Source organism: Electrona antarctica, assembly GCF_951216825.1.
Source record: "Electrona antarctica genome assembly, chromosome: 3".
NCBI classification, from domain to species: Eukaryota; Metazoa; Chordata; class Actinopteri; order Myctophiformes; family Myctophidae; genus Electrona; species Electrona antarctica.
The window spans coordinates 9541209-9666529 of NC_136808.1; the positions used below are offsets into that span (position 1 = coordinate 9541209).

A 125321-nucleotide genomic window follows, 5' to 3' on the forward strand; every position below is an offset into this window, starting at 1 on the left:
TTAATTACATACTGAAGGTTTGACTGTGTAATGCATAGGAAGAGTGTAAAACAGTAGCCAGTTATGCATGTTCTTATGGACCTCCTCTTGAAACTTGACCCCGCACTCTTCAACATTACATTGCAGCAGACCCAGAAATCACCCAATATTATTTGCTAATTAATATGCCTTACACACACAAGATACTAGCCCTCTGCAGCAGCCATAAAATATAGTGCCAAACGATATGTCATGTAAGAACATTTTTAATGATTTGTTTTAAATCTAGCCACAACCTCTGAACCATAATGGCCAACTGTATGATTTTGACCCGGTTTCCTTTGGTGTCAAATTTGTGGAAACCTGCATTATTTTTCCTCTACACTAACGGACCCTCCTATCCAAAGGCATCGAGAGGGTTCTAGTTTGCCAATACTAAATGATATGAGCTAAATGAGATGCTCACAATAGTTCCAAGGTGTGCGTCTACGATATGTAAAAGCCCAATCAATCTGCTGACTACCAAGCCACTGTATTGGCCCCTCACAGTCTTTCAGTTGTCCTTTTTTTGTCTATCCCCCTCGGCCACCAAAGGCTAATTTCTAATTTGCTGTACGACTGTGTCAAAAACCTGATCCGCAAAGCTCACAATGTGTTGCGTGTGGATCTATTCACGGCGAGCAACACCACCGAGTATTTAAATTATAGCGTTCATTTGGAGCTCTGCGCTGCCTAGTGGCAGCCAATTGGCCCAGCTGAGAGCTTGACACTGTGATTGGAATATACCCTCTTTTCACTAATTTGACTCTACAGTGTTTTCTCCAGTATTTGGTCTTATGAATGTTGGACTGGGGTATGAAAAAAGGATGACATCATGTGAGGGAAATGCATTTAAGAATGTATTTGGGTTTCATTTTTTTTAACTTGAAGCTTTTATTTTATTGTGTATGTGTGTGCCCCTAATTTCTTAAACAAATGACACAATGCTGCAACTGCACCTTCCATCCACTGTATACACAAGTGTCTGCGAATTTGAATGGAATACATCAACAAGAAGTAGCTTCTCCATCTGAACATCTTCACGAACCACCACTTTTCCTGTTACACGGCATTGTGCTGTGTGTATTCCTTTATCACAATTGATGTTCGTGGCTCTTTCATACAACGTGCACATATCAAGTCAGAAGCAGGCGTGTAAAACTAAGGAGCTATTACATGCAGAGTGGATGAAAACCGAGACATGCTTTTAATTGCACAGGTTTCAGAACTTCAGCCTGATCATATAACAACTAAAATGATATTCTATAAATGAGGACCGACCCTAAAGTGTACTACGAGGCCATGCATTAGAGCCATTTCAGACTATCAGGCGGATACCAAGTATCCATTCAAAAACATTGAGCACTGGCTATCAGTTAGCTAAGGCAGTGGCTCTCCAAGTGGGGTCCGTGCGTTCCAGGGAGTCCCCCAGGTAAGAATTACTGGCAACTCTTGAGAGTGTGCAAATGGAGCCACCTGTAAACTCAGAGTTATGGGAGTCTGTGGCCTATAATGCATAGTAAACTGGGGGTCCTTGAAATGAAAAAAAGCTTGAGATTCACTGAGCCTTTAAGGAGCATTTACGTTAGGAGGTTTGCTGCCAATGGGCGAGGGAGGGAAGTTCAGTACAGTAAGACACCCAGGGCTCTGTTTTCGTCCATGCTAAACCCTTTAAACTAAACGCCTAAACTACTTTGCCTTTTTTTTGTTGCTATAGTTAGGCTATTTTTAAATAGTTCAATGTAACTATTCAATAGTTTGGATAGTTAAAATAGCCAATCTACAAGCTCACAACAGGTAGATTGGCTATTTTAACTATTCAAAAATGTTTTTCAAAATATCAAAAAAAGTCAAAGTAGTTTAGGGATAAGGGGTTTAGCATGGACGGAAATAGATCCCCAGTCGCCCAGACACCCTACCCTTTGTCTCCAACCCACGCACGCCTACGCAATAGCCTCCCCCCACCCCCCCTACTCAGTGGAGGATGTCTAGATGCTGTGAAATACTGTTTTTAAAATGTACTTGTTTGAATTCATTGTAATGTAATATATTCTTTGTTGAATGTAGTAATTAGGTATTTATGAATATATGGCTGTGATTTCAGACAAAAAAGAATAAAATATTTGAAAAATGTAAAATGTCTACTTTTTATATCATTGTGTCAAAAAGGAAATGAGCATTTGAATCCTTTGACTGATACATATGTGGCGTGTCTATAGAGCGTCGCAGTCCCGCCCCCTACCATGGACCAGGAAATGAATCCCAATGCATTTTTCCCATAGACATTTCAAAAAGTATTTATTTAAAGACGGTTACGCCGCGGACAAAGCCAACTCGAGTCGTGACAACTCATGACAACACAAACAATACTTTGGACCAAACAAATAATTACAAAGAAGAAAAACAACAAAAAAAGTGTTGTAGTGTTGTTTTTTCTTCTTTCTAATTATTTGCTCGGCCCAAAAAATTGTGTTGTCATGATTTGTCACGACTCGAGTTTATGGAGTCAGAACAGTCTCAAAAGTCTCACAGTAGATATTACAGATTTGTAACTCACAAGTTCAGATTTGCAACTCACGTGAGTGAACTCACAGGTTCGCATTTGTGTTTTGTATCCACAAGTTCAGATTTGTGTTTTGTATCTGTATTTTGCATCTGTGTTTTGTATCCGTGTTTCGCATCTGTGTTTTGTATTTGTGTTTTGTATTTGTGTTTTGTATCTGTAATTCGAATCTGTGTTTTGTATCCGTGTTTCGCGTCTGTGTTTTGTATTTGTGTTTTGTATTTGCGTTTTGTATCTGTAATTTGCATCTGTGTTTTGTATCCGTGTTTTGCATCTGTGTTTGAAACACAAATGCAAAAAACAGATGTGAAACACGGATACAAAACACAGATGCAAATTACAGATACAAAACACAAATACAAAACACAAATACAAAACACAGACGCGAAACACGGATACAAAACACAAATCTGAACTTGTGGATACAAAAGACAAATGTGAACCTGTGAGTTCACTCACGTGAGTTGCAAATCTGAGCTTGTCAGTTACAAATCTGTGAGACCTTTGAGACTACTTTTGAGACTCTTCTGACGTTGGGCGTTAACGAACGTCCTCATTGGCTGAGGGAATCTGTCAATCATTCTGATTGACAGATTCCTCGGCCAATCAGATCGGTCCGCCTTCAGCCAATCCTATGGCTCTAATGCCCTGCAGACACGCTGGTCCATAGCTCTAATGCCCTATGGTGGGGGGCACGCTGGTCCATAGCTCTAATGCCCGGGGGGCACGCCGCCATAGGGCGTTAGAGCTATGGACCAGCGTGCCCCCCGCCATAGGGCATTAGAGCTATGGACCAGCGTGCCCCCCGCCATAGGGCATTAGAGCTATGGACCAGCGTGCCCCCCGCCATAGGGCATTAGAGCTATGGACCAGCGTGCCCCCCGGGCATTAGAGCTATGGACCAGCGTGCCCCCCACCATAGGGCATTAGAGCTATGGACCAGCGTGCCCCCAGGGCATTAGAGCCATAGGATTGGCTGAAGGCGGACCGATCTGATTGGCCGAGGAATCTGTCAATCAGAATGATTGACAGATTCCCTCAGCCAATGAGGACGTTCGTTAACGCCCAACGTCAGAAGAGTCTCAAAAGTAGTCTCAAAGGTCTCACAGATTTGTAACTCACAAGCTCAGATTTGCAACTCACGTGAGTGAACTCACAGGTTCACATTTGTCTTTTGTATCCACAAGTTCAGATTTGTGTTTTGTATCCGTGTTTCGCGTCTGTGTTTTGTATTTGTGTTTTGTATTTGTGTTTTGTATCTGTAATTTGCATCTGTGTTTTGTATCCGTGTTTCACATCTGTTTTTTGCATTTGTGTTTCAAACACAGATGCAAAACACGGATACAAAACACAGATGCAAATTACAGATACAAAACGCAAATACAAAACACAGATGTGAAACACGGATACAAAACACAGATTCGAATTACAGATACAAAACACAAATACAAAACACAAATACAAAACACAGATGCGAAACACGGATACAAAACACAGATGCAAAATACAGATACAAAACACAAATCTGAACTTGTGGATACAAAACACAAATGCGAACCTGTGAGTTCACTCACGTGAGTTGCAAATCTGAACTTGTGAGTTACAAATCTGTAATATCTACTGTGAGACTTTTGAGACTGTTCTGACTCGAGTTGGCTTTGTCCGCAGCGTAAACGTATACTTTCTGAAATGTCTATGAGGAAAATGAACGAAGAATCATTTCCTGGTCCATGGTAGGGGGCGGGACTGCGACGCTCTATTTCACAGACATTCTGAAGATTTCAACATGGAGCAAACGCATCATATTACAGGCTATTGTACAAAAGGTCACACAAATGAGCAATTAGCTTTAGCACCCAACACAACACACTCCCCAAATGCTAATAGGCATTATGTACAAATGGATGTTTGTGCGGGGGGAAAGTGCAAGTGTCACCGGGTAGTAATCTATTACCAAGGTTAGTGTTTCTGCTATAAAATCAAATGAAGCCAAATAGTGTCCATATAATTTTTAGACCGCACTTGATTATAACAATCAAGTGCGACAAAATGCGGAAGTGATTGACAGTTATTAGCCTACTATTAGCCTATTTATTTGAAATGTTTTGTAGTTTCTGAGTTATTTAACTTAAACACCCAATGCATTCTCAATGGCAATAGCACAAACGTTGGCATGCTATTAGTCCTACATACTTACACCTAGAAACCCCATTCAAACCTATTTAGGTTCATCTTATGGTGGGCATGTTTGCCTGAAAAGGAATCTGACATAGTGTCCCAAAATCATGAAAATATGACAAAATATATAATGCCGTTACGCCGATTTTCATCTTTTTTTCAAATCCTCCAAAATCATGAAAGACGACATGCTATAGTATGCCGTCCGAAAAAAAATATAACTTTGGCATGCTACTAGTCCTACATACTTACACCTAGAATCCCCATTCAAACCTATTTAGGTTCATCTTACGGTGGACATGTTTGCCTGAAAAGGAATCTTTGAAATGTTTCATAGTTTTAGAAATATAGTGCTTTAAATTTGAGAAATTTATAATGGCAGATAGTGGCACGTCAAAAATTCATTCACCTAGAAACTCCATTCACACTTTTTATAATTCAGCTTTCTGTGGAGACACATGCTGGAACTTTTTACTTTGAAATGTTGTGAATCTTTGAAATGTTTCATCGTTTTAGAAATATAGTGCTTTTAAATTTGAGAAATTCAGAATGGGGGGGTCAATGGCAGATTTTGGCAAGTAAAGATTTGAGTGGGGACCCACAATCTCCAGATCATGCAGCCAGTGTGCTAAGTCACTGATCTACTTGCTACCTGCCACAACACAGTCTGCTGTTCCCTTTGAGTACAACATTGATACAAAAATAAAATACAAAAAATAAAATAACAGGAGATTTGTCTATTGTTTCTTTTGCTGTTGTTTATCTCTAGACGTTCGAATGTTTATGAACCACAATGGAAACAAGTCTCTGGCTCTTCTGTCATTATCTATTCGGCCTTTTAAGAACAGGATGCACAGTGGCTCACTGGGTACAGAGCCTGCCTGGGAATCAGGAGGCTGCAGGTTCAAGTCCTGGCTCTGACATAGTGTCCCAAAATCATGGAAATATGACAAGATATATTATGCCGTCCCAAACCATGGACTATAGTATGTCGTTTTTTCATGATTTTCATATTTTTTTCAAATCCTCCAAAATCATGAAAAACGACATGCTATAGTATGCCGTCCGAAGCCATGAACTATAGTATGTCGTTTTTTCATGATTTTCATCTTTTTTTCAAATAGTCCAAAATCACGAAAAACGACATGCTATAGTATGCCGCCCGAAAAAAATTATAACTTTGGCATGCTACTAGTCCTACATACTTACACCTAGAATCCCCATTCAAACCTATTTAGGTTCATCTTACGGTGGACATGTTTGCCTGAAAAGGAATCTTTGAAATGTTTCATAGTTTTAGAAATATAGTGCTTTAAATTTGAGAAATTTATAATGGCAGATAGTGGCACGTCAAAAATTAATTCACCTAGAAACTCCATTCACACTTTTTATAATTCAGCTTTCTGTGGAGACACATGCTGGAACTTTTTACTTTGAAATGTTTTGTAGTTTCTGAGTTATTTAAGTTAAACGCCCAATGCATTCCCAATGGCCATAGCACAAACTTTGGCATGCTACTAGTCCTACATACTTACACCTAGAAACCCCATTCAAACCTATTTAGGTTCATCTTACGGTGGACATGTTTGCCTGAAAAGGAATCTTTGAAATGTTTCATCGTTTTAGAAATATAGTGCTTTTAAATTTGAGAAATTCAGAATGGGGGGGTCAATGGCAGATTTTGGCAAGTAAAGATTTGAGTGGGGACCCACAATCTCCAGATCATGCAGCCAGTGTGCTAAGTCACTGATCTACTTGCCACCTGCCACAACACAGTCTGCTGTTCCCTTTGAGTACAACATTGATACAAAAATAAAATACAAAAAATAAAATAACAGGAGATGTGTCTATTGTTTCTTTTGCTGTTGTTTATCTCTAGATGTTCGAATGTTTATGAACCACAATGGAAACAAGTCTCTGGCTCTTCTGTCATTATCTATTCGGCCTTTTAAGAACAAAATGCACAGTGGCTCACTGGGTACAGAGCCTGCCTGGGAATCAGGAGGCTGCAGGTTCAAGTCCTGGCTCTGACACAGTGTCCCAAAATCATGGAAATATGACAAGATATATTATGCCGTCCCAAACCATGGACTATAGTATGTCGTTTTTTCATGATTTTCATCTTTTTTTCAAATCCTCCAAAATCATGAAAAACGACATGCTATAGTATGCCGTCCGAAGCCATGAACTATAGTATGTAGTTTTTTCATGATTTTCATCTTTTTTTCAAATAGTCCAAAATCACGAAAAACGACATGCTATAGTATGCCGCCCGAAAAAAATTATAACTTTGGCATGCTACTAGTCCTACATACTTACACCTAGAATCCCCATTCAAACCTATTTAGGTTCATCTTACGGTGGACATGTTTGCCTGAAAAGGAATCTTTGAAATGTTTCATAGTTTTAGAAATATAGTGCTTTAAATTTGAGAAATTTATAATGGCAGATAGTGGCACGTCAAAAATTAATTCACCTAGAAACTCCATTCACACTTTTTATAATTCAGCTTTCTGTGGAGACACATGCTGGAACTTTTTACTTTGAAATGTTTTGTAGTTTCTGAGTTATTTAAGTTAAACGCCCAATGCATTCCCAATGGCCATAGCACAAACTTTGGCATGCTACTAGTCCTAGATACTTACACCTAGAAACCCCATTCAAACCTATTTAGGTTCATCTTACGGTGGACATGTTTGCCTGAAAAGGAATCTTTGAAATGTTTCATCGTTTTAGAAATATAGTGCTTTTAAATTTGAGAAATTCAGAATGGGGGGGTCAATGGCAGATTTTGGCAAGTAAAGATTTGAGTGGGGACCCACAATCTCCAGATCATGCAGCCAGTGTGCTAAGTCACTGATCTACTTGCTACCTGCCACAACACAGTCTGCTGTTCCCTTTGAGTACAACATTGATACAAAAATAAAATACAAAAAATAAAATAACAGGAGATTTGTCTATTGTTTCTTTTGCTGTTGTTTATCTCTAGATGTTCGAATGTTTATGAACCACAATGGAAACAAGTCTCTGGCTCTTCTGTCATTATCTATTCGGCCTTTTAAGAACAGCATGCACAGTGGCTCACTGCCTGGGAATCAGGAGGCTGCACGTTCAAGTCCTGGCTCTGACATAGTGTCCCAAAATCATGAAAATATGACAAGATATATTATGCCGTCCCAAACCATATGTCGTTTTTTCATGATTTTCATATTTTTTTCAAATCCTCCAAAATCATAAAAAACGACATGCTATAGTATGCCGTCCGAAAAAAATTATAACTTTGGCATGCTACTAGTCCTACATACTTACACCTAGAATCCCCATTCAAACCTATTTAGGTTCATCTTACGGTGGACATGTTTGCCTGAAAAGGAATCTTTGAAATGTTTCATAGTTTTAGAAATATAGTGCTTTAAATTTGAGAAATTTATAATGGCAGATAGTGGCACGTCAAAAATTCATTCACCTAGAAACTCCATTCACACTTTTTATAATTCAGCTTTCTGTGGAGACACATGCTGGAACTTTTTACTTTGAAATGTTTTGTAGTTTCTGAGTTATTTAAGTTAAACGCCCAATGCATTCCCAATGGCAATAGCACAAACTTTGGCATGCTACTAGTCCTACATACTTACACCTAGAAACCCCATTCAAACCTATTTAGGTTCATCTTACGGTGGACATGTTTGCCTGAAAAGGAATCTTTGAAATGTTTCATCGTTTTAGAAATATAGTGCTTCTAAATTTGAGAAATTCAGAATGGGGGGGTCAATGGCAGATTTTGGCAAGTAAAGATTTGAGTGGGGACCCACAATCTCCAGATCATGCAGCCAGTGTGCTAAGTCACTGATCTACTTGCTACCTGCCACAACACAGTCTGCTGTTCCCTTTGAGTACAACATTGATACAAAAATAAAATACAAAAAATAAAATAACAGGAGATTTGTCTGTTGTTTCTTTAGCTATTGTTTATCTCTAGACGTTCGAATGTTTATGAACCACAATGGAAACTGTAATGGCAGTTTTAGAATGCCAATTCTACTATTCAATAAGAACTATAATTGTATTTCATTTCAGTCAAATAGGATGAGACAATCATTCACTACGCAGTCAAACCAACCAACAGCTGTCAATCTGACAGCTGTCACTATTGCCTCTACCTACTTGGGTGTGTTCTCAAATTAGTTGTTTCCTGCTTGCCTCCAACTATCTCCCATTTAGAGCAGTCTTCCTGTCAATCTAACAGCTGACTTGACTCCTCCATACTGTCAGCAAAGGTATACTTATTTGTGTGTCACCCTTATCTTTAGCGCAGATCCTTATATGAACATTTTGTATAGCATCTCTGTTATCCCATTTAGAGTAGTTTCCTGTCTGTCAGCAAACACCATGAACAACACCATGAACGGAGATGTTGTAACACCACCTGTTATTATCTGTCCATGTCCTGTTGTATTTGAATAAAACACCTGTCACTGACTGTCAATTTGGGGGTGTGTGGTTGGGAAATAAAGGGGAGGGAAAGGAGAACTTGAGAGAGGAACGGGGTGATGCTTCACTCTTGACTGTACGACGATGAGCAACCATGCTACGATTCTGCTGTACTGAGATGATTGGAACGAATAAAGAACGATGCTGACCATATGCCATACTCCTTGTGCTGTGTCATGCCTTCACCTCTATCTGCTGAGTGCCAATGATGGGACCTCATAATTTCCTTAACAAATGACGCTATGTGAGCAGGGTATTTCAGACAAATGGCATCAGCGTTGGCCAGACGGGTCATTAACAAATGACGCAGTGACGCAGGGCCGATATTTCGTCTTCACCATAGATGAGTACTTGGAAAAAAACCCGACGATTTTAAAGATGGGGGCAAGGCAGAGCCGAAAGAAACTTCGACAAGACATGAGCGACGCACAGCAAAGGGAGGCGATACTTTGACTCCAGCTAGAGGACCAGAAAAAGCTAATCGACCAGGCAGAGTCACGTGTGACACTCTTGGAACAAGAACTTCAAACTGCGGCGTTACTACTACACGCCAACACAACCAACCACCCGGACCAAGCCAACTACGCCGAAACAACCATTCCTGTCAACGATGAAGATGATAGCTACTACAACGACCAAGGAAGGGACACACAACTCCACGTGTCCATACCAAACAACAACTATTATGCCGACCGCAACCACAACAGAGACCAGCCAGAACCAGACTTTCAAATGACCAAACACAGAGGAAAAGAAATGACCAATCAACTGAGCGGCTTCCAGCTAGACCACATCAGCAAGCCTACCCCAAGACCAAGACAACACCCACCGCCGTGGGAAGCCTGGCGTAACCAGCCTGGCAACCCAGGACCATACCACAGCCGACCAGTGAGAGGACAAGTACAAACCCGAGCCAGGGTTGATGCTGTACTCCAGGAAAGGAAGGACAGAAGAAGACGGCAACTAAACCACGCACGCCACATGGGAGAGGATGAAGCCAGCGCAGCCAACACCATTCCTGTCAACGACTTGTGCTATTACTGTGGCCAGACAGGTCATATGAAACGTTGGTGTCCACTGAACCATGCTGCTGTACTACGGCGCACAGCAACGACGGGCCAGCAAATCAATTTTGGCTAAAGAAAACAAACTACGAAAGGGTAAATACAATTGAAAATAACTAGATCTATAGTTTGTAATTTACCCTATGTGATTTAATCTATTTAGTCTTACATGTGCAAGTAGTGAACTACAAGAGTTTTGATAAACTACTAAAAATCTAATCTAAATTTTAATCTAACTAGACTCCAATCTAAAATTTGTAAAAGTGTAGGCAAGAACAACAATGTTAGAAAATCCTAAAATAGGATGATAAGATATTGGAATTCATTTCCACGCACATATACTGTACTAAAGGGACTCCTCATTTAACACCCCGTCCCCAAAATGGCAAGAGGGGGAGGGGTCATTGGTACAGCCTATGTGTGGGTTAGTTAAAAGGAATACATTTATAGTTTTGCAAATAAATTAACATGGATCTAAGTAATTATTCAAATCGTGAGTGTTTCAAGGTGTTAAAATCAATAGTGTGAAATCAATCATTTATGATGGTTTAACAAGGTTAAACGTCTAATATTATTTTATCTCCTGTCAATTATTTTGGTATTTACTAGGTAGCACTAGGCCTTTAGTATAGAAAACAGAGAGAAAGGATTTATTTTCGGGGTGAGATCTGCAAAAAATCGAATCTAGTGAGCTTACGAAAGTTAAATAGTTCCTTTCTCTTCAAGGTTAAACGTCCTTTATCAGTATAGTAATACATGATATAAAGCAGTTTCGGGTTGAACGTCCCTTATCAGAAAGTCACTGGTATAAATATGAAATATTCTTTGGTTGAACGCTAACTTAAGTAATATAATACAGAAAATGTTGAACGAATGGAGATAATATTTAGACAGAGAAAACCTCACCTTGTTCACATTCAACAGTTTAATTTGAATTAATTCGATATTGGAAAAAACAAATGTCTGATTTACAGCTTCCTTTCTCTCTCTTTCTCTGTCCAGCTGGCAGAATGGGGGGGGGGAGGAAAGGTATTTGTGTGTTTGTGGGTAACTGAGTTAAAAGTAGCAGAGAGCCTAAACTGCAGGATTTGGTCACGGTCAGTTTATTTATTTATTTATTTTCGGGTGTGAAAACAGCCTGAGAGGTGAACTAAACGTGGCCATGTTCAATTATTTTATTGTTGAAGTGTTTACATTCTATCCTAATAGAATCCATTTTAATTCTTTCCATTTGAATGTAAATCCTACCCTAATTGTAAGTTTAATCATTTCAGTTAATTTTGTTCTTAATTAAACTATTATAGGTACGTGTAGTGTGGAATTACACTTTACCAACAAATAGTATTGGAAACGGAGCAAAGAATAACTACCTTTTCGAAAATTAGCAGATCTACAAGATCTTCTAGATGTGCCTATCTTCCTAAATTTAACTAGATGTGTTCACTATCTCCTAATTTAACTATAGATGTGTTTTTTTCTTGATTCTAGATGTGTCCAGTAATTTTTAAATTCCTTAATAGCGAAACCTTCTTTATCTGACCACTGTCATCAAACATGAATCTAGCCATACAGTTTTAATCATCAATATTTGTCATTCTAAAAATCTCCTGGGCCATGTAAATTAATAAGGTATCAATTTTCATATATAAAGCGGTGGATTGTAATGGCAGTTTTAGAATGCCAATTCTACTATTCAATAAGAACTATAATTGTATTTCATTTCAGTCAAATAGGATGAGACAATCATTCACTACGCAGTCAAACCAACCAACAGCTGTCAATCTGACAGCTGTCACTATTGCCTCTACCTACTTGGGTGTGTTCTCAAATTAGTTGTTTCCTGCTTGCCTCCAACTATCTCCCATTTAGAGCAGTCTTCCTGTCAATCTAACAGCTGACTTGACTCCTCCATACTGTCAGCAAAGGTATACTTATTTGTGTGTCACCCTTATCTTTAGCGCAGATCCTTATATGAACATTTTGTATAGCATCTCTGTTATCCCATTTAGAGTAGTTTCCTGTCTGTCAGCAAACACCATGAACAACACCATGAACGGAGATGTTGTAACACCACCTGTTATTATCTGTCCATGTCCTGTTGTATTTGAATAAAACACCTGTCACTGACTGTCAATTTGGGGGTGTGTGGTTGGGAAATAAAGGGGAGGGAAAGGAGAACTTGAGAGAGGAACGGGGTGATGCTTCACTCTTGACTGTACGACGATGAGCAACCATGCTACGATTCTGCTGTACTGAGATGATTGGAACGAATAAAGAACGATGCTGACCATATGCCATACTCCTTGTGCTGTGTCATGCCTTCACCTCTATCTGCTGAGTGCCAATGATGGGACCTCATAATTTCCTTAACAAAACAAGTCTCTGGCTCTTCTGTCATTATCTATTCGGCCTTTTAAGAACAGCATGCACAGTGGCTCACTGGGTACAGAGCCTGCCTGGGAATCAGGAGGCTGCACGTTCAAGTCCTGGCTCTGACATAGTGTCCCAAAATCATGAAAATATGACAAGATATATTATGCCGTCCCAAACCATATGTCGTTTTTTCATGATTTTCATATTTTTTTCAAATCCTCCAAAATCATAAAAAACGACATGCTATAGTATGCCGTCCGAAAAAAAGTTATAACTTTGGCATGCTACTAGTCCTACATACTTACACCTAGAATCCCCATTCAAACCTATTTAGGTTCATCTTACGGTGGACATGTTTGCCTGAAAAGGAATCTTTGAAATGTTTCATAGTTTTAGAAATATAGTGCTTTAAATTTGAGAAATTTATAATGGCAGATAGTGGCACGTCAAAAATTCATTCACCTAGAAACTCCATTCACACTTTTTATAATTCAGCTTTCTGTGGAGACACATGCTGGAACTTTTTACTTTGAAATGTTTTGTAGTTTCTGAGTTATTTAAGTTAAACGCCCAATGCATTCCCAATGGCAATAGCACAAACTTTGGCATGCTACTAGTCCTACATACTTACACCTAGAAACCCCATTCAAACCTATTTAGGTTCATCTTACGGTGGACATGTTTGCCTGAAAAGGAATCTTTGAAATGTTTCATCGTTTTAGAAATATAGTGCTTTTAAATTTGAGAAATTCAGAATGGGGGGGTCAATGGCAGATTTTGGCAAGTAAAGATTTGAGTGGGGACCCACAATCTCCAGATCATGCAGCCAGTGTGCTAAGTCACTGATCTACTTGCTACCTGCCACAACACAGTCTGCTGTTCCCTTTGAGTACAACATTGATACAAAAATAAAATACAAAAAATAAAATAACAGGAGATTTGTCTATTGTTTCTTTAGCTATTGTTTATCTCTAGACGTTCGAATGTTTATGAACCACAATGGAAACAAGTCTCTGGCTCTTCTGTCATTATCTATTCGGCCTTTTAAGAACAGCATGCACAGTGGCTCACTGGGTACAGAGCCTGCCTGGGAATCAGGAGGCTGCACGTTCAAGTCCTGGCTCTGACATAGTGTCCCAAAATCATGAAAATATGACAAGATATATTATGCCGTCCCAAACCATATGTCGTTTTTTCATGATTTTCATATTTATTTTTAAATCCTCCAAAATCATAAAAAACGACATGCTATAGTATGCCGTCCGAAAAAAATTATAACTTTGGCATGCTACTAGTCCTACATACTTACACCTAGAATCCCCATTCAAACCTATTTAGGTTCATCTTACGGTGGACATGTTTGCCTGAAAAGGAATCTTTGAAATGTTTCATAGTTTTAGAAATATAGTGCTTTAAATTTGAGAAATGTATAATGGCAGCTAGTAGCACGTCAAAAATTCATTCACCTAGAAACTCCATTCACACTTTTTATAATTCAGCTTTCTGTGGAGACACATGCTGGAACTTTTTACTTTGAAATGTTTTGTAGTTTCTGAGTTATTTAAGTTAAACGCCCAATGCATTCCCAATGGCAATAGCACAAACTTTGGCATGCTACTAGTCCTACATACTTACACCTAGAAACCCCATTCAAACCTATTTAGGTTCATCTTACGGTGGACATGTTTGCCTGAAAAGGAATCTTTGAAATGTTTCATCGTTTTAGAAATATAGTGCTTTTAAATTTGAGAAATTCAGAATGGGGGGGTCAATGGCAGATTTTGGCAAGTAAAGATTTGAGTGGGGACCCACAATCTCCAGATCATGCAGCCAGTGTGCTAAGTCACTGATCTACTTGCTACCTGCCACAACACAGTCTGCTGTTCCCTTTGAGTACAACATTGATACAAAAATAAAATACAAAAAATAAAATAACAGGAGATTTGTCTATTGTTTCTTTTGCTGTTGTTTATCTCTAGACGTTCGAATGTTTATGAACCACAATGGAAACAAGTCTCTGGCTCTTCTGTCATTATCTATTCGGCCTTTTAAGAACAGCATGCACAGTGGCTCACTGGGTACAGAGCCTGCCTGGGAATCAGGAGGCTGCAGGTTCAAGTCCTGGCTCTGACATAGTGTCCCAAAATCATGGAAATATGACAAGATGTATTATGCCGTCCCAAACCATATGTCGTTTTTTCATGATTTTCATATTTATTTTTAAATCCTCCAAAATCATAAAAAACGACATGCTATAGTATGCCGTCCGAAAAAAATTATAACTTTGGCATGCTACTAGTCCTACATACTTACACCTAGAATCCCCATTCAAACCTATTTAGGTTCATCTTACGGTGGACATGTTTGCCTGAAAAGGAATCTTTGAAATGTTTCATAGTTTTAGAAATATAGTGCTTTAAATTTGAGAAATGTATAATGGCAGCTAGTAGCACGTCAAAAATTCATTCACCTAGAAACTCCATTCACACTTTTTATAATTCAGCTTTCTGTGGAGACACATGCTGGAACTTTTTACTTTGAAATGTTTTGTAGTTTCTGAGTTATTTAAGTTAAACGCCCAATGCATTCCCAATGGCAATAGCACAAACTTTGGCATGCTACTAGTCCTACATACTTACACCTAGAAACCCCATTCAAACCTATTTAGGTTCATCTTACGGTGGACATGTTTGCCTGAAAAGGAATCTTTGAAATGTTTCATCGTTTTAGAAATATAGTGCTTTTAAATTTGAGAAATTCAGAATGGGGGGGTCAATGGCAGATTTTGGCAAGTAAAGATTTGAGTGGGGACCCACAATCTCCAGATCATGCAGCCAGTGTGCTAAGTCACTGATCTACTTGCTACCTGCCACAACACAGTCTGCTGTTCCCTTTGAGTACAACATTGATACAAAAATAAAATACAAAAAATAAAATAACAGGAGATTTGTCTATTGTTTCTTTTGCTGTTGTTTATCTCTAGACGTTCGAATGTTTATGAACCACAATGGAAACAAGTCTCTGGCTCTTCTGTCATTATCTATTCGGCCTTTTAAGAACAGCATGCACAGTGGTTCACTGGGTACAGAGCCTGCCTGGGAATCAGGAGGCTGCAGGTTCAAGTCCTGGCTCTGACATAGTGTCCCAAAATCATGGAAATATGACAAGATGTATTATGCCGTCCGTCCCAAACCATGGACTATAGTATGTCGTTTTTTCATGATTTTCATCTTTTTTTCAAATCCTCCAAAATCATGAAAAACGACATGCTATAGTATGCCGTCCGAAGCCATGAACTATAGTATGTCGTTTTTTCATGATTTTCATATTTTTTTCAAATCCTCCAAAATCATAAAAAACGACATGCTATAGTATGCCGTCCGAAAAAAAATTATAACTTTGGCATGCTACTAGTCCTACATACTTACACCTAGAATCCCCATTCAAACCTATTTAGGTTCATCTTACGGTGGACATGTTTGCCTGAAAAGGAATCTTTGAAATGTTTCATAGTTTTAGAAATATAGTGCTTTAAATTTGAGAAATTTATAATGGCAGATAGTGGCACGTCAAAAATTCATTCACCTAGAAACTCCATTCACACTTTTTATAATTCAGCTTTCTGTGGAGACACATGCTGGAACTTTTTACTTTGAAATGTTTTGTAGTTTCTGAGTTATTTAAGTTAAGTTAAGTATGTGACTTTGTTATGGTCTAAAGGTACATTATGTCAGAGATGTAGTTGGCCCTTGGGCGATTTGATATTTTCTAATATGGCCCCCTTTGAAAAAAGTTTGGACCCGCCCAACAGTACATGACATGTATTGTGACATGAATACAGTAAACTGTGTGTGTGTGTGTGTGTGTGTGTGTGTGTGTGTGTGTGTGTGTGTGTGTGTGTGTGTGTGTGTGTGTGTGTGTGCGTGCGTGCGTGCGTGCGTGCGTGCGTGCGTGCGTGCGTGCGTGCGTGCGTGCGTGCGTGCGTGCGTGCGTGCGTGCGTGAAAAGGCTGGTCAAACAAGTATTGTTGGTATCGGGCAGAATCCTCATATCTCCAAGATCATACTACAGCAGATATACAAGCTCAAAACACATTGCAGATCTTGGACATATGAGGTTTTCTCCTGACATCATGGCACTGTGTGTGACTGTGACACTGTGACTAATGTTTCATGACCAATCAAATGATGCCAGCTGTGAAGACACCCTCGTGTGGAGCACATAAAAAGACAGACACAGACAGCAACACCTTCAAAAACCCTTCAAGGAGACTCCTGAACCAATCTCCACGGACACACACCCTTCTAGAAGACTCCTGAACCAATCTCCCAGACACACACCCTTCTAGAAGACTCCTGAACCAATCTCCACGGACACACACCCTTCTAGAAGACTCCTGAACCAATCTCCCAGACACACACCCTTCTAGAAGACCCTGACCCGATCTCCACGGACACACACCCTTCTAGAAGACCCTGACCCGATCTCCACGGACACAGAGACCACCTCAGGCTGACATGCTGCGGAGTCCTCAACTCCTGTGCTTGCTGGGCCTCATGGCACTAGGTAATAGAATTGTTCTTTTATTGTTTAATTTGCTTCCGTTTTGTTTTAAGGACCCCAGTTTGACATACATTAGCCCAAGGCTTTTATCTCTGAATCCAATCACTGTAAAGTGTTAATATCGGCCTCAAAATAATCCAGATTATTTTCACAGATATTGATGACACAATAACAATGTAACCGTCAATGTCACTTTTGTAGGTGTATTTCTAATGATTGAAGGCAGCATAATCCATTTACAGTAATATCGGAATCGGTCAGAATCGGTATCGGCAGATATGACCCTGCAAATAATCGGAGATCGCATATGGGTAAAAATTTCATAATTATGCAACCCTAATAAACAAACAAATACAGTATCTGCACATTTGTTAAGTTATAATGTAATGTATAAACGGGGATCTAATCAGATACCAATTATGGAGCCGAGAGTTCGTCCTGAGGTCAGGGGTGAGTACGAACTCTTGAAGAAGACAGTTGATCGTAATGTTATCTTATAGTTGTCCTTAAAGTATCAATAGCTTAACCTCACTCAATCCTATCTAGGCTCCTTCTTTATAGTCTTGAAGATGTCGTCTCTGACGTCACTGTAGTGACGTCGGAGTGACATCTCATATCCTTCGTAACACTCCCCCTTAGTGAAGCTACTAGCTTCACTATCCGTGGTCACTGTTCGTTTCCCTTGCCATCGTAGCTGTGGCCGGTAGTTCCGGGAGTGAGATTAGCCTGGCCACTGGGCGCAGGAGAATTCGTGTCCCGATTTGGACTCTCGCAGTCCTGACCCTACCGTCTTTGCCTGGTATTGCTTCTATCACTTTGCCCATCTGCCAGTAAGCCCTGGGGAGTTGAGGATCCATCACTAGGACGTAAGCCCCTTTGGCGAGGTTCTCTCTCTCTCCTAACCATTTTCTGCATGGTTGAAGATCCGGTAAGTAAAACTGAACAAAACGGCGCCAGAATTGATCGGCTAGGATTTGGGAGTGTCGCCATCTCCTGCGGCTGAGCAGTTCGGCTTCGGGGTAAGTGACTTCCCATGAGTAGGTGATTCGGTGTGACCGGGTCCGGGTCCGCGGCACTCGATGAGACGTAGCCCAATGGCCTGGAATTCAGGATGGCCTCGATCTCGATTAGCACTGTCGCTAGTACCTCCTCGGGGACGGTTTCTGTGCCCAGAATCACGCGCAGTATCGTTTTGACGGATCTCACCTCTCTCTCCCAGGCGCCCCCGAAGTGTGGGGCGGCTGGTGGGTTGAATACGAAGTCGACTTGTAGGGGGGCCATCATATCTTTGAGTTCTGGCTTCAGATGTCCGAAGGCTTCTCTCAGCTCTCTGCTTCCTCCTACAAAGTTCGTACCTCGATCCGACCTCAGCTCAATGGGTTTGCCCCTGCGTGCCATGAAGCGCCGGAGAGACATTAAGAACGAGTCCGTGGTCATGTTGGTCAGGAGTTCTAGATGCATGGCTCGTGTCGTGAGACACTTGAATATGATGCCCCATCGCTTTTCCGTCCTCCTACCGCACTTCACGGTGAGAGGCCCGAAGCAGTCCATGCCTGTTGAGTGGAAGGGGGGTTCCATCAGCCTCAGCCTGGACTCGGGGAGGTCCGCCATCTTGGGCTCGTTGGGTCTGCCCTTCCATTTCCGGCATCCGAAGCAATTGGTCTGGTGTTTCTTCACTGCTTCTCTCCCCCTAGTTATCCAGTACTTTCTACGTATCTCGGCAAAGACTCGTTCTGTTCCTGGATGTGCTAGGTCCTCATCGTATTGTTGGATTAAGAGCTTCGTGTAGGGGTGGGTCTGCGATAGTAGGATTGGATGGGTCGCTCCGCGGTCCAGGTCCTGGCATCGCCGGAGTCTGCCTCCTACTCGCAGGAGTCCCGAGTGGAGTTCTGGTGCTAGTGCCTTTATCTTGCTGGATTTGAGTATCTCCGTGCCGGCCTGTAGCATTTTGATTTCCTCAGCGAAGCTGTCCTTTTGGGCCTGACTGAGAACGCTTATTTCTGCGTCCCGGTAGTCGTCGGAGCTTATCTCCCGTTCACTCCCCCCCTGCGCCGCCTTTAAGGTCAGCGCAGTGGTCTTGATCAGCTCGTTGTAGGAGGATGGCAAGGGACTGGTCACCCTGAGGCAGCAGAATAATGTCTTCTTTGTCTCGAGCAGTTCAGCCTGTTCCTCCGTCTCTACTGATAGGTTCAGAACTGGTTGTATGGGCCATAGGTCCTCTGCGAGGACGAGGAAGGAGGGGCCCTTACTCCACCGGTCTCCACTTGCGATTTCTCGAAGCGTTTTGCCCCTTGTAATATCGTCCGCTGGATTGTTCGTTGTGCTTATATAACGCCATTCTGTGGCTTCTGTTAGTGACTGTATTTCTGTCACTCTGTGCCCCACGAAAACTTTGTAGGTGCACGATCGAGACCGTAGCCAGTGAAGCACTGTGGTGGAGTCTGTCCAGAGAATTTGGGCTCCGACATTCACTGTGAGCTCTTCTCTAAGAGTCGCAACTAGCTGGGCTCCAGCGAGGGCTGCGCACAGCTCCAGTCTGGGTATCGTAGTACCACAGACGAAAAACAGTCTAAGTCCAAATTTCAGACTGACCCCTCCACGAAAAGGCCTCGTTGTCCTGAACCCTTATCTATCATTTATATATTATGGATCAATAGTGTGGACTTAGACTGTTATTCGTCTGTGGTACTCTTCTTGGGGGCAATCCTGGAACGCGCTGCCAGGAAGGATGTATGGAACGTCCCCTGAAAGTCTTCAGTGCGTAGGTACGCTACCGCTCCGTATGCCATTTCAGATGCGTCGCAGAACACGTGTATGCTGTGTCCTATGGGTTCGCGACCGTCTGTGTACCCTGCGTAACATCTAGGCAACGTGACATCGGAGAGGTGTGCAAGCTCATCTTCCCACCTTCGCCAGGCTTCGAGTAGGTCGCTGGGTAGGTTGGGGTCGTCCCAGAGCCGTTCTGGTTTGTTCCACAGCTCTCTCACTACCATCTTCGCCCTAGTAGTGTATGGGATAATGAAGCCCAGGGGATCATATTGTCGTGCCAATACTTTATAGATGTTTCGCATGGTCGGTATCATGGGTTCCCCTGTCTTCTGTTTGTATCTCAGCACGTCGGATGCGCATAACCATAGCAGTCCCAGAGTGCGTTCTTCCGGGTCAGCTCCGTCTTGTGTGAACCATAGTTCACTACTCTTGGACAATGAAGCTTCCGGGAAGTGTTCTATAACACTAGGGGTGTTACTGGCCCATTCACGTAACTCGAATCCACCTTGTAGGAGGAGTGCATAAAGAATGTCCACGCTCTTCTTGGCTTCGCTCCTCGTACTAAAGCTTTGCAGCCAATTGTCCACGTAGAAACATTGATCAATCGAGGCACGAGCGTCGCTTCCTTCCTCAGTGTGCTTATGGACATGAGTCTGGAGTGCATACGTGGTGCAGCATGGGGAACAGGTGGTGCCGAATGGGAGCACCTGCCACTCGTACACTGTGGGTGGCTCTTTGGTCTTCATATCTCTCCACAAGAACCTTGTTAAAGGTCTGGCCTCTTTGAGGAGGCGCACTTGATGAAACATCCCCTTTATGTCGCTGCATATCGCGACTGGGCGCTCTCTGAATCTTAGTAGCACTCCTAGTAGGGTGGCTCCTAAGACTGGTCCTGGGAGCAGTCTCTTGTTCATGTTCTGATTCTTATATGTGTGTGAGAAATCAAACACAATCCTGTTCTTACCATTGTGCGTCCGCATGAAGTGTGGGATATACCAGGACTCCTTGGATCGTGCTGCCTCAGCTGGTGAGACTGGGAGTATGTACCCTGCGTCCCGGAGCCTCGTCATCTCCTTGATGTAGCTCTCTGCACCTTGTGTATCCTTCTCTAAGCGGGACTCCGTATGGCACAGGATGTTGAAGACTGCCTCTTTCGTGATCCTTGGGTGAGCGTACGATCTCCTCCATAAGAGTGGAGTCGCATATCTCAGGACTCCATCGATCTCTACTCGGGTGGTCTTCTCTTCCAGCAAGCTGATGGCTTCGTTATCCTCCTTCGACCTTGTGACGAGTTTCCGGCTCTTGTACGGGAGTACATCCACCTTCCACAGCCGTTCCACATTGTTGTAGAATTCTGCGTCGGGAGGGGGGGTTGCTGTGTAATAATACTGGATTGTCTCAGCTTGTTTCATGATTGTTGACTGCCCTTGTAGGCACCACCCAAACACTGTCCTTACTCCTAACGGGGACCCAGCTGGGCCTTGTATGGGGGGTTCCAGTGGTATGATCAAGCAGGAGTGATCCGATCCTATCAGGATTTGTGGGCGGACGCCTTTGATCTCCTCCAGGTCTAGGTGTTCCAGGTGGGCGTACTTCTTCTGGTTCTCCTTCACACTGTAGTCTAGGCAATCGAGTTTGAAGGCATCGCCCTTGGCGGCGAACACGTCCTTTAAGTGGTATGTTGGCCCACCCAATGCTGCCGTTATTTGGAAGTTTACTGACTTACCTTCCGCATATTTCTGTTCATGCTCTATTGTTTTGTAGCCTAAACTCTCCTTACCCCCGCCGAATCCCAGCCGTTTCACAGCTTCGGGCATAAGGATCGACCGCGCCGAACCATCATCTAGGAGAGCATAAGTGTCATAGGTCTTATCTCCGTTCGTGAGGATGACGTGTGCTACTTTGAGTATGACACCATTCTGACTTACGAAGGCTCGATCGGTCGTTCGGTTCACTCGATCGGTCGTTTTCTTGTTCGTGGAAGGGTGTGAGATGGTTACCGGTGCACATGCCACAGGTCCCTGGGTAGGTTGTAATCGAATCGAGGTTACAACTATCACCTTCAAAACGCCGGCAAAGAACGCCAGACGCTCAGGACGACCGCCCTCAGCACATCTGACTTCTAGACGACCTGACGACAACCCAGGCCAGACCAAAAACCTAAGGAGCGTCTTCCGACGCTAGATACAGTCCAAGATCTCAACTGAGAACCCTATCATGCCCGAAGACGAGATGCGCATTGACCAGGCGATCCGCACCCTCGAGACTGTGACCAACTCCACCATGCGAGACATAGCCGCGGACAGGATTGCCGACAAGGTCGAGTATGAGAGACGCGCAACTGCAGAGCGAGAGCTTTACGAGAGACGCGCAACTGCAGAACGAGAGCTTTATGAGAGACGGGAAGCTGCACTGCTACGGGAAGCTGAAGCTGCAGCGCAACGGAAAGCCGCAGCGCAAATGCGCCATGAGCAGCTGATTGAGACGCTCACCCGACCCCCTGGTCGAGCAGACCCCGGCCCCCCCATACACCCGGCCCGGATAAGCGAGTCACTGGACGGCACATGCCACACGCAGGTATTAAAGACTTCTTTAATACCAAATTAGTAAAATTGTCAAATATTAAAAAGTAAGGCAAACGTGAAAATATGTATCTGTGGAACGGAGTCAAACTAAATGTAATCCCTAGAATTCCATGTGCTTGCTCAAACTCAAATATGATGAATATGATTATTAGGATTATTTTGGTGAATATTATGGAATATTATTATTATGGGGGGATTTAGAGCTATGTTACTCTCGACTTCCGCCGCTCGCATGAATGCAGACCAGCTTCTCGTCTTTAGCGTAAATAAAAATAACGTTTTTGCTACTCACCAAAACAAAGGCGGGTTGTGTCATTAGAAAACCTAATTTCCTTAGTGGTAGCACTCTGAGCCCCCCACCACACGTATAAACGGTACTTTTTGGCCAGAAAGGAAAAATATCCTCTATGAGGCAACATCGGTAGAAGGCGCAGTGGAGTAACAAAGTATTTTTTTTACGGTGGAACATTTTTATTTCTGGAACCAAAAAATGGTTCTTCTATGAATCTCACTTGGCACTTTGTACTTTATGTATTAAATGTGACATGAATACAGTAAACTGCAGTTGAAGAATGTATTGCACCCTGCACCTCTCTCTATGTCTTCTCTCTCTGTCTCTCTCTCTCTCTGTATTTGAAGTTACAGTAATTATTTATTGGTACAGTATACATACATTCCAGTTGAAGAATGTATTGCATCATATCACCCTCCGTGTGTGTGTGTGTGTGTGTGTGTGTGTGTGTGTGTGTGTGTGTGTGTGTGTGTGTGTGTGTGTGTGTGTGCGTGTGTGCGTGTGTGCGTGCGTGCGTGCGTGTGTGCGTGCGTGCGTGCGTGCGTGCGTGCGTAGGCACCGTGCACGCCACTCCCTTGGCTAAGGTGAAGCTGGAGTGTGGGAGCTGTCCAAAGTTCTGGTTCAGCTTCAACGGTCGCTGCTACAAGTACGTAGGCATACGTACAGGTGAAATGATGAACTGGAACGACGCAGAGAAGAACTGCCAGGATGAAGGTGGCCACCTGGCGTCCATCCACAGCAAGGCGGAGCACGACTTCATCCTGACCGTGATCCAGAACTTTAAGCCATCACAGACAGCCACCTGGATTGGACTGAATGACTTCTACGTAGAGGGTAAATGGTTGTGGTCTGATCACTCTGATGTGAGCTACACCAACTGGCGTAGTGATCAGCCAGGTGGTGGTACACATGAACAATGTGTGTACACATACTGTAGTGGAGCAGGTACATGGTGTGACCAGCCATGTTCTAGTGAATTCCCTTCTGTGTGTGTACGCCATGCATAAACATGTCCTTGTTGAGTGGAATGTGTGATTCAACTCTCACTGACTTGTACTGAGTCTCCACAATAAAAGCATGAAATAAATATAATCCATGTGTTTTACTGGTGCCATCATTTCAGAGTGTCTCCGTTGTGAAGCACTTTCAGAGACAGTCATTATAATAAACTATATTAGCTACAGTGGACATTACATTAAGTATATTTGAAGTTAATCATTTATTGGTTTCACTAATGAAAACTCATTTATTCATTTTGTTTCTCAGTGGAAATCTTATATCTCCCTGGGACCAAAACCACAAGCTTTTAGATTTTAATTTTATTTTGAATTTTATTTTCACAACTTCTTAATTATGTTTCGTCTAAGTTATGCCATTTCTTAGGTTTTTATTTATTTAGTTATGAAATTCTAAATTAATAATATAAAGGGGATATTTACTCCCGATCCATTAAAATGCATGGAGCCACGACCCTAAAATGGGTCCCGACCCACCGTTTGGGAACCCCTGGTCTATATGTCTCCATTGAGAAGAACATTATATATTAAACTCTATTATTTATGATGGACAAATTATACTTTAAGTTAATTATCACAATGAAAAAGGTGATAGTATCAGAGCAGCAGTGGTGTCTGAACTGTTTTCAAACGGGGACATAATATTTGAAAATACCCTATAGGTCCGACTGCACCTTCTGTCATACTGTATTCGTTAATTAAATTATGCATTTTTATTTTCGTGTCTTTGTCATGAGACTCATCCCTTAGTTATACGAGATTATAATATATAAAACATCAAGAACATCAATAAACAATATCACATTCACTTCTTGGAAACAGAAAACTGCACAAAATATTATTTTACCCACATGCACAAAATACATACAAATATCACATAATATTGTTGTCAGTTTGTCCCATCATGCTTTCTCTAAATATTCTGCAGGTGCAACTATCTCTCTGTGTCACTTTAATCATATCAAATCTACGTTTTTACACCTATTAAATAATGTTTGACACACAGCTCATGATATATAAGGGGCAGTAGAAAATATCTTTTGACTAAATGTCTCCCCCCACTGGTCACCTTCGAAAATGGCACCATAGTTACCTTTAATTAGGCCACAGCTGTGTGTGTGGCAAGACGCCACGCCAGGAGAAAAGAGTTTGTTCGGTGAGTTTGTGACACATTGAAATATTTGTTTATTTTTTAACGTGGAACCTGCGCTTGTTTTCGTTTATAAAGTACGGCTGTTAGAAAGGTTCCAAAGATATATATATATAAGCTACCACCTTAAGAACTGTTCAGCGCAACATGTACCTGCCACCTTAAGTGCGCAATGCATTGTGTGTCTTTATTCCAGTCAGAGCGGTGAACACAAGTCTCGCAAATCCGCTCGTCTCCCAACTCTTCTCTTTATTGTGCAGCATTGCAGTGCCAGTGTGCGTCTGTGACTAATGTAAGTGTATGAGTGTATTATTTAGTTCAGTGATGCCTGCTGACTGTCATCTCTGAATGCTGTTTAGTCACCGCTGTTTCTGTGTGTTTAGTCCGTCGCTGGTTTGAGTGACAGTGATGGATTACTTGGTTCCTTCATTCAATGTCTTACATTGCGTGCCTTCGGCACGTCACTTCATTATATCTCCCTATGTTTCCGTAACATGAAAGAGAGTGCATTTAGGAAGGACCGACGTGTATGTATATGTTAAGCTCCTTGTTCAGCACGCTAGGTCTGTGAACTGTTTGGTCATGTGTATATCACGGGCGCCGCCATTGTGCAACGTCCCGCGGCTGCGGTCGGCCCTTTGATGTTCAATTAAGCCAATTTAGTGCAGATTTGGGCCGCAGAGACTTATTAATGGAGTCATTGATACATGGTTGATCTTATTGGGCAGCTTACATGGAAAGGTGTTGGGTGTACTAATGTTATGATGATATTAATGTGCTCCAGTATCCTGTTATAGTGTATGGTAATTCTGTACTCATACTTTATTGTTTTGTGTCTGTATTTATTGCAGAAACCACATTGACACGCACTCAGTGCTGTATACCACCTGCATTGTCATGCCTGTATGCCTGTGCCTACAACTATACCAGTAAACTACCATAAACCCCCTTCACTCTCCTGTCCATTGTGTTCTGACCGACGCCCCGGGGCGAATGACTTACCACTAACACAGAACTAGTCCATATAATACAGTCCTTTCAAATCCTCTCCAACAACGGCAGTTATAATATAACCGCCTACTGTTGTTTAAGGTAAGAAAGTAATGTTAATACTCTGATGCTGCTGCTAGAGCTACTAAACTAAACCTATAGGCTACACTAAGGGGCATCTCCATGTAAATGTGCTGCTGCTGCTAAACTACTATTAAAACTACTATTAAAACTCGCACGGTACTTGTCACATTAAAAACATCACAAACATTTAAATTCATCCTCTGAATTGAAAATGGTGGACCCTGTTGAAAACAAGTGTAATGCTTTATCATGACATGGTGTCGTCCACACACAGTAATAGTATATTGCAGGGATGTCAAACTCAAATACACAGTGGGCCAAAATAAAGAAATTGGTAGAGGGTCGAGGGCCGGACTGTGTTTCAACACACGGGCACCGCAGTTGTCCCAGGCAAACAGCAAAAAAAAGTAAATGCATTTAAAACTGAAAATGGATTATTATTAATCTCAGTTTCCTGTTCTATGATCCTCACCATCACTGCTTTCATAGTATGTGATATGTGCCAATGCACTCACAGTGCATTGTCGGACTTGTAGTATTATGGTGGTCCGTGCAATATACCCGAGGGCCAGTTCTAATACTAATTAAATATCATCCCGCGGGCCAAAGATAATTCATTCACGGGCCTGATTTGGCCCCCGGGCCTTGAGTTTGACATATATGGTATATTGTATTGAGCTTTCGTGTGAAATGTACCTATTCTGCATACTGTTAATAAATCAATCAATCACACCTGTGTGAAGTGAGGGGCGCTCTTATCATACATCATCTCATTCTGGCCAATCACAATTTGCGTCCTCACTTTTGTCTTCAATGTTTTTTGTGTTACACAAACATTTGTCTTCAAGACAAGTTTGTGTCTTCAATGTTTGCGTTTACATAAACACTCAAAGCTGGACATAGGAGGGGCTAGCGACCCTCAATATAAACACGCATACAAATGCATTAAGGCAGACTGGCTGAGAGAGAGCGAGATAAATTACATACATTTCCATTAGAAGAGAGAGACAACTACTAGACTATTTCTATGCTTGATGTATTACCATGTGGTGTTCTTGATTACCCTAAATCACTCTGGATTATAATAGCTGTTAAATGCCTAAACGGGGGGAAAGGGAGAGAGTGATGAGGAGGGAGACTGAGGTGGTGTACAGTGGTGTGATTTTTGCACGGTCTGTTTCATGCAAGGCCGGGGCGAAATTAATTTTGTATGCGGGCTATTACAATATGTCATTAATATCAGCCGGCACAACGTGTGATGTGATATTAACGTCACATTGCTGTGTACAGTGTGTAGAGATAGCGGTGTGTACTTTTCTCTACAGGTACGCAGGGGACAGATGCACTGTTTACCTGCAGCTGCATAATGAGACCAATATGCAATGCAGTTGAATAAGACCAACAATGTTATTGTGCCTCCTTATCATAAACCAAATAATAATCTACCAAACTATCTTTAATATATACCCATATGTGACTCTCTACACTTCATTCCTTTAAAGTAAACCGTTCTCATCCCATGTGCAGCTTCCCCTCTTCCCCACAGCAACCGGCAAATCTAAGAACTGGTATCTCTTTTGCCCTTGGAGCTACTGCTGTGGGCCACTTTAAACAGACCCTTGGTCGACTGTAAACTTAATTCCTCCTATATGTAACTTCAAAAAAGGTCTCTGCATTGCAAGCAATATCAGATAATGGTGCTCTCCTTACAAGGCTGTTTTGTTGCAAGTTTGGATTATAAGCAAGGACACAGAAAAGTATCTTTGGGGGAAACATCACAATGTGTATTTTTCATGTCCATCTGTAGCCCATAATCAATACACTACCAGTAATGTGAATTGGTAAAAGTGACCAATTTTCAACCTCATCTTAACTAACTAACCTCATATAACAGACACAGGGTCACCCTAACCCTACACCACAGTAATCATTGCTACAAGGTATTTGTTCAGTAACAGGGGCCTACCTGTCTCTCCAGCTCTTTAATAAACACAAAATGCATGAAAAATACATTTTCAGTTGTTGACAAAATCTCTCTCTCTCTCTCTCTCCCTCTCTCTCTCTCTCTCTCTCTCCAGGTGCATTCTATCAGCGCATCATCGTCTTGTACGACAACAACGAGCTGATTGGCCAGCGGTCGGATCCTGCCGCTGAGTGGCCTGCAGGCCGGATACTGACCCTGAGCATCGAGGGCAACAAGCCTGTGTCTCTGCCTCTTCTGTCAGGTCATCCTCAGACGGTTCAGAGGTGAGCAGAGAGAGATTCTAAGTCTATTAAGTAGTATGTAATATAATGGCATGGAAAAGTCACTGTTTACAAGCTCTAGCAAAGAGATTGATCACACCTGATTGAATTGTCAGCCCTCACTTGCCCCAAGGGGGGGGGGGGTGAGACAGGGTAACGGGTACGGTCGCCCCTTTTCCATCTCGCCCCACTACTCTACCTAGCTGTAAAAAAATAAAAATAATAATCATGTTACTTGTTACATGTCACTTAATTAAGTAGTCTTGTCTTTGTGTCATGTTGTTCTTTCTTAATTTTACAGAGTATAGAGATCGACTACTATACAATCAAATAAATCTGTATACAAGATAATTTCAGAGAGGGAGGGAAATACTAAATGAACTGTTAACTACATTAAAACATTTCGCGGGGTGAGTTGGTAAAGGGCGAGTCGTTTGGTATTCATAGACAGTCATTGTTTCTATAGAGTTTGTTCAGTATCAGCCTCTGTGATTTCCCTGTCTCTCCAGTTCTTTAATAAACATGTAGCATGTACATGGACCACATATGAACACAGAACATATATTTTCAGGATGGGATACCAAGCTTATCCAATCATAGAACTTAAAAACAAGTGAACTTGGAACTGAATTAACAGGGAATCCTTTTCTCTCATCCTGATTGGATAAAACTGGTATTCTGACCTGACAATGTATTTTCTGTATATCAAAGAGCTGCAGAGATTGGCACAGCACTCTTTAGCTTTGACCTTTTTAAACAGAACATGTTGTTTTAAACAAAATATATTACACCCTTTAATTTAAGATGCCACATTGTAAGTGATATCATTACAGTTATTAGTGCAAGGGTACTACATTATTATTCACGTTTATCCAAGTTTATCTAACCCTTAACATAGTAAAATAGATATTCTCAGTCAGACTTGTTTTTCTTACAGCTGACACCTTAGCCCGTAGCACTTGCCCTAGCCCCTAGCTTATGCAAAGGCTAAACATGTCATTTAGGTACCATGTTATGTAGACAGATGCCAGGTCAATCATTATTGACCTGGCATCCTATAGCGTTTATATTTTCAATGTACTACAGATGCATCTTTATTTGGATATTCTACTGTTAGACTGATGTTGGGTTCTTGGTTTACTTATGATCCTAGATGACTATTTCTAGAGCCCGACCGATCCCTCGGTCGCACCGATGTATCGGTCATTTTGGGTGCCGAGCCGATGCCCGACTTCGGACATCAGTGTTTATTTAATCCGATGTCCCGATGTTTATACAGGAGGGGGGAAAAGTTTGTAATGTTTACTACAGTCCATCCTGCACATATCACTCTCTCTGTCCTGCACCTCTGTACTGGAGAAGTATAGGCCTATCACTTTTTCGGTTCTGCACCTCTGTACTGGAGAAGTATATCACCCTAGCGGGTGCGCAGCGCAACTAGTACCTTTGTACATAATAATAATAATTAACCAATTAAACATAGTATTAACAGGTTACCATTTCCATAAGGTTTACAGGTTAAACCACAAAAATCCCTCCTTTGAATGTATATGTATATAAAAGGCATTTGTACATTATTTGCTATTTAGATATGCTGTGTATTTCAGCCTTGTGTATTTCAGCCACAACAATGTTAATAGTATGACTGCTCTATTATTTGAAGCATATCCTACACATAGGAGGCCTTTGCTATGTTTCACCAGTTTCATTTGAAACAAGCTCTGACTGACCTTCAGGCATCAGCCAACCCCCACCACCCTAATGGCTGTGCACAATATTGAACAGTCAAAACTATTGATAGTCAATACGGCTGTATCAACAGAATAATTATGTCATAGGTATACATGGGGGGGCCTCATATTTGGTCTTGAAACGGGCCTCCAGATTCCCTTACATAGAACTAAAAATCACACCCGTGTGAACTGAGTGGTGTAAGGTCTTATATAGCCTGTCTGACGTAATGAAATCATGTCTGACGTAATGAAATCACACCCGGGTGAACAGGGTTTTCTTTCTGTGCAGAAAAAATGAGCATGGTTGCTATGTTCACCCTGTTCACCCGGGTGTGATTTCATTACATTATGGAACAGGGTGAACATAGCAACCATGCTCATTTTTTCTGCACAAAAAAGCCAGTTGTAGGAGTGGTTTACACCACTCAAAAAGTGAGGGGTGCTAATATATTAAAGTCTAACTCATGTTGATTAGGTGATGTAATGGTTATGTTAAAACAAACGGTGCCAACACAAACATGAAACGCCATTAACAATAAAGAGACAATATGACGTAAATGGCACATTATGACGTACATTTTCCCTTCATTGTCAATGGCGTTTACAAAACAAACATTGAACTAAAGACAAACATTAAACCTGTGTATAGGGGGGGCTAGTGCCCCTCAAAAATCACCCCCGTGTTATCATCGTACATCATCATGATGTAACATGTCTACTTGCTCAGACACTTTGTGTAGGACGGAAATCTACACTAATAGCTGAATATAGGAGGGCATATATAGGGGTGCATTTCATTTTGAAAAAAATGCCTTATGTGCCAACATTTTATTTAAATGTATTCTATTAACTTTAATAAAAAAAAACTTATTTTGAAGTTTAGAAGTTTTTAAAATGTATTTATTATTTTAATTGATTACTAAACATCGGCATCGTATCTGCATCGGTGGTGTAGGTCTCTCCAAATCGGCATCGGCATCGGACCCAAAAATATGGCATCGGTCAGGCTCTCAGATGTATTGCCTTGTGTTGTCCTTGCATACTGTAACTGTAAGTTGCTAAGAATGTCTGCTAAATGCCTAAATCACTACTGGTAGCCTACTACTACTAGAAGTACTGCTAGTACTGTTGCTACTTGCTCATGATAATATTTTTGTTTATTTTCTAGTATTCCAGGTGTTGGCACGGTTTTCCAGATCGGGTAGTGTGACTGCAGACAGAAATGGCGTCTCCTTTCGATTGTCTGGAAGAGGAGCTCACCTGTCCCGTGTGCCACGACATCTTTAATCATCCTGTCATGCTGTTGTGCAGCCACAGTTTCTGCAAAGGCTGTCTTCAGCATTGGTGGACGGAAAGACCGACGCAGGACTGTCCCGTCTGTAAGAAGAGGACAAGGACATCCACCAGGAAACCACCGGCCACTAACCTGGTGCTAAAGAACCTGTGTGAGAAGTATTTAGAGGAGAAACGCAGACGCGCCTCGCGGGTGATCTCGGAGGAGCTCTGTGCCGCGCATGGGGAGGAGCTCAGGCTCTTCTGCCGGGACGACGAACAGCTGGCGTGTGTCATGTGTGTGTGTGATTTGGAAAAACACGGCGGACACGAGTTTTCGTCCGTAGACGAAGCGTCAGGGCGGTTCAAAGAGACCGTGCAGGAATCCTTGAAGTCTTTAAAGGAGAAACTGGAGGTCTTTAATAAAGTGAAGACAACGTGCAACCAAACAGGAGATTACATCAAGCTTCAGGCCCAGAACACAGAGACACGGATAAAGGCACAGTTTGAGGCATTACATCAGTTCCTGATAAATGAAGAGTCGGCTAGGATCTCTGCTCTGAGGCAGGAGGAGGCACAGAAGACTCTGAAGATAACGGAGAGGATTGAGGAGCTGAACAAGGACATGACGTCCCTCTCGGACGCAATCCGAGTCGCCGAGGACCTTCTGAGAGCCGACGACCACGTCTCGTTCCTACGGAAGTACAAGACGACGATGGAACGAGTCCGTGTCACCCTGCCGGACCCCCAGCTGCTCTCAGGACGACTGATAGACGAGGCCCAACACCTGGGCAACCTGGCCTTCAGTATCTGGAACAAGATGAAGAATATTGTGTCCTACACCCCTGTCATCTTGGACCCCAACACCGCCCATGAAGATTTCATCCTGTCTGATGATCTCACCAGTGTGAGATTTGACGCCTTGAAGACGCAGCAGCTTCCCGACAACAAAGAGAGGTTGGACACGTTCTACATGGTCCTGGGTTCAAAGGGCTTCAGCTCAGGGGTTCACAGCTGGGACGTTGAGGTCGGAGACTGGGGCCACTGGGGGGTTTTAGCAGAGTCCTACCAAAGGAAAGGCAACGTGGGCGGTGAATCCTGGTGGCTGCAAAGGGGCAATACTAGATTCTGGGCAGTCCACTCCTCGGGTTGTACTCGTGACTCTGTCGTTCTCCCACTGAAGCATAATCCCCGGAGGATCAGAGTCAGGCTGGACTGGGGCGGAGGAACTCTGTCTTTCTCCGACCCGGACACCGAGACACACCTGCACACTTTCCATCACACGTTCACCGAGACACTGTTCCCGTGCCTTAGTAACCCCCGTCATAACACGTCTCTGAAGATGTTGCCCTCCAAGATCTGTGTCACTCTGGGAAACGGTTAGGATGTCCAGTCAAGTCTGTTCATCTTTCCATAATAATCTGTGTATCTCATGTATAAATGGGAGCTTGGAACCGTTTCCAGAAGCGTTTTGTTAAGACACTGTCAGAGCTGGAATGTGGACTTCACGTCTGCTATACGGTCACAATACCAACTAGTGGTTCTCAAAACGGTTTAATTTCAAAAACCAACATAAATATGAGTGTACAAATGGAACCAAATGTACTTTGTGTTGGTTTAAAGTGCTCTACACAAACATTAGAAAGTCCATAGACTTGGCTGCCACATGACGTCACGCAGGGTGTTTATTTTCATTCATGTATCATGGTTGTTGCCACTGTGGTGTTTCACAGTACAGTATATACTGTGAGTGCATATTAATAAAAGGCATGTTGAATATATTGTTGTTTTACTGTGAGTTTGCCTCTTTCTTAGGTAATATGTGACAATTTGACCATATTGTATAGTTTGTTGGGTACTTTTGACCTAGCCTAGTAATGGTCTTATTCTTTTATTTCCTTTTCATTGTAGAGGTATTTAAGAAGTCCTTAAATGTGAAGATATACCCTGGCCTGTGTGCACTTTGTTGGTTTGTTTACTACTTGAGTGAGAAAACAATGTTGCACATTATTAAGCTAGTCATCTGGGGACCCCCACAATCATTTGGAGACCCACCCTCCGCCAACCTAGTCCCCATATATGGGGGACATGGGGAGAGCAACGGACTTGAACTCATGCTTCCTTCATGCCTGAGTCAGTCCAAGTTGCTCCTTTACACCTGACAGGGGGGAGTTTCCCTGGTTGGACGTAGCGCGTGGAAGGAACATGTCTGCAGTAATTTTCAATACTTGAACTGCCATGAAATGTAAAGAGCATCCATGTTGTGTGACTATACTGTACATTCTGTTATTCATCTCATACAGTCTGTCTCTATAATGACTACATTGTCTCATTCAATTCACTGACTTACACTGACTCTACATGATAAAAGTACATTAAACATGTTTAGGATTACTTTATGTATTACATGTGACATGAATACAGTAAACTGCCGTTGAAGACTATTGCATCATATCACCCCCACCCTCCGCTCTCTCTCTCCGTGTGTGTCCGCTCTCTCTCTCCGTTTGAGTGGTGTGTGTGTGTGTGTGTGTGTGTGTGTGTGTGTGTAAAGGTGGGTCAAACGAGGATTCTGCCCGTTATTTTATTTATTTATTTTCCCATAAATTAACATCCTACTTGATCATACTTCAACGATCACACAAGATAAAGGAAACCATAGCAGATATACAAGCTGAAACTGTGTCACATTGCAGATCTGCTATTTTTGCTGAATTAGAATCTTAATGGTGAAAAGCAACAGTTTTAAACATAGCATATGAGGTTTTCTCCTGACATCATGGCACTGTGTGAACTGCACAGGTGCTGTCAAGACCAATCAAATGATCCCAGCTGTGTTAGACGGTGCAATTTCGGGATCTCGCGGGACGGGTGGTCAGCTGACACAATAGTGGTGGTGGTCCCCAGGTTGCTTTTAGTCAGGATGGTGGTCCCCAGGTTGCTTTTAGTCAGGATGGTGGTCCCCAGGTTGCTTTTAGTCAGGGTGGTGGTCCCCAGGTTGCTTTTAGTCAGGGTGGTGGTCCCCAGGTTGCTTTTAGTCAGGATGGTGGTCCCTGGGTCAAAATCTGTTGAAAACCCCTGTTTTAGATAATGGTATCATAAGGTTGCTGTACAACTACCCCCCCCCCCCCCCCCCCTCTCTCTCTCTCTCTCTCTCTCTCTCCCTCACAGAGGTCAGTCTGTGAGTGTGAACTGTGCAATAGCCAGACAATGCAGTTATAGAGGGTGTCTCTCTCTCTCTACGTCATCCTCAGACGAGCCCTCCATCGGCGTCTCCAGTCATCTCGGTTCTCCATACATCTGGCCAGCTCATTTGTGCTTTCTGCACCAGCATCTTTCTTTAGTACGTCCACATAGGTAGGTGTGGGGCGTCCTCTCGATCGATGCCCGTGTGTTGGTTCCCACAGTACAAGCTTTTTGGCCGGGAGTTCTTGGTGTCGGTGGCAGTGGCCAGCTAGTCTCATCCTCCTTACTGCTATCTTCTCTGATACACTTGGTAATGCTCCATACAGACGCTTGTTGGTGATGTGCTCGTCCTGGTTGATGTTCAGAACCACACGCAACATTCTGGTGTAGCATCCATCCAGGGATTTCTGTAGGGCTTGTGTTAGTGTCCAGCATTCACAGCCATAGAGGAGAACAGACTCCACGGTCGCAGCGAAGAAACTGATCTTGATATGTCGGGGGAGGTTGGATTTCCACACACTGGTCATACCATTAAGAGATCTCCAGGCAAGTGCTTTCCTCACTTTAAGGTCCTTCTCTGTGGAGCCGACCCATGCGCCCAGATATTTAAAGTCACTGACTTCCTTTAGCGCAGTACCCTCTATTGTTGTTAGGGGCAGATGTTCTTGGGGGATGTTATAGGTTATGACCTCGGTTTTCTTTGCATTTAGCCCGAGGCCAACTTTAGCGCACTCCAACTCCACTCTGGTCAGGAGAGCCTGTGCCTGCTTTACTTGGTCAGATAGCAGGCAGATGTCATCAGCATAGTCCAGGTCTGTGAGGGTTTCTGCAGGGTGTCTCGTAGACCTTCTGGGTACGATAGTGAAGCCGAGCTCCGACTCCCTTCCTTTAATAGCTTGTCTCAGAGCATAGTCCAATACTATTATAAAAAGGAAGGGGGCTAGGGTGTCTCCCTGCAGCACTCCGGTTTGGATGTCGAATTCATCGCTGTTACCGTCCGGCGTTGTCACTCAGGCTCTCGTTCCTGTGTACATGGTCTCAATGGCTCGGAGCAGTTTCGGAGGGACATCGTAGGCCTTGAGTATTCTCATCATCTTTCCTCTATGGATTGAGTCAAAGGCCTTTCTGAAGTCTATGAAGCATAGCACTGCTGCTAGGTTGCTCCTCTTTACCTCCTCAATGTGCACATGCATAAAGTGAGTGGAAAAGTGAGTTTAACATTGTCTAATTTAATGCAATAGGACTTTTCTGTGTGGATGTATGGCTGTCAAGGCCAGAAAGTAGTTTTTTGCCACTCACAGTAGGAGTTCCCGCATAACATCCGGGTACAATGAAGATTTACTGGAGCAATTTTTAATAATGAGCATCAGCCGCGTAACTAGACGTCAGTCGGCCCCCACGCAGGCTGGTCAGCGGGTGCCCCCAACAGCACCCCCCAGGCAGATAAGAGCACAGTCTTCTGACCACCTCCATGTTATTAGTCTACCCTACACTCCACCAGAGCTGTGGGGGCGAGACGTGTGTACTAGCAGCAGCCACCACTGTGCTCCAACAAGCTTAGGTCAACTCAACTGTCATTGCATCTCTGTATGCATTTATCATTTTATTTTACCGACGGCCGTGTGCCCCAAATGCCTCCGGGCTCCAGCGCTATTGCATTGTCTGCGTCACGGTAGTTACGCCCCATGTTGTGTGAGAAACGCCCAATGCATTCTCAATGGCAATAGCACAAACTTTGGCATGCTACTAGTCCTACATACTTACACCTAGAATCCCCATTCAAACCTATTTAGGTTCATCTTACGGTGGACATGTTTGCCTGAAAAGGAATCTTTGAAATGTTTCATAGTTTTAGAAATATAGTGCTTTAAATTTGAGAAATGTATAATGGCAGATAGTGGCACGTCAAAAATTCATTCACCTAGAAACTCCATTCACACTTTTTATAATTCAGCTTTCTGTGGAGACACATGCTGGAACTTTTTACTTTGAAATGTTTTGTAGTTTCTGAGTTATTTAAGTTAAACGCCCAATGCATTCCCAATGGCAATAGCACAAACTTTGGCATGCTACTAGTCCTACATACTTACACCTAGAAACCCCATTCAAACCTATTTAGGTTCATCTTACGGTGGACATGTTTGCCTGAAAAGGAATCTTTGAAATGTTTCATCGTTTTAGAAATATAGTGCTTTTAAAATATGAGAAATTCAGAATGGGGGGGTCAATGGCAGATTTTGGCAAGTAAAGATTTGAGTGGGGACCCACAATCTCCAGATCATGCAGCCAGTGTGCTAAGTCACTGATCTACTTGCTACCTGCCACAACACAGTCTGCTGTTCCCTTTGAGTACAACATTGATACAAAAATAAAATACAAAAAATAAAATAACAGGAGATTTGTCTATTGTTTCTTTAGCTATTGTTTATCTCTAGACGTTCGAATGTTTATGAACCACAATGGAAACAAGTCTCTGGCTCTTCTGTCATTATCTATTCGGCCTTTTAAGAACAGCATGCACAGTGGCTCACTGGGTACAGAGCCTGCCTGGGAATCAGGAGGCTGCACGTTCAAGTCCTGGCTCTGACATAGTGTCCCAAAATCATGAAAATATGACAAGATATATTATGCCGTCCCAAACCATATGTCGTTTTTTCATGATTTTCATATATTCTTTTTAAATCCTCCAAAATCATAAAAAACGACATGCTATAGTATGCCGTCCGAAAAAAATTATAACTTTGGCATGCTACTAGTCCTACATACTTACACCTAGAATCCCCATTCAAACCTATTTAGGTTCATCTTACGGTGGACATGTTTGCCTGAAAAGGAATCTTTGAAATGTTTCATAGTTTTAGAAATATAGTGCTTTAATTTTGAGAAATTTATAATGGCAGATAGTGGCACGTCAAAAATTCATTCACCTAGAAACTCCATTCACACTTTTTATAATTCAGCTTTCTGTGGAGACACATGCTGGAACTTTTTACTTTGAAATGTTTTGTAGTTTCTGAGTTATTTAAGTTAAACGCCCAATGCATTCCCAATGGCAATAGCACAAACTTTGGCATGCTACTAGTCCTACATACTTACACCTAGAAACCCCATTCAAACCTATTTAGGTTCATCTTACGGTGGACATGTTTGCCTGAAAAGGAATCTTTGAAATGTTTCATCGTTTTAGAAATATAGTGCTTTTAAAATATGAGAAATTCAGAATGGGGGGGTCAATGGCAGATTTTGGCAAGTAAAGATTTGAGTGGGGACCCACAATCTCCAGATCATGCAGCCAGTGTGCTAAGTCACTGATCTACTTGCTACCTGCCACAACACAGTCTGCTGTTCCCTTTGAGTACAACATTGATACAAAAATAAAATACAAAAAATAAAATAACAGGAGATTTGTCTATTGTTTCTTTAGCTATTGTTTATCTCTAGACGTTCGAATGTTTATGAACCACAATGGAAACAAGTCTCTGGCTCTTCTGTCATTATCTATTCGGCCTTTTAAGAACAGCATGCACAGTGGCTCACTGGGTACAGAGCCTGCCTGGGAATCAGGAGGCTGCACGTTCAAGTCCTGGCTCTGACATAGTGTCCCAAAATCATGAAAATATGACAAGATATATTATGCCGTCCCAAACCATATGTCGTTTTTTCATGATTTTCATATATTCTTTTTAAATCCTCCAAAATCATAAAAATCGACATGCTATAGTATGCCGTCCGAAAAAAATTATAACTTTGGCATGCTACTAGTCCTACATACTTACACCTAGAATCCCCATTCAAACCTATTTAGGTTCATCTTACGGTGGACATGTTTGCCTGAAAAGGAATCTTTGAAATGTTTCATAGTTTTAGAAATATAGTGCTTTAATTTTGAGAAATGTATAATGGCAGATAGTGGCACGTCAAAAATTCATTCACCTAGAAACTCCATTCACACTTTTTATAATTCAGCTTTCTGTGGAGACACATGCTGGAACTTTTTACTTTGAAATGTTTTGTAGTTTCTGAGTTATTTAAGTTAAACGCCCAATGCATTCCCAATGGCAATAGCACAAACTTTGGCATGCTACCAGTCCTACATACTTACACCTAGAAACCCCATTCAAACCTATTTAGGTTCATCTTACGGTGGACATGTTTGCCTGAAAAGGAATCTTTGAAATGTTTCATCGTTTTAGAAATATAGTGCTTTTAAAATATGAGAAATTCAGAATGGGGGGGTCAATGGCAGATTTTGGCAAGTAAAGATTTGAGTGGGGACCCACAATCTCCAGATCATGCAGCCAGTGTGCTAAGTCACTGATCTACTTGCTACCTGCCACAACACAGTCTGCTGTTCCCTTTGAGTACAACATTGATACAAAAATAAAATACAAAAAATAAAATAACAGGAGATTTGTCTATTGTTTCTTTAGCTATTGTTTATCTCTAGACGTTCGAATGTTTATGAACCACAATGGAAACAAGTCTCTGGCTCTTCTGTCATTATCTATTCGGCCTTTTAAGAACAGCATGCACAGTGGCTCACTGGGTACAGAGCCTGCCTGGGAATCAGGAGGCTGCACGTTCAAGTCCTGGCTCTGACATAGTGTCCCAAAATCATGAAAATATGACAAGATATATTATGCCGTCCCAAACCATATGTCGTTTTTTCATGATTTTCATATTTTTTTCAAATCATCCAAAATCATAAAAAACGACATGCTATAGTATGCCGTCCGAAAAAAATTATAACTTTGGCATGCTACTAGTCCTACATACTTACACCTAGAATCCCCATTCAAACCTATTTAGGTTCATCTTACGGTGGACATGTTTGCCTGAAAAGGAATCTTTGAAATGTTTCATAGTTTTAGAAATATAGTGCTTTAATTTTGAGAAATTTATAATGGCAGATAGTGGCACGTCAAAAATTCATTCACCTAGAAACTCCATTCACACTTTTTATAATTCAGCTTTCTGTGGAGACACATGCTGGAACTTTTTACTTTGAAATGTTTTGTAGTTTCTGAGTTATTTAAGTTAAACGCCCAATGCATTCCCAATGGCAATAGCACAAACTTTGGCATGCTACCAGTCCTACATACTTACACCTAGAAACCCCATTCAAACCTATTTAGGTTCATCTTACGGTGGACATGTTTGCCTGAAAAGGAATCTTTGAAATGTTTCATCGTTTTAGAAATATAGTGCTTTTAAAATATGAGAAATTCAGAATGGGGGGGTCAATGGCAGATTTTGGCAAGTAAAGATTTGAGTGGGGACCCACAATCTCCAGATCATGCAGCCAGTGTGCTAAGTCACTGATCTACTTGCTACCTGCCACAACACAGTCTGCTGTTCCCTTTGAGTACAACATTGATACAAAAATAAAATACAAAAAATAAAATAACAGGAGATTTGTCTATTGTTTCTTTAGCTATTGTTTATCTCTAGACGTTCGAATGTTTATGAACCACAATGGAAACAAGTCTCTGGCTCTTCTGTCATTATCTATTCGGCCTTTTAAGAACAGCATGCACAGTGGCTCACTGGGTACAGAGCCTGCCTGGGAATCAGGAGGCTGCACGTTCAAGTCCTGGCTCTGACATAGTGTCCCAAAATCATGAAAATATGACAAGATATATTATGCCGTCCCAAACCATATGTCGTTTTTTCATGATTTTCATATTTTTTTCAAATCATCCAAAATCATAAAAAACGACATGCTATAGTATGCCGTCCGAAAAAATTATAACTTTGGCATGCTACTAGTCCTACAATCCCCATTCAAACCTATTTAGGTTCATCTTACGGTGGACATGTTTGCCTGAAAAGGAATCTTTGAAATGTTTCATAGTTTTAGAAATATAGTGCTTTAAATTTGAGAAATGTATAATGGCAGATAGTGGCACGTCAAAAATTCATTCACCTAGAAACTCCATTCACACTTTTTATAATTCAGCTTTCTGTGGAGACACATGCTGGAACTTTTTACTTTGAAATGTTTTGTAGTTTCTGAGTTATTTAAGTTAAACGCCCAATGCATTCCCAATGGCAATAGCACAAACTTTGGCATGCTACCAGTCCTACATACTTACACCTAGAAACCCCATTCAAACCTATTTAGGTTCATCTTACGGTGGACATGTTTGCCTGAAAAGGAATCTTTGAAATGTTTCATCGTTTTAGAAATATAGTGCTTTTAAAATATGAGAAATTCAGAATGGGGGGGTCAATGGCAGATTTTGGCAAGTAAAGATTTGAGTGGGGACCCACAATCTCCAGATCATGCAGCCAGTGTGCTAAGTCACTGATCTACTTGCTACCTGCCACAACACAGTCTGCTGTTCCCTTTGAGTACAACATTGATACAAAAATAAAATACAAAAAATAAAATAACAGGAGATTTGTCTATTGTTTCTTTAGCTATTGTTTATCTCTAGACGTTCGAATGTTTATGAACCACAATGGAAACAAGTCTCTGGCTCTTCTGTCATTATCTATTCGGCCTTTTAAGAACAGTATGCACAGTGGCTCACTGGGTACAGAGCCTGCCTGGGAATCAGGAGGCTGCACGTTCAAGTCCTGGCTCTGACATAGTGTCCCAAAATCATGAAAATATGACAAGATATATTATGCCGTCCCAAACCATATGTCGTTTTTTCATGATTTTCATATATTTTTTTAAATCCTCCAAAATCATAAAAAACGACATGCTATAGTATGCCGTCCGAAAACAATTATAACTTTGGCATGCTACTAGTCCTACATACTTACACCTAGAATCCCCATTCAAACCTATTTAGGTTCATCTTACGGTGGACATGTTTGCCTGAAAAGGAATCTTTGAAATGTTTCATAGTTTTAGAAATATAGTGCTTTAAATTTGAGAAACTTATAATGGCAGATAGTAGCACGTCAAAAATTTATTCACCTAGAAACTCCATTCACACTTTTTATAATTCAGCTTTCTGTGGAGACACATGCTGGAACTTTTTACTTTGAAATCTTTTGTAGTTTCTGAGTTATTTAAGTTAAACGCCCAATGCATTCCCAATGGCAATAGCACAAACTTTGGCATGCTACTAGTCCTACATACTTACACCTAGAAACCCCATTCAAACCTATTTAGGTTCATCTTACGGTGGACATGTTTGCCTGAAAAGGAATCTTTGAAATGTTTCATCGTTTTAGAAATATAGTGCTTTTAAATTTGAGAAATTCAGAATGGGGGGGTCAATGGCAGATTTTGGCAAGTAAAGATTTGAGTGGGGACCCACAATCTCCAGATCATGCAGCCAGTGTGCTAAGTCACTGATCTACTTGCTACCTGCCACAACACAGTCTGCTGTTCCCTTTGAGTACAACATTGATACAAAAATAAAATACAAAAAATAAAATAACAGGAGATTTGTCTATTGTTTCTTTAGCTATTGTTTATCTCTAGACGTTCGAATGTTTATGAACCACAATGGAAACAAGTCTCTGGCTCTTCTGTCATTATCTATTCGGCCTTTTAAGAACAGCATGCACAGTGGCTCACTGGGTACAGAGCCTGCCTGGGAATCAGGAGGCTGCACGTTCAAGTCCTGGCTCTGACATAGTGTCCCAAAATCATGAAAATATGACAAGATATATTATGCCGTCCCAAACCATATGTCGTTTTTTCATGATTTTCATATTTTTTTCAAATCCTCCAAAATCATAAAAAACGACATGCTATAGTATGCCGTCCGAAAAAAATTATAACTTTGGCATGCTACTAGTCCTACATACTTACACCTAGAATCCCCATTCAAACCTATTTAGGTTCATCTTACGGTGGACATGTGATGGATTTATAATTAAGATAAAACCCATTAGTTGCATATAAAATGCAGAAGGGACAATTAATGATTCAAGATATAAAGGACTGTATAATACTGAATTACTGAGCTTCACAGAGCTACAACTATAAGAATACTCTTAAGAAAGTATTTAAAAGTACTGATGAATACTCAGCACCACAACAGGTTAACGATTAGCTTTAACAGGATTACTTTAAGCAGGAAATACTCTTTTAGAAAAATACCTTTAAGTGCCCAATTAAAAAGATGACACCACCAGGAAGAAGGATTGTCCAGTCAGCAGATTATGGTTTAGTGTCTATTCATTTTCAGATCAGAGAGACAGAACAGATCCACACACAGCCAAATTACAAAAAACTCTCACCCTGTGCGACAAACTGCACAGGGTTCTCTCTCACGAACAATACATTTTCACAGGCATTAATACTGTAGAATACGTCAATTGTTGATACACCTTCATTGGCTGAATACACAGTAAATTTCCACTATGCCACGCTGGCACTGGTTGTCCAGCGCTCATTGGACCAGCACATGGCTGATGAGACTGATATCGGGACAGCTTCCTTAGTTCCGTCATTGAGAGCCATAGACCGGGAAAGCACTGAGGCTGGCGTTGCTATGGCAACCTGAAGATAACATTTCTTTCCCCGCTAAGGGTGAACTCTTACCAGAGAGAAATGCTCTCTCTCACCAGGCCCCAAGGCCACACTGATATCGAAGCAGCTGCATGTAACCTAAAATCAAAACAGCACACTACAGTATGGTGACTTTTGTGGCCACAGGCAGACAGTATGGAGACTGACTAAGATATTAAAATCTGAAGGTGGCGTCAGGAAATCCATAATATAATAATATAAAGGATAATATAGGGCTGAGATGATTAGGCCTGTGGATGGTGACATGACATAAATAGGATAAGGAGAACAACCCAGAGTAAACAGGCAGTAGGCTGATGATAAAACTGATGGTCAAAGGGCAAGATGACAAAATATGAACCAAAAGGAAACATTTAGACAATTCCATCCACCAAACTCCAAAATTATCCATCAACATGTTTGCCTGAAAAGGAATCTTTGAAATGTTTCATAGTTTTAGAAATATAGTGCTTTAAATTTGAGAAATGTATAATGGCAGATAGTAGCACGTCAAAAATTTATTCACCTAGAAACTCCATTCACACTTTTTATAATTCAGCTTTCTGTGGAGACACATGCTGGAACTTTTTACTTTGAAATCTTTTGTAGTTTCTGAGTTATTTAAGTTAAACGCCCAATGCATTCCCAATGGCAATAGCACAAACTTTGGCATGCTACTAGTCCTACATACTTACACCTAGAAACCCCATTCAAACCTATTTAGGTTCATCTTACGGTGGACATGTTTGCCTGAAAAGGAATCTTTGAAATGTTTCATCGTTTTAGAAATATAGTGCTTTTAAATTTGAGAAATTCAGAATGGGGGGGTCAATGGCAGATTTTGGCAAGTAAAGATTTGAGTGGGGACCCACAATCTCCAGATCATGCAGCCAGTGTGCTAAGTCACTGATCTACTTGCTACCTGCCACAACACAGTCTGCTGTTCCCTTTGAGTACAACATTGATACAAAAATAAAATACAAAAAATAAAATACAAAAAATAAAATAACAGGAGATTTGTCTATTGTTTCTTTAGCTATTGTTTATCTCTAGACGTTCGAATGTTTATGAACCACAATGGAAACAAGTCTCTGGCTCTTCTGTCATTATCTATTCGGCCTTTTAAGAACAGCATGCACAGTGGCTCACTGGGTACAGAGCCTGCCTGGGAATCAGGAGGCTGCACGTTCAAGTCCTGGCTCTGACATAGTGTCCCAAAATCATGAAAATATGACAAGATATATTATGCCGTCCCAAACCATATGTCGTTTTTTCATGATTTTCATATTTTTTTCAAATCCTCCAAAATCATAAAAAACGACATGCTATAGTATGCCGTCCGAAAAAAATTATAACTTTGGCATGCTACTAGTCCTACATACTTACACCTAGAATCCCCATTCAAACCTATTTAGGTTCATCTTACGGTGGACATGTGATGGATTTATAATTAAGATAAAACCCATTAGTTGCATATAAAATGCAGAAGGGACAATTAATGATTCAAGATATAAAGGACTGTATAATACTGAATTACTGAGCTTCACAGAGCTACAACTATAAGAATACTCTTAAGAAAGTATTTAAAAGTACTGATGAATACTCAGCACCACAACAGGTTAACGATTAGCTTTAACAGGATTACTTTAAGCAGGAAATACTCTTTTAGAAAAATACCTTTAAGTGCCCAATTAAAAAGATGACACCACCAGGAAGAAGGATTGTCCAGTCAGCAGATTATGGTTTAGTGTCTATTCATTTTCAGATCAGAGAGACAGAACAGATCCACACACAGCCAAATTACAAAAAACTCTCACCCTGTGCGACAAACTGCACAGGGTTCTCTCTCACGAACAATACATTTTCACAGGCATTAATACTGTAGAATACGTCAATTGTTGATACACCTTCATTGGCTGAATACACAGTAAATTTCCACTATGCCACGCTGGCACTGGTTGTCCAGCGCTCATTGGACCAGCACATGGCTGATGAGACTGATATCGGGACAGCTTCCTTAGTTCCGTCATTGAGAGCCATAGACCGGGAAAGCACTGAGGCTGGCGTTGCTATGGCAACCTGAAGATAACATTTCTTTCCCCGCTAAGGGTGAACTCTTACCAGAGAGAAATGCTCTCTCTCACCAGGCCCCAAGGCCACACTGATATCGAAGCAGCTGCATGTAACCTAAAATCAAAACAGCACACTACAGTATGGTGACTTTTGTGGCCACAGGCAGACAGTATGGAGACTGACTAAGATATTAAAATCTGAAGGTGGCGTCAGGAAATCCATAATATAATAATATAAAGGATAATATAGGGCTGAGATGATTAGGCCTGTGGATGGTGACATGACATAAATAGGATAAGGAGAACAACCCAGAGTAAACAGGCAGTAGGCTGATGATAAAACTGATGGTCAAAGGGCAAGATGACAAAATATGAACCAAAAGGAAACATTTAGACAATTCCATCCACCAAACTCCAAAATTATCCATCAACTCCATCACGTTTTGTGGTGTCAAATGTGATCAATAATCAATAATCAATCTTCAGGGAATTAAATTAAAATAATATAAGGGTCAATTGGGAGATGAGAAATAAAAATTAACTCTATACTAAGGATCAGGAGGGGAATAGAACCAGAATGGAAACAGTGGAAACAGGAACAATGAAAAATAAAAAATAGTTTTGACTTAAGACTAGGCAAACAATCACTCCTTATTTAGATGGTACTGTGGGAGAGAGACAGAATGACTTTTCTCTCTCGAAGTCTTCGGGGTTCCCAAGGAACTCCGCAATGTTGCAGCGTTCCTACGCCGTCGAAAGTGTCATTTGACAACAAAGTTCTTTTTAACAGCGCAGATACTGCGATAGTTCTTCTTCGCTCGTAGTCGGAGCCGAATCTTCGCCCCGCCCCCAGGATGGGTGACATAACAGGTGACCCACAGGTGACAATATCAGCCTACGTTCTCATTGACAGATACTTGATCTCTGTGATTCAAACGGGAGAAAACGGCCGGAGATGCACCTAACAGTTCTTATACCAAGCAGAGCTTGGAAAGGGGGACAGGGTAATCGATGGTGTTATGTTTGTTGCGCTCCTGCGCCGATCGTAGCAGCTTCCGGGGGAGTCCATTAGTACCATAAAGGTCAAATATAGAATCAAGTCTATTCAGGGGAGGATATATGCCTAGTCAAGCCAAACTCATGGTGATGAAAACAAAATAATAAAATGAAATGGAAGGGGAAGGTGTCCCTATTCTAAATATCTCAATGTAAGGTCAAGGGGTGGTTCGGGGATAATAAAGGTTTAATGTTTACAATGGAGGGATATTCCAAATTCAGAGGTAAAATATGAATCAAATCAAAAATAATAAAAATATGATGAGGTGGGATAATGAATCCTAATGGAAGGAAATTTAGATTGTCCAAAGATGGGATAATTCAGTTTACATAATCTATATAATGAAGCAGATCTGGGATCTGGAAAATGAATTGTCAAAATACCATATTAATTAATTGAGGGGAGAAGGAATGATCAAATGAATCCTAATACTAGGTAGGGAGGGGTAACAGCGTTTTAGCAAAATACAGTGTCTTAGTAAAGAAAAACATGGAAGAAAAACAGAAAACAATTATGTGTATGGTGAAACATGAGTGGAATTCTAATTTGTTCCCGATGGGAAATCTATGGGCAGATGGCATAAGGCTTACTGTTCTAGGGGGTCGGGCCTAATACTGTTTCTGAGTGGCTCGGGGTCTAGGGGCAAACCCTAATAAACTTAAGGGAAAAGGGATCTCGAGGTCGACAACACATTCCTTCACTCTATTCTCCATCACTTTTTGTTGACCTCTAGATTACTCTGTCCCGGGTTTGTTCCTGACCACGAAACCACCAGAGATCCGTATCTGTGAGATAAAAACAGAAAGAGAAAAACAAACTGGTGAATGAAATGAAACAACAATTATAAACAATTCATCAACAGGGTAAACATCAACAGGGTATAGTTTAAAAAAATTGAAAATGACTGTTCTACCAACCGCGCATGTACACAGCCAATGGTGAAAGGAGGGCGTGTAGGTAGACAGGGAGACAGAGAAAGACAGAGACCCAGCATTCTACGTATGTATGTGCACCTTAATGATAAGGGAGGGAGAATACAATAAAACGATATCTCGAGTAGAAAACAAAGTATATAGACGAAGATTTGCCCAAAATGGGGCGCAGAATCGCTTATATGTTCTGCATAGGATGGGACGCCTTCTGCCTAAGAAAAATCAGTGAATACAGAGAACTTGTATACCACTCTGGGATTTAACTTAAATCAAGACCCCCTTCCCATGTAGTCCGGTGGCTTAGTACGACCCCCCTGGTCGCACAAGTCCCCTGCGCGTTATCTGACGTAGCTAATCGCCACACGCAGGTTAGCCAAGGTCAAGATAGACCGAAATTGACCATGATTTGTACACATCAGGTCTCAGAGAGATAGAGCAAAAAGTTCAAACCAAAAAAATCCAAAAAAAATCTAAAATAACAGGAATAAAATGTCTTGGGAAAGAATGGTTGACACCACTCAAAAATGAATGAAATGAAATAATACAAAATAATACATGAATTTAAATCAATAAGGGGATTGGTTGAAATCAATAATAAATTGTCATGATAATGGGCATTGGATCCTATCTAAAAATGATAAACCATGGCACGGCCACTAGGCAATTATAAAGTGTATGAAATGATGATAAATGGCGGAACACGGAGCCTGACAGATAAATAAATCAATAATCAATAGTCGTCACGCGTCCCTAATATTATCCTGTCATACTCTTCCAAAATAAGTGTTTCACCCACACACATACGCCTGCACGCACACACGCACATAGACAAGAGCGTAAATCCGCCCACAAGACAAACGCACTCACTCAGTCACTCTAAATACAAAAAAAATTATGTACAATATATATAGGTGACATTGAACAAATGGCACGTTACACACACACCCACATATACACGAGACAAACGCACTCACTCAGTCACTCTAAATACAAATAAAAGTATGTACATATATAAATAGGTGACATTGAACAAATGGCACGTTACACACACACACATCATTCAACTATTAAAAGAAGAATAACTGTTCTACGGGACAACACACCCATCCATACAAACACAAGACAGTGATATACACCCCTACGCACGAACACGCACGCAGACAGACAGAGAGGCCCACAGGCAGATAGAGAAAAAGGAGAGAAGGAGAGAGAGAGATGGAGCCATGCGTTCTCACACGCACGCACACGCACGCACTCAGTCCCTAAGCAGACCGAGAGGGAGAGAGAAGGAGAGCCTGTTGCTCTCCTACCTAAATTCCTTAGATAAGAAGCTGACACACTCTAAAAACAATGTTAAAAGGGGTGATAAAAAATAATCATGTGTAATCCAATGGTGAAAGGGCTCACAGACCTTTTACGGTATAAAAAGAACCTACTCTACTCTCGCACCCTGGCCGAGGTTTGAGAGAAAGAAGACTATAAAAGTAATATCTATGGGTTCCTACAGCGATATATCAATAAGGGGATCAAGCAAACGATAACCACATGTAGGAAGGCAAACATATTATAACAGATAAGAATTCGAAGGAAAGCAGATAGATAAAATAGAATTAGGACGCAGCGCCCGCGGAGCGTTGCCTCCTGAACATTTAAAGTGGAGAAGAGTAATGTGACTGAGACATGTTCAGGGATTAAGTCCCAGACATGAATTTACGGCAATAAATTATAATAACAGTATAATCTAAGAACGATACAGAAAGGTAAATTACTTAACTTGAGAAAGGCAAGCTGGGAGAATCACGTAGGCAGACCGGACCCAGACAGAGGGCATCGAAGCAGGAGAGGAAGGTGGGGGGGGGTCTGTGGAGGACCGTCCAAGGCAAGCTGTATAACTCATGCTTCGTTCGTTCGTCCACAGATCTGCGGCTTGTATGTTCCCAAAAATGGGGAGGATCGGTTCCAGAACTGAACATGCATCGACAAAACCACTGCTCCAAAAATATGACTATGGACTTTGTTCTTCCGGCAGAAAAAAAATAAAAATGGGGATGGGGCTAGTTCCTTTTGTCGGAGGTGCTAATTAAATAAATTAGACTTATACTCAGAAAAAGCCGGTTCGAAGAGGACCAATTTGATGGATTTATAATTAAGATAAAACCCATTAGTTGCATATAAAATGCAGAAGGGACAATTAATGATTCAAGATATAAAGGACTGTATAATACTGAATTACTGAGCTTCACAGAGCTACAACTATAAGAATACTCTTAAGAAAGTATTTAAAAGTACTGATGAATACTCAGCACCACAACAGGTTAACGATTAGCTTTAACAGGATTACTTTAAGCAGGAAATACTCTTTTAGAAAAATACCTTTAAGTGCCCAATTAAAAAGATGACACCACCAGGAAGAAGGATTGTCCAGTCAGCAGATTATGGTTTAGTGTCTATTCATTTTCAGATCAGAGAGACAGAACAGATCCACACACAGCCAAATTACAAAAAACTCTCACCCTGTGCGACAAACTGCACAGGGTTCTCTCTCACGAACAATACATTTTCACAGGCATTAATACTGTAGAATACGTCAATTGTTGATACACCTTCATTGGCTGAATACACAGTAAATTTCCACTATGCCACGCTGGCACTGGTTGTCCAGCGCTCATTGGACCAGCACATGGCTGATGAGACTGATATCGGGACAGCTTCCTTAGTTCCGTCATTGAGAGCCATAGACCGGGAAAGCACTGAGGCTGGCGTTGCTATGGCAACCTGAAGATAACATTTCTTTCCCCGCTAGCGGTGAACTCTTACCAGAGAGAAATGCTCTCTCTCACCAGGCCCCAAGGCCACACTGATATCGAAGCAGCTGCATGTAACCTAAAATCAAAACAGCACACTACAGTATGGTGACTTTTGTGGCCACAGGCAGACAGTATGGAGACTGACTAAGATATTAAAATCTGAAGGTGGCGTCAGGAAATCCATAATATAATAATATAAAGGATAATATAGGGCTGAGATGATTAGGCCTGTGGATGGTGACATGACATAAATAGGATAAGGAGAACAACCCAGAGTAAACAGGCAGTAGGCTGATGATAAAACTGATGGTCAAAGGGCAAGATGACAAAATATGAACCAAAAGGAAACATTTAGACAATTCCATCCACCAAACTCCAAAATTATCCATCAACATGTTTGCCTGAAAAGGAATCTTTGAAATGTTTCATAGTTTTAGAAATATAGTGCTTTAAATTTGAGAAATGTATAATGGCAGATAGTAGCACGTCAAAAATTCATTCACCTAGAAACTCCATTCACACTTTTTATAATTCAGCTTTCTGTGGAGACACATGCTGGAACTTTTTACTTTGAAATGTTTTGTAGTTTCTGAGTTATTTAAGTTAAACGCCCAATGCATTCCCAATGGCAATAGCACAAACTTTGGCATGCTACTAGTCCTACATACTTACACCTAGAAACCCCATTCAAACCTATTTAGGTTCATCTTACGGTGGACATGTTTGCCTGAAAAGGAATCTTTGAAATGTTTCATCGTTTTAGAAATATAGTGCTTTTAAATTTGAGAAATTCAGAATGGGGGGGTCAATGGCAGATTTTGGCAAGTAAAGATTTGAGTGGGGACCCACAATCTCCAGATCATGCAGCCAGTGTGCTAAGTCACTGATCTACTTGCTACCTGCCACAACACAGTCTGCTGTTCCCTTTGAGTACAACATTGATACAAAAATAAAATACAAAAAATAAAATAACAGGAGATTTGTCTATTGTTTCTTTTGCTGTTGTTTATCTCTAGACGTTCGAATGTTTATGAACCATAATGGAAACAAGTCTCTGGCTCTTCTGTCATTATCTATTCGGCCTTTTAAGAACAGAATGCACAGTGGCTCACTGGGTACAGAGCCTGCCTGGGAATCAGGAGGCTCCAGGTTCAAGTCCTGGCTCTGACATAGTGTCCCAAAATCATGGAAATATGACAAGATATATTATGCCGTCCCAAACCATGGACTATAGTATTTCGTTTTTTCATGATTTTCATCTTTTTTTCAAATCCTCCAAAATCATGAAAAACGACATGCTATAGTATGCCGTCCGAAGCCATGAACTATAGTATGTCGTTTTTTCATTATTTTCATCTTTTTTTCAAATAGTCCAAAATCACGAAAAACGACATGCTATAGTATGCCGCCCGAAAAAAATTATAACTTTGGCATGCTACTAGTCCTACATACTTACACATAGAAACCCCATTCAAACCTATTTAGGTTCATCTTACGGTGGACATGTTTGCCTGAAAAGGAATCTTTGAAATGTTTCATCGTTTTAGAAATATAGTGCTTTTAAATTTGAGAAATTCAGAATGGGGGTCAATGGCAGATTTTGGCAAGTAAAGATTTGAGTGGGGTTTGAACCCACAATCTCCAGATCATGCAGCCAGTGTGCTGAGTCACTGATCTACTTGCTACCTGCCACAACACAGTCTGCTGTTCCCTTTGAGTACAACATTGATACAAAAAATAAATACAAAAAATAAAATAACAGGAGATTTATCTATTGTTTCTTTTGCTTTTGTTTATCTCTAGACGTTCGAATGTTTATGAACCACAATAGAAACAAGTCTCTGGCTCTTCTGTCATTATCTATTCGGCCTTTTAAGAACAGCATGCACAGTGGCTCACTGGGTACAGAGCCTGCCTGGGAATCAGGAGGCTGCACGTTCAAGTCCTGGCTCTGACATAGTGTCCCAAAATCATGAAAATATGACAAAATATATTATGCCGTTACGCCGATTTTCATCTTTTTTTCAAATCCTCCAAAATCATGAAAAACAACATGCTATAGTATGCCGTCCGAAGCCATGAACTATAGTATGTCGTTTTTTCATGATTTTCATATTTTTTTCAAATAGTCCAAAATCACGAAAAACGACATGCTATAGTATGCCGTCCGATTTTTTTTTTAACTTTGGCATGCTACTAGTCCTACATACTTACACCTAGAATCCCCATTCAAACCTATTTAGGTTCATCTTACGGTGGACATGTTTGCCTGAAAAGGAATCTTTGAAATGTTTCATAGTTTTAGAAATATAGTGCTTTAAATTTGAGAAATTTATAATGGCAGATAGTGGCACGTCAAAAAGTCACTTTCACCTAGAAACTCCATTCACACTTTTTATAATTCAGCTTACTGTGGGCACACATGCTGGAACTTTGAAATGTTTTGTAGTTTCTGAGTTATTTAACTTAAACGCCCAATGCATTCTCAATGGCAATAGTACAAAATTTGGCATGCTACTAGTCCTACATACTTACACCTAGAAACCCCATTCCAACCTATTTAGGTTAATCTACCGGTGGACATGTTCGGTTCTCAAAATTAATTTTTAATCTGTTGTTGCCTAGTCTGCTCTGTGTTGAATAACTGGTCACCAGGGCCAATTTTGGGCCTTGATCATACAATACATACATCTAAGAATGTATTTTGAACTTTCCGAAGGAACGTCCTGGTGTAACCTCGTAGTCTGAGTGCACTAAATAGCATTTTACATGCTTTTTTGAAATCACTTCCTTGCGTGCAAATCCTATGGAATCTTAGCAGTTGTGATTTGACTATCCCTGTGTAGCAGTGTGTTGGGTGGAATGACGTTTTGTTTAGTAAGGCGTGAGTGTCTGTTTCTTTAAAGAATACTTTTAAGTCTAGTTTCCCGTTTGTGTTAAAGTTTGGGCCCTTGAAGATTGTGTCATCCAGAAAGTCAATACTTTCCATATTTGTCACATATTTTATCGTTATGGATCTATGGTGTCTATTGGGGGGCACTGGGGAGGCAATGGGGGGGCACTGGGGGGCACAGGGGGGACACTTTTCAGCTTTTTTTTTTCGAAGCCTCAAAATCGGTGGAAAAACGACCAGGGACTATAGTCCATGCTTTTTTCGTGATTTTCGGCTTTTTTTTCGAAGCCTCAAAATGTGTGGATAAACGACCAGGGACTATATAGTCCATGCTTTTTTCGTGATATTCGGCTTTTTTTTCGAAGCCTCAAAATCAGTGGAAAAACGACCGGTTTTACACATCATTAAAATATTCTTATTTTGATCATGACCCAAGTCTCTCCAGGTTTTCTTCAATTTTGTATGACACTGATTTATTATAATAATAATAGATTTACTATGCCTATATAGCCAACTATAGGATAATAGATTTACTATACCTATATATACTAAATTAATTGCACTATTATCCTATAGTATAGGATAATAGTGCAATTAATTTATTTACCATTATAATAAAAGTATCAATGCTTCAACTGTAAAAGTCCAGAATTCAAAATGCACTTGAGTAAAAGTACAACGGTATTGGCATCAACATGGATTTAAAGTAGCCTACCAAAAGTACAAGTACAAGTACTCATTGTGCAGAAATTCAGAATGTTTCTGGGTCCTGTATGCAATTTTCACAACTACGGTTTGTCTCCAGGAGAGGGCAGCAGAGAATGATCTTCAAACCTTGTGAGTGAACAGTCATGAGTTGTTGCTCAGCGCACTACACATGCCTTAAATCAGTCTGAATCATCTCACACTCGTGCTTCTGCCTACAGACATGCTCATGCCAGAATTAGCACACACTTGCGAAAGTAGTAATGACATAGGCCTATTATATGGTGGGACCGTAATTTAATGCTCTCTACAGGCCACTATCCTGCCATGTGAGCTGCCACGTATACTGTCTGTGGGGTTTGATTGATTGATTAATTTGAAAATGTTATTAACAGTTTTTAGGATGGGTACAGTTCAAGGAAAGTACAGGTTAATTATACAAAATCTGCTAAGAGGATAGAATCCGAAAAAAGCACTAATAGATTGATTGATTTAAGTATTTTTTAACAGTTTGCAGAATTACAGACAGTACATTTCAAGCACAACTCAATACAAAAACTGTTAACTGTGAGTGGACGACACCATAAAAGCATTACACTTGTTTACAATAGGGCCCACGATTCATCAAAACATTTAGAGACGTACAAATATACACTTCTATATAGCCAAAAATTCAGATTTACGGGGGCCAGTTTCGAATTGCAGCCATCCATAGGTGCCCTTTGAGAGCCGTTTTGAACGAGTCAAGGGATCTGCATGTCTTAATGACTGTTGGCAGGGCGTTCCACATTTTGGTGGCATAGAAGCGAAATTAATTAAGTCCCTTGCACATGGTTTGTTGAACTCCAATGGTGTTGTGGGTTTGGACTTCATTGACATTAAAGAAGTATTTAGACAGGTACATCATACATGGGTATCTTGGTGGTGTATCGAATCTTGTGGACCAGACGCATTGCAAGATGCTGTACTCTGTCGTCAACCCTATGCCATTATTCCAGCGTGTCAAAGTGGGCGGGGGTGAGGTGGGTTCGGGGAGAGGCCAAGTAGAAGCCTGACCAGTTTGTTTTGGGATGTCTGGGGCCTTGTTTTAAGGCTACCGTTATATAGTTTACACAAGGGTCCTCCATTTTCAGTTCATCAGAACATTTGAAGACATACAAACGTAAACAATGCCCAAAATAAATCATCATAAACATCATTAGAAAATAGGAGAAACGTGTACAGTATAGAAAAAGGTGAGGGGCGCTCTTATCATCATAGCCTACACGATCACATTCCGTGCTCAGCCAATCAAATCATCACATTCCGTGCTACGGACACACAAAGCTATGCATATATAGGATGGGTGACTGAGCGCCCCTCAAAAATGAGTTGGTTAAACAAAAGAACTAGGATTCACAAATAAGAAGTTCCCCCGAATGTCGCGCAAACTATTTCCCCCACATCTTCCTCGTGTCATGACGGCCGCAGCCCACGCCTGACACGACCCTGGATAAATATGCAACCCGGCCTGGTGGAGATCTGCCCTCTGAGGAGCGCCCTTGTCTAGTTTAATTCCGTTGCCGATGGTAGTCAGTACCTCCAATGGCTGATAGTACTTTTCTCAGCGGCTTCATTTTTCTCAACGTCTTTCTTTTTCTCGGTTGGCCTGGTATGTTCCTTTCCTGTCATGGCTTCCAGCTCCCACCTGATGTTGTGTGGGAGTTCAGCCCGTTCCAGACCATGCTGAATGACTGCCAGCTTGCACAACGTCTTCAGACTAGGACTCAAGTCCAAGACGTATAGGTCATCATCGTGGACCGCGCTGAATTCCTGGTATCCTCCAAAGAGGACGACACAATCTCCCACCATGCAACAGCACATCCAGTTATCGCTCGGACCTTTCCCCTTGCAGCGAACCTTCTTCCAGGACGACGTCTTCAGACTGAACTTCCAGAGGTGTCTGGGCTTTTTCTGTTTCTTGCTGCCGAACACGTACAGCTCTCCGTGCCAGGCAAACGCAGAGTGGTACAACCTCTTTCCTTGCGAGCGCAGCCTCGTGGAGGGCTGGTTCAGCCAGAGGCTGGTCGTCGTGTCGAACACCCTGACGTAGTTGTGGACGCTGCTCTCCTCCTCCTCTCTCTCCTCCTCATCTCCTTCCCCCCCGAACACGAACACCTTGGTCCCGACGACATTGGCCGAGTGCCCTGCTGAGTGACACGGTGGCTTGCCCCCCGTGGGGACGATCTCCGACCAGACCATGGTCCTGGTGTCCAGCTTGTGGATGTCGTTGGCGTAAATGTAGTGCCGGATGATCCCCCCGTGGAGGTACATGACCCTCCCGAGGGCGCAGGCTGCGCTGTCGTACCGGGCCTTTGGGATGGTCCCGGAGACCGTTGGCTTGGACCAGCGGTGGGTGCACACATCGAACGTGTACGGCTTGCTCTTGCAGATGTTTCCCCGGTCGGTGGATCCCCCGCAGACGTAGACTGTGTCCTCGATCAGCACGGCGGTGTGGCCCGTGCGCCAGGAGGGATCCCACTGCGGGCGTTTTCCCTCGCAGTTGGTCTCCGGGGGAAGCTTGGTCCAGAGCAACGTGACCGTGTTGAAGATGTTCACGGGCATCTGGTCGGCGGTGAGCGAGGAGCCTCCAAACGCGTAGACCTCATGCCTCACGGCTACCGCCGCAGGCTGGTATGCTTCCTTGGGCGCCCCCTTCAGGTGCACTGTCCAGTGCAGCATTGTCCCCGAGCAGCTCTGAGGTGGATGACAAACCGATCAGCAGAGCACCACTCTGTAAAGAAGTGGAGCATTACTGTGAGCAAACACTTATAATGCTACAGCGGCAACAAATGTCAAGCGACGTCTGGCCAATCCGTGAAGTCTACGGGTTGGTTTGACCAATCAGCTAATTCTTCGCGATTATTGACCTTTTTGTGTGAAGTGAGGGGCACTCTTATCATCGTACATCATCATGGATCATCTCATACTGGCCAATCAGAATGCCTGTTTCCACAAATTTACGTCATATTTGACGGACATTTGACCTAATTTCTCCTTTCATTGTCAATGGCAAATATGAAGACGTGTGGGGTCAAAAGCTGTATATAGGGCCCCTCAAAAATCACACCCTTGTGAAGTGAGGAAGTGAGGGGCGCTCTTATCATCATACATCACATTCCGTGCAGCTCAGCCAATCAAATCATCATCAAATGGCATCCCGGCCTATCACTTTTGGCGCTTTCACTTTTCTGTCCTCACTTTTATCTTCAATATGCACTTTGCTCAGCCAATCAGATCATCGCTATGGGGTGATCAGCCAATCACAAGCCAATGCTTGTGTTTACAAAAACCCGGAAAGCCTGGAATAGGAGCGCCCCTCAAAAAAGTGAGGGGGGATCTTATCATCATACATCATCACATTCCGTGCTCAGCCAATCAAATCATCACATTCGTGGTACAAACACGCAGACACACAAAGCTGGGCATAGGAGGGGCTAGCGCCCCTCAAAACAGTGTGTGTGTGTGTGTGTGTGTGTGTGGGGGGGGGGGGGCATTCTGTCCGTTGGCCAAAATGGCCAGTATCGAATTGCAGACGCCCGTAAGTGCTCTTTGAGAGCGGTTTTGAAGGAGTCTAGGGATTCACATTCCTTTACGGCTGTCTGTGGGGTGATTCATAAACGTCACACAGTGTCGCTTGATGAAAATAGCACGACCTGGTGCGTTGTGAGCTTGTCGATCAGCTGTTGTTAACGAGCGGCACACTCATATATTGACCCCTAAGGGGTCAAAATGGACCCTTAGGGCAGTGGTTTCCAAACGCTTTCATGTCAAGGACCCCCAAATTGTCACTAATTAGCCCACGGACCCCACATTTGAAAAGATATGCCGGGGACCCATAGGAGAAGATGTTTGCGGCTCTAGCAGTGATTTTCGTTTCAAGGACCCCCCCCGGTTTGACCAATGTAACCTATATTGTAAAATCACTGTTAATTTAACTCCAAGAGTGTACAAATGGAACCAAATGGAACCGTTTGGTTCCATTTGTACACTCTCTGAGTTACAGACCCATAAGGGTCCATTTGATTCCTAACTATCATTTAGCTGGGGACCCCCTGGAACTCCCTCAGGGACCCCTAGGGGTCCCCGGACCCCACTTTGGGAACCACTGCCTCAGGGTGTGTATAACCCTGAGAGTGTACAAAAGGGAACCAAATGGAGCGGCTTTGTGGGGTGTACATTGGAGTCCCAGACATATGGGTTTCCAAATGGGGGTCTGTGGCCTAATAAAGCTGGGGTTCCTTGAAATGGGGATGATATGTATATGTATAGGTACTTCTACCTATACATATCAGAGGCAAATATTGTACTTTTACAATTTTACTCCACTACATTTATTTGAAACTTACTTACTAGTTACTTTGATTATTATTACAAAACACTTCAGCCCTGTACATTTCGACCATTTGAAAATAGCAGATCTGCAAGCTCACAATGCGTCGCAATGCGACACATTTATACATTTGAAAACTTGAAGTGAGACATTCTGCATAATGAGTACTTTTACTTTTGGTACTTTAAGTACATTTTGACACCAATACTTTGTATACTTTTACATTGCCGTAACATTTAAGTATGCTTTTTCCACCACTGCATAAGATTCAGTGAAAAAGAGGAGAGTGTCCCAGGACATGGACGGAGACCAGACACACAGAGGTGTGTGTGTGTGTGCGTGCGTGCGTGCGTGCGTGCGTGCGTGCGTGCGTGCGTGCGTGCGTGTGTGTGTGTGTGTGTGTGGTAACATCATTATGTAATGAGATCCATCATGAGCACTTTAGCCCCCCCCCCGGGCCGGGCTGGGTGGCACAGCTTGCAGAGGTGCGTGTGTCTTCTCTATAATGCCATGCAGGGTGGAAATGATACTTAACAAAGACCACGCACGCACGCACGCACACACACACGCACGTGCATTGGGCATACATTCATGTGATGATGTGAGCAATAACATAACATGGTTGCACACCTACCCATTCACCCATGTGAATGTGCATGTACACACACACGCAACACACACACACACGCACACACACACACACACACACACACACACACACACACACACACACACACACACGCACACACACACACAGACACACACACACACACACACGTGCTCACGCGCGGGCACAACTGCAAAAATGTTCACTCTCACGCATGGCTGCCCAAAGGTGCCGATGCATGTATGATGCGTTGTTCTATCTGGAATCGTCCACAACACCATCTGTGGTGAGACGATGTGTGGGTTTAGAAGTTAGAACAAGGACACACAAACACATCACGACGGCGGTCGGTCACGTTTAGCTGAATCACACTCACGTGTACACAGACCTCCTATACTCGTCCTCCCAACAGCACGCAGCCAGACACACGCATGCACGCATGCACAAATGCGCGCACACATGCACACGCACCCAGACACTGTTTGGATTTCTGATGAGGCTAGATGGTGGGGGGAGGGGGGGGGGGGGGGTTGAGGCTGGGGTCAGCTGTGACATCACTCCCACTGACAGTCCTGCATGCCCATATATGGCAGCCAGCCAGGCCCCATGCCTAATAAATAAGACATTGGTTCTCAACGTCGGGTCACCACGTACAGGGTACAAATGGACCCTTACGGGTCTGTATACAAATACATTTGTACACTCAGGGCAGTATTATGCGTGTCTTAAGTACCAGGTCTTATGACTTAACTTAAGACCTGTGTCACGTGTAGGTGAGGTAAGAACCCAAACGCAGGACAGCCAGGCATGGTAGTGTTCAAAACCATGAATTGGTGTTTTAATACAGAAGACAGGTGAACATGAACAACTTAAAACAGACTCAAACAGGTGACAGGATACAATGACTCAACAAGGACTGACTGGGGAACAAGACTGATATACACATGAGGGTTGATTACAAAATGAGACACAGCTGGAGCAAACAAACATAGAACCATGAAAACTAGACCAGGGAACAATACATAGAAATACAAGACCTAGACTGTACAAAAGTCAAAAGTCTGTGACTGTGACAACCTGGAGGCGTGGTCAATGCTGTTTGGCCACTCAGAATAGCCAAATGGCATTGATCACGCCTCCAGGTCTTAAGTTAAGTCATAAGACCTGGTACTTAAGACACGCATAATACTGCCCTGTCAGTGTCTTAATGAACACTGTGGAGTTCAGTGTAGATTGGGGTCCCTCCCAGAGAGAACCCATTGCACACTCTCGGAGTGACAGACCCGCAAGGATCCATTTGGATCCCACGGACGGACTGACGGACGGACAGACAGGTTCAGGCTAAAGATAGACTATAGACACAGGAGACGGGCGTGACACTGGAGTAGGCCATTTAGTACTCATCAGTAATGAAGGTATTGTTAAAGGTGACCTAGCATGTGTCTCAGTCAGACACATCCTAGGTCACCTTTAACAAGGCGTGTCTGTTCTAATCTGTAATAGTACGTCCGTCCCCCCTCTCTCTCTTCTGTAATAGCACTCTCTCTCTCTCTCTCTCTCTCTCTCTCTCTCTCTCTCTCTCTCTCTCTCTCTCTCTCTCGAATCCAACTCATGTCAAGCATGTCTCCTCTTTCTCTACCCTCTTTACTCTCGAAATAAAACAACAACACAGCAATTGGACTGTACACCAATCCACCTCACAAAAACTATCCCTAAACCTAACCTTACGCTAACTTAACCGGACAAATGAGCATCGCGCCTGTAGCAGACAATGACATGCAAAGAGCAAGTTCAGCCAGGAAACTCAGTGCAGTTGCTGCCGGCCCTTTAATTGGGCCGCCTCAGCATCACGTTCACATGACTCACTTCATCCAATCACAATCCAGTCATCCCATCTTTATGCCGGCTATTTAAACTGGAAGTTTGCACTGCTCAATCTGCTTGCTCACTTGCTGCTGCACACTGATAAGGTGCTGCCACACTATGGAAAGAGCAACGCACGTTCTCGGCTGCGCTCAGCTTAAATTCTGAGTTTTTAGACAGCTGGTGGATGGAAAAGAAGCTCCACCTCCGCAGACTTTTTGCGCGACGGCCAGATTCCCGGAAACGCTCTCCTCCACGCAAAAAGTCTGCGGAGGTGGAGCTTCTTTTCCATCCACCAGCTGTCTAAAAACTCGGAATTTAAGCTGCGCAGAGTTTAAGAAGTGCGTGGCTGTCGACCGTTTTGCGCTTAGGTGTGGAAAGGGCTATACTGCTGCGCTGCTGTCTGCCTAAACTTTGCTGCTCACCCTCCTCCACCCCAGCTACCACCTGTCTCACCCTCCTCCACCCCAGCTACCACCTGTCGTTTTGGATCTGCTGTTTATGTACGGGGGATTCGGAGTCCCAATGGTTGGGACTGATGCGCTTGATCTCAATACCTAAAAGCAGATCCAATTCATCGCCAAACCATAATAAATATATTGCTCATTTGTATTCAATACATATATATTACATCCATTCTTGAGTTGTCCTGAGACTCCTGACTGAACTGAGATGTAGGCCTATGACTAATGGGGAGATCCCACTGTAGTAGGACTATAGAGCGTCGCAGTCCCGCCCGCTACCAGGGCCCAGGAAATGATTCTCTGTTCCTTTTACTCATAGACTTTTCAAAAAGTATTTATTTAAAGACCTTTTAAGCGTCGTACAAAGCCAACTCTTGTCGTGACAAATCATGACAACAAACTAAATGTTTTGGGCTGAACAAAGAACTAGAAAGAAGAAAAAAACGGCAGGTTACACTTTTTTTGTTGTTTTTCTTTGTAATTATTTGTTTGGTCCAAAATATTGTGTTTATTGTCATGATTTGTCACGACTCGAGTTGGCTTTGTCTGCGGCGTAACCGTCTTTAAATAAATAAAATGTCTATGGGAAAAATGCATTGGGAATCATTTCCTGGGCCTGGCATGGTCATGACAGGGGGCGGGACTGTGCCGCTCTATAGTCAGACCACTTCCACACACAGTGGTCGACGACTGTCAGGGTGGTGGTATCTGGTATTGTTGCAGTCTGTGTGCCTGAGGGCACAAAGTCATCATGTTCTGCAGAGACTGGCTGTGGTTCCAATTACTGGCCAATCCATGCAGAGCTATATGCAGGCTTGGTAGCAGCATTGTCAGCTCTGTAGGGATAACAGAGGAACAAGATGATCTGTCATCTGTCATCATCCATACAGTAAACGTATATGTACAGTACACACGTGATACATATACATCAGAACATACGTATAGCATCTATTTAAAAAAAATAACTGTAGGACCTGCAGGTTTACAGCTTAGGCATTTGGCACCGGGTGTAAAAATGGATTGCAAAATTGTGGGATTATATATATTAGGGGTCCATTTGGTTCCATTTGTACACTCCTTGGAGTTAACCAACATTAACCACTACACTGTACCTCGCTATATCTCTTCGCTGAAAATAGCCAAATAAGCTGACAATAAACTCATTTTCACTGAATGTGGGCCTGTTTCATTCCATCCAATAAGGGCTCATGTGTGTCTGTCGCCATCATCACACATGGAGCAGTGTGAGCCAACTGTGTCTCCTGGGGTTTCCACTGTGCATGTCAGACATCAGTCATGCAGAGTGGAGATGGCAGCTCTGTCTGCCTGGGGGCCTCGTACACACTATTGAAACAAAATCTCTCTCTCTGTTCCGGGGGGAGAGGGGGGGGGGGGGGGGCAGAGCAGCTCGCAATTCATTTTCAATGGGAGTCGGTGAGTTTCACAGAGCAGCTCTGTGACTCCCATTGAAAATGAATTGTGAGCTGCTCTGCCTCCCCTCTCCCCCCGGAACGGAGAGAGCGATTTTGTTTTAATAGTGTGTCAGGCGCCTGCGGGGCTGAGCGATGAGACTGATGTTGCTGAACATTCCACCCATAAATGTTATCTCCTCTCCCCATATGAACAAGTGTACACTTGTGAGGGCCAAATGCCCCCACAAGTATATAGTATGATTTGATAAGTACCCATTTCCTGGTCCTGTTTTTATTTTATGGTTCTTTTATAGTTAAGTAAAGATGTTGGGAGTTACATCATTAGGAAAAGATTCAGGTTGGGGTTAGGTAACGGTTAGGCATTTCGTGGTTGGGTTTGGGGGTGGGGTTGGAATTGTGCGTGTGTTTGTCCATGTAGGAGCTGTAGGCGCGTGTGCACACATGTGTCTGTGTGCACGTGCATAATTATGCACACTGTTGTAAAAGAAAGACATTGAATTCTGCTTTCAATGTGCTTGTGTTTACGTCTTTCGGTGTCTCTGAGGGCAATCTGAGAGTCTGGCTCATTTGGGTTATTTATTTATTATTTATTTAAAGGAGCATTCAGTGATTTGGGTGATTTGGAAAACCACCCAGTCCACCCCGGTAACAAAATGTGCACATGCACGCTTTACAGTGGGGGGAAGTGCAACAGCACGTGCATCAAGGCCCGCCCCCACACATGATTGGAGGAAGGCCCCTCTCATCCTGATTGGATGAAGGCTTTGCCACCCGCCACCAAAACTGAAACTAGGGTTTTTTGACCCCAGGGGCTCACTGGGGACAGGGAGGAACTCCTTATATGGTCAGCACACTCTATAGTAGGGAGGATTATCCAAATAAAAATAAAAAATAAGTGATATTTGAATGAAGCGAAATCACTGAATATACCTTTAAGGCGCGGCCCCGCCATGTTCCAACAGGACGCCAGAGCAAGACATTTATTTACTGCGTCTACAGAGATGTGGACCGGACGGCACACTGTGTTACTGCAGAGCTACGCTTTTAAAGCCAGCAGTCAGCCCGGAGAGGACAAAGGGAAGGAAATGAAGGGAAGAATGAAGTGGACCGAAAGAAGGGAAATTAGATGGGGAAGAAAACAAATCAAATTCCGCACACATGGTTTCAACAATATAGCACAAAATAAAAAGAGATATGATGAGGTTCAAAAAACAGGAAAAAGACAATTCCAAGGAAAATATTAAAATTGCTGGAAGGCGAATTGGCAGATGTTTCAAATAAAGAATCTGTCTCTCTGCCACCTGCTTTCATGTTGATGATACCGTTTCCGTTTGTTTTATTCATGGCAATATTTCCTGCTGCAATAATATTTGCTGCTCTGAAAGGTTCCTCAAAGCCTTGGACTTTATTACAAACGGTCTGAAAGTTTTTTAAAGGAAACTCAGAGAATCTGAGTTTCTCAGAGTTTGAGAGTTTATCTCTTTTATGTCAGTTAATTTGTAGTATAATTTTCATGCTCAAACATTCAATGCTGTTGACCACATTGCTGAAGGGATAGATTTTTTTTTCTTTCTTTTTTTAATTTTTTATCCCACGATTTTGCAACCCATTTTTGTGTCAATTATCTAATGTAATCCTGTAATCATTATTCCGACCAGTTCCTTTCCCCTACATCAGGCGCCCCGGCTGGCCAGGGGGAGGTAGTTTAGAGACCAGGATTACTGCATGTTTTTTGTGAGGGTACCTACCATAGGCCCACTAAGTTGGTGAAAGAAAATGTCAAAAATGGACCAGAAACAATATTTTTAATTGGATTACCTCAAGAAAATAGAACTAAAACATGGCTATAGAGCTGTTCCCCACAAACTGCACCCGTGGATTTCTAACAACACACAACAACAAAGCTAGGGTTCAACAGGCAGCTCCCCCGTAACAGCATCTACCCTGTGATCTGCTGATAAAAAATAGGATATTAAAGATTCCAGTCACAGTCTGTATATACGAGGCTGGTTTGTGGGGTTTAAGTTCAATTTAGAGGGATAGCTATCTATCTATTAAATGCACCATGTCTCTGTCTGTCTGTGTGTACGTCTGTAATGCACGTAACTCGAGAACTGTTAACCCCATCGACTTCAGCAGCGGTGGCCGAACGGATAGCGGCGAGGTCTAGATACCGGAAGGTTCCCAGTTCGAACCAGCCGTCCGACACGTTAAAATTACCACCGCTGAAATGCCCTTGAACAAGGCATCAACCACTACGATGAAATGTGTTCTATGAGCAGGGCCTGGCTGGAAACAAGTTCTTGAGCTTAGCCCAGATACCCTGGGTAAATATAGATTTCATTTCATTTCATTTCATTTCAAATGCGACACACGCATTCCACAACCCCACAGGGAGTGCAGTACCCAGTGTCGAGTCGGTCGGACCCACGGTTGTCCAGAGACCAGGACCACCACAAAAGGCATAGATCTGCCTGCGCTCTGGACAGGGGCCCCTGTCCATGCTCCATATAATGGAGCTGGCCTGTTCTGACACAACACTCTCCATATATGGGCATAAAAAGGACACAGACAGAGACAGGGTGGAACGGGTACTCTGACACGGGTACAACGGGTAGTGGATCTCAATGAGATGCATTGTAATCTTGTTAATATTTTATTTTTAGATATTTAAAAAAATAAAACTTTGAAAAATGTTCCCTTAGCTGCGTTCAGACCTGAATATATATATTCGCCTCGGTTCGTCCCGTTTGTACCGCGCCAGGTCGCGCCGTGCCCGTTCGCGCAATTCTCGTCTTTGCATTGCCTTTGTATGTAATCGTGTCACTCTAACCATTCAAGTCTGAACGCACATTTATAATCATACGGTATGCCCAAAACTGTTTAAATGTTTTCTGACAATATGGTAACATTGTCATGGGGAACTACAGTATACCTGCTCAAATTCCCCTTTTTATTTGCTAAATTGTGTACAATATGGTGTGTGGTAACTGAGGCAATCTAATTTAACTTAAAATGTCAATTCCTGAACAGCCAGCCCTGCTTTAATCTCAGTTATTTTTTATAATTGTAATTTATGTGCACAAAAAATACAGAGTAATTCAACTATACAAGTGACATGAGGCGGTGGAAGAATTGCATATTAATTCAGATTTAAGGAGGGACAGGCTCAGCTTAGAAGGCCTGGGGATAAATGTTAAATGGTGCATTTATAGTGCCTTTATCCAAAGTGCTTTACAGAGATTGTGCATTACATTCACCTATTCATACACACACTGATGGCGGGGGAAACCATGCAAGGCACCAACGCCAACCTGCACATGGGGGGACATTAGGGGTTCAGCGCGTCTTGCTCAAGGACACTTCGACACTAACTCTGGGGGAGCCCAGGATCGAACTGGGAACCTCACGGTTGCCATCCGCCTGCTCTATACCGGCCACTCTAACCTTGAGCCACTCCCGCCCAAGAGTAGCAAGTGTGATGGTGTAGACATATAGGAGGGATGAGGAGTACATTGAGAGAAGGATGCTAAAGATATGGAGCTGCCAGACAAGAGGAGACGGGGAAGGCCAAAGAGGAGGTTTGTGGATGTGGTGAGAGAGGAGTGAGGACATGCAGGTAGCTGGAGTGTCCCAGCTAACCCATATTTGCCACGGACATACAGAATGAATAATAATATTACCAGAAACATAAGAGCTAGCCCTGAATGAACATAACGATCTGTGTCTGTAAACTCTCAGAGTTAAAGGGGTACTTGGAAATAAAACATTTGAAAACCACTAGTAATAGTTGGACTCCTAACTCCATACGTATAGCGTCGTAGTGTCATACTGTACATATTCTGAAGAAAACCTGGAGACTTGACATTCAGTAATAGGGTCTTATGATAAAAATACGAACATTGTAATGGTGTGTAAAAAAGTCTTAGACACGGACACCTTTGTCTGTGTACAGACTGTACTGTAAATAGATGTTTTTTTTGTTTGTTTGTTTTTGGCAAAAATCTTGCCACTAAGGTAGCGGGTGAGAGGTTCCGCAAAAAACACAAATAAAAAGGGTTGATGGTGGTGAAAACATGAAACATTAATTTTGACTGCTGCCACCCCACATTTGTATCTCTCTGGGTGATGGTGGTGGTGATTTGGAAGGGGGGAAAAATTATTTTAACAGCTGTCATTCCAAATTTGTATCTCTGCAGGGCAGAGGGAGTGAGTCAGTTTGCACATGCACATATCGTATGTATACCTGTGCATGTGTTTGCAGACATGTTTGTGAGCGTGTGTGTGTGTGTGTGTGTGTGTGTGTGTGTGTGTGTGTGTGTGTGTGTGTGTGTGTGTGTGTGTGTGTGTGTGTGTGTGTACCCCTGGGAGACTCTGGTCAAGGAAGATGGCCATCACACAACCATGTTTTTTTTTTTCTTAAGATTTGTTTTTGGCTTTTCTGCCTTTATTGATAGATACAAGTGAAGATAGACAGGAAAGAGGGAGAGAGAGAAGGGGAGAGACATGCAGCAAAGGTAATCACGAACGGGACTCAGGCCAGAGCTTATGTGGCATGCACCTGGACCACTAGGCCAGCAGGCACCCCATTACATGACCATGTTAAAGGGACATTTCACCGCTGGAAGTAACTCCAGTCACTCAATGTTAACACAATCATTCCCGGGATTCCTTCAAAATAGGAGCTCTGGGGTGCCGGAAAGACATGGCCGCTTTTACTCTGAACCACATATTACACAGTAGCCTACATAAAAACCTCTGGAAAGTGTTCTAAATATTCTAAATGTCATTAACATAATGTGTTTTAGTTTTTTTTGCAAAGGGGTGAAGTACAGAGTTTTGCAGTGTGGCGTGCTTGTAATAAGGCAAAACGTCTAAATGATCGATTAGAGTGGCACATTTTTCCAAATAAAGTGAAAGAACTGAGTTGTTCAGGTCCAGTGTGCCAGGTGACCTGACATGAAACTCTAGCTTTGTACAGTATAGCCAATCTGCCATGCAGTGCTGAGTAGTGAGGGCTATACGTGTATCATACTGAATGCCTCACATGCATTATTCAAACGGGAGACATGAGACCACTTCATGTACATTTGACTTGGCTAGAATGCCTACATTATTAAACATTCACCTTGGATTGCAGAAAGAGTGATAAGCAGTGCAGATCTTTACAACATGCCTGTTGGGTCGTCTGTGCTTCCTAATGTCTGGTCGAGTGGAGTTGCCTAGTGTGGGTGTGCTTTGATGGTGCCAGAGCTCCGGTTATTGGTTGTAAATGTAGAAATATCTTATGCGAACAATCGTTAGGACTTCATCGCATAAGATATTTCTACATTTACTTTTTTACATTTTTATCCCACGATTTTGTAACCCATTTTTCACCCCTGTGTCAATCATCTAATGTGATCCTGGGCTCTACACACCCTCCGCCAAACTAGTCCCCATATATGGGGGACATGGGGAGAGCAACAGACTTCATGCTTCCTTCATGCCTGAGTGTCCAAGTTGCTCCTTTACACGTGACAGGGGGGAGTTTCCCTGGTTGGACGTAGCACGTGGAAGGAACACGTTATTCCAACCAGTTCCTTTCCCCTCCATCAGGCGCCCCGGCTGGCCAGGGGGAGGCAGTTTAGAGACCAGGATTACTGGTTCTACATTTACAACCAATAACCGACTTAATCTCACTCATGTACTGTAGGTTCATCAAATAATCAAGAAGGATTGTTTTTTAAATCATTCATTTTAAATATTGTTCTCATGGTAATGAGCAATATGACAGCATGCATGGCACAAAGCTGTCTGATTACTACCATCAGATCTGGTTGGAGGTCAACACAGACACAGTGGTGGCAGTGGCGCATCACATGCATGATGTACACAGATCACTGAGTTTTATGTGTCTAAAAGCCGATGCTTCATGCACAACCAGCTCATCACACTCAGGCAGAGATTTGGCTGATGGCTTATCTATTTGTAAATAACTATAGCACACACAGAGATGCAGCCATGAGTTAAACACATCATGTCATCATGGCCACTTTGGCATGCTGCAAACAGTCATGTAAAAAAGGGCACAAAATAATACCTTCCTGGCTCTCCCTGGCTTACTGAGGTATAATTATAGGCCTACTTTTTTCTTGTATCTTTAATGAAGCATATACACTTGTTTTAGCTTTCCGTGTATAGCTCGAATAATCCTACAATAAGATTTGTGTCGTACAATTGATCCTGACCGCTGGGCCACGTAGAATCATACTGTGCGATGACAGAAATGCAGACGACTTACACTATGCAGCAACACTAAGTGAATTATTTAGCGTCGGGTCCCCTCCAGCGCAAGGCAAGCATGACTAAGGACTGTTAAGCCCCCCACCTCCTCCACACCACCCCCACCTCTGGCGGGGAGCCAACACACAGCATCAGCTTTATGATGACAGAACTTGACTGTAAATCCGTCATTGTGTTAAAACAGGCTGATTGATGGACATGAAGATTACAGAAGATCTTGTTGTAAAACAGACATCCTTGCTTATGCCACTCACGGAAACCGGATAAATACATACATACTGTATACACGCACGCACACCAAGAACATTTTGCCATCACAAATCAATATGTATAACATATATAACATAACAAATTTTCCTTGTCTAATATCTTTAAGCCTCAGACTTTGCTGGTTGGTAGAGACTGCACTTTGATTGAGATGACTATCAGTCATTTAATTTCCTTAACTTCTTAAACCCATATGTACTTTGTTGACCCGGGTCCTTCAGGTTTCTATACTTGGATATTTGGTTCCTTCCTTTTCTCCTTGCATCTACACCACATTTCTTAGACAAAATCACACCTGTGTGAACTGAGTGGTGCCCCCCCCTCTCTCTCGCTCTCTCTTTCTCTCTCTCTCTCTCTCTCTCTGATTGGATAAAATTGGTATTCCGACCTGAAAAAGCATTTTCTGTTTAATAAAAAGCTGGGGAGACATGGAGACTCCTTTTACTGAACAAACACTTTTTTAGCAATGAGTACAATCACAATATAGAGTGTTTTAACACTTATTTTAACCAAAGAAAATCACTGCCTACCTTTAACAACAGACGGAGATTCAGGGGCAGATGTTCAGAGTACGATCATAAGGCAAGGTGAGCGTTTGCCATACTGAAGACCATAATGGAGATCATCAAAAATCAGTTCCAGTGGAAAGTGACCCAGGCCATCTGTCACAAGCTAGCTGGACGACGGGGACGTGCTTCATTAATGTCTTAGGAGAATAATAAGGATATTTTTGGCCCACGTACGACTCCAATGCAGACCTTTACAGGAGAACAGGCCTGACCCCGCTGTCAAGTGTGATCAAGCTCAAAAGGATGGACCTGGTCTTGGGGCCAAGTGCAGCATTGGGCAGTAGACATATAGGGGGGGGGGGGGGGGGGATTAGAAAGGTCAATTTTGTTGCCCAATTGTCGTTGTGTATTGGCCTCTCGCCGCAATGATAAACTAATTCAATCGACCATAAAACAACAGCTAAGTTCCACACCCGGGCAGCCTACTGTGTTGTTGAAGTGAGCGCAGTGCGCAGCACGCACGCACACCCACGCACGCACGCACGCACGCACGCACGCACGCACGCACGCACGCACGCACGCACGCACGCACGCACGCACGCACGCACGCACACACACACACACACACACACACACACACACACACACACACACACACAAATACATGCACGCGCACGCATGCACGGACATGTGCACAACAACAGCTAGTTTCTACTTGCTTCCAAAATCCAAATTAAGCAATATCACCCCATAGCAGCAGACAACATGGGGCACAATCAATGAAAATCCATTCGGGCTAAATTAAATTTAGAATTATAACCTTTGATGTCTTCAATCACGTCTTCAATCAATCCATAATCAAGGGGCGGAAGCTGTTGCGGAGTGGCCCCCACACCTCCCCCCAGTAAAGGTGAACTATAGCTCTTCCAGGGACTGCTGCTGACTTCCTTCCAAAAACAGTTTGTATTTGATCAAAAACAAAGACACAAGTTTCCGGGGTGAAGAAAAAACTAATCTGCCGCATTCTGGAAACAGCAAATATCAACAACACAAGCACATGATAGTATCAGGCATCAGGCATGACCAATCAATCTACGCAGGCACAGAGCACTAGGCACGCCACACTGCCTGCAGTGGCACTCACAAATTATGCCCCACAATCATGTAGGTAATTTGACCTTTTGAGACAAATTAATAAGTCAGTGTGTCCAACATTTTTCTTACTGCACTTTGGCTTCGTAGTACTAACAAATATGATATTAAATTTGATTTATAGCACATTTTTCTAAAAGCTATGGTTCACAAACCAGTGAAACTTAATAAGTTTAATAATAATATTCCGGAGGTATGCACCAGATGTGGTGAAGATAGAGGTATAGGGCCAGGCTATATTGTTCGCTGTCTATGGTCGTGTCCAAAATTGGAGGAATTTTGGAGGGAGGTCGGCAGGAAATACAACAGATTTTGTCAATAAATGTTGTACCAGAAACAAAATACCTTCTCCTCGCCTCTATACCCAGATGGACATAGAATAAAGTGCAAAAAAATTATGTTTATAGATATTTGTCTTTTACAAGCTAAAATCTGTCATTTAATGGACGAAGCTGGAGAGTAGTGCTGTTGTTGTTTGTTGTTAGTTTTTTTCTCTGTATCCGTGATTGTCTTGTAATGCTCATTGTTGTTTTATCTTGTAATCTATAAATATTGTTGAAAAAAAGAAAAAAGGATATTCAGCCAGATGGCTGTTTAGAAATATTTGGTTGCTCTCATGAGACTAGGAAGGGCCCTTCCTTCCCACCAAAGACAGATCCTGAAGGCAGGTATGGTTGCTGCAAAAAAATAAACTGGAAGTCTCCAACCTCTCCATGTTTCAAAAGAGGGCAGCGGTGGCCGAACGGTTTGCGGAGCGGTCTTGATACCGGAAGGTCGCCAGTTCGAATCCCCGGACCGGCACGTTAAAATTACCAACGCTGAAGTGCCCTTGAGCAAGGCATTGAACCCCAACCATGAAATGTTCTATGAGCAGGGCGTGGCTGTAAACAAGCATCTCGAGCTTAGTCCACTTACCCTGGGTAAACAAAGAACTTTGCTTTTTGCTTTTTGAGATGCTCTCCATTGCTAAGCTGGAACAAATTCGTCATGACGGACAGAATACACAAGCTAAGTTCCAAAGAATGTGGATGCCATTCCTTGCAGTGCTTGACAATAGTTGAGTATGTTCTGTATATCTGGCTTTACATTTACATTCCTTCACAGGATGCACACCAGTCAATGACAATGTTTAAAACAATAGTTCAAATCAAGGCAAAAGTGGCCTACTTTTCCACTTTTGTGTGCTAAATATGGTTTTCAACATTTTAGGAAGAAACATTTGATGTTGGTTTTCTTGGTAAGATTTTTTTCTTGAAGTTTAAACTGTCTCAATACCAAGAAAAACTATAATCTGCAAGAGAGCGAGCAAACAGCAGCTTGGAAACTGACAAATGCATGGAACTAAAGTAGGGAAAGATAAATGTTTGTATAAAGCTGCACTGTCTATTGGAACAAGCGCAATAAATTATATCCACAGTACAAACGTTTCACTTGGTGAATCACTTTCCTCAGCTCATCATACACAGTAAAATCCTCAAATGTTTATTCCTTTAATCAGCTGGATGGACTGGTTTTGGCCTATGCTGTGGTGTTATTCGTCTGTGTCCAGTGCACGTGCTCTCTCTCTCGTTCTCTCTCTCGTTCTCTCTCTCTCTCGTTCTCTCTCTCTCTCTCTCTCTCACACACACGCACGCACGCGTGTCACACACACACACACGTGTGCGCGCTCGCGAAAGGGAGGCGTGGCATGCAGACCCATATCGATTCAAGCACATGGCTGGCATCATGTCTGCATTAATGGCCCACTGCAGTGCTGTGCTATGTGAATGAAGCCCTCCACAGTATGAGGCACACAGCACGTAGTCCAGTGTGAATGAAACCCATTGAACCACTGCTTCAACAGATTCATATGGAAGCATAAAGCTGCCAAAATTCAAATGAAATGGCAAATACGAAAAGTCAATTGAAATAAGCATAAGAAATGCTTTTTCATTTTCAGGTCATTAATGCATTTCTTGGGACAAAAATAATTCTAAAATGCAATAACATTTACATTTAATCTACAGATGTACTCAATCTATGACACAATTCAAATTATAAATACAATATCATTTGAATTTGAATTTTCAAAACACGCCAGCAAATTAGTGGGCAATATTACAATGAAAATGCAATTTAGAGAATTCAAATGAAATAAGATAAATGCTTTTTAACATTCAGATAATGAATGCATTTAAGTGAATATATAATGCAATAGCATTTACATTTCATCTCCAGGTGTGCTTATTCTATGACATAATGAAAAAGCAAATAACATTGCATTTTAATTTTCAAATTGGCATGTGTACTATTTGAAAATGAAAATGCAATGCGATTTGCTTTTGCTTTTTCATTTGGTCATAGAATGAGCACACTTGGAGATGAAGCAAAAGCAAATCACATTGCATTTTCCTTTTCAAATCGTACACATGCCAATTTGGCCAGGCCATGCCAAAGCGCCAGCACTCGCCCAGCAGTCTGCTGTCAACGAGGCGGATGCGTGGTCGCTTCACGCCCTCAGGCGTCTTACTAGTAATTTATAAATATTTTAACAAATGTTCTTTTCTGGCGGACCCTGTCACAGAATCTTTTCAGATGGCCGAAGGCAAATACATGTTACCGGATGGCATGGCCATATAAGGAGCATGTCTTGAGTGTTTGATGAGGTCAGATCAACATATGGAATGTCAGAGGAGATCTAAGGGTCATGGTAGCGGGGATAATCTCTTGAGTGTACAGGGTTTGATGAGGGCCCTGGGCCGGAGGGCCGGGACTTAATTTTCGAGGCTCTTGAGAGTCTAGTTTTCTTTTCGCCGGCTGCCGGGCACAGCTGCACTAATAACATTGGGGCAAGCCCGTCTAGAGTTTGAATGGACAGGGCTTAACTGCGATAGCAGGTTTCATTTACTATGACATCAGGGTCTCCACATCTCCATCGCTGATGATGTCACATGATGTCACGAGACCTGGGCAGTGGGCACCATATGGTGCCCGACCAACACACTGACGGGAAATGCACGATTCCATAGTTAACTGCGACCTTCGGTCGTAATTATTAATCTTCTATTTTTGAGGGGTGCTAGCCCCTCCTATATACAGCTTTTTGTCCCGTCACGTTTAACATTTGCCATTGACAATGAAAGGAGAAATTACGTCATATGTGCCTGAAATATGACATTTGTGGCAACACAAACATTAAATGTCATTGACAATGAAATTGTCATATGTAGACGAGCAAATCGGCTAACCAATCACATAAATTCAGTTGTCATCTTACATGATCATGGTGAAAAGATGAGTTTTTTTAAACATTTTATCATGGTTAAAAGATAATAACATAAGTTGACAAATTAATTCATGAAGAAGTATATTATTTCTTTATTGGGTGATGTACGACGACAAGAGCTTGTCAGGTTGATGTACGACGACACTTCACACGGGTGTGATTTTTTAATAGAAGAAGTATAAAAGGGTTAAAGTGATTACATTGATTCTGATATGAACTAATATTGCCATATCACCTGAAACCCCTTCAAGGACCCCTGGGTCCCTGAGAACCACTGTTTTTCACCACATGAACCCATGAAACCGCTTTCAAAGACCACCTACAGACGGCTGCTAATTGAAACTGGCCCCCGTTGTCACGTTCCGGTGGTGTGGTGAGGACCCAAATGAAACTGGCCCCCGTTGTCACGTTCCGGTGGTGTGGTGAGGACCCAAATGCAGGACAGCAAGCAGACAGAGTTATTATTACAAAATAACTGGGAAAACGTCACAAACACTGAACTGAACAAGAAGTGACATAATAGCTGTTGCCACACGGTCGAAAGAGCTGCGCAAGTTCTCGGCTGCGCGCAGCTTAAAGCTTGAGTTTTTAGACAGCTGGTGGATGGAAATTAAGCTCCACCTCCGCGGAATACTTGCGCGACGGCCAGATTCCCGGAAACGCTCTCCTCCGCCCAAAAAGTCCGCGGAGGTGGAGCTTCTTTTCCATCCACCAGCTGTCTAAAAACTCAGAATTTAAGCTGCGCGCAGCTTAAGAAGTGCGCAGCTTAAGACCGTTTTGCGCTAAGGTGTGGAGACGGTGAATGACTGGACAAGGACTGACTAACAAGACTAATATACACAAGAGGGCTGATTAGTGATTACACATGAGAAACACCTGGGGAAGACAACATAGAACCAACACAACTAGAACATAACATATAATTACAAGAGCTAGACAGGCAAAGTCTGTGACTGTGACACCCGTAAAAGATACAAAAAGTCCCAGTCCCACCCCCCCACACCCTTTTTCCCATACTGTACATGCATTTCCTTTTGTTTTTCTTTATATGATGATGTCCTGTTATTTCATAGAAGTGTATAAATGTATACGTCTTAAAATGTTCTGATGAATTGAAGATGGAGGACCCTGATGTAAACAAGTCTAGTGCTTTTCAGTTTCATAGCAGTTTTTGTATTGACTTGTACTTGAAATGTACCCATTCTATAGTGTGAAATAAAAATGTCAATCAATCAATCAATCAATCAATCAGCTTCCCTACTAATACTACGGGTGTGTAATTATATGGAAATTCCTGATCTACAAGCATTACATTGTGAATTTGTGAAGCTTATAGATCAGCTACTGTATCTTCACCAAAGTTAGAGAGGGGGGGAAACGAGCAGGCCAAATACAGGAGCCAGACCGACCTCGGTCAACAACGTACACATACAGTACAGTATGTGGATTTAAGTGGTCAATAATTGTTGAGTGTAAAAAGTGACCCGTAGGTCCATTTCTACAATGTCAGTTAACCCATATAGACCAGGCTTGCGGCAAATAGCAGATCTATACGAGCTGGGAACGCAGCACTCGGTGCCACGCTATGAGCTATTTTTCAATAGATAAAGTACAACAGATTGCTTAAAACACCAAAAGGGGCTGCCGTCCTGAATGTGGTCATTTTACACATGCCTACTGACATGGACAGATAAGTAGGAGTAATTAACTTGAAAAGAGCATTAAAAGGGAAGTCCCACACTATACTGACTATACTGTCAGAGCTAAAATGACCACTACAGATTTTGTCTATAATCAAAATAAGCCAGGTTGGGAATACACACACACACACAGGCACGCATGTAGGCACAATTGTCTACTAACATTTCAATGGAGAGGATTTCATTTCCATCACAAATGCCTTTATTCATAAAATGTAGGCTACGCTACATTACAAACTCAACATAAAACTTGGAGTGTATTTCAGCAGTGCATGCATACAGCAAAAAGATTGAGTGCAAAAAAGAACAGGTCAGACTCCAATATACACACAAAAGAAGACAGGTGGTCACAGGTATGGAATCATAAAATAAAAGGTTTGCATAGGATTTTAAAGAAAGGGATAAAAGTGTACCAGGCAGTCGTTATTCAATGACAATGGCTAAAAACGTTGATCATCTGGTGTTGACTGTTAAAACAGTGAGAGAGAAGAGCTGTAAGAGAAACTATACTATAAATAGAACATTAAAGCTAGTAGCTATTCACAGTCAGGAGAAGGTATCGTCCTATCCACAGGGACTTTCTTTGTCTTCACAGTTCACTCAAAGTGCATTGGATACATATTTAAGTCCATCTATATTAATACATCGCTCACCACCCACCAACTACAATCATAACTAAGTCACTTTATTGTCAGTCAATAATTTATTTTCATTTTTTAGAGCCATGCCCCTGTCTCATGATCTCTCATCTATAGATATGTTCCTGCAATAAATCAGATTTGTGCATCTCCATCCATCTGCTTTGCAAAGTGTCTATTAGCTAGCACACTGTTTCTCAATGTGTGGTCTGTGGACTAGGATTCCCATGATGCATTTCATTCACATTTTGGCATGGCTTCATTGTCAAATTCACAATAGTTTCTATAATGTGACACATTTAGCCATTTCTGGGATCATTTTAAAGTGACTGAAGTTCAAAAGATAACTTATATAATTAATATCATATCAATTCGAAATAAGTGTGCTTTACGATTCAATTGTAACAAGATTCATATTTTGGGCATCTGCACATGATCATCCAACAGCAAACTGCCACGCCTTAACCCTTAAGATTCTGCAATCCTGCTTCCGAAATGCTTCAAAATGTACAGAACACTGCACTGGAAAGACATTCAATATGAAATGTTACACACATCAGTGAGTATATTAATACAGTATATCAGTGAGTTCTGATGTGGAATACAATGTGTATAGGTGTAAATTCCCTATAAGTAGAGTAGAATCTTCTCTATTGTAATTTAGGGAGGCATCATTACCACACTGGCTTCACATATTGGTCACATACCAGTCTAAAACCAGGTACTGATATGGAAGAATTCTCACTTCCAGAACTAATATCTCAAAATAAAGAGCCACGTGTTACATGGAAGAAATCATTTGTATGATTTAAATGTGCTTCTATGGTATGTAGAACAATTGCACTTTTTAGCATACTAATATCAACCTATAATGTTCTACATCAAAATTGTTAAAAGGAATTAATTACGTTAGTGCTCTATGAATTGATAAAGTTTAGAACTCAGAATTGGTATCAGAAGTAAAGGAAATGGGGGGGAAGGCATTGCTGCGTTACCTTGACTCCTCTAAGCAAAGCAGTGCATGGCAAACTTCAATTCCATGTGGAGATCTCACCTCACAGAGAGGTTTTAATATCATGATGGAAATAATAACTACATTGGCAACAGTACCACAGTCAGAGACCATCTCCAATGGACTGACTTTAGGACTCCCCCCCCCCCCCCCACAAAATTAAGTGGAACAGGAACAGTCCAAGTTTTTTCCATAACAAGTCTTAATGACTTTAAGTGGACTGTCCCACTGCGACCACCATGTATGTAAACATCGTGAACACAGAATTTAACTCTGCTTTAGTTTTTAAGTAATATATTACAGAATAGATTTTTGTTGTATTACTAAGAAGAAGGCACAGCCCAGCTTTAAAAACAAAACAACAAAATGTATGGTCAGTAGATGATTAAACATCTCTATCTCTATCTCAACCAATATTCCATTGAGTCAAGGGGGACATTTGTTGCAAAGATATTAGTACAGTACAGCTGAAGCAATCGTTTGGTATTGTACATCCAAAACCAGTTATTATGACTGTGACCCTCTTAGCAGCAGTCATCATCACTATACCAGATAGATATGCCTTTCTCTGAAAACATATATTCACAAAGACAGTACAATAAGGAAATGATGTGTTGAGTTTGGAAAATGACCCGCATTTATATTTCTTAACATTTGTATTCAAAGAAAAAAGATCTGTCAGTAAATAATAATGTCTGTTTCAACCTGGGAAAAAATAAAACCTGCATTTGGAATATTGTGAGGTCCACAAGAGATCTGAGGTAAAACGTACCCTTGCAAACATGTCCATTATTGTCACAACAATCATTTTCAGGGTGTCTATCCATTCAGAACAAAATGTTCTGTGTAGCCTTCCTATTTACAGTAGAGAATGGGAATGGTGGCAAGTGCAGCAATAGTGCATCATTTGCAACGGCTAGTCTTCATCATGATTGAGTGAAAACGGTATATTATACCGTTTTTTCTATTAATATATGTTATAGAAAATTGTTCTGCAGAGAAAACACTATAACTTCGGACTGAACATCCTGTACCCTGACTGAACATTCTGTACCTTTTGTGTTTGTGCAAGCCAGGAGGAAGGCATGGATCTGCCACTGGTTGGTCCACTACAGCCACTTGCTTCTTATTTCCCAGTGCTCAAATCAAACCAGTATAATGCTTATTATGTGATCTGATAATAAAGGTGATAGAAGCTTTTGATGGAAGGAAGGCATTGTAAGATATCCGATGCGATGCACTGGCTGCAACTCCCCATGGCTTGTATAAGGCATTTGGAATTAAATGACAGTGGGGGGGGAACAATAGCATTATCTATTCTCTTTAACAAAATTAACTGCCACACTTATTATTAAGACAATGGCAAGGTTCCTGACACCAAAACTGTTATTTTGGAGAATATGAAACAGAATGCCGGTCTGGTTCATTTGGAGGAGCTATACGTGAGTCAACGCTGCTTTTGAAAACAATGTATGCACTTTTTAAACTGTTTGAGCCAGTCTTTAAAAAAATAGCGATCAATAAAACCTCATTGAGTAAAACCTGTGTCGATTGGTCTTTCTTTAAGCTAGACTAATCTAGACACATTTTCCTGCGACTGTGAAAAGAAAAGTGATGCGTAAAGTGGCCATACATGTCATGATGCCGGGCACGTTTTGCAGTGGCACGTGTTTCGCTGTTTCATCGTTATATAACGTGTGGACGTGCCCTTATCAGGGGGTGCTGAACTGGACAGCACCCTGATATGATAACAAAAGAAATATCAAACAGCTTCGCAGGCAGGCCTGAACCACCGGGCACCTAATCATTCAATCAAGGCTCATCTCAAACCTGTCAAATCTGTCGAGCATATTATGACTATAGAGCCAAGGGAAATTAATTTCAAACAATGTCACAAAATGACAGCTGAGAGTGACTGACAACGGCAGTAAACTCACTAACAACTGGCTATGATCTTCATCTCCATTAAGGTGCCCGATATAACCGTTCTGCACGGCGATTACGCACAACATTAGAGGCCAAGACACTTTTAGAGACACCTCAGCTCCGGTTTTTAGATGAAGTGGATCCAGCCGTTCTCCCATTCACGCGGTGGGGACATCTTCAGCCTGTGACGCCGCACCTTGTAGTTGATTCCATTGTTATTGTCCCAGTATTCTTCCCCCCCGACACAGTACTTAATGGCAAACTGCAACGTGCCTCCGTTCTCCAGGAACGTCGGCGTGACGATCTTGAAACAGAACCTGTCGGTGGCGCCGTCGCTCGAGTCCGGCACGTAGGACGCCAGGCTGTCCATGAACGTTATCCAGTTGTTGATGGAGTACCGCAGGTGCACGCTCTTCTCGAATGCAATGTTCAACACGCGCACGATGCCCGAGAGACTGGACTCGTCCGCCTCGACGGTCTCCAGCACCACCTTCACCTCTCGCACCTTGTGCTCGAAGCCGGGCACCGTGCCTGGGTTCGTGAACTGCAGCTCCATGAACACGGCCTTGTCCGCGCCGCGGGGGAACTTGGTGTCGATGCGGTGGAGGTGGAGCGGCCCCTTGGGGACCGTCACCTTCGCCAGTATCTCCGGCACCTCCGGCATGTCCGTGTCGTCAAAGTGCTTCACCGAGATGAGCTCCAGGCCCAGGGAGTCCGCGAACCGGACCCTCTTCTGACTGGTGGGGCTCCGGCTGCGCGGGGAGACCTGCAGGCTCGCCCTCGCTAAGGGCGTCGGGAGAGACTTGCACCTCCGGCGCAGATTGGGACTCTGCGGAGGGGGCTTGAGGAAGATCTCCCTGCCCCGCGGCCTCTCGTCCACCACGGGGCACTCGACGGGCTCGCACGTCCCGTTCATCAGGTCAAAGTCGTCCCCGTCTTCGAGCCTCGTGTTCGCGGCCGCCAGGCTCCCGAACAGTCCGGCTATGCAGCTGTAGTTCCTGGGGAGACAGTTCTTTGGAGGCAGCATGATCACCACGGTCTCCGTTTCCATAAAGCGAAACAGTCTGTTCTCCTCTCTGTGCAGAACCGAAAGTGATGCTGAGGAGGAGAAGGAGGAGGAAAAAAGGACCGGCGGCGAGAAGAGACGAAGCCCGTCAAGTGTCTGTCTGCGTATAGCGCGTCCGACGCGCGGATAGGATAGGCGCGGTGACACTGTGCAGCCATGAACCAATAAGCCAAGCTGCTGCAGATGCACCCCCCACTACATTTTCAAATTCTACCCATGCATGCGACGACAGCAGCGGCAGCGGCGGAGGCTATAAATCCTATCCGTTGAAACCGGCATGCAATTTAATTATTTAGTTTGCAACACTGGGGTTTTCCTTCCTTCCTCCCACCCCACGCGCTCGGCTCGTTTCCAGCAACGTGTCTTTTTTTTGCAGAGCTTGATATGCTCTTACTGATGATGATGATGATGATGATGATGAAGAGGTGTGTGTGTGTGTGTGTGTGTGTGTGTGTGTGTGTGTGTGTGTGTGTGTGTGTGTGTGTGTGTGTCTCAGTGGGATGCTTGCTGCTGGGAACACGACGTACCAATCTGCTAGCTGCGCCACTATACATAAGCAACACATGCCGCTTCCTCTTTGATTAAAGCGATAAGAACGTGCATTTCCCCTTTATATAAGCAGACATTGTTTTGTATGCATGCACATATATCATTTGTTAGTATGCAAATATATCATTTGTTATTATGCAAATATGTCATTTGACGTAAATTGACAATATTATGCGTCGGATAATATTTATTATCGCATAAATAGTCAAACATATATACGCATTATAGGACCCCGAAATGTGATTTATAGGCAATGTAGCCTATACAGGTGTCAAGCTCGGATAAAGCAAGAATCAAACACAATTGATCATAAATCATCATTTGATTATGTTTCTATATGTCTTTCTGTTTGCAATATTTTAACCACTTTATAGCCTTTAGTAAACTGGACCTGAGTTGGCTCGATCTGTAGGGCCTACAGTCTACAGAGACAACAACAAATTAAGTAGCCTACAGTGTAAGCTACTTGGACCACTTTTTTTTTTTCATCTATAGCCTAGTGTAGCTCTTGGCTACACCAATCTCTTCGCCAAAATACCCGTTCTACAACATCATGCACTGTGAAGTTGTGAACTTGCAGATCTGCTGTTTTGGGCTGCTGTTCACCCACAGCTACTAATAGTAGGCCTATACCATCCTACTTCTATAGTAGGCTACTATATAGATTGAAGTGGGGTGCAGTTTAAGTGGGTGCACCACCAGTGCTGTGCATCTCTCACCCCTCCCCCTTTCCCACTTTCCACTACGTCACATCACGTCTAGTGCGGCCTCTAGGGGTTGCCATGGTGACGCACGGCGTTCCCACTGAGCAGCACTCTATATCAAATGCATTTCCGTGTCCGTCTCACTTCTTGTTTAGGTTTGCTGCTCCCGATGACGAGCACCAAACGTTGTTGTACGGTGGATAATCTTGACCACACAATGTATTAATCATTTAATGCCGTTATCTATTTTAGACCGGAATCGCGGATATTGCAATATTTTATTTATTGGAGTAGTGCACCATCTCCTGCACCCGCTGCTGACACGCACCAATGCGTGTGCGAATGCACTTCGAACTCAAACTGCTGTTTTGGTGAGTGAAAGTGAACTCTTCAAAGTGGACGAACTGGATCTTAATTATAGGCCTACAATAGACTAATCATATTTTATTATGGATTACTTCAGCAGCACAGTCTCATGCAGTTTGCAATTAATCGTCCAAAGAAAAAATAAACTGGAACGGAAACTAATAAACTACACTAAATCCATGAAGCATTTAGGTTCTAATCTAAACACTTATTTGTAACACTTTTTGTAACGTGTCACAGTGTTTAGATTATAAACACATTTATGTGTTTAAGTTATACAATCAAAAGTCAGTCATTATATATGTGTTTAGAATTAGAACACTATAGGTGTTCTGTGAGGTGTCTGAGGTGACTTGTGTACCAGTGTAGGCTATTTTATATCCATATAAAATAAACATTTGGCATTTTGATTGATTGATTTATTAACAGTTTGCAGAATTACAGTACATTTCAAGTAGCCTACAACTCAAAACAAAAGCTGTTAACTGTGGACGACACCATAAAGTAGGCTATTACACCTATTTACAATTGGGCCCACCATGTTCAATTTATCATCCAAATTAGAGACTTATAGCCTAGGGCAGTATTATGCGTGTCTTAAGTACCAGGTCTTATTACTTAACTTAAGACCTGGAGGCGTGGTCAATGCTGTTTGGCCACTCAGAATAGCCAGGTCCAGGTCTTAAGTTAAGTAATAAGACCTGGTACTTAAGACACGCATAATACTGCCCATAGTCTTCTATATAGCTAAAAACAGGAAATCATCATAGAGGAGGTAAAAAGGGGGAAAAAAACATATACAGTGAGGGGGGAAAGGGGTGGGTGGGCGATTCAGATTTGTTTCTAATTGCAGCCGTCCGTATAGGTGCCCTTTGAGAGCAGTTTTGAAGGAGTCAAGGGATTTGCATGTCTTAATGACTGTTGGTAGTCCCTTGTTTGTGCCGAATCTGGGTTGCACATGGTTTCATTATTACACACTGGTGTTTAGGTTTTAAACGCGTCACATGTTCCAGGGATATATATATTTTAGAATCAGTATTAGTAGATAGATATAGATATAATCGATATAATCTTTCTTCTTTTGATTTCTCTGTCTGTGTAGTTTTCACCCCCAAATTAAGCCTTAATTGTTCTCACATGATGGCAAACATAAGAGAATGTGACCAGATGACTGAGGAAGACTGTGTGGATGAGCCACTGGACTACTGGGAACAGCCAGGCATGGTGGCAGACCGGGACAACATCGATGGACTTATAGATATCAGCGAGGACAACTTCTGGAAAGAGCAGGAGGAGCGCAGCGCGTCTCACTGTCCCTCTGGCTGGGAAGAGGCTGTAAGTCACACTCACATCCAAGTAACCAGTGTTGATTTCGTCGACTAAAACTATGACGAAAAATGTCCGTCGACTACCTTTTTTCACTGAGGAATACTAAATGGAAACTAAATGAAAACTAAGCTATGATGACTAAAACTAAGGCTAAATCATATATTGACAATTTTGTCAACAAATAAAAACTAGACTAAAATGTTAGGAAGGGACTAGTGGACAAGAGATCCAGTATAAGTCATTTTACACTTGGTTGCATGCTGAAAATAGCAGATCTACAAGCTCGTAGATCAGCTATTTTCAGCAAGTGTAAAATCAGCCATCAAGGCCCACCAAAATACCTTTTGGTCGACCAAATCAACTGTAGATTAAATCGACTAAAATCGCATGACATTTAGTCGACTAAAATGAGTACTTTTACTTTTGGAACACAAGTACACCAATGACATAGCTCTGGTCCATAGCCTTCTACTGCTTCTACGATTCTGCCCTGCAGTATAAGGCTATGGGACTTTCAGTTTTAAATCTCAAATGGAAATCAGACCAGCCTCTCTTTTGTGGAAATCTCACGAACGTTTGACCGACCTACGTTTGACCTACCCCCCCACCATGCTACGCGTGGTGGGGGGCTCAGAGTGCGTCCACTAAGGAAAGTAGGCTTTCTATTGACACAACCCGTCTTTGTATTGGTGAGTAGGTCAAACGTTCGTGAGATTTCCACAAAAGAGGAGAGGCTGGTCTGATTTCCATTTGAGATTTAAAACTGAAAGTCACATAGCCTTATACTGCAGGGCAGAATCGTAGAAGCAGTAGAAGGCTATGGACCAGAGCTAACCAATGACAATACTTTTGTACATTTTGAATTCAGGACTTTTACTTGTGACAGAGTGCATCTATATTGCCGTATTGATACTTTTACTTTAAGTAAAGAATTTGAGTACTTTTAATTTCCACCACTGTTTTTTGAAATATAATCAGTGCTCTTGAGCGCATATAAAATATTGTATTCCTGGTTTGGAAACGACATACAGGTCCAGGGCTGGGGCAGCATGGCTCCGGCAGCAGCCTGTACGCTCCAGCCTCAGAGGAAAGGGAATAAGAAGCCCAGGAATGGCGAGCCAGACCCACCACACTGCCTTTTGTGCGTTGACATGAGACTCCCTGACTTAGAGAGCTCGGCCTTCGCTCCAGAGTCCCACTGTGCCGTGGAGCCACATACTCAACCCCACCATGACACTGGCCTCCACACCACCACCACCACCCCGTCATCACGGCTCCTGAGCACCTCCTACAGTCACACCAGTGCATCAGCGGCCCAGCAGGCCAAGCAGACCCCAGAGTGCCTTGTCCTGAATGACCTGCAGAAAGCCACTCATCACCTCTTACTCTGTGGCGAAAGTACGGTAGCGGAAAGGAAGCTCGGGGAATCTCTCCTGCAGCAGCCACACCAACTTCCTTCAAAGTACCGCCTTCTAAGGCCGAGTAACATACTGCTTTCCATAAACAGCTTTACCGTCTTACCTCCGGTCCATCCACCCCAGCTCAGACCCCAGGAGATCGCCGGCCAGATCGGCCACGTTGAGCCTGGATCGGAACATATAAGCAGGACCAGCGGAGAGACCTTAGAATCGAATGCGGACAACATCGCCACTTCCAGGGAGGCAACAACAGGTGACGACAGAGGTGAGGTAACGAGAGTAGACGACACCTACAGTGCAGCGTTCAACTCAAACTGCTGCCCATGTCAGCAGAATCACCACCTGCTATCCACTTTCAGTGTCTGTGTCCCCGAGAGGTATGAGGTGCCCCTCACCTCCATGGCCGACGCTGCCCCCCGCACCACTTATTTTACAGGCAGGCATCTCAAGCAGGCCCCACGGAGCAACAGTAGGCCAGCCAAACAAACAGCAGGGACAACACAGCTGCCTATACTGTTGGGCACCAAGGTGCCTATGAGGGCGTCTGTGCACAGACTATTGTGAACATACAGTTTGTCTTGCTGTGAAACCTCACTCTGTATGAGTGCACCATTAAAAATAGGGATTTTTTCGTTCCCGATCCGATCCCGATACCACAATTTCTGTGTTAGCCGATACCGATACCGATACCAGTGTTGTGATCTTGTGTTGTGTTTATAGCTATCTAGCTATATATGTCGTGTTGTGTTTATAGCAGACTCCTCACTTGCAGTTTGGGCAACTCGAAAGCAAACTCACATGCAACACTGTATTTACCTGCCATAGTGTCAACCCCTTACCCTAGCCCCTTTCGGGACCCTTACCGTTTCTGAAGTTTCGCCGACGGTAGGGTCCCTCAGTACTTATTCCACTCTCCATGGGAGACAGATGTACATAGCCTCCGTTCACGCCGTGCTGCGCTCCGCTTGAGTGTTGGTGAGATGTTTCAAAGATGCATAAAGCGGCTATAGGAGACCGCCGCAACGTGTATGAAATGGCATTAACCGCCGATGCCGTTAAGTATTTTAAATCTTTTTTTGAAGTTTTGGCTGCTCTGAAATTCTCTCTGCCTCACTTCCTTGACTTCCTTATTGACTTCCCATTGTACCGCCTCCCACACCGAGACTGGCTAGCTGCACGTCCTAGTTACTGCCTCTGATTGGCCGACCGTGTACATGCAGGATGTTTATAATGCTGTTGTGTCGTGGGAGGCCTGACATGAGAAGTGAGGAAGAGACAATTTCAGAGCAGCCAAAACTTAAAAAGAATATTAAAAATACTTAACGGCATCGGCGGTTAATGCCATTTCATACACGTTGCGGCGGTCTCCTATAGCCGCTTTATGCATCTTTGAAACATCTCACCAACACTCAAGCGGAGCGCAGCACGGCGTGAGCGGAGGCTATGTACATCTGTCTCCCATGGAGAGTGGAATAAGTACTGAGGGACCCTACCGTCGGCCAAACTTCAGAAACGGTAAGGGTCCCGAAAGGGGCTACCCCTTACCCCTGTGTCGGATCGGTGGTTAGATTCACCGATACCGATATGACCCGATATGACAAATAAGGGCCGAGACCGATACTTTTCCGATACCGATACAGTATCAGGACATCTCCAATTAAAAAATATATATTTTTGTAAGATTATATTTATAAATGTAAGAAGAAATAAAGCTCAGGTCAAGGCTCATAAGATTAAGGGAGGAAAAAACTTGTACTAATTGTGAAATTGAATTTGTTTGTGGTTACAAGATGCATTCGTTCATTTTTTAATCTAGTGTGACTCGGCATTCAACTCATACATTAAAAAGGATCTGTCCAGGTGACTATTGGTTTAGTGTGACTTGCAATAGAAATAACGGTGATGGGTCGCACACACCAAAAACTGCTTTAGTTTACTTTTTATTCTTGCATAGTGAATAATAGACACACGTTTCAGCTATCCAGCCTTCATCTCTCACTCTCACTCTCACTCTCACACACACACACACACACACACACACACACACACACACACACACACACACACACACACACACACACACACACACACACACACACACACACACACACACACACACACACACACACACACACACACACACACACACACACACACACACACACACACACACACACACACACACACCAGAGTAAACTCCTGACATTTGAGGTGGAAAGTTATGGCTTTCGGCTGTTTCGACTGCGCCCCTCCCCCTCATACAACACAAATTGGAAATGAATTGGAATGACTCCCATTGGAAATGCATTGGGGCAAGCTGTGTAGCAATGTACTGTGTACATTGCTACAATTGTGCTGACAGTTTCCCACACATGTTTCTCAAGCTGTTCTCGTTGCCCGGCAACTACAGCTGCCATCCAACGAAAAGCAGAGCTATGTGGCTTGCACTTTAAACACTCACCACACAAACAACAATGTGTGGTTGTCCTCCTCCCGTCACAATCCCTGTGCTAAGTAGACTGTAAACGGAAACCACTGCCAATCGGTTAGGTCAACACAAAAAAAAAGAAAATCACATCTAGTCACATTCATACAATTGTAACTGTTTATCTGCCAGGATAAGCAGAGTATGCAGTTCACAATCTGGGAGATCTTTCTTGAGGAGCAAGGACAATTAGATTATTCCTGCCGATTCTTTGCCATCCAGACACTGGTTTGAGTGGTTTCTATAAAATACCCGTGCAGTGTGCATATAGTATATATGGATATTGACATATGAATGCAGACAATTGGAATCTTCAAACATTTCATGTTTTACTCAGGGCCAGTCAATTACTTTGTTTGTATGCAGGGACGTGCAGTGTTAGAGAGGCAGGGGCTGAAATCCCGTAAGAGGGCACTTTGACAAAAATAGCGAAAATAGCAGATCTACAAGCTCAGAACGTGTCGCGCTGCGACGCGTTTTTGAAAAATTATTTTTGAAAAATCGTTAAAATGTGCCTCAAATCTTTCCGAAAATTGTCATGATTTAGAAAACTTTTTTTTTAAAATTTTGACGTCAGGCCTGAATGGGTTAAAGGAGTGGCATTTGCATTTCTTCCACCATAGTAAATGCTGCATTCGTGGTCTGGAGAGGGCAGTTGTTTTACAGACGGGTAAAATGGCAGGGGCTGAAGCCCCCTTTGATGTCCATGTGCCTGTTTGTATGGATTAGTAGGATGAATGTGAACTCCTGCTCCATTACTCTACCTCTGGGATACACTGACACCACGGCGCGTAATCAGCGCCTCAAACTGTGACTCCGCCCACAAACGGGGGAAGTTGTGATTTTCGCTCGTTCACTGCAATGCAATTTGCGGCATTTTCAAAACAATATTGAGCAGAGTAGCGATTATCAAACGTATTTGCAATGCCATACGTTGAAAGATCTGTTGCCCGTGGACAAGGCACGCTACCTCCGCAAGTTAGATAGCATCGGCATAGATGTTTGTCCGTATGTGATTAAGGATTGGACCTAGTTGCATTGGCAGCCATAGAAAATTCCGGGGTAAATTCTTACCCCGGATGTGACGTTTTTAGGCGTTCCTGTCTAGCGTGGTGTCAGTGTATGCTTATCATATCACTACTTTGTGGCATTGAACTTCTAACAGCAGCCACTATATTCAAATGTTGGATTTACCTGAAGGTGCATCATGCATTTGTGTGCAATGACAATTGACAAATAAAATTAAATGTAAAGTCACTGTGTAGCGTTGTTGCTATATCTGGACACTTTGATACAACCCAGATTTCAGCGTTCTGTACTGTAAATTGATTAAAGGGGCATTCCACTCATTTTCAACATTTTACTATGTCATTAATGTACCTTAGAGCTGTTGTGTGGAAATAATAAAAAAGTTCCCCCATTCTGTGTTTCTTAGAACTAGAGGTCTGAAAAGAATCATTAACATGGTGAAACACATCTTGATGACATCATTAACTCTTAGCCTGCCGCCATTAATTAATCCCTCGATTGCGTATTGCCATGGTTTAATCACGCGTGACACTTACTTTGAAGAGCCAAATATCCGTATCGCATTTTACTATGAAACCATTCCGTGTGTGTTGACGAAGCTGGTGCTCGTTCTCTCGGTCGGTGGTGGAAAAAGTGGACCGCGAGTATCACAGCGCCTGCTACAGGCCGTTGAAAACGCTTGTCTGGGACAAAGCGTCCTCTGCAATGTCGCTTCTGTGAGATAAAGCCGTCTGAAAACAGAGCCGGCAATGTTAGTGGATGCGCGCGCATTTTCAAAATGGCCGCGCCCATTGTGTCAGAAGCATAACAAAGCTAACGGACGGTAGATTTCGATACGATCGTATTAAAACATGCATTAATGAATACATCGCTGTTAAAACGGCTTTTCCGTTTGTGGCAGGCTACAAGATTCTACGTGTTAATATTCCTATGTTCCTGGCGGGTAAACGATTAAGATGTGTTTCACCATGTTAATGATTTTTTTCATAATTACAGTTCTAGGAAACACAAAATGGGGGGATTTTTTTAAAAATTATTTCCACACAACAGCTCTAAGGTATATTAATGACATAGTAAAATGTTGAAAATGGGTGGTTTTCCCCTTTAAAGGACCACTTCACCACTTTTCAACCTATCTTCATGTAATAGGTCCTCAGTAATAATCAATACAATGGCACAATTTCTTTTCTACTCAATCTGTGTCTCATAGGAGGGCTATGAGACATGGACAGAGTAGAACAAAAATGGTGCCATTTTATCATGATTGTTAGTGAGGACCTATAGTATATGAAGATAGGTTGAAAAGTGGTGAAGTGGTCCTTTAACTGTAACACACATAAATATGCTTCAATATGTAGTGATAGACACATATTTCATTAGCACTTTATTAAGAGTATGTCTTGTAACTGTATAGCTTCGGCAACTAAAACAAGGCAACCTTTAACTACACATTTAGGCAACAGAAACATACTTAAACAAAGGCTACTCCAAGACAAAACGACAATTGCGTTCTGTATCTGCATGCACATTAAATAACTTTACTTTACCGACAACCTATGTAGATATTTACATTGTTTTGTGTGTGCAGCCCATCAATTCCATGTTAATGAACAATAATTTAGAATTGTATTTCCACTAGAGAAGCTTTAACAGTAGAACATAAACATTGAAATTCTATATAACAGTGTAGAATGGTTTGGATGCAGTGCAAAAACATGGCCATGTAATATCAGGGCACAGTATCTTGTACATTCATCAAGTTTCAAGGGAACATCTAGAAACTGAAAGAGGGTGAACCCACCCTCCTAAAATAGCCATTAAACAAATGCCTATAAAATAACACAATACTGCATTGACATGACTGGACAGAAGAATGCTTTTCAAACACAAATTACTGAAGGCATTCTAAGATTTCATGCAACAAAAATGTGATTAAACATGCAAATCAAAGATAAACAAAAACATATTTTGTACATTATTCAACATACATTTTAACCATCTAAGAGCAGCAAATTGTCTAAAAAACAAACAAAAACAAATTATATATATATATATATATTATAATACTATACTATATAGTATAATACTATACTATATAGTATAATACTAGGTTTAAGGCACCAACATAAAACAAAATTAAGAAATACTCAAGGCCTACATGGTCCCTAGAAAACAGTGTGACTGGGGTGACTGTGCAAATGAGGTAACTCTGTAACATGGTGTAAAGCCTAGATCAGATTTGCAACTAGACAGAACTGTTTAAGCTCAATTTATACCCGACAGTGTTGCATGACGAAAACAGCTATCATCTATTTAAAACCCATTTTGGGCGGGAACCCCTTTTGGTGTTAGCATTATGCTATGCTTTAGCTATTGAAAAATAGCAGATCTACAAGCTCATAGCGCACCACCGAGTGGCGCGCTACGAGCTTGTAGGTCTGCTATTTTTGAAAAATCAAAGAACCACTGACATAGAAACATAGCTTTTTCAGAAAACTGTCAGGATGTAGAAGACATTTTTAGAATCTGATCTCAGGTCAAAATGGGGTAAGAGCTTGCTGATCTGCTGTCTTTGGCATGCACCGCCCTCGTATGGCGGAGCACAGAAGAATTGCAATGGTCTGAAGCTCCCATACGAAAACCACATACATAACCAAAGCACTAGGCTACTTTGACAGTAGCTTGTACAAGAGACAGAGGGAAACAAAGCACGTCCCATTGGTAAAAGCTCAAATCCAGGCAATTACGATAGAGGAACTTCAACTAGTCACTGTATAATATGTCGTCAGGTGGTTAATTAGGTGGTGAACATAGTCACATTTCACTCACAGGCAGAAGAGAGGCTAATGCTCTTGGTTTCTGTACAGCATTATTGTATCACTTTAACACAGAGCGCCGATACTGTGTACACTTACAGCCAGCTAATGAATAAGTCAGACGGCAACAGTCTAGTCTAGTCTACTAACTGTCTCATAGTCTTTGCGTAACTATAGAGGCCAAAGACAGTACGGTGATTACACGAGACCACAGTTCACAATCACATATCAATAACTGGTGTGTGACAAGGGGAGAATTGAGCTTTAAGCCATTTCCTTACTTACATTTCCAATTAGTTCCCTTTGTTCCAGTTAACGGAAACCATAACTTAAGGCTACAGCTACAATGACATTTTTGTGCTTCCAAGTTTGCAGAAGGCTCTTTGAGAATGACAATCCCCGTGGGCCGTGCCCCCCCCCCCCCCCCCATGGTTCGGTTTGTTAACATTGGTGAGAAAGAACCTTGCGTGTCTGCAGTCCTTCCTGAACGTAACCCCTTCGAGCACAGGAATTGGAACGGCAATGTGAGCCAGGCTTAATCGCCCAACATCAGTGTCTGACCTCATTAATGTTCTTGTGGTTAAACGGAAGCCAAGCACAGACATTATTATGGCATTTTCCCCTTTGCCACTAGAACACCATTCTGGGATTGCTTTTCACTAGTTGGATGAATTGGAACATTGCTGGCGCAAGTTGCTTCCATTCAGCCACAAGAGAAAAGAGACAAGTCGCACGCTTACTTTGGACGACCAGGCCTGGCTCGCATTTGACATTTCCAATTCATTCCAAAAGGTGTTTATATGGGGCAGTTGTGATGATGAAAAACAGAGAGAGAGATAGACTCAGCCAGCACCTCAACTGAACACATGAAAACACAAGTTGCTGCAAAGCAGGGACGTAGAGAGTGTTAGAGAGGCAGGGGCTGAAATCCCGTAAGAAATAGTGAAAACAGCAGATCTACAAGCTCACAACGCGTCGCGCTGCGACACGTTGAGAGCTTGTAGATCAGCTATTTTCGGGGCGCAACCCAGCACTCTTTAGCTAGTGGAGATGTAGCCTGGTTAATAAACCAGACCGAATCAGCCGTTGGCAAAAAAAAGTTGCCTACCAGCGGATTACGGTCTGGCGAGGCTCAGTAGCACGCCTCTTTCCTACAGCAGAGAACAGGTCGGACCAATCGGGACACGGTATGCAATATAGGCGGGCTTTGGTACAGTGACGTTCAATGCTTGAGACTTTTGACTGACAGTAGCTCTGACCAATTGCGTCAAAGAGAAAATGTTCCCCGGGAAATGAAATCCAAGTGGAGCCAGCCCAGACTGATATACCGCGACAGTGTTGTGTGATATTAGTCTGGCTTATTAGCCAGGCTAGTGGAGATGTGGTGTACGATATGGATTTCGAAAAACAAATTTGTTCCAACACAATTTTCCTGAATGCAGACTTTGGGTATGGCATGGAAAGGAAAGGAGGGGCATGTGCATTTCTTTCACCATAGTAAAGCCTGCATTCGTGGTCTGGAAAGGGAAGTTGTTTTACAGACGGGTAAAAGAGCAAGGGGCTGAAGCCCCCTTTGATGTCTATGTGTGCAGCACGTCCCTGTTGCAGAGCACTGTGGAGAATCATCACAACCAACTAATGATGTCTAGGTCTCTCTCTCTCTCTAGTGTTCCGAATCCAAGACACTGCTCACTCACACTAAAATCCCACAAGGCACAGAGTGTGGAGGAACAAAACCTCATCTTTGAGAAAAAAGCTGCCTCAGGATTTGAAATGATTAAAAACAAATTCCATCCATTAGGTGTCACACTGGAAAGACAAAACCCTTTAGTTTCACTCAGTAGTTTGTGGCAAATGTTTTACTCAGGAGTAAATACTTTTAGTTATTTAGATAGTGACAAAGGATGTAATCAAAAGTAATATACATTCACCACCACTTTGTAACTCTGGAAAAGCTAAATGCCTACTATAAATGCCGTTCTGAAACAGGACCAGACATTCGCAAACCGTTACCAACAAACTGGAAGCATACAATTTTCTACCACGTCAGTGTAGCTGTAGCAGTAAGATATCCATTCACTGGAACAAAGCGCACCAATTACAAACACTAATTAGACAGGGGAGCCACTAACTCACTCGGTCATATACTGTAGTTAGTATACCTCTGAAGCATAACAGGTTTAATCAATGCTTTGCAGGGCGTATAAAAGGCTTTGCTTTTGCCTTGCAATTATTTAATTTAAGTAGGCTCTACTGATGGAACAGCGTGCTAAAATGAGAGGGCGCTGTCCATGAGGAAGTGGACAATCTTTGCCCATGATATAAGAACAGCAGGGGCAGGCATCAAAGACACACGCAGACAACTGCCATTACTGTAAATGCATGCTTCAATGTTGTCCCTGCCAAGTCTTCATGACTATTTTCAAACTGCAGTAGTAGTGATTTGTTAGAATAGCTACATTGAAATGCATTTTTTATAAAAGGGTTCTATCGAGTACCAGACAAGCTTCACATTGATTCAACGAGGTGAATGCAAATTGTCTTGGAAAAGAGGACAATTCAACAGCTTTTGGAGGAGATATTCTCTAATATCATCCTCTGAGTGGAATCTTAACAAGGTAACAAGGTGCTAATACCATTTCCAAACTGCTAGTATGACCAAACAATGACAACTAAGCTAGTGGCCATACACTGAGATGTAGGAGTGAACTGGCGTTTCAGATAAGACACATATAACAATAGTATTTCATGTGCAAATAAATATGTAAACTGGCAGAGGATTCAATAAGTCATGCCCAATGAACTAATAAAGTGCAGCGGAGCGATCGGCATACATGTCTACAATTGTTTCTGGACACGATGCCCCCCCCCCCCCCCCCCCCCCCCCCCCCCCCCCGCCCCCCCAATGGAATGTTCAGAAACTTGGCTGAATCCTTCCTGCTATGATGGACTTGAACTGTAGTCGCGCAGTCGGACCCACAGTATAGGTCTCCTAGACTCTAGAGGGGAAGGGCAGACACCAGAGACATGTGCTGCAGGCCAGGGGGGGGGGTAAAGCAGCTCCACACGGGAGGCCTTCAGCTGTTGGGTTTCTCCCGCTGCTGAAAGAGAACAGCGCACAGCTCCTCACACGTCTGGGTCTCCACGGAGCTGAAGTGGGACTCCATGTTCCAGGCCATGTCTGCCGACAGGAAGTCGTCCATGACCGTCTGGGTTTCGTTGCTGGTGAGGAAGGGGTTTCCGAGGCCCTCTGCCTGGCTGCTCACAGTCTGGGTCTCGGTGCTGCTAAGCAGTCTCGTGTGCTCGCTCTGGGAAGCGGCGAGCTGTGCCGAGAGACTCTGGGGCAGGGAAGGGATATCGGTCTGTGTTTCTGTGTCCGAAGACTCTGTGCTCATAGAAAAGCTAGACTGGTGCAAAATGCTGCCCAGCGGCATGTGGCTTCCGGCATTCAGCAAGAAATTGAGGTCAGTCTGAGTTTGAGTGTCAAACATGGCCAGCTCCAGGTCACTGGCATGGGTCCGACTCTGGCCATCGCTTCGGTCCAGCTGGGCCAGCAGGAGGCAGTCTGTCTGGGTCTGGATATCCAGAGACTCTAGTGGTGTGTCACCACCGAGTGCTCCCAGCTCGCTCTCCTCAGTCTGTGTCTGGATGTGTACAGCATTAAGGAATTCCTCAAAGTCAAAGTCGATGCCGGTATGCTGCTCCTGAACAGAGCCCAGGCTCGGCCCACAGCCCGCGGTGCCATCGGCAAGCACCTGGTGACCCGACAGAATGTTTTCCAGGTCAGTCAGCAAGGTCATGGTTTGGGTCTGGTTGTCTGCGACGCTGTTTGGGTTAAGCTCATCCGTCTGCACCCCAAAGCACATGCCCCCCACAGACTTCTCGTCCTCATAGAGAGTGTTACCTGCTGCTGTGAGGGAGACATCCATGGCCAGAGCTGTCTGGGTGGAAACGGTGAGTGAGCTGCTGTCAAACAGGTCAGAACACATGATGGCCTGGTCGGATTCTGGGCCAGTCATGGGCCGGATCGTCTGGGTTTGCCTGGTTATGTAAGGGGTTGACGTGGAGGAGGTGCAGGGTATCTGGCTAAGGCATGGGATGTCCGTCTGAGCTCCGATAGTGGAGGTGGCTTTGGATCTCGGTGAGAACGTCTGGGTCTCCACGCTGACTGGCAGCAGCACCTCAGCACTCACGCTGATGTCTGTCTGGGCACAGGAGGACACAGAGGATTCCGCTGCGGTACACACACCCATCCCTACTCCTCCGTGCAAGCGAGATAGGCAAGATATGTCAGTCTGAATGTTTGTGGAAGTGCTCCTCCCCCGCTGGTCGCAGAGGCTGCTGGCTGCGTCTTGGGCGTCCGCAGACTCCAGACTCGCCTGCACTCCCGTGCTGGTGGGGCCCAGGCTGGAGCGAGAGGAGGCAGGCAGACCGTTCTTGAAGCCCAGGTTCTTGGCGTCCATTTGGGGTACGAAGGCCCTCATGGCCTGCGGTAAGAGGTGGAGGGCGCTGAGGGAGCCTTGGCAGTCGACAGCCAGCACCACGGACCTCAAAGCACCACACTCGGTGGACGGAAGGAGGACAGGCAGGTGGGCCAACTGCATCAGCGGCACGTTGACCAGGGCTATCTTGGGCTTGGGGAGAAGCAGCTTCTGGAGGATTTTAGGGGCTCGGGTGGCCTGACTGCTCGATTCCGAGGCGTTGCTTATTGTCAGGTCATAACGAGAACAATACTCTGACCACTCTCTGTCGCCACTCATGATCTGACAGGTTGCCTCTTTGGGCTTTTCCTTCATAGAGCCGCTCATCAGCTTCTCCATCTTGCGCTTTTTAACCGGTGGGATTCTGCAACACAGACACAAATGAAGATAAGGGGGGTGAAATTGTTAGCACCAAACTGAAAGTCAAGCCTATATGCCATATAGACTGTATATCGTTGCTATGTTGCTAACTCCATTTTTAAGGTTTTTTTTGTTGAGTGGTGTAACCACTCCTACAACTGGCTTTTTTGTGCAGAAAAAATGAGCATGGTTGCTATGTTCAAAATAATTTCTGACGTAATTAAATCACACCCGGGTGAACTGGATGACCGTAGCAACCATGCTCATTTTTTCTGCACAAAAAAAGCCAGTTGTGAAATCACATCCGGGTGTGATTTCATTACGTCAGACATTACGTCAGACCACAGCTGATCAGTCTATATAAGACCTTACACCACTCAGTTCACACGGGAGTGATTTTCTTTCATAAAATCAGTGCTATAGACACATTCCGAGACGGGTCCCATGGTCGCAGGCAATGTATTTCCTGTAGGTGGAGACAACATAGCTGCGGTGTGAACAGTCGGCTCTTCTACTACATTGAATGGGAAATTGACTGATGTTAGTCTGCTTTTTACTAACACTAACTTTACAAAGATGCCCAGAACATCGGGATGAACCCGTGTAGTTTATGGCTGCTCCAACAGTAGTGGCAACATTCAACTTTGGAAAGAAACGGAATGTCAAAAAATACACTGCGGTGGCTGAGACCAGAGCCATAGAGTAATGGTTGAGACGAAGCAGTGAAAGGTCCTGAAAGATACATAACGTCAGTCTTACCCAATACCCAATATCATATGTTGTATGAACACAAACAGCAGCCATCTCTTTATAACTCATACATTAAATGAGGTATAAAGTACAGCTAACCTGACTCCGCCAGATGGGGCAGCAGAGAGTCCCCCCTCCTGCTCCCATCTGGGAACTCTCAGGCAGACTTGATGCCCGGCCACAAAACGGCCTGGCCAACCAGCAGCAGCTAGAGGGGGGATAGCTGCTGCTGATTGGCCAGGCCGTTTTGTGGCCGGGCATCAAGTCTGCCTGAGAGTTCCCAGATGGGAGGAGGAGGGGGGAACCCAGTGTACTCTCTGCTGCCCCATGTGGCGGAGTCAGGTTAAAGTACAGCAGCCTTGTGTTGAATGTTGCCACTACTGTTGGAGCAGCCATAAACTACACAGGTTCATCCTGATGTTCTGGGCATCTTTGTAAAGTTGGTGTTAGTAAAAAGCAGGTAAAAGAGTAACGTTTGAGCAGACTAACATCAGTCACTCTACTCTATTCAATGTAGTAGAAGACCTGCCTGTTTACACTGCAGATATATCGTCTCCGCCTACAGGAAATACGTTCGCTGCGACCAGGGGACCCGTCTCTGAATGAGTCTATAGAACACCGTTTACGTCTGTGTTGTTTTGAAAATATTGAACCAATGAAAAGTAAAAATACGTTTTGGACAAAACCTCTCAACTCCATTGGACCCTCAAACTGTCTGCTAAAGCAACTAACTCCACCACCTCCCCCCTCTCATGCAATAGTAATTGACAATATAATGTAACTTTGATGAGGCAGTATTGCTTTGCTTTCAAAATATAAGGTTTTCTTAATTTCCTGAACAATGTATATTTTTAATTTCCTGAAAAATGAACATTCTGGAGTTAGGTGGTTTCACCTGACAGGCATCAGGTGATACTGCATGCATCTTAGGCCACAGGGGGGGTTAGAGGAGCGCCCTTGTTGCCGAAAGGTTGCCGGTTCGATTCCCCGGACGGGCAGGAAAAATCTGGGTGGGGAAGTGATTGTCATCACTCACCCAACACCGCTGAAGTGCCCTTGAGCAAGGCACTGAACCCCCAACTGCTACCCCCTTTTTTTAATGTTTTTTTTTGTGGCTTTCGCCTTTATTTTATATCTTTTATGGAGGGACAGACAGTAGGCCGACAGGAAATGGGGAGAGAGATGGGGGAAGACATGCAGTAAAGGCCGTCGGGATCGGGAGTCGAACCCGCAGCACACTGCCAGACTGGATTACCAGCCAAGGTGCCTGGACCACTGAGCCATGGCCCAGGCCCCCCTGGAGCTGCTTAGTGGCCAACAGTATAAGACTGTGGTTGTACTGGTCAGCTCCCAGGTTTTAATGTGTGTGTGTGTGTGTGTGTGTGTGTGTGTGTGTGTGTGTGTGTGTGTGTTTCTATGTGCAGGGCGTTGCTGAAAATGAGCACCTGTGCTCAGCTACTTCCCTGGGTAAAAAAAAAGAGAAAGAAATTCACCTGTGTTCTGTCGGGACCTCGTGGCCAGTTCTGTAGACATGCGACAGTAAAGCTGCCCTGCTGGCATAAGGGCAGCCACATGTACAGCAATAGGTCTTCCCACAGTCCTCAGTGTGGCGTCTCAGGTCCCACTCTGTACTGTAGCCATTGTTGCACTTGGAGCACTTGTGTTTCTTCTCAGCATGCATCTTCATGAAGTGCTAGGATACAGCAGATAGAACAAAAACATGGTCTGCACTTTGGTATTTGTCTGTATGATGGCTGGAGCTGATGCCATGACTTGCGGTTTTACACTAGCATGTGGTCACTTTGACTTTAACTGGCTTATGGCCAGCCTAATCAACAGTGGATTGTGCCTTCTGCCTGCACTATTCATATGTTTAATTCGTCATTTTAATGCCAATAGAAAAATCAGTGATATACAAACTATATCTCATTCTGAAACGGCAATCCTATAGTATTATATACAGTCCTGATGGTGGCGGTAACGGCACAATTATGCCGATTTTGACCAAATAAAGCGAATCTGGCGATGTCACTTCCGGTTTAACGAACCATAACATCCGGTAGTAGCTTTGGACTGTGCAGCACTATCAGATGTTAAGCGGTCATCGTTGATTTTAATAACTAAGTCAAATTAAGCTCTAATCAAGCCCAAAATATCGCATTTTACACAGCGATGCACATAAAGACCGCGCGCGTGCGTGCGAGAGCGTGCATGCGCGGATTTCGGCCGGTTTTAGGTAGATTACATCGGCCGTTAGCCAAACAAGCTAAAAGTTGCTACATTTTGTTACATTAAGCTCCCGATTACAGGGAATTAAACGATTACGTCAATAACGTCAGTGGTCATGAGGGATTTATTGATTCATTACGTCAATTACGTCAATAGCCATAAGAGGGTTAATAAGAAAATGCATGTATAGTATTGTATACAATGCCGTAAATGACCAATTTCTATTCCTCAGGTCCTGAAATGTTTGCTTAGTTATTATGTTGTAAGGCTTACTTGTTTGACCAGAGAGAACTGGGAGAAGGGTCGGTGTGGCCCTCTTGGACAGCCTTCGATTGGACAACAGTACAGTTTTTTTGAGCCCTTCATGTCCTTCCTGATGGTGGGATTGACAAGACCATCCTGACAGTGAGAGAGAATGAGAGAAAGATGTAGGAAAGGGTTTAAAGAATGTAATGTGGAGAGATGCTAAAAACACTACATTGTGTAGAATACAAAAGAACATTGTTTAAGTTCTGGTTAGTGTGAGATTTTTTTGTGCGTGTTTTAAACCATATAACACAGCTCTATTAAAAGTTTGAAGATCGTTCTCAATAGCACTCAAACCTAAAACGCAACCAATATGTTTCAAATTAATTGTCCAAAATAAAACAAGGAAATCAGCTTGAGAGAGCTAATAGTCGGCAACGATCACATCTCACTCTGCTGACGGGTCGCTTGCAATTTTGATGCATAATGTATTTCCAAGATGTTTCATGGTTTGAGAGATCTATGGCTATGTTAATGCATCTAGTTCATGTAGAGTGGTCATAATAAGTTACGTCAACCACCCATTAAGACCTGAGACCGATTCTACAAATGTCTTCTAAATCCTAACAGTTTTCTGAAAAACGTATGAGACGTAGCCTGCGGAGTTAGTTCAGTCAGACATACTCAAGGGAGTTCATGCCGTGCTCAAAGGTGCATTCTATACTCAAGGGGTTAACATGCTGAATTTCTATGTGGGTGTATAAGTGTGTGCAAGTCCCACACGTCATTCGCTGATGTGGCAGTCAGCTGACCAATTGGGCGGGCTCTCTAGACTGTATGCTCTTCCTGCCTTCCTCTGCATATGGTTCCTGGTGGTTATGTTATGTGATATTTGCTCCCACCACCACCCCAGCACCACCACCACCACCACCGGTTGGCTCTGTTATTTATGCTCCCCTGGGGGTTTTATTGTATATCTATCTCCCTGCTCCTAATGTTTTATGATGGTGTTTAATTGCGTCGAGCAGGGAGAAAATGCAGCAGAGCCGAACGCCAAGTCAAATATCATATGCACACTTCTCATTCTACAATAAATATTGGTTAAATCTATTCGTGAGTTGTCTGACTGAAATGTTGTTATTGGTATGCCAGTGGTTCTCAAACCTTTTCATGTCAAGGGCCCCTAACATGATATTGGTCACAGATCCCCATCTAAAATATATATATATAATTATATATACAGTGTATGTATGTATGCATGGTAAATGGTGCATTTATATAGCGCCTTTATCCAAGGCGCTTTACATAGTGCATTACATTTACATTCACCCATTCACACACACATTCATACACCGATTGCGGCAGAAGCCATGCAAGGTACCAACCAGCACACCGGGAGCAATTTGGGGTTCAGTGTCTTGCCCAAGGACACTTCGACATGTAGACAGGAGGAGCCGGGATTCGAACCGCCGACCCATGGATCCCATGGATGTAAGTGGCTCTGGATTAAATTGTATATATATATTCAAAGATTTGCACAAATGTTTACGCCTTTTCAAAAATAGCAGATCTACAAGCTCATAGCGTAGATCTGCTATTTTTGAATAGCCAAAGAAATCTAAAATTACAGATTTTCCCAGGTTCCCGAGTTCTACATTGTGTCTGTCTTGTCTCAGCTCTCCAAGCAATCCCTGGATAGCGCTGCTGAGGAGTCCGTTTTGCAGACGGCACATGATTGAATCCATGAACAGCATGATACTCGTTATGTAAGACATGCGGAGCTGGGTGCACTTCAAAATGGTACACGCAGACCAACGTATTGAGCTACATGACAGTCATCATTAGCATCATCATAGTGGTCAAGGTCACCTCCATCTGCCGTTACCACTGGGGAGAGCTTTATAAGTGGACAGCTTTGCATTCACCCGCTGCATGGTGCCAAGGAAATAGCCAATGTTCTGAAAGACTGCCTATTATACAGTAAATGCATCTTCATTGTTCTTATGTTGCTGTTACCACAGTATTGAGGTGGACCCACCTTTAACCCATTTAGGCCCGACCTCAAAATTTAAAAAAAAATCTTCTAAATCTTCCAGTTTTCTGAAATAAATATTTTCACGATTTTTCAAAAATAGCAGACCTACAAGCTCATAGCGCGCCACTCGGTGGCGCGCTATGAGTTTGTAGATCTGCTATTTTTCAATAGCTAAACTATAACATAATGTTTAAAACACCAAAAGGGGTTCCCGCCCAGAATGGGTTAATACCACAGTTTGCATTTCGCTACTTGTATCTGTAGGAGTAGTGACAAGTAAACCTTCTTAATTCAGCTACATCAGTGGACAAAACATCAGGCAATTCTAACGTCTGTTATAGCAAAGAGAAACCCTGCGTCACCACAAACGATAGTCAATAAGTCCAACTATGAGAGCCTATCAAGCTTAATTGTCATTCCAGAAATGGATACCAGCGCTGACTGTGTAACACAAACATTAGCGTTGTCAAGGTAATGTGTGGTGGCACTAGCACAGTACCTCATTGAGGGACAACAATTGTCCAGTCAAACATGAAAACGTAGTTGTTTGTTTTGCACAGCAAATTGAAAACTGGTGTGCAATGATGCACAAATAGTCTCGCGTGGCCAGACTGTTGCCTTTCGAATTTTTCAAATGCTTCCGTCATACAGGCTGGAGCAACGGAAGCTCTATCATGACGAGTACGCGATGAAGCGGGAGTGAAGCCTCCTCCCCACTTCCGTTTCGTCTTTCACAGTGGCACAAATGTATCCCAATATAAATACAAATCGTCTAGTTTGCTACTTAGCAGAAATGGAAATATATATTTATTTTTATGCTAAGATATTTTAAAATACATTTTCGTGAACGGAAGTGGCAGCTTCCTTACTCGGATTTCGGGAGGTGTAGTTCCAGACTCTATATAGCTTTGAGGACAGTGAGTAATGCCATCAAGTATGTGGCTTGCTTTTGTATTGCTGATGGTGGTATCATTATCACTCAACTGTCAGATGCTTAGTTCATCATGCAGCCACAGTACTACTGTGCTGCCTTCACAGTAGTACATTTTATACACCCTTCACAGAGAGATGTCACAAAGTGCTCCGTTTGCATACAGTGAGAAGCACTGCTGCTGTCTACCATAGTTCCCCCTAGGTCCCCTCCCGTCCCGTGAGAGCTTGTTACATCCGAGGATGCTTAAGCATTCTTCTTGCTGGGCATGAGCCACAGAAGGTGCCTTTAAGCCCAAATTCAAATTCTTAACATTCACCTATGTTTCAACAGACTGTAGTCTGTTGCAGGCCAAAAGGCAGCCTTTCCAAGAGAAAGGGTGCCATTCACTGAGGGGAATCACTATGCCTCCCACAGGAGTCCTGAAAACCAGTGGGTCAGAAGGCCATGGGACAACTAAACTGAAAGGCCAGAAGGAGACTTCAATACAACTCGCCAACAGCCTAGTACTTTATAGCAGGTGTCTGTCGACCACCTTGCTTTCTGACATGAAGTGCCATGTTTTCATTGTCTTGATATTCAGTGTGCCATATCGTAGAAAATATATCTCCTTTTGATTGTCCATAGGTTATACATGAGGAAGCAGACAACCTGCAGCACTCCAGGTTAGAACAAAATCCTTCTAGATGGAAGGCTCGAAGATACAAGATGAAATGAAGAAAATGCCAGCACTCATTATATGTCCTTTTCACATTGTATTTACCTCTGACGAGAGAGTGGACAACGTACGCGTTTCGGCCTCAGCGTTGTGAGGAAGGCCAACAATGACATGGCATTTTCTTCATTTCATAGGCTACAACAACTTTTATTCAATAATAATCTTTATTGTCCAGAAGGATATTCGTCTTCAGTCTGTTCAAACACCCACATCAAAAACAACACAAAGCACCAAGACAATACAAAAACATGAGGTCCCCCCTGTACAGGACCATCCTATCGGCGGGGCAGTTTGTTTAATGCCGCGATGGCTGAGGGAACAAAACTCCTACTAAAACTGACTTTTTTCCAAGGCAAGGTTCTGTATCTTTGTCCAGATGGCATGAGGTTAAAGAAGCAATACAGGGGGTGAGCACAGTGTCATTTGATATTTAAAGTGCTAGCCATGTGATGGCCTAATTGTTCATTTCAGAAAGTGTGGGTGTAGTAAGTCTCATGATCTTAGAAGCATATCAAGCATCATTTGTTTCTTCTTCTTTAGAAATATAGATTTATAAATTATATACACATATTTTACATCAGGATGTAATGATCATCCCTTCCCAGGTAGTTTGAATAAATGATTATGTGCAGGATGTAATTTGTGAGGGGATTTAATTTGACAAAAAAACACTTATGCCAGTGATCACCCTACCCCTGTGCCAACACCTGTGCCTCAGGTTGCCTACCCCTGATTTATAGGACCCTGTCAGCATATAAGAAGGCATGGCACCTAATTGTATGCTACTGGAAGGGTATAAATTACCAGTGTTACCGACAGAGTGAATAATACAAGCTTAGGCTGTAGCTGTGGGATAGGTCTTCACTTTATCAGTTCATCTTGGGGGTATAAGGGTCACATACATACAGCAGTAGCAAATGAGCGTGCTCGCTATCTACGAGGAAGGATTATTCTCCTCCTAAACTAATCTCTCGGTTAAAAATAAACAAGCATATGCGTAGGTGTTTTTTTTAAGTAAGCCCGGCGTCGTACGACGGACGGCGTCGCTTGCCGAACCTGCTTTGTTATCAGCATAATAAGCATATAAACCTTCTGCTTCAGCCATCAATCCTATTTCAAGCACAACTCAATACAAAAAAATGTTAACTGTGAGTGGACGACCCAATAAAGCACTACACTTGTTTACAAGAGGGTCCACCTTGCTCAATTCATCATAACATAAAAATATACACTTCTATATAGCAAAAAAACAGGAAATCATCATCATAAAGGAGGTAAAAAGGGAAAAGAAAACATATACAGTGAGGGGGGAAAGGGGATTCGCATGTCTTAAAGACCGTTGGTAGGGCGTTCCACATTTTGGTGGCATATGGGAGCGAAATGATACTAGTACATAGCATTACTACCTTGACTCTGTGAGACTTGACCAGATGCATGTTGAGTGCAGGCGGGTTGGGGAGGATCTTGCCACATCCCTCCACGGTGCAGAGGATGTTGGTCCGCACCTCTTTACTCAGCTCCCCGATGGTTGGCGTGATGATCTCCCGATGAGCTCCTTCTCCCACCACCACCACCACCATGCTACTGTTGTTGATCGGAGCGTCTCCTTCTTTCCCCGATGCGGAGGAAGCCATGTTTTCAAGTGTTGTGTATTGTTGTTGAGACTAGTCTTCTGGTGCTGTGTTGTGATTCTTGTGAAAGCCCAGTTGCAGCAGGCAGGCAGCATTCATTCACGCGCCCGGGGCGCATGCATGCATTTCAGGGACAGGCAGCATTGTTGTTGTGTGTGTACTGCTGTGCTGTCTGTGTGTGCGACCGGATCATCATCCGCCCCTTCCCTTCCAAGACTCGACGTCACCTCCGGTATTACGTCGAAACTGGTGCTGCATGCTTGCATCATGTTTGATTATTTTATATTGATTGATTCGATAGATTTTAATGCAGTTGAGACGAATAACAGTCTTAAGTCCAAAATGTATTCTGACCCCTCCACGGAAAGGCCTAGTTGTCCTGACCCCTTATCCATCATTTATACATGGATATAATTAGTGTGGACTTACTGTTATTCGTCTCAACTGCACAATTCAAGGAAAGTACAAAATCTGCTGTTTACATAATCCATTTTCAATTCATCAGGAAATGTCAGATATTTAAATATACACTTATATGCACAGGAGCCAGTTTTTTCTTATATACAGGTTTAATGTTTGTTTTTAGTTTGTTCATCACACCCGTGTGAACTGAGTGGTGCAGTGACGTCACACATTAACCATAGCAACCATGCTCACCCCTACGTGGCCCCACGTACAGGTACATACAAAGCTGGTTATTGGAGTGGTTTGCACCACTCAAAAACGACAACAAAGGGAAAATTTACGTCATCTTGTCCCTAACAAATATTAAATGCCATTAACAATAAAGAGAATTTAATGTTTGAGTTGGCACCGTGTGTTTTAAATCACCTAATAAACACGAGTTAGACTTTAATATATTTCATGCAAAAGGGCAAGAGATTGCTGCTTTATTTTACAGCCTTTTTGGCTGATTGGTGACTCCTCTTCCTCTTATTCAAAACAATTGGATTCAGTTCTAAAATAAGCTGACTAAACACATTGTGTTGTTGTAGGATCCTATTTTTGCAGGTGGGGAAGCAAAAGTAATAGGCCTATGTAATATAATATGTAGTGTGTAATATATTACTCTTGATTCCAAGTAATAGGAAATATAATATGATTACATTTAATATGTAAGAAAAAAAAATACTCTTGAGTAATATTGCCCAACACTGGTCTCTATAGCAATGAAACACTCAATTACCAGAATTACAAAGATTTTAATTTATTACACACAAACATTACATCACACTATACATATTACCCAGCTCCCCAAGTGCACCAATAAAGTCTTTAATAATGCTGCCACTCGGAAGAGGGCAAGAGGCTGCAGAAATAGATAAACGGCTGACTGGTAGCCCTTGGAAGAAAAACAAAACAAGTTCAGAAACCCGTCCACCAGTGACATCATAGTTAGGCCGATTTTTTCTTTTTTACAGTTTTTTAGATTTACACGAATCAGAAGTTAGAGATTGCTTTTGCAACAATGTTAGCTAGAAGAAGATTTTGATTCAAAAAAATCCTGAACTATCGCTTTAAGGGTTTGTTCTGTCAGCATCTTGTTGTGACCCACGTGGTCTTGTGTCTGCGACATGAAAAACATTCCTTCCTTCTCGGGTGATAAGAGACAACAGGTGCGAGACAGGGGTGGAGACAATTCCTGCAAAATGTTAGAATTAAAAGTTCAATCAGCAGAAGAAGTATTCACATGATGCACTAACAATCCATTGTAAGCTTTTTAAACGTGTCTGCCCTCTAGTGGGCAGTTGGAGGTAATATTCTTTGAAATAAATCTCTATTTTTAAGTGATTTCAGCCCTTATATTGGCAACTGTTGTGCATTAGGGTTTTACTTAACATACCGGTAATATATTAAACCTCAACATAAGGGGTCACATGGTCATTCTGAACAGTTCAATTATTGTTACATGCCAATCGATGATATGGAAAAACTAACAAGGGCAGAAATGTGTCAAGAATAGCTAAAAAAAAAACACATTAGTATTTGGTTACCTTTTTGCGCACAGTCTCTGAGTGATTCTAGCACATTCGTAGATGAAAACTTGACAGTGCATCGGATGGGATCCTCTGTTGTGTGTGTGTCATCTCTGAACTTGGTCTCCAACTGAACACAGAACAAGTGTTGTAAGCACATGACTATTAAAACAAGGCACGCATGTGTTTTTATGTAACCAGGCAGTCAGAGAAAAGGTACTTTCAGACAGGCAGCGGTTAACACGCCTAGTAATTCATTTTCAATGAGACCCGCATTGTTGTTGGGTTTTTTTTTTACACGCGGAGAAGTCGAGGGGCGACGACAACGCAAGCGTATTTACGCGGGTGCGGTACCGTGAAATTGTCGTGGCACGTGCTCGTTTCGTGCACACGGCCGTGACCAACTAGACGTGGATTGTGTGGTGTTTTTTTATGCTTGCGTTGTTGTATATTACCTTGTAAACTACTGTCTGCAGCTGAGGTAACTCCTGGTCACCAAACGCTTCACAAGCCAGCTCATGTCTCATCTCTGCATCTGCCAATTGTTCTCCTACGATCTGTGGGTCTATGAAAAACCATAGAATATAGCAGCACAATAGAGCACAGCCATGACCAGAATTAAATGAAAATGCAATCTATTTGACAGAGTTGTACAGAGATATATTTCAATCTCAGTACTCTGGTAGCTTTGGTCAATATACACAATGATTAACATACTTTTATCAAGGCACTTCCTTGTCTCAATAGTACTGCGGCGCATGGCTGGAGAAACCTATAAACAAAAAGAGAGGACAGTATTAGCAAACTAGCAAATTTAGGAGTACATTTTGAAGCAAATATTCTGTCTCAATGACTAAATAAAATCCCTTTCAGAGTTAGAATGCCAAAGACTGATCATCATGCAAGGTAGTGCTAGCAAATCTCATTTCACTTTTGAGTATTATGAGTGAATATATCATTATTTAGGTCAACAGGCTGTACAAAAGGTCTGGTTGCTCACATATAGAATGTCATCATCAGCATTATTATATCGACCAGCATTTTACTTTTATTTTTCTCATTAACGCCCCCACTGCACAATATTTACTCTGATTATGCTGTTGAGGAGCTTTTTTGGCGCTCCCCAACTAAACCCCTAAATCGGACAGAAGATCGGGCTTTGATCACAGAGGTTTTGCTCTGACTGAGACGATCCAGTGGCGATAAAAGCGATCACCAATGCCTTCCCGAGCATTTCGGAAAATCTAGCAGGTTTGATATTTGACTCTCTCGCCGACTGGACATCATATACAGCAGTATGAACAGGGTTTCGACTGTACCCCGAGAAGGTCCACATTACAGCCAATGAGAGCACTGGACAGCTGTGCCCACAGACAGAAAGTGTCTGTATCGATACAGACACTGTATGCCTACCGGCATGTGCACTTAAGCCCCTCCAACTGATCCAAAATGCCGCAGCTTGGTCTTCAACCAGCCAAAATTCTCACACGTCTCCCCCCTTCTCCGCTCCCTCCATTGGCTCCCGGTTGCTGCCCCCACAGAATACAAAACTCTGATGCTGGCATTCAAAGCAACCAAAGGCATGGCTCCCCCATATCTCACAAGTATGATCGTACCATACAAACCCTCCAGCACACTCGGATCAGCCAACGCAGGGAAGCTGGAGGTACCTTCACTAAAAACGCCGGGACAACACTCCACACATCCCAAACGTGCGTGCGTGCTCACACATACAGAGAGACGCAGAAAGACATCATTATTTAATGACGGGATCTGATCTGATGACTCCTCGACAACTATGAAAGTCCTACAGTGTGTAGGGGCTATTAGCACAGATTTCTGAGAATTCAATAAGATTCTGCTGTACTGTACTCACAACTTGACCTTCATGGTGGTGCAAAAGTCTATATGATACCAGACAAAGTTCAAGTCTACAATACCTGTTGGTAATTCCTTATGAGCAGGTCCTTGATGGCAGTAAGACTCATTCCAGTGAGATTAGCGTCGTTGACAGAGCTGAATCCAGTGGCAAAGCCTAAGGCCTGCAGGGCATAACAGTTTGTTAATGTTGTCAACCGTCGTTACAATATCATGGCCTGTAAAAGTAGGTAAACTCTTCTCACCTGGAAAATAATGAGCTTTTGTTGTGATGTCAGAGTGGTCGTGAAGGCATAAGGGGTTTGAAGGTAATGAACAATGTATACTGCTTTCAGGTGGTTGGGTTGAGACTCTTGAGAGCGCATATCTCCCCAGGCTATACGTATCCATATAGCATCATCTGTGTGCTTCCTTACATTGAGACACACCTTGGGTGCAAAAGACAAAAAAAAAAAAAAGGTTTTATATTTTTATAAAAGGAGATAAAATAAAGAAATCATAAACATGGTAATAACAATTATATGTTTCACTGAGATCTGCGTCAGGCCTTCTACATCTATTCATGGAAGAAGACTCTTACTTGTCTGGTGATTTCAGTGAGATGGGTCTTAAATGTCTCCTTAAAGTGGGTCAGATCTACAGACGCAGCATCATCTGGGGAAAACAGAAAAGATATCAGACACAGCTTCATCTACAGACACAGCATCATCTACAGATCTACAGACACAGCATCATCTGGGGAAAACAGAAAAGATATACAGACAGCTTCATCTACAGATCTACAGACACAGCTTCATCTACAGATCTACAGACACAGCATCATCTGGGGAAAACAGAAAAGATATACAGACACAGCATCATCTACAGATCTACAGACACAGCATCATCTGGGAAAACAGAAAAGATATACAGACACAGCTTCATCTACAGATCTACAGACACAGCATCATCTGCGGAAAACAGAAAAGATATACAGACACAGCTTCATCTACAGATCTACAGACACAGCATCATCTGGGGAAAACAGAAAAGATATACAGACACAGCTTCATCTACAGATCTACAGACACAGCATCATCTGGGGAAAACAGAAAAGATATACAGACACAGCTTCATCTACAGATCTACAGACACAGCATCATCTGGGGAAAACAGAAAAGATATACAGACACAGCTTCATCTACAGATCTACAGACACAGCATCATCTGCGGAAAACAGAAAAGATATACAGACACAGCTTCATCTACAGATACAGCATCATCTGGGGAAAACAGAAAAGATATACAGACACAGCTTCATCTACAGACACAGCATCATCTGGGGGAAACAGAAAGGATATACAGACACAGCTTCATCTACAGATCTACAGACACAGCATCATCTGGGGGAAACAGAAAAGATATACAGACACAGCTTCATCTACAGATCTACAGAGACAGCATCATCTGGGGAAAACAGAAAAGATATACAGACACAGCTTCATCTGCGGAAAACAGAAAAGATATACAGACACAGCTTCATCTACAGATCTACAGACACAGCATCATCTGGGGAAAACAGAAAAGATATACAGACACAGCTTCATCTACAGACACAGCATCATCTGGGGGAAACAGAAAAGATATACAGACACAGCTTCATCTACAGATCTACAGACACAGCATCATCTGGGGGAAACAGAAAAGATATACAGACACAGCTTCATCTACAGATCTACAGAGACAGCATCATCTGGGGAAACAGAAAAGAATGCTGGTGTAATGACGAGTCGAACACAACTGTATGCCAGTGTTGGGTTAGTCGAGGCACCATTCCTAATAACCTGCCATTACCACTTAAGATTTTTTTCTTTGAACTTGGACAGTGACAGACTGAATAATCTCACGAAGGCTTGCTCTGTCATAAGTGTCATTGGTGATAGAAAGGATGGTGGGAAGGTGGTGCCTGAGGTGAGGGCAACCAAGAAGCTGGTGGATGCCATGGCTAACCCCTCCCAACACTTCCCACAGGCTCCATAAGTAAACAGTAAGTAAGTGTCAGTAACATTGAAGCTGTTCGATGTGTCAATGGTTGCTCCACCACCAGACCGTGGTGGACCATGGTCAAATTACCAATACAACTTTCATATCTGCTGTATTGTTGTTATTTTTGACTGCTATAACAGTGTGACACACTTTCCCTTGTAGGATCAATAAAGGTCTATTCATCTTTGTAGAATAACAGTATGTAATGTACTTTGGGGGGGGAACTAGACAATTTCCAAGGCATACAGATCTATTAAATAAATTGCTTTATTATTAATGCATGCATGCCGTGGCAAAGAGTTGAGAAATGCTTGCTGACCAACACATTTCAACTAGCATGTAACAGTGTAGCTTGGATATTTTCAAGTTCCCCCAAAGTACTATAGTAGTATCAATCGATTAAATTAATATTAATACAACTTTTTTTCCATTGATTCATATATAACTAACAAGAATACGGTTCGTGATTTTGATTCATCAAAAGAGTAATACATAGAATAATAAGAAAATAACAGATAGTTGTAGCCCTACTACTTTGACTTGGCTACACCTACCAATGTATGAATGAATTAACCATTGTAAAGCGCTTTGAGCACTTGGAAAAGCACTATAAAAATGCAATTCATTATTATTATTATTCTTACCTCCTTGGTTTTGGAGATGGAGAGCATGCCACTTCCTTTTTTCTGGAAAGTCCATTACATCTGGAAGAAAAAGAAAAACAAACAACCATTAACCAGCGATTTGCAGCTTCAGAGCCCATTTCAAGGTGGCACGGTGGCTTGATTATGGAACCTGCCGCAAAAGAACAAGGAGGCGCGGCCTTTACGCTTAGAGGCAGGACCTATTATTGATCAACATTCGTGTCTCTCTCCTATAGATGGTATGCGTGTGACATCATCATCAAACCCGGAAGTTATGCAGGAATGCCTACTGAGTGGCAAAAAACTACTTTCTGGCCTTGACAGCCCATGCATCCAAACAGAAAAGTCCTATCTGATTGCATTAAATAACGTTAAACTCACTTTGCATGTGGCATTCACTTTAAGCATGCGCATAGAGTCTATGGTACCACATCTATAGAGGGTATGCGCATGCTTAAAGTGAATGGCACTAAGCGCAAAGGCCACGCCTCCTTATTTTTTTGCGGCAGGATCCATAATCAAGCGGCACGTCCCCATCTTGGAAGGTGCTAGATGTAGCCAAAAGACCCTTTGGAGGATCGGCAGCCAACGTAGGTATGATTACGATGACTAGCGCCGGGACCGCGATGGGCCGTCAAAAACACAATCTTTGTTTAGAATTGGATGCATTGATTTAGATCAAGAGTTATTCACGTTTTAAGATTTTCAATCACATCCATTAAAATGGAGCGGGACCACTTTGGATGACGTCCCAGCCGGAAATTACATAAAATGTTGCCCAATAGGCGCTCCTAGCCTGTAGAGCGGTGCGCTCTGTTGCTAATGTTCTGTCTTTTGATTAATCTCCATCACGGGCATCTGACGTAATTAATTAATAAGGCGGAGACCTCCGTCTCTGGCTTTTTAAGTGTTAACCACTTAATTTGAGTTGTTTTTGGCAAAGAGATGTTTGTGTAGACAGAAAGGAGTAACCCAGTTTTGAAAAGCCCTTTATAAAATATTCATGTTCGAACAAAATTATTTATGTTGGCGATTGTGGTGGATAGCTAGACCCTATGCAGAAGCTTGCCTGTATTACCTTTTTTTGTATTTGGGAAGACGGTATCCAGGTCACCCCAAAAACAAAAAGGTATACTATACACACAGGGTTCTGACAGGATTCACTGGATAGGTTGAGGTTCCCTCAGAATAACTAAACCAGTATAGTATGATAATATACTTACACGTCATCTCGAGTCCAGCAATGTGCTTAACAGAAAAGTCGTGTTTCTGTTAAGAATACAAAATATAGCATTAATCATCATGCTCAGCTCTTTCTTTACCAGAAAATAGCATGCTGTTGATTGATGGTTGTTGTGTAGTGTACTGAATTGATGTAGTAAACTAACGAATGCATGTGTGTTTTGTCACTAACAAACATTAAATGCCATTGACAATGGACAGAGTACAGTATAATGTTTGTTTTGTCTGGTAGGTATATTAATAGTAAAATGTTGAAAATGAGTGGCATTCCCCTTTAACTGTGAGTGGACGACCCAATAAAGCATAACACTTGACTTGTTCAATTCATCATAACATTTAGAGGGAGAAGGGGGTGGGTGGGGGATTCAGATTTTACGGGGGCCAGACAACAACAACATACTTGACAGAGATCCAGCAGGGTTTCGGTTAACTCTCGGGTGCTCTGTGTGAAGTCCAGAGACTCCCTCTGTTCCAACGGTAACAGACCCCACTTCTCCAATGTGGCGTTCAGTCTCTGCCTGGGGATTCGTCTCATGACCTTCTGTAACAATAAGGCGCGTGGCGAGGTATCCATGACTACTACTCGTCGAAAAGATAATGATATTCTACAAAACAATAATACAACGTGCAAATAAATAGCTTGCAATGCTAGCCGAGGAGGTAAACAACACTAAACAGCGATTGAGATTCCAAACAAAACGCGCCTCTAGCAAAGGAACAGGAAATGGTGGACTGAATCGACCAATGAAACAGCGTCCCTTTTATACTCTATGGTCCCTTCGTATTCGCAGTGTTGCCATGTCCGCTTGTTATCCCCCCCCCCCCCGTGAAGTTGCAGCAAAACAACAAAGCACGCACTACTATAGCTGGTTTCCATTGGGGTCCTTCATATTCTGTTCATCGGAACATTTTGGGTGCGCACAGGGAGCGCACTCGCATATTAGTTAATAAAGGACAGTGCCAGGGTCCCACGCCATACCAAATTATTTTATTTTGTATTTTCTTTAAAGAAAATACCAGATGTACAAGCTCACAAAAGCTCATTTGGGGCTTGTTTTCATAGAGTGTAATGCTTTATGGTGTCGATCGTTCACTCACAGTTAACAGTTTTTGTATTGAGTTGTACTTGAAATATGCTGTAATACTGCAACCTGTTAAAAAAAAATCAATCAATCAATCAAAAACCTGGTCGCTTATTTCTGTCGCAGAATCTGGCAACACAGCTTCTTCGTCTTCTTCTTTGTGATATTTCCAGGGATATTTCTTTCCCCATATAACTCTTGAATTACCGCCATGGCGCCATCTGGCGAGTGGCGAAAGTCTGACACGCTGGTTTAGCATGTTTTCTTTTTTTTAGGAGGAAGTAGTTGTTGTTATTTTACGTCATCAGCAAAAGTCCTACCTTTTTGTCGTGCAACAACTGATTTCATTGGATGACCAAACTGATAAACGGACGCCGATTCGCTCGTACGTTGTCATATGCTCTATGGTTGTCACTCACGTCACATAGTGACGTTCCTTTACTGCATAGCCATGCTTTACTGTAACTGAACTGTTGAGAGTGTGAGGTACATATGATCGTGTCCTTGCTACATTTATTTGATTCATTGCATGACTACATGTCGCATATAACGCATATAACTTGTCTGAAAGATAGTTATAATAACATTACAATACAAGGACGGAGTAAACATCGCATCTAGGCGTAACATTGCCCTTGAATGTTAGCCAATAGCATACAGTGATTCTTGTTTTTAAAAGTGAGAATATGATTTAGGCCCATCAGATTTCATTAGCCCAGTCATTGGAATGTATATCAAATGATCCAGTTATCATCATCATCATCAATCTGGTAAGATTCATACGATTCCGATCTACAGAATGTCAATGAGCAACGATTCTTCTGACATTGATTTTGTTGTTGTGCTAATAAAATTGCATGCCTGTCTGCATGACTTTGTTGTGAAACTTCCCAGAGTAAGCTAACTAGGACAGCGGTTCCCAAAGTGGGGTCCGGGGACCCGCAGGCCAGGGGTCCTTGAGAGAGTTCCAGGGGGTCCCCAGCTAAATGATAGTTTGGAACCAAATGGACCCTACACTCTCAGATTTTACAATATAAATTGGGGTCCCAGAGATAGAAATGCCATTAAATGGGGGTCTGTGTAGACTAATATGCATGTCAAACTGGGGGTCCTTGAAATTAAACAGGTTGAGAATCACCGCTAAAGCTGTAAAGATCTTGTCTTATATGGGGTCCCTGGCATATATTTCCAAATGGGGGTCCGCGGGCCAATTAGTGTCAATTTGGGGGTCCTTGACATGGAAAAGTTTGGGAACAACTGAATTAGGATACATGGTGAACACATGTCCTCGCCCCATAACATAATACATATCGCTTTCTATCGTTCTGCCTTTCTCTTTCGTGTGTCTCCTACAGTCTGGAATTAGGAAACAGCTCATCATCACAATGACTGATCAGCCTGGAGAGGGATATGGAGGATGGAGTATCCTTAGAACAGTGCTTTCCATTAAACATGTGTTGACCATGAAATCATGATCCAGTATATGTCATAATACAATGAATATTCTGTCTGTGACCATGTCAGGCAGCGCATTGTGACAGAACATGTTGTAACACATCAAATATAGGCTAGTACATAGAGGGTATGCGCGTGACATCATCATCATACCTGTAAGTTATGCTGGAACGGCTACTAAGGGGCAAAAAACGACTTTCTGGCCTTGACAGCCCACATCCAAACAGAAAAATCTGATTGCATTAAACGACAAGCTCACTTTGCCACTCACTTTGCCATTAATCTTATGCATGCGCATACCCTCTATAAATAGTCATCAAGCCGATCAAGGATCATAAGTCAGCTAAGACAGAGGTTCCCAAACCTTTTCATGCCAAGGACCCCCAAATTGACACTTATTAGCCCGCGGACCCCCATTTGAAAACATGCCAGGGACCCCCATAAGAGAAGATGTTTACGGTTCTAGCAGTGATTTTCAACCCGTTTAATTCCAAGGACCCCCAGTTTGACATGCATTAGTTTACGGACCCCCATTTAATGGAATTTCTGTCTCTGGGACCCCCAATTTATATTGTAAAATCAATGTTAATTTTACTCTGAGAGTGTACAAATGGCTGACGGGTCCATTTCATTCCATTCACCATTCACTCTCAGAGTTACAGACCCATAAGGGTCCATTTTGTTCCAAACTATCATTTAGCTGGGGACCCCGTGGAACTCCCTCAAGGACCCCTGGGGGTCCCCGGACCCCACTTTGGAAACCACTGAGCTAAGAACCTTACATCTGTCTAAGAGTAGAATATCTGTACAATGAAGTATGAAGTACTATGGAATGTCTACATAAATTATGCTATCACACACTTCTGTTTGTCTCCACTGCTGGAGACAGGAATGTGTGTAAAAACCTGGAAGATGTAGCCTACAGTTAATGGCTAATGTTTAAGAACTGTAAATAATCACTGCACTACTATTCAGATTTTTGTTTTGTACAACCTTTGACTTTTCAGTATTGCAGGAGTGGTAGTAGTACTGTACTTGTGGAACCCTTAACTCAACATGCACCCCGACTTGTCGCCTCACCTGCACACGGAGGAGTGTAATGACCTGATAACTCTTCTAAAGCAGTGCCACCAGGAGGTAAGGCAGCAGTGTTGATGAATTGAACATGGTGGACCCTGTTGTAAACAAGTGTAATGCTTAATTGGGTCGTCCACTCACAGTTAACAGCCTTTGTATTGAGTTTGTGCTTGAAATGTACTGTAATTCTGCAAACTGTTAATACAATTTTCAATCAATCAATCAAAGCAGTGTTTGGTCAGCTACTTTGAAAGCGTAGCTTGTAAAGATACAAGTAGCTCACCATGGCAGTAGCTTGATCAAGCTACATTTCTGCCTCTGGGGAAATGTAGCTTGATCAAGCTACAGCTATACATAGAAAAAGTAGCCCAGCTACTTACAGCTACTTTTCTTTTTTCATATGCTTTATTTAAGGACATCAATAATCATGTTATGCAACATTTTTTAAGTAACATTTCTTTGTCCACAGGTTTTTATATATATATTTTTAAAAAAAGACAAGAAACAACGACTAAAATAAAGTGTATGGGAGAGATAGAAGATGTGTACATGCATGTTAAAGTACAATACAGTATGATACTCATAAGTAGACATGAGAGAGTATGTGAAGTTGTGAGCAATAATTAAAATAAAAACAAAAAAAGACACTTGCCACTAAAATATCTGGTCGCAAAGCTATTACATATTTCACCCAATTAGACCAAATCTTTACACAGTAAATGTCTCCTTCTGCAGTCTGAGAGAGAAGTGATCTGTTCCATATTATAGATATCATTTACTATATCTATCCATTATTTTATGGTGGGGGCCTCGGGAAGCAACCAGTCTCATGTAAATACTTTTCTAGAAGCAGATATCAGAACACTAAATAAGTATTCATCAGATCTCCCCGTCTGGAAATGTACACGTCCCAAAAAAAAGGGGAAATTTGCACGAAATATTGTATTCATTCATCTCTGAAATTCTGTCCAGAAGGTTCTAATCACTGGACACTCCCAGAAAATATGCCAATGGTTAGCCTCACGAGACCCACACTGTCTCCAGCATGTCGCCTCCCCATCTGAGAAATGAGCGTTCTGTTTAGGCGTAATAAGGATTGAGATACTTTTCTATTTATAATTTTTCCTTATTCTCAGCGCTAAATTGAGAATGGAGAGAGAGTGAGTGCATTTTCCGGCAGCGGCGTCAGCCGCGGAACACCCACGGCAGGCGGTAGTGTTTCACGGCGGCATCAGTCCGACACTCTACCCCTAAACCTAACCCTAACCGCAAGCACGACGCAACGCATGTCGGACCAACGCACTGCCACGCACGTAGGCGAGCGGCAGTTGAGTCATAATCCCCCCATTTTCTCCGGCAGATGCCGCCCCTTCTCCCGGCAGCGCCGCGGCTGTTAACAGGTTCGGGGGCCCATGACGTAGATTACCGTCATGGTACTTAGTACGGTCATGTGCCCGAGACGGAGATTGATTAATCTCCGTCAAATTAGTGATATCAAAACCGGTCGCATCGCTCTACAGCCTGGGAGGGCTTGTTGCACAATCCTTGGTGTTGCACAACAGTGACACGTCATCGAAAATGTTCCCTGCCTGTTTAGCCGACGACAACGAAAATCTTAAAACGTTAATAACTCGCGATGTTAGACGGGCCCCCGCTGTCCAGTCGCTAGTCTCGTTAGATTTAATCTTACCTCCCGTTGTTGTCGATCGCATCGAGAGTGTTGTGGCTATTGTTAGCTGCTACACACACATTCACAACAACATACGGTCCGTCGGTAAAAGTGTTCCGGGCGCTATAAACGATGGGCACATTTATTAATGGCGTGGAGTGGCGGCCGCGAGATGGAGCGGCAGTGGAGTGACATAATCCCCCGGCAGATGCCGCCCCTCCCCCTGGCGCTGCCGGTAACAACCGGCAGTTTACCGGCAGTTGCGCCGCTGCACCTGGGAGAATGTACATGTGGTGTATGTGAAACAAAATATATATACTACAAAAAAGTCACATGCCACGTTGCCAGCCGAAATATGCCTCTCTCAACTGAGTTTTATTTCAAAAAGGAACAAAAAAGAGGATCTGTTACATCAGGGGTGGTTAACTTTGACGATGAAGAGGGCCACATTGTATACTTCTGTCGTAGCAAAAATAGCTGATCTACAAGCTCAAAACGCGTTGCAGTGCAACAAAGCAACTGTGTCACAAAGCAGCAAAGTATAAAAAAAAATAACGCTCAAAAGGTTGATCGATTTGTTTTGAAATAAAAATAAATTGATGAATCAAAAAAGTGATGGAACAAAAGAACATAATCCATAGTTGCAGCCTCCAATGTGGATGCTTACTCAGCTGATACGGCCCGCCTCCTTCTCCTCCTCCTCACTTGCTTCTTTGGCGCGGTCCTTCTCGCGGGCCTCCTTCGACGCACGGTGGACCTTCTGCGTCTCCTGGTGGTGGTTTTGGCTGCAGCTGCACGTCGCCTCCTCCTCCTGGGCCTCACGGACGCAGCACGTCTCGTCATCCTCCTCCTCCTGCGCCTGACGGTTCTCTTGGGACCCGCCGCCTTCACCGTTCTCCTTCTCCTCCTCCTTGCTTCCGCCTTTGCTGGGGAGGCCCTGGTGGCGTATGCTGGGACGATGACTGCCATCCTCTCACAGTTGAAGAATTAGTTTGACTTAATGACTTTTAGTTACCGGCTTTTGGAACGAATACTTACTGCCACGCTGAACTGTACGCTGACTCTGTGCAGTGCCCATTAATATAGTGCTTAGTGGCCAATCTATGACGTCACTCTGGGTGTTGTTTACAAGCTATTGTCCACACCCTTTACCTGATTGCTAGTAGTATGAAAACTTTGAGACCCCTTTTCTCACCTTCTTGGTTTGGTCTTTAACAACATTCAAATAAGCACATCTTCAAATATTTTCAGATTTCAATGAATGCCACATCATTTGAAAGCGTACATTCTTGTACTTTCATAATCTGTAAAAAATAAAATAAAAAGGGAAAATTACCCGCGCTACATGAGGATCAAAGCACTGTACTGTGTCACTTATTGTTAAAATATGTTTTGAGTTAGGCTTACAACTAGGAACACATTCAAACTGGGATTAGGATTAGACATTGATTTAGGGTTTTTACATTATATTTTAGTTAGAGGTTACGTTTAGGGATTAGAGCTACCGTAGGCACTGCTCTGCCTGCTCGGCACGTATAGACAGACACCTCTGTCTATGTGCGTGTGTACGTCAAACTTGTATACACTTGAGCCAAAAGGAATATATATTTTTAGAGACTCATACAGAAACAAACAAATTAAATTGTTTATTTTCATATTACCCACAGCATGGCGTCCTGAAGTTCTTTGGCCATTGCAACGACATGGACCGTGCTATGCGGCGGTGCATGAAGAAAGAGGTAAGGGGGCTCTCACTTATTTGGCTTATTTGTGAATCATAAAGGCAAGCGATTACATGCACAGATTTGAGCACGAATCCGCTGGATTTGAGCTCAGACTATTCTTTTTCGATAGTGTCTTTGACCATTTTCTCCTGTCCGTTCAACAGAGACTGGAAAAGAGGGAGCTCAGTAAGCAGCATGCGGCAGAAATGCAGAAGAGGCTGAAACGGGGACTTATAGAGGAGATCTGAGGGGACATTTGCTATGGGCTCTTTGAATTTTGAGTACCAGAATAGAATGCTGGGAGACGGACATAAGCTTACCAGGACAAGCATATACAGTATTCTTCACCACCTGAATGATGTCCTTTCCATTGCATAGTCCCGGCTCGGCACTAATTTGTTGCCTAGTACAAGGTACTTGGAGGTAGTTTTATGTGTGCCTGTTGTGTACTTTTTCTCTTTCTTTTTTTTGGCTGAGTTTGTATTGTGGACAAAACTAGAACAGACAGTGTCCTGTGATGATGACTTTGAACACCTTTGTCATCCTGAAATTGGTTGACATAATAAATATCAACAAGCAAGCAGTCAATAAGGTAATATTTCAATGATTTCAATCAAATATGTAAATCCCGTGAACCTTGCAAATGTTTTATGAAAGCCTTTATTTATTGATGTTGGTAAAATTATCATTGATATTTATTCAATCTTGTTGAACACAAGCCTGAGTCATACTTAACTAATAAATACTGGGAAAGCATCTGTGCAATTTTAGATTTTTGCATTGGCTATTCAGAAACAACAGATATAGAAGATATATATATATAGATATAGAAGACAAGCTCACAGTGCGGTACATCTGCTATTTTTGAAATATCTTGAAAGTGTGTACTACTGTTTTAGAAGGCATTTGGAGAATGAGAATCGGACGCATGTCGTAATAGCTTAAAGGACCACTTCACCACTTTTACCCCTTTTCATATAATGGGTCATCACTAATGATCATGATAAAATTGCACTTTTTTTCCCTACTCATAGGAGGGCTGTGGGCAGTTCAGTGACATCGATGGGGAATCCAAGCTAATAGAAATTGCAGGAGTTTTATTCCTGAAAAGTTGCAATGCGAGAAGCCATCGTTCTCACAAAAATACTATATATCTAAATATATATATATATTTGTTTGAAATCTTGTTTAAAAAAAATCTGCCTAACGATGATGTCACTGGTGGACAGGTTTCTGAACTGCCCACAGCCCTCCTTTGAGACACCGACTGCGTAGAAAAAAGTGGTATTTTATCATGAACAAAGTTCAAGTGGTCCTTCAATATAACCATTGTGAGCTTGTACTCGGCGCACAACAGAGCATAAATTGAAGTCTGTTTGAAAATATTTTATTGAACAGTTATTTGAATAGGGAATCATTGATTTGCAGTGTGCTTGATTCCTTTTGAAATAAAGACATTTTTCCTGTTTTCTTTGGATGTTATTGGTAGCCATTATGATCAATAACAAACAATATAGGAACCTTTAAAGGCAACTATGGAATCCACTAAAGCAATCATATTATCCTAGGCCTAGGGCTAAATATTGCCTTGTGGTCGACGACTTATAAACGACCATATATGGAGATAACCTTAAACTAGATTTTGAGCCTGAATATCTTATACATGACGACCTGTACGTGCCCGGCCGCTACCGGCCTACTTGAGAACGATGCAACTTAGGAACCTAATTAATACCCATTGTCAGAAATGTCAACTTGTCATAGCACCTTAACAGTCTGTCTGTGTCCCATATGGAGATCTCTGTATGAGGCTGACTGACTGGCCTCAGTTACATGCACAAAATGTATTCAGCATGAATTAATTCATTCCGAACAGAGATTCATACCCAACTGTTTACATAACCTGAGTACAAGTATTCCTATTCCTCAATTGTTTACGTGACCAAAGCATTCATTCGGAATATAACTTTGGACTATAGAGATGACCAACCCATAACCGTTATCCCTTAAGAAATGAATAACCGACAAACACTAACAGCTATTATCTGATAAAATAAAATAAAAATATATTTTGAAGCGCAGTCCCTGCAACCACACACACCACACGCGACCACCCAAAACAACCCAGAACTAAAACACACAGCATCCATACACCGCAATTGGCCTATTTGTATTTTTCTAATGGGTAAAATAGCGCATTTCTGCGCACATAAAATGTCTCCAAATGGCCATCCCTGCTTGGACATGGGCATAAAGCACTATAGTCTACTAAGGGCAGACATGTGTAAAATAATACATGTATTCCAAACTCCCAGTAGCATTCGGAATAAAGTGTTTATATGGTGATATATACAGATTCAAACGGCCACCCCTCCAGACCGGAATGAAAATTCATTCGGAATGGGACATTCTATTCCAATTGAGGTGTTTACATGAGCATTTGTATTCTGATGACTGGAATGAATCCATGCATTCCGAATGAATTTCTGCATGGGGCCACTGTGACTGGTCAATTGTCAGGTGTGGGGTTGCCATGGCAATCAATTGGCTGAGGCAGAGGCTGGAAATTGCACAGGTGAGGGGATTTTGGCTGATTAGGCCCACTGGCAGAGCCTGACCAGAGCCTTTTGTGGTGGATCTGGAGAACCGTGGGTCCGACCGACTTGACACCGGGCTGCACTCCCTGCACTCCCTGCGGTGGTGTGGAACGCGTGTGTCGAAAATGAAGTCGGTGGGGCAAACGGTTCTCGAGTTACGTGCATTACAGCCGTACACGCATGCAAGCACGCACGCAGAGACGTGGCGCATTTATAGTAGGATAGATCTTCTGTCGGGTGGAAACTTCATATGTCCAAAACGTACTTTTCAGGATTCAAATTCAAAAACGGCAAAATCTGTTGAGCTTGTTTGTAGCAGATCCACAAGCATGTTTCGAGCGTGTGGATCTACTGATGATGCTGTATGATCAAGTAGGGCGTTTATTTACGAAAAAACACAAAGTTACTTAGAATGTGGAGATGGATGGGAGGTTTCTGCCCGACAGCAAGTCACATTTATTTTACTTTGACAAATATCCCAAAGGAATGGGGACCACATTTTATGCAATTCTCACAACTCCTCCTGTATTGCACTGTGGGTTGTGGATCAATGTTTGTAGGTCGTGAGGATCCAGGCTAGGTTGTGAGTGAATATCCCTTTATTTTTTTAATTTGTTCCAAAATTGTCATTTCAGATTAGATTTTCTAAAGATTTCCACAAATCCACATTTCCATGAGTTAAAAACAAATTCAGACATTTAGTTAAAAATGAATTTCATGAATAAAAAAAAAATCTAATAAATGAAATAGTAACGTAGTGAAAATGGCAGCATGGGACACGTGAGCTTGTAGATCTGCTATTTTCACTAGTTTGGGTCCCGCCAGGCAAACATCTGATTCCTCTTTTGGGTCTTGAGCTAAAATGTTTGGGAGCCACTGCTGTAATCGTCAATATCACTTAGCTTTCATTCCAGGGTGGTTTCCACCAGTGTGGATTTCGCTGACTTAAACTAAGATGAAAAATGTTCGTCGACTAGCTATTTTCACTGACAAAAACAAAATAAAAACTAAGCCATGATGACTTAAACTATGACTAAATATACTGTCGATTTTCTCAACAAATAAAAACTAAACTAAAATGTTAGGAAGGGATTAGTGGACATGAGATCCAGTACAAGTCATTTTACACATGGTTGTATGCTGAAAATAGCCGATCTACAAGCTTGTAGATCGGCTATTTTCAGCAAGTGTAAAATCAAACATTTCGACTGCATCAAGGCCCCCAAAAATACATTTTAGTCGACTGAATCAACTGCAGATTTAGTCGACTAAATATGAGATTTTAGACTAACACTAAAACATTCCAGGTGACTAAAATGTGACTAAAACTAAATAAACTATTCAAGAGACTGACTAAAACTAAAATCAGCTTCCTGTCAGCCTACTGTCTGTCCCTCCATAAAATATATAAAATAAAGGTGAAAGCCACAAAAAAACACACACCTGTGCAACATGTTAGTGCTTTGACCGTTCGACTGTACTGTAGTCTCATCTCATGGCTGATTTTGTACCTTGACTAAGTTGTGTGGAAAATAAGGAAATGAATGCAATAATGTATAACGTCAAACAAATAGCATGTTGAAAGTACTGTTCTTTATTTACAACTGCTCTGCTTCCCATGACAACGTATGGATTGATCTTTTACAGAAATAAGACTTCTTCTAAGGCACCACAAGGTATAGTTTGTAGAGTTGGGAGGGAGTTAAAACTAAGGGCCGATTCATACTCCTATTTTACCGAGATGATTTCGACTCGTCAGAAATTTTCAGTAGCACCGAAGAGCTGACTTTAGGACGCTACCCGCCCCCCCGAACCTCAAATTACGTCACATTAGGCTCTACAGAGCCGAACCGACTTTTATTCGGCTCTAAAATAGGAGTATGAATCGCGCCTAAGCGTGCTCTCGCGTACATGTAAAGGATACATGTGCACTATTTTAACGTGATACATAAGATGTCATGGAAATAAATTGTATCAGTGAAAAACAAAGAAGACACAGCCCCAATGGTGCCATAATGAAACATGCACTGTAGAGCAGACATTTCAGTTCATTACATTTCTTCAAATCATTATTCCCAAATAACAAACAGATTGCAGTGCGATGCAGTTCTTAACCCATTCAGGACGGGAACCCCTTTTGGTGTTTTAAGCATTAGGTTATACTTTAGCTGTTGAAAAATAGCAGATCTACAACCTCATAGCGCGGCACCGCAATAAGAGCTTGTATCTTTGAAAAATTGTGACGGGGGTCGGCAGCCAATTACATATCATTTTTGGGGTCCTTGACATGAAATAGTTTGAGAACACAAGACATAGAAACACAGGTTTTAAGAAAACTGAGGATTTAGAAGACATTTGTAGAATCGTCCTCAGGTCTCCACACCAAGCACTTTAACTCTAAGGTTATGGTTTTAGAAATCGTTGGACGGCAGAGTCCACACCACAAATATGACGACAGTGGTGAAACATAGAGCTTGGTGTATGGACAGCCCTTAAAGCCAGACAGAGCAACTAAAAGTTAAATTAATTATATGTACTGTAAAAATGTGCATTTTCATTTAAATTAAAAAATAAATTACAAATAATAAAACGTTCACCAGGGTACCATGTCCAGGTGCACTAGTGTGACTAGAACTCAATTGCATCTCCAATCAGGCTTTGTGATTGCTACTATTGCCACACTGGGGCCATGGGACTATAAAACAGTGGTTTTCAACCCTTTTCATATCACGGTCCATTATTTATTTGGCATTTGCGCCACGGACCACCATTTGATGACATTTAGCCTCTCGGACCCAAAACTGAAGAATGTTTAGTCAGGGTTGGATAAGTGTCCAGATATTGATGTGGTGCCATTAGGAAAGATAACGATCAAAATAACAATTCTCTACATTTTCTAATTGTGTAGACTTCTGGTAAATTAAGTATGTTTAACAATAATGTAACTCTTGAGAGCGTAAAAAAGAACCAAATAGACTCATACGGGTCCATTTGGTTTCAGTTTACACTCTCAAGAGTTAAAGATCTATAAGGGTCCATTTGGTTACCAACTGTCCTTCATTTAGCTGGGGTACCACCTGGAAACCCCTCAAGGACATCTGGTGGTCCCCGGACCACTGGTTTGAAAACCACTGGACTAAAAACGACACACATCGGCCCAACAGTTATACTTTGTCGTACTGTATCACGTGCTGAAAATCTCCGATCTACAAGCTTACAAGCTAGCAAAAGCTATGGGTTGTGTGAGCTTGTAGATCAGCTATTTCAGCCTCTCAGACAGTATCACTTCACGGCAGTCCCACATTCACTGTTCTAGTACTGACTCTCTACGACTTAACTAAATATAAATGAACGCTATTCTGAAACACATCTAGTTTAATGAAGGAGAGAAATAATAATCACATAAGTAATGTAATAAAGCATATTAAATTCAAGAATGGCTCTTTGTTTTTTGGTAAATCGTTGTAACAGTGATGATGCTCAACCATTACATGTCATCACTGCACCACACAGAAGAAAAACACAACTATGATTCCAAATAACATATTTGATCTTAGTATCATATAGGCTTGATTATAAGCGATGGTGTTGAACCACATTTCTATCAGTTGCTCCTGTGCTCTTTTGGGTGGACAACAGGTAGCTCTGTGTTTCTCTCTCTCTCCCTCTCTCTCTCCATGGCAAAACATGTCTCAAAAATCACACTTTTATGCATTAAAAATAATAACCCAATGACAATAAATTAGTACTGAAACAAAAACACATACTTTTTTTGTTGTTTTACAATTAATTTTTTTGTGA

At 42.5% G+C, this 125321-nt stretch overlaps 7 protein-coding genes across 8 annotated transcripts; 3 read left to right on the plus strand and 4 right to left on the minus strand.

The window, feature by feature from the left end:
* Positions 1–31334: 31334 nt before the first annotated feature.
* LOC306920658 (zinc-binding protein A33-like) lies at positions 31335–32768 on the plus strand (the record flags this gene model as incomplete). Its single annotated transcript, XM_079497467.1, has 1 exon — positions 31335–32768. The coding sequence occupies one exon, from the start codon at positions 31335–31337 to the stop codon at positions 32766–32768; it is 1434 nt and encodes a 477-aa protein (XP_079353593.1).
* Positions 32769–53681: 20913 nt separating this feature from the next.
* LOC306919605 (kelch domain-containing protein 3-like) lies at positions 53682–56236 on the minus strand (the record flags this gene model as incomplete). The annotated part of the gene is made up of 3 exons (XM_079496196.1): positions 53682–53730; positions 55203–55335; positions 55396–56236. 3 exons carry the CDS (start codon positions 56234–56236, stop codon positions 53682–53684), a joined length of 1023 nt encoding a protein of 340 aa, XP_079352322.1.
* Positions 56237–79135: 22899 nt separating this feature from the next.
* On the minus strand, positions 79136–80059 carry LOC306919936 (protein phosphatase 1 regulatory subunit 3E; the record flags this gene model as incomplete). The annotated part of the gene is made up of 1 exon (XM_079496504.1): positions 79136–80059. One exon carries the CDS (start codon positions 80057–80059, stop codon positions 79136–79138), a length of 924 nt encoding a protein of 307 aa, XP_079352630.1.
* A 1622-nt stretch (positions 80060–81681) lies between these two features.
* cUnh16orf46 (chromosome Un C16orf46 homolog) lies at positions 81682–85061 on the plus strand. Its single transcript, XM_079496501.1, has 3 exons — positions 81682–81698; positions 82796–83028; positions 84054–85061. The coding sequence occupies exons 2-3, from the start codon at positions 82831–82833 to the stop codon at positions 85002–85004; spliced, it is 1149 nt and encodes a 382-aa protein (XP_079352627.1). The 5' UTR covers positions 81682–81698; positions 82796–82830; the 3' UTR covers positions 85005–85061.
* An 8607-nt stretch (positions 85062–93668) lies between these two features.
* On the minus strand, positions 93669–104322 carry atmin (ATM interactor). The gene is made up of 4 exons (XM_079496488.1): positions 103927–104322; positions 98864–98989; positions 97855–98054; positions 93669–95615 (listed from the first exon to the last, which is right to left on the minus strand). Exons 1-4 carry the CDS (start codon positions 104152–104154, stop codon positions 93848–93850), a joined length of 2322 nt encoding a protein of 773 aa, XP_079352614.1. The 5' UTR covers positions 104155–104322; the 3' UTR covers positions 93669–93847.
* A 1011-nt stretch (positions 104323–105333) lies between these two features.
* cenpn (centromere protein N) lies at positions 105334–112637 on the minus strand. The gene is made up of 10 exons (XM_079496503.1): positions 112317–112637; positions 111898–111943; positions 110675–110734; positions 108586–108659; positions 108251–108433; positions 108068–108169; positions 106845–106899; positions 106583–106692; positions 106146–106257; positions 105334–105793 (listed from the first exon to the last, which is right to left on the minus strand). The coding sequence occupies exons 1-10, from the start codon at positions 112488–112490 to the stop codon at positions 105669–105671; spliced, it is 1041 nt and encodes a 346-aa protein (XP_079352629.1). The 5' UTR covers positions 112491–112637; the 3' UTR covers positions 105334–105668.
* A 765-nt stretch (positions 112638–113402) lies between these two features.
* On the plus strand, positions 113403–120642 carry cmc2 (C-x(9)-C motif containing 2). Of its 2 annotated transcripts, XM_079496507.1 has the most exons (5): positions 113403–113768; positions 114354–114420; positions 115520–115590; positions 118867–118938; positions 119088–120642. In XM_079496507.1, exons 2-5 carry the CDS (start codon positions 114384–114386, stop codon positions 119169–119171), a joined length of 264 nt encoding a protein of 87 aa, XP_079352633.1. In that variant the 5' UTR covers positions 113403–113768; positions 114354–114383; the 3' UTR covers positions 119172–120642. The 2 variants fall into 2 exon arrangements, with proteins under 2 accessions (XP_079352633.1, XP_079352634.1); XM_079496508.1 differs by lacking the exon at positions 114354–114420 and having other exon boundaries at positions 113407–113768; positions 115461–115590; positions 119088–120639.
* The last annotated feature ends 4679 nt before the right edge of the window (positions 120643–125321 follow it).

Excerpts from the sequence above, each read along its gene's own strand:
- cUnh16orf46 (XM_079496501.1), top strand. The coding sequence starts at position 82,831 with ATGATGGCAAACATAAGAGAATGTGACCAGATGACTGAGGAAGACTGT. Across the intron at positions 83,029-84,053 it reads CCTCTGGCTGGGAAGAGGCT|GTCCAGGGCTGGGGCAGCAT; the intron begins GTAAGTCACACT and ends AACGACATACAG.
- atmin (XM_079496488.1), bottom strand. The coding sequence starts at position 104,154 with ATGGCTTCCTCCGCATCGGGGAAAGAAGGAGACGCTCCGATCAACAAC. Across the intron at positions 98,990-103,926 it reads TCAAGTCTCACAGAGTCAAG|GATGGTCTTGTCAATCCCAC; the intron begins GTAGTAATGCTA and ends TCTCACTGTCAG. Across the intron at positions 98,055-98,863 it reads AGTTCTCTCTGGTCAAACAA|CACTTCATGAAGATGCATGC; the intron begins GTAAGCCTTACA and ends GCTGTATCCTAG.
- cenpn (XM_079496503.1), bottom strand. The coding sequence starts at position 112,490 with ATGGATACCTCGCCACGCGCCTTATTGTTACAGAAGGTCATGAGACGA. Across the intron at positions 111,944-112,316 it reads CCCTGCTGGATCTCTGTCAA|AAACACGACTTTTCTGTTAA; the intron begins GTATGTTGTTGT and ends TATTCTTAACAG. Across the intron at positions 106,693-106,844 it reads AAGGAAGTGCCTTGATAAAA|ACCCACAGATCGTAGGAGAA; the intron begins GTATGTTAATCA and ends GGTTTTTCATAG.
- cmc2 (XM_079496507.1), top strand. The coding sequence starts at position 114,384 with ATGACTGATCAGCCTGGAGAGGGATATGGAGGATGGA. Across the intron at positions 114,421-115,519 it reads AGAGGGATATGGAGGATGGA|ACTTGTCGCCTCACCTGCAC; the intron begins GTATCCTTAGAA and ends ACATGCACCCCG. Across the intron at positions 115,591-118,866 it reads TAAAGCAGTGCCACCAGGAG|CATGGCGTCCTGAAGTTCTT; the intron begins GTAAGGCAGCAG and ends TATTACCCACAG.